Here is a 144,179-nt window from a genome sequence, read left to right on the forward strand (position 1 = left end):
ATGCTTTCCTCCTTTACTCTCATTGGAGTAGCTAGTCCTTCCATTATTTCTCAAGCTGTGTATATGTGCTGTATTCAGTGGCACCAGACACAAATACCTAACAAAACAACGTAAAGGAAGAATTTTGTTTCCTCGTGATTTATAATGCTTCAGTCCATTGTGGTGAAAAGGGGTATGATAGAGCAACTTTCACTGAGGTGGACAGCAGACAGAGCTCCAAGAAATAAGAAAACAGACCCGTTTAATATATGGTCTTCAAGGACACATCATTATTGATTAGTTTTGTCCACCTAGGCCCCATTATTAAAATTTTATTAAAAATTATTAAAATTTTAATCCATCAGTGGATCAAACTATTCCTTTGATCAAACCCTCATGATGGACTCATATCTGGAATCCCCTCAGACACAGAGAAGTGTGCTTTCCAATCCTGTAGTTGATTATCAAACCAATCAAGTCGGAGATCAAGGTTAACATTAGAGTGTACCAGGCAAGACAAAAGACTGTATTGGGGGCTCCCCAAAATAAATGACTAAATACAGGCAGACAAATATACATCTTGGCAGAGCTCAGGACCTACTGGGTTTACATACCTGAGAGAGTTGAACTCCCTCCCATTCCCATATGGTAAATGTGTTCAGGAACACAAAAACCCCTGTATGAGAGTTATATACTTGGACGAGTAGACAGAAATATCTCATTGCAATCTCAATATGTTGAAAATGTTTAATGTGAGTCATTAATGAACCTATCCAAAACACCCAGGGCACATTTAGCAACTACCTCAAAGGCATTCGCTTATGACCTCACCTGTCTTTTCCCCAGAGCTCTTTTGTGTCTGAGCAAATGTCTTACCAAAGTCCTAAGCTGTTATGGAGTCCCAAATTCCATGTGTACATTTAATTTTGAACTTTAAAAACTATACAGCCTTAAAGAAGAATATATCCAAATGACCACAAGGCTGTTAGAGTGGTATTTATGTTAGACTGTATTATAGATGGCTTATTTTTCTAAAGCTTTATTTTCTAAATGTTTGTCTTTACCATTCAACCCACAGTAATAGAAGGTTTTCTCAAAATGATCAGCAAGAATCAAAAAACTCCCCAGAAGCCAGAATCGCTCCTGCTTGCTTATTGTTTCATTGTCTTCAATTCAACTTTTTCTGTGACTTGATGAAGATATCTGACTGTGGTCTTGTCCATCTATCCATCCATCCATCCCTCCATCCACCATCCCCTTTCTATTCCTGTCATAGGGGAACCTAGCAGAGAAACCACAGGCTGTCTTTGATGAAAAGGGGAGGGGGAGGTAAAGAAAGAAACACTCAGTGGCAGCCACAGGCACTAATGTGAGAAGCTGGGGAAGGTGTCGTTTTTCACTCAAAGTGACATTTAAGCTGTTTCATAAATATGAAATCAAACTCGAGGGTCCAGATGGGCTGCCACCCCCTCCGCCTTTTGCTGGAATGGCATGCTATTTACCAGCCTCAGAAAGTTGGGGGTGGGGGGACAAGTAATGAAACTTTCTGATGATGAATCACTGAAGAAAATTATTGAAGGCTGATGAATGAACTGGGAAGTTTCTCGTGCAAGAATCTGGAGTTTCTGCAGGACAGACAGTGGCCAGCAGCACACACCGAAGCTACCATCAGCCCTTGGCAAGAAGTAGGCTAGAGGTATTTCCAGGGGGCTGCACAGAGGGCAAAGAATAAGTTGTAACTTCTCACTGGTCCACGTGTCCATGAAGGCATTTCTAAGAGGGCCGCTTTATAATGGGTGACCACAGCAGCAGTTGTTCAGTGCCATATGCACATCAGAAGAAGAATATCACATGAAACTGAACTGAAAAATTGAATTTAGAAGATCTGTGCATCTCCCCAGTTCCTTCAAACCACAGATATTTACACTAGAGCTATGAAGCCAACGGCTGCCTAGGTACTATGGTGGAAACCTGCCTTGGTTTCCAGAGACCTGTGGAACTAGAAGAAGCGAGTGAGACAGGGACTTTGGGCAGCACTGTTGTCACTCCAGAGGTACTCTGTCACCCCCCGGGAAGGTGCTTCCACTGTCCTCTCGCTCTGCAGCACACAAGCATCCAAGTCAGTGAGATAAAGTGGCTCTCCATCACTCTAGCAGTCTCCCTGGAGGACTGTGGCATCGGTCTCTTGCTCCTCCTTGTAACTCAAAAGTTCTCAGCATCCTGGAAAACAAAGCTATAGCCCTGGTCTGCTTTATAACTACTACTGAGAAGAATCATGGAAATCACTTTTTAAATCACATTTTGATCACAGATGTGATATTGTATGGATGTTGTCCATAAGCTTATATTTCCTCCATAAAGGGAGACCAGAAACCCATAGCTATCCAGGGCATTTCCTTCGGTAAAAGTGTGATTTGCGGGCAGTAGCAAAGGCACTAGCCTTGAACCACATGTTCCCTTGAATCAGCTCGGCAGACCTTTTGTAACAGGATAGATTCAGCTCTCTGGCTCCAATTCTTTGAAAGAACCACCTTTGTATGTACCTGAGGACCCAGAGAAGAAAAGCCTTGTTATATTTCAATAGAGTCAGGTACGTGGCCAGCTAAAGCAGCTGTTCTATTTCTTCCAAGCACTCCTCTGCAGATAGAGTTCTCCAGATAAAGCTTTAAGCCTCTCACTATCTTAGAGGAAGAAAACCTCCCTCCCTCTGCTCCTCCCAACCAACGACACAGTAACTTTTGCCAAGATTGAACTCATGCTTTCACTCCTCATCAACTCTGATAGCCCCATTCATACCGTCATTGGGTGACCTAGTCAAATGCAGCATACAAACTGTATTCAACATTAAGTATACTTGCTGCCATAACCATTGCTACTTGGTCACAGGAGGAAGAGCTAAGATGATCAGCATAATGAAAATCTACTCCACCCGGATAAGGGGCTCAGAGGTAGAGAGGAAGCACAAAGGGGAGTCAGAGTGACAGGCATATCTAGTAGAGTGTGTGCTTGTCTTCAGTTATTATCCAGTTAGTACATGGCACAAATATACCTTTCTGTGATTGCGATGATTATGATTTATACACTTTTCAATTGTCTAGATGGAAACTTTCCTTATGAGGTAAGTAGGTTCCTGCCTTCCCAAGACTCTAAATGCCAGGGACATGTTGTTCTATCCTGGCACTCAGAAACCCGTGGCAGTAAATGAAGGTGTCACCAAGGCTCCCTTGCAAAGATAAGGTACACACTGGGTCTGGAGACATGTATCAGTGGTTAAGAGCACTTGCTGCTTTTCTAGAGGATTTAAGCTCCATTTTAAAGACAGGGTGGGCAGCTTACAGCCACCTATATATAACTCCTGCTCCAGGGATCTGATGCTCCCTTCTAGCCTCTGGTTGTCCCCATACACACATGGCATGTACTCTAGCCCATAGACACAGGTATGAATCAGCAAACATTAAAAGCAGGAAGATACATGTGAATGCATGGCATGCCGAATAAAAGTGCTGAACTGGTGTAAGCTGAACAATATCCAGGTAAAGAGAAGAAGGAGTCCCTTCTCCCATTCAGGATCCTCATCATCTTATTACGGTACTGACCCAAATGCTGGCAATTTCCACACTGGAAGAAATTCAAAGGCTTAACGCAAGGAAGTTCCATCTCACAGGCAAAGATTAATTTAATTCAACTTAATTCAAAAAGGATTTCTTAATTGGATACTATGAGCTTAGCCTTGCTCTAGATATTGAGCAAGGGTTTTTAAATGTGTTTTCTTTTTATGTTTAATAGTATATATGTTTGCTGTGAAAAAAATTAAATAGCTTAGGCAGTAAATAATTAAGTTCTCAATTAGATCACTACATTAGCTATGTTTCTGTTACTGTGATAAAACACCATGACCAAAAGCTGCCTAGTGGGAGAGTTTATTTTAGCTTCCAGTTCCAGAGGGACAGGAGGCCATGGTGGCAAAACAGAGGCAGAGCGTGACAACAGCAGCAAGCTTGTACAGGGATAGGAAACTGAGGTCTCACATCTTAAACTACAAGCATGAAGCAAGGCTTTAAGCTCTCAAAACCCACCTCACCCCTGTGACATATTTATTCCAGGAAGGCCATGCCTCTTAAATCTTCCTAAACAGTGCCACCAACTGGGGACCAAATATTCAAGTGCTGAAGGCTGTCAGAGATATTTCTTATTGAAACCACTGGAATCAAATTACAGGGGAAAAAAGTTTTATTCTGTTCTGAGAGAGAGTGAGGCCCGGGTCAAAGGTTATATAAATGAAGTGTGGGTAAATGGGCAATTGAATACAATATTGAGAATGACTCTGGCCCTACCAGACTCTCCCCACAAACAGGAAAATTTGCTACAGCAAGATTTCAAAGCAGGTTTCATGAATTCTTAGAGTTACAGGGATATGAGAAGCTTCTGGCCTCACAGAGCTCCTGTGATACAGGCACGATGTAACAGTGAAGCAAACTGTGAATTACTCATGACAAAGGAGACGCTGAAGCCATTTGCAGCATAGGCTAATGGCTGGAACTCAGTCACGAGACTGAGCACTACAGAGGACTGGCGTTTAAACATGACACCAAAACTCACAGTTTGGAAAGGTGATCCTCAATGCAACAGCACTGGGAGGCGGTGCTCTGTAAAAGAGGGATAAAGGGTGGGCCTGCTTGCTCTTGTTCTGCACACCTGAGTAAGAAGGCCATTGAAAGATGTTAGTTTTGCAGTTCTTAGCCAGTAGTAGTTCTTTAACTTACCCTGTGTCAGCCTTAGCATCAGTATCAGATACTTGGCATAGCAACACAACATAGAGCGAAGTCTCAAGACCCTTGGAGACTACAGGTGAAAAATTAACACAAGATTTTCATCATGTGAAGTTGACTCTTCCCCAATGTAGGGGAATGTCAGGGTGTTAAGGTAGGAGTGGGTGGGTGGGTGGGAGTGGCAGCATATTCATAGAAGTAGGGGGAAGGGGTATGGGAGAGGGGGAAAGGGGGATATAAATACATAAAATATCCAAGAACAATAAAATTTTTAAAAAGATATTTAAAAAAGGAAGTTGGACATGGCAGATCTTTAAAACAGGGAGTAAAGATTGAGGGGAAAGCATCAGGGACATAGTTACCAGCACAAGGGGTTAGAGGTAACAAGTCAACAACAACTTGCTCAGCAACGGGGAGATGGCCCAGCAGTTAAGAGTACTTGCTGCTTTTGCAGAGGACCGAGGTTTTTTTCCCACAGTCCACACTAGGAAGTTTACAATAGCCTGTAACAACAGCTCCAGGGAAAGAGATGCTCTCTTCAAGCCTACTTTGACACCACACACATGCGGTGAACATACAGCCAATCACACACACACACACACACACACACACACACACACACACCTAGGTATGTGTTGGCTTAGAACATAAAGTATATACTTTAAAAGAAATGATAGTCTAGAGCGTCTTGTAAAAGAGCACAAGCTTTGAGCTAAGTATAAAAAAACAGTAGCTAATATAAAATATCTGTATAGTTTCAAAGAATATGACACTGTATGGGCTCTCAGGGCATCCAAATGAATTTAACTATCATCCTCCAGGATCTGTGGCAGAGATGAAGAACTCAGAAATGAAGAAGGAATGGCTTCAACATTGGAAGGGAGAACAGTGAAGTTTGCAGGACCAAGGAACGAACAGGACGAAATGTATTAATCCTGATCATGGCGGGGCGCAATGGGAAAAGGGAAGGCATCCTGACCCACTCCCTTCCCTGCAGTCCTTGTAACTGCCTGAAAAACTCACAAGTGACAGCCCTGGCCCTGATGATAACAGCTCAGCACTGTTTCACATACCAGAACACTGGGATTTAAATTTCCACACAAGTGAGCATTTAATTTCAGTCCCATGGGGATGCCCTTGGAGCGAGGGATCATTTTTAAAATTCTGCAGAATAGGCCAACCCTGTGATGCACCAGGAGACTCAGAGGTGGATGGGCTCTAATGAGTCGCAATGTGACTGGGATAATATGGAGCTCTGAGGAAAAACCTCATACAAACGTTGGGTGATGAACTAAAGAAAAAGAAGAAAGCTTAAAAAAAACACACACACACACAGTCAGTCTTGGTGAATACCAGAAGATTAAGAAAATGAACAGATGAGGTTCAGAGTAAGAGGTTCTCTAGGATCCTGAGAACTTTGAATATTTTGAACCCAGTCCCCCTCCTCCTTACCCCTCCATCCAAATGTTCTGTTGCTAAGACAACAGGATGCTAGCAGGCATATGCATGTGTCTGCTCCCTGCATGCTGTTGCCTAGCAACAGGACTCAGCGGAGCCTGGGCTCTCACTCTTTACACACCTACCCTGCTCCATCTATTGCCTTGACTTGCCTTGCCCGTTGCCTTCCCCCTCCCCCAAGGCAAAGAAACCAGAAGCAGGAGAGTGCAAGAGGCTCAAGATCTGATCTTGTCAACAACCTACTGTCAACACCCCTAAAAACCCCAAGCCTGGCTTCCCTTAGCTTAACCCTTACACTATGATGCTCTGCCATGTAAACTGTCAATCACAGCTGATGGGTCTGAGAGAGATGGCTGAGCATGCACAGTGGCTGATGTCCTGTTACAGAGTCCTAATCTGTGAAAACCAAAGGAATGTGCTGGAAAGGAAACCACTCAGCCCGAGGGGGTCAATTAACAGAAGCATTTTTAAATTAGGGATGAGACAACAGAAGACAGAATAGAACAGGGAGAGGAGAAGAGAGAGGAAGCTCAGATGAGTAGGAAGGAGAAGAGCAGGGTTTTAACTCATAATACACAATATTTATGAAAATATGACAATGTATAAAAGGGGCGAGTATAACATTGTGCAGAGGAGAACCAGATCACTAATGACAGCAAATTTTATTGAGCTTCTTAATCCTACTCATTAAGTGTTTTATGTGGATGATTTCCAACTTCATAGTAACCATGTAAGATAGATCTTAGGAAAATGATTTAATAGGTAGGGCTCAAAACAGGTGCATGGCGTGACCTGGATACATAGCTATCAAAAGTGTCAAGGCTCGAAACCAAAATACTGTTCAAACTATAGTTCGTCTCGCCCACAGTTCCACATGCTTTCCGAACATGGAGTATGAGAGTCATCTGGTAAAGAAGCATATACAGAGCATGTGAATTCACTCAAATCTGTTGAATTGGGGACCTTTTGAAGGAGCTATAAGTATACCTTATATAACATTAAAGGAGCGGCTTTTTCTTCAAAGCTTTAGTGCAATAACTTATGAAAAGAGAATCAGCCTGCCAAGCGGGAAGGGGAGAGCTGATTCCTTAACAAAGTGTGCAATGAAAGGCCCGTCAGGTCCCTTTGAAAGAGCTAGAGAAAGAAACTCTGGGGTTAGCGCCTTTAGAAGGAAAGTTGGAATTTTGGAAATATCTATTGTATTGTAGGAAGCCGTGTGGGGCGACAGGTATATACAGAAAAGGAATTACGCAAGAAAGGCCGAGTGTAAGCAGAAAGGGAAGGCGCTTAGAAGCCTTGGTGACTTTGAATGCTGAACTCCTTCCAAGTGGCCCAGCCTAAACCTGTGTCGATGACCAGTAATTAGCATTTTCAGCAGGACTGTGTACACACGGATTCCATAATCTTTCTTGTCACAGTTCCTTGCAGATAGAATACCTTGGGCAGTCTGGCCTGGGGGGTCAGAGAGATAGACCTTTATTTGCCTAACCAGTGGCAACCAGTAACCTTATTAAAATAAATTTGTTTATTAAAGTAAGGATGTTCTCTACAATGCTCTACCTATTAATAGGGAACAGGCAAATCCTATCTGGCTAGTAGTGTCAAACCTGGAGCCAAAGCAAAAACGAAAACACATAGAAAAGGTGAGGGGTAACAAAAGGGCTGAGAGGTCAACAGTTTCATACCTCTCTCCAAATGTAAAGTACCATCAAGCATCATCAGCATCGAGTATGGTCTCTATTTTTCTAGAAACAGATTGCCTTAAGGATCAGGGTCAAATAATTTCCCTCTGGAGAGGGTAAACCAAGATAGGAGCATAAAATAGGCCTTCCAGCTTTTCTTTCTAGGACTATGTGATGCAGCTACATGTTTTAGAAATCTAAAATAATACATACAATAATACCTGTGATGTGCAATCCTCCTTTGTGTAAAAGGTACAGAATTGTCTTCCAACATCCATTTCTTATTTAATAATCACAGAATTTTAGCTACCCACAGAGCACCCCCAGAGTGAAGTCTGACTGACACAAACAAAGATCTAGGGAGATGGGTCTGTTGGGAGAGTGTTTGTCTAGCGTGTGTGATGCCCTGGGATCGATAACCAGCACTGCACACGCCAGGTGAGGTAGTGCACACCTATAGTCTCCTCACTTGGAGGTTAGGATAGAGGATCGGAAGGTCACGGCCATCCTCAACTACACACCAAGTTCACTGCCAGCACGTGACACGGAACTCCATGTCTCAATGCGGGGGGGGGGCATGGGGTAGGGGGAGGGGTAGTGGATGAAGTCCAAAGTGAATGCGTGCAGAGCAGATGAAGTTCATAATGAATGTGTTATTGAAATAGGCGCAGTCACGCTGAAGAAAAAAATTCCTCAGACTCATGAAAGTGACAAAACCCTCCACTGGCTCAGAGGCATGGCCAAGCTTCCTCTGATCCAAGCATGGTTATTTACATAATAGCTAACCATTGCGTACAAATATCATCAGCCACAACTCTCTCTCCTTCAGGATAACAACTGCCAAAGACTGGAGTTAGCCAGAGATCTCCTAACATGCCTCCTTATTCATTTGTAAACAATAACCCAGCCTCCTTGGTTCAGATGTACAAAGTAAACACACTGAGTTTCCTGGTTATGAAACTGAGGCATCTGCATCTGAACAAGAACACCCCACACAATCGCATCTTTGCTGTACATGTGTCTGTGTCTGTGTGTCTATTCTTTCTCCATTTCCTTGTCACCCCCCCCCGTCAGATCAATCCCAAAGTAATGCTCAGTGCTGTACAATTATAGGCATGTGTGTGTGTGTGTGTGTGTGAGAGAGAGAGAGAGAGAGAGAGAGAGAGAGAGAGAGAGAGAATCAATTTTTAAGATTTATTTTATGTTTGACTGTGTGTGGAAGAGGGAATATACACATCTGGTTTCTAACAAGTTCATTCTATTCTTTGGGGGGGGCATTTTTTTTTCTTTTAGTGGATATTTTTTAACTTACATTTCAGTGTTACCCCTTTTCCCAGTTTCCCCTCCAGAAACCCGCCATCTCCTCCTGCTTCTATGAGGGTACTCCTCCACTCATACACCCTCTCCCTCCCACCTCCCCGCTCTGACATTACCCTACACTGGGGCATCTAACCTTGATTGAGTCAAGTGCCTCTCCTTCCACTGATGCCCTACAAGGCCATCCTCTACTACATATGCTCCTGGAGCCATAGGTCCATCCCTGTGTCCTCTCAGGATGGTGATTTAGTCCCTGGAAGCTCTGCAGGGTCTGCTTGGTTGATATTGTTGTTCTTCTTAAGGGATTGCAAACCCCTTCAGCTCTTTTCTCTTCAGAGTCCTTTCTCTTGGGGACGCTGTATTAAATACAATGGTTGGCTACGAGCATCCACTCTATATTTCTCAGGCTCTGGCAGAGCCTCTCAGGAGACAGCCATATCAGCATGTACTTCTGGCATCCACAATAGTGTCTGGATTTGGTAGCTGTATATAGAATGGATCCCCAGGTAGGGCAGTCTCTGGATGGCCTCTCCTCAGTCTCTGCTCCATACTTTGTCTCCATATTTCATCCTGTGAGCATTTTTGTTCCCCCTTCTAAGAAGAACTAAAGCATTCACATTTTAGCCATACTTCTTGTAGAGCTTCATGTGGTCTGTGGATTGTATCTTGGGTAATCCGAGCATTTGGGCTAATATCCACTTATCAGTGAGTGCAAACCATGTGTATGTTTTTGTTATTGGGTTACCTCACTCAAGATGATATTTTCTAGTTCTATCTATTTGTCTATGAATTTCAAGAAGTTGTTGTTTTTAATAGCTGAGTAGTACTCCATTGTGTAAATGTACCACATTTTCCGTATTCATTCCTCTGTTAAGGGACATCTGGGTCCTTTCCAGCTTCTGGCTATTATAAATAAGGCTGCTATGAACATAGTGGAGCATGTGTCCTTGTTCTGTGTTGGAGCATCTTTTGGGTATATGCCTAGGAGTGGTATAGCTAGGTCCTCAGGTAGTACTATGTCCAATTTTCTGAGGAACCTCCAGACTGATTTCCAGACTTGTTGTACCAGTTTGCAATCCCACCAACAATGGAGGAGTGTTCCTCTTTCTCTACATCATCACCAGCATCTGTTGTCACCTAAGTTTTTGATCTTAGCCATTCTGACTGGTGAGAGACGGAATCTCAGAGTCGTTTTGATTTTCATTTCCCTGAGGACTAAGGATGGTGAACATTTCTGTAGGTGCTTCTCAGCCATTCAATGTTCCTTAGTTGAGAATTATTTGTTTAGCTCTGTACCCCATTTTTAATAGGGTTATTTGGCTCTCTGGAGTCTAACTTCTTGAGTTATATTGGATATTTGCCCTCTATTGGATGTAGGATTCATAAGGATCTTTTCCAAACCTGTTGGTTGCCATTTTGTCCTAATGACAGTGTCCCTTGCCTTACGGGGGGGGGGGGAAGTGCAATAGTTTTAAAACTCTAAGGAACAGTTCTTGAATGGAAGAGGGAAAGGCTCATGAAACTCCACCCTGACCTGCACTGAAGAGCTTTTGACAGATGATGACTGCTAAGAAGGCAGATTCGGTCTTTGTTACGGATATAACCTCTGGTGGATCAACTGAGCCCTAGTGGGGGATGGGAGGGCTAATGCCCAGGAGCATATGGATAACAGAAGTAAGACTCTCTGTTTTATTAAGAAAGAGACCAAACTGGAAAGAGGAAGGTTAGGGGAGTGGTGTATCTAGGAGAAGTTAAAGAGACAACTGGGGATCGATGCAATCAAAGTATATTGTGTGCATTTCAAAACTCATAGAGAATAAAATATTTTATTAAAATGGGATGAAAGAGGAACAATTACTCATTGAGAATGAGGACTAGGAATTGAAAGTAGAAGAAAGGTAACAGGAAGAAGGAAACAACTAGCAGGAGGTTGAAAGGACAGGAGAGGGCAATGGGAAAGATTATCCTGAAAACACATGGTATTCTTGAATTAGCACATAATTATGAAGCCATCACTTTGTACAATAAATATATGCTGATATAAATATTTAAAACAGAACAGCTATTGCTGGGTACCATGTACATTTTACTCTTCTCTGAGTATATGATGTGTTAGTTAGGGCTTCTATTGCTGATAAAAAAACACTATAACGAAAGCTACTTAGGAATGAAAAAGTGTATTTCAGCTTATATTCTGTAGTCCATTATCAGGGGACTAAAAGCAAGAACCAAGAGGCAGTCGCTGATGCAGAAGCCATGAAGGAATGTTGCTTATTTGATTGGTCCTCATGGCTTGATCAGCTTGCTTTCTCATAACACCCAAGAACACCAGCCCCCAGCAGAACTACTCAGTGGACTGGGCCCACCCACATCAATCACTAATTCAGAAAATGTTCAATGGACTTTCCTACAAGCTTGTGGCATGGGAGCATTTTCTCAGTTAAGAATCCCTCTTCTCAATGTGACTAGGTCTGTGTCACATTGACAAAAATCAACCAACAGTCATGGAATAAATGAAGCTACCCAGGCATAACGGTCCAGCATTAGAACAAACTTAGTGTCATCTTGAAGTCTCCTTGAAGCTAGAGGCTTTGCTGGTGGCCTACGGATTAATAGAAGGATGCTGTCAGTCTCAAGGTCAAAAACATGTCACAAACCTGCTTAAAGTAGTAGGTTCTCAATGTGTTGGCACTGTATCTGATCATATTTTTTTCAGCGATTCTATCTCTGTTTCCAATTTATAGTGGTGACATAACAAGGAGAGAGTGGGCAAAGAATCCGGTGTGTTACAAGAGTCACATTTGAGAATGCTAATATTCACCTCAAGGTGCATTCCTCCTTGGTAAACACACAGTCTGTTTGCATTTAATTCTTCCACACAAGCCCCACAAGAAAGTTAGCCAAATTGATAATCGATTCACGTGATCTTTGCTCACTCAGTTATTAAAACACACCAAACAGTTAATTCTCTTCTCTGTTGGGAACTCTCACTGGTTGTATGAAGCCTGAATACTAAGTAGCTACTTAAGGCTCCAGGAATACAACACTATTCGGTATTACTGTCTAAAACCATTTAAAATGAGTCTCAGGAGTTAGAGATCTCCCTGTTACTTCACTGACTTTGCTTTGGTGAATGCACTGGGTTTTTTCGTTTGTTTGTTTTGTTTTGTTTGGATGATTTGGTGAATCCTTGTTGATGTGAGGAGCAACAGGTGCTAGGCAAGGGTCTAAGAAGGACCTTCTGGTTGAGTCAGTGGACCAATCTCCTGCACCTTCTACTCAGAAAAAGGAGGTGGCAGATTTTGGGTGGCTTTCATTTCCTCAATTAGGATAAGGAAGCTTTAGGCAGACTAGACAAGGATCCCCTACACATACACACATAGAAAGTATTGTGCTAACAGCATTCCTGAGACATGTACGAATGTCTTTCTAACCCAAATAAGGAACAAATGATAGACCAAATGAGGAATACTACTCAGAGTACAACTTGGTGAATCACTGACCTTTATTGCAGTTGCATATAGAACTGTAGGGAAAGAGTTGCTTACAAGAGCAGAATGGTTGACAGCGGCACCACCAAAGCCATCTCCAGCACTGATGGCAGCACATGAAGCTAGAAAACCCACAGGCTGCTCTGCAGGTTGGAGAGTGTCCTTTCCACATTGATCAGTTGGTCTAAGCTCTTCCAGGCAACTCTACTGGTCTCTTCCAGGGAGCTGGTCTGGTCTGAGGGTTTTCTGGGCAGATCAGGTTGTCTCTACTCATTCTGGGTGGCCCAGTTGTCTCTTAGCTCAGAGTGTTTCTTAGCAGTCCTATATCTTACACAGGCTTGGGCAAGGTGGGGCCTAATGTAGCTGATCAGTTTCAGAGTCCGACCTAAACCATTCAAGTTGTTTACTTCCTGAGCCAAGTGAGCTTCCTGCTGGATTTTGTTTCCACTACTCTTAGCATCCCGGGTCTTGACAAACTTCTCTCTAAGAGAGAGGCTCCTTGGAGAAAATTGCTAAACAAATGTGTGTGTGTGTGTCTGTGTGTGTGTGTGTGACAGAGAGAGACAGAGAGACAGAGATAGAGACAGAGAGAGACAGAGGGAGAGAGACAGAGAGAGACAGAGAGAGAGTTTGTGTGTGCACTAGAAGAATCCACTGGCCCTAAAACTTCCCTGAAAGCATGGACTAAATGTCCTATCTTTCAGAATAGTACAAAACATTAAACTTGTCTCTGACAATAGCAATTTCATTCCATTTATTTCTTCTTACTTATTAGACAGTTATTTATAAAGATCCTGTGTTGTGCCCTATACAGAGATAAGAACTGAAGAACAACAAAAGAGGACCAAACATTCCAATATGGTGGATGATACAGATAGGTATACATTATATACATATATATGTATGTGTGTATACATATATATTCACACTTATATTTACTTAATAATAAAATAATTATATAAATTGTATGAATGGTAATAGTATTTACACAATACCAACAATACATAAATATTATAACTAAACAGTGAAACATATAAACACAAGGTAAATGCTCAATAAAGACAAGTCTCTAATCTCTAGACTCTATTTAGGGTTTGTAATGATGTCATACAATTCTGTGACCAAGAAACCATCTCAGAGAAGAAAGGGTTTATCTCCTCTTACATTTCCATATTGCCATCAGTCAGTAAGGAAAGTCAGGTCAGGGACTCGAGGCAGGAACCTTGAGGCAGGAACTGAAGCAGAAGCCATGGAGGAATGAGACTGACTTCATGCCTTGCTCAGTTTGCTTTCTTTGTACCATCCAAGATCACCTATCCAGGTGTGACCCACTTATGTAGGTATGGCACCACCCACAGGGGGCAAGGCCAACCCACATCAATCATTAAGAAAATGTTCTACAGGCTTGTCTACAAGTCATCCTTATAGAGGCATTTTCTCAGCTGAATTTCCCTTGTCCCAGGTGACTTTAGTTTGTGTCAATCTGACATAAACACTAGGCATGGCAGTCATTAAAGAGTCTTACCCTGTGACTCAACTGCCTGAGGATTTTCTAAGGAGGCATATTGCATACTAGTCTCTGTTTAATATTTCCTCTGGATGTCCTAACACACAATTTCAGGAGTGCAAGCTTATACCAACACAGGAAAAGAAATCACTCTCCAGAGTCTCACAGAGGAAGAAATTTAAGCTAAGATTTTAAAGACAAACTGGAATGCCAAGCGGTGCTTTTTAGGGCATAATATAGAAAAGAACTGCAATTTTCCTGTGGCTTTTCGCGTGGCAGAAATAAAACCAGTATATTCAAGTTAGCATTTAATAAGAAGGTCAAGGGGAGCTGACTTAAAATGCACGGCCACTCTGAGAGCCCAGAAGAACCGGTGGCTGGAAACATTCAAGGCCAGTTAGCTGAATAAAGGCTCTGATTGCTTCTCACTCATCACGTCTCCCCCACCATCTGCCGAGCCCCTGGCCACAGCCAAAGAATGTGTAACAGACACAATGCAGTCCGTGAATAAACAGATGAATAGATTACATATCTTATAATGTTGAGATCAGGTTTTAAGCCTACCTGTATTGTTTCTCATTGAAAACCTGAGACCAAGGGCTGGTTCTCACACTTTCATGCTAGCTCATTCTGCACTAGTCTTTCTCCTATGGGAAGTGATAACAATGTTTGTAGCCTACTACTAGAACCCTTACTCAACACTGTCTTGTTAGCTTTACCTGGTGTTTCATGGCTTAGAACTCTTATAGCTCATCTCTGATGTTCACAGAGGGAAAGCTTAGAGGAGCAGGACTCCAGCTCTCTTCCCCCTGACATCTGTTGAGGCTTGGCCTGTTGCTAGGTAGTGTAATGCTAAATTCTGTATTCCAAGGTCTAGTTGCCTCAAGACCAGGGAATTCTCATTTTTATGAGTCTTTCTTGTGCAGCCCTTGCCTCTTAATTTAAAAACTATTGGTTAAATAAAGATGCCTACAGCCTGTAGCTGAGAAGAAAAGAGATAGTTGAGGCTTTAGCATCCTGGCATCTGGGGCTTTAGTTCTCTGGCTTTGGGTCTGAGGCAGAGACCACGAAGAGAGGGAAGAGAGAGGAAGAAGAAGGCAGATCATGAGCACATAGCTATAACGATCACCCTGTTGGAATAGGAGTGGCCCAAGCAGCACATGGCAAGCGATATCTTGGGGTTATTGACAGGGAAGAAGATAAAATGGCATGGGGGTTGATATCCACCCAGCTCTAATGCTTTAAGGCTTATTATAAATATAAAGATTTTGTGTCTTTTTACTGGGAAACTAAATGACCTAAGGTGGGGTAGAAACCCCCAAACAACATTTACCTCAACGGAGATTCATAATTATTTGAAATAGGAGAATTTCGGAATATTTATATCTGATGAAATCAGGCTTGCTGAATATACTACCAGCGGGCTGCTGCTTAGGGGGAGGGGAGTTGTAGGGACTAAAGAGAAAGCTGACCTTTATGAAGAGATGTTGAACACCTCCTGTCCTTCGCCAAGGACGAAGTGTCACAGAGCAGGGAAGAGTCATGCCTGACCTTGGAGCTTTCTACTCAGCACCAATTATCATCCTCCTCCATTAGATGTCATTTTCCAGCCAAGTACGAGCTTTTACTCTTCCAAATGAAGGGAAAGATGTTTCCATTTTTAACATACTTTTCATGTGCTGAAAAAGAACATAGAATAAATTATATTTAAAAAAATAAATACTATAAATTTTACAGTGCTTTCCAGTTTCTTTAGTCAACCTGAGATGTATTCCCTAGACCAAAAAAGAGGGTAAGTGAAAGAGAGATAGATGACTGGGTAACCAGTTTATCAGAGTTTAAATGGTAGAAAGATTTTGAAAAAGAAAAAGGTGGTAGGTCTCGGGGTTCGTAGGTAGGTGACAATGCTGATTATTTTCTCCCGTAGCCCACAGAGTACTTTCCAACACTGTGAATGCTAACTGGTAGGAGTGAAGCTTCTACTGGTCACCTGTTGATTTCTCCATGTTCAATGACAAAATTGGTCTCTTCCACAATGGGGCCTCATTACCAAGTTGTGGAGGGTCATTAACAGCCTTGGCCATAGCCTATGATGTTTTATGGGTCAGTGTGGAATCCTGTTTGAACAGAAGACTCAATAGGGATGTAACACATTCCTGGCACTGGACGTCTTGCTTAGCAAAGTTGCCTACTTGGAGCATTGTGTCCCTCATTAGACCTATGGTGACTCCATTTAAATTCCATATGTGTGTGTGTGTGTGTGTGTGTGTGTGTGCCTGCAGTTACTGCTTTGGATTCCATGATGCACTCTAACCTGAAAGCCAAATAAACCCCTTCCTCCCTGAGTTTTTTTGGTCATGGTGTTTTATCATAGCATAGAAAACCAAATTAGAACATTGCTAATTAGTTGCTGAGATGAGTTGAGCAATATATATCTCAATATATATTGAATATACTAAATATATAATTCCATATATTAAATTTCATATATATACATACATACATGAAGAGAAAGAAAGAGAGCTCCTTCTGTAGTAGGTTTCCATTTGGCTTTCCTAAAGGTTTTGGTTGTCCCTCCGATATTGCCTCCTTTATCTAATTTTCCCATCCCACCCCCACTTTTTAATCCTCCTAGTTTCCTCTTTATCTCTTTATAATACTCTTTTTTATTTCCCCTTCTTTAAAAGATCCTCTTCTCCTTCCTGGTCACTTACTATCTACCTAACCTCAGTATTATTCTGTTCAAAACACAAATATCTACAGAAATCTATAAAATCTAATATCCACATGATGATTGTCTTTCAGGGTCAGGGCTAACTCACTAAGGGTGATTATTTCTCACCCCAACCATCTTCATGCAGATTACATAGTTTCGTGCCTTGGAATAGCTCAGTAATAGTCCATTGTGTAGATGCATCACAGTTTCATTATCCACTGCTCAGGTGATGGGCATTTAGGCTGTTTCCAATTGCTGGCTACTGTGAATAAAAAAGAAATGAACATGAGTGATCAAGTATGTCTGTATTGAGACATAAAGCCCTTTAACTGCTCTACTATCCCTAGACAGGTGACCCTGGATTATATAAGAAAAGTGGGCCAATGTGAGTCTTGAGAAGCCAGGTAGCAATATTCTTTTATGGTCTCTGCGTCAAACTCCAGGCTGCAGTTCCTGCTCTGGTTTCTACTCTAACCTGAAAGCCAAATAAACCCTTCTTCCCCGAATTGTTTTGGTTGTGGTGTTTTTTCATAGCAATAGAAAACCAAATTAGAACACCTCTAATAAGTTTCTAAAATGGATTGGGCATTATTTTATAGTTTACTTAAAGCTTGTGTATATTTGTACTATTGACTTCTTGACCTACCACATTATGGGCATGCTAGACAAGGCTGTCTGCCCTACATATGTTATACTCACCAAGTCCCTTGTGATCAGTAAGTCATATGAAATGATATATCAAGTAAGTGAAAATTATGAACTATGTAAAGATCATACATACCCAAATCACTCACTCACACACACACACACACACACACACACACACACACACATATTAAACTTTATTGTGTTACTTTAAAGAACATAATAAAAAAGACAAAGGCTGGGGAAGAAGAGCTCTGCACTTCCAGCCTGGAAGCAGCTGGCCACAGACACCAATCTCTCAACCACTGAAGCAGCAGTCACTTACCATCCTCCATGACACTTCCCTCCCTGTGGTACAGCTACCACACTGGCACCAGACATCCATGGCTTTAAGTAGCCTAGAAGCCTCTGTGTATTCTTTTCCCTGCAAATGAATAAAACACCATTAGCCCTTTTCTCCCACAGGTATCTGCATCCCTCTGAGCACAAAGATGTGGAGCCTAAAAGGAGACTATCTGTTTTGGTACAAAACAGAAAAAAAAAAACAAGGAAAAGTGTCAAAGAATGACTTTTTCTGTTCAATGGTGAAGAATGACTGCTTTATAAACCAAAATTAAATGTTTTCCAAGCTTTTATCTTTTTCCCTTGAACCCCTTTCAAGTTAAAAAAAAAAAAAACACCTATTCTTTTAAGAACCACCAAATTGATTCTAAGAGAATAATTGCTTAAGCGTGAAGGTACTAGCGTATCCTGGAAACAAGCTGTACTATGGGTGGTTTCTCAATTTTCACCCTTTTAGGGTAATTTCCTGCCACTGTGGGTTTTGTCCCTGCTGGCAGTTCCTGCAGGCTGGTGTCCTGACTCCAGCATAGCTGCTTGCTAAAGCAGAAGGGAAGGAGATCATTAGCGTCATTCTGGAAGTGGACACAACAATGTCACTGTTCCATTAGCCTGCGACCCAGGAAAGGACACAAACCATAGCATGAAGGGCCAGGTCACCCTAAGACCATGCACAGGTCACAAACCCAATGCACTAATTCACATGCAGGCTGATAACATACCATGCAAACCCTCCCAGCCTTGCCCAGTTAAACAACAAAATGCAGCTTGATAAACGTGGAAAAACACTATGCTTTTCCCTTCCTTTAACCTTTTTCTTTGGTTTTGGTTTCTGACTTCTGAAGCAGAGCTTTACGAGGTAGACTACACTGGCCCAGAACTTGCTCTGTATTCCTGAGTGAGCTCAGACTGGAAATCCCTGTTGCATCAGCCTCCCAAGGGTTGGGGAATTGCAGGTGTATGCCACCATGCTGTCCTGAATGGTAAAAGTAAATGCCAGTGAGGATCCAGTGAAATTAATAGTTTCATAAAGCAGCCATAGCAGTGTACATTTATAGAAACATTCTAGAAATCAGTGTGACAATATATACGAACAACCATAAATATATTTGTGCTCTTTGACCCAGCGATTCTACTGTTGAAATCTAACAAAATGTAGAAAAGGACATATTAATCACCTTCTTATTTATAAAAATGGGAAGACTGTGAGAAACACAAATACAAGCACACACACACACACACACACACACACACACACACACAATTGGAAGTAAGGCAAATTCCATCATCTAACGAGACAATAGAAAAAGCCAAAATCACCACCCAGCACATAGTAGGTACTTTGTATTGACTAAGGAAAAATAAAAATACTTATGAAATAAAATAACATTTCATATATTATTATTAATGCTGGCAATGTGTATAGGGTAAGAGACAAATATATATATATATGTGTGTGAGTGTGTGTGTGTGTGTATGTGTGTGTGAGTGTGTGTGTGTGTGTGTGTGTGTGTGTGACAGGAACAATACACAAAACTTAGGGACTGAAGCATGTTCAGTACAGAGAGCCTGTACCATGGGTACAAAGAACAGAAGTAGTAAGTAGGCTGTTCTGGTTTGCTTCTCTGTAACTGTGATCAAGCAATGTCCAAAGGTTACTTGGTGAGGAAGAAGCTTAGTTAACCTTAGCCTTTTAAGTAATAGTACAATATGTGGTAGAAGTCAGAGCAGGAACCTGGAGGTAGGAAATTAAGCAGAGGCCATGAAAGGCTATTGCTTTATGGCTTACCTCTCATAGCTTTCTCAGGCCTGCTTTCTTATGCAACCCAGGGCCATCTAACCAGGAGTGCTAGCTATTATCTGCCGTGGACTAAACCTTCCCACATCAATGATTAACCAAGAAAATTCCCCAAAGACGTGTTCACAGGCCCATCTAATGGAGGCAATTTCTCAATTGAGGTTTCTTTTTCCCAGTACTCTACTTGGTGACAAAAACTAACCAGCACATGGTTCTTCTCTGGGGCCAAGCAGAAGCCTCCTGGTGAGGTGTCTAGCTGATTCATTTCCAGTTCAGAAGTGGAGATCCTATTGTAGATGCAGACAGAAGTAGGAGTGATGCCATCGGGACGGGCATCTGTTAAGATCCCAAGCCTTGGGAAACACCCAAAGTTGATGCTGATACAGCATCAGTAAAGTCCCCACCAAGGAAAAAATATTTCCTTCTAGATGAAAGGATAAAATCTCTGGTCTACTTTTCCTTTCCAGAATGCCTCAGTGGTCTCTCCTTCACAGTGTTTAATTACAACAACAAAGAAATGGAGATCTAACATTCCAGTGGGGCTGAGACAGGAGCCTGCCTAAGAGACCACATTTCAGGAATGCAAGAGTACCCCAAGGAAGATGGGTTCACCCCGAGCCATGTTAAAGATTTAGATGAAGTAGTTGTCTCCTTAATGAAATAATGTACTTTTCCTTCCCAGAATGGCTGCCCTCTCATGCCGTACCTTTTAGAGCCAACAACATGATAAGTCAGCCTGCTTTTCTGTCCCAGAAAAATGTAATACTCACCTTTCCTCTTTCTCTCTTTTTCCTAAGCATGTTTTGGACTTGCTTGCCTTTGTCTGGCTCTCCTCCCACCATGTCTTTGTCTACTCTGTGACTGGCCTACCTCCAAGGCTGGCTTAACTCAAATGACACAGCCTCTCCCGTCTCCTCTTCATTCTCCTCCTCCAGGCAGCTGCTGATGCAGCTTACCTGCCTTGGATGTTTTCTCTTAAATGCTAGTAAAATTGTCCTTGAGTTTCCACTGAGTCCAGTCTTAAATTCTTCTAATAATGAGGTCAAGAACCCAGAAGGAAAGATTCTGACTTCCCCAATATCACCTGGCAACCCAACTGTAAACCAATTCCTTAAATTTTCTGGTAGCCATATTAAGGAAATGTTCCTAAACTGGGGTGGTAGATGTATTACTTGGGTCTGTTTTGTTTTTCATTAATTCTGGGGTTTTAATAAAGCATTGAACTTCTCAGAGATCTCACATGCATGGGAAGACCCCGCAAATGTCCAGGAAGGGAAGCAAACTGTGGAAGAGGTGGAAATAAAATCTCTAATCAGATTGACTTCATCAATCTGGATCAGACTTGGGCAGTCTGATCTTGGGCAGATTCTTCTCAACAGGTTTAAACACAGCATAATTGGGTGGGGAGGGAGTCCCAGTGTTATACCAGCCCTGCTATACTAAGAAGTATATTTACATTGAAACTCAATTCAGGGTGCAAGTCATTTTTCCAAGAAAGAGGGATTCTACACACAGACAACCTATACTAACTTAAAAGACTGAAGAAGGGTGTGACCTGGTGACTAAGGTTATACAGATAGTACAGAGGTTATTTGGGCTAATAGCTACCTCTGTCCTGGATGTGGGACGCTGGGGGAGTCTCTGGCTATACAGAAAATGTAGGGTCCTTTAGACTATTAAGTAACTCCAGTCTTGGCTGTAGGAGCCTGGGAAGCCCCTGCTGTAAGGGTCATTTAGATTACTAGCCACCTCTGGTCCTGGTTGTAGGAGTTTGATATGGCCTGGCCCAACAGATAACAAAGATCACCAGGTAGGCTGGAGCGATGGCTCAGCTGTTAAGAACAAAGAACACCAGGCTATTAATCACCTCCAATTCCCAGCTTCTGGGTAGAAGAACAGGTTTTCCTCTTTCCTATTGGAAAGAGAATCTAGCAGGCTTAACATTCTTAGTTTTTCTGGAGATCTGTGGATGCTAACACTTTGTGCTATGATCATAATGGCTTTCCTCATTAGGTTTAATACATATGGCCATCTCTGTTATTTTATAATGTTATTAATAACAATTGATTAGGAACAAGCCTACTGGTGTCTGAATATCAGGTGAGCCAGGGTGTTCCATGAGCAGGTGAACGTACCAGTCACCAAGAAGTAAGGGCAAAGCATAGTCTCTCACACACTAAAATATCACTATAGAATCCTGAATTTTGTATACTAAATTAGGAGTCTACTGTTACTACTACCTCCAGTAATAATAATAATAGTAATAATAACAACTACAGTATGCCCTAGAGTGGAGGGGTGCCTCATTTAATGTAGGTTTCAAAAGAAAGAGGAAGAGGAAAGGAAGGAGGAGGAGAAAAAGGAAGAGGGGAGGTTCTTGCATTAAAAAAAAAAATAGACCGCAGGTTGTCAAGTACTCCTGAGTCCGATACCAGAAGTTGGAGTGTTCTAAGCCATCTGGTCTTCATAGAAAACCTTATCAAATAACAAAGACAGGACTGGGGAAATGAATTCAGTTGATTAACTACCCATTAAACAAGCTGTATATCTAAGTTCGATTCCCAGCATCCATGTAAAAATCAAGCATGTTGATTCACATCTGCACCCCTATACCAGGGGAAGGGGAGACAGAATTGTGGTGGGCAAAGGGAGAGACTGACAAGCCAGTTTGGCTAGATCAACAAGGTCCAGGCTTTAGTGAGGCCATTTCAAAAAGAAGTAAAGTGGAGAATGATAGAGGCGGACATCCAACATCACCTTCTGGCCTCCATGGTAACACAAACACATGAGCCTGTTCGCCTGTATACACCATATACACGACAAAAAGAAAATGAAAATACAGAAGAAGAGAAGACAATGGAAGCGTATTAAAAAGGAAAAGAAGAGGAAAAAAGGAAAGGATAGAGAAGAAAAGAAAAGAAAAGAAAAGAAAAGAAAAGAAAAGAAAAGAAAAGAAAAGTAAGGCAAGAGCTGACTGCTTTGTGATTCATCCTGAAGTTTCCAATCAGGAGGTCTACACAATGAAAATTCAAGGAAGCATAATTTATTTCTAGCCTTTGGATAAAACCCACTAGCTTCTCTGTGCAATCTGTTATTGCTTTCTGATTGTTACATGGAAAGAAAATGATATTAAACAGTAAAATTGGCACACAATATATAAATGGTGGTGTTTACAGACGTAGGTTCAGAAGTGCAAAGTCTCACTTTCTTCCTGCCCTCGAGTCTGGAAAAGCTATCAGTGTCACTACAGAGCCATTCTCTCCAGCAATGGACATGAAAGCCAGCTGATAGTAGCTCACAGTTAATGGGTATGAGCAAGTTAAATAGGAAATTCCCAGAGGAGCTGCCAGACAGAGAAACATCTATTGTCTGAGTCACAGGAATAACACGGAGTCGGTGACCTCCACTTTAAGTACGAGCTTTTTAAAGTAGCTCTTCCTCTAAGATGAAGGCTCTTTGGAAAACTGACCCTTCCTCCACATCCAGAGGCTTTCCAGAGATGATGCTACAGTGGCACAATGCCAGTAGCAAGAGGCATGACCTTTACTGGATACCTCAAGAGAAGCCACCGCTGTGCGAATGCATGCTGAGTACTATAGTATTGTCAGCAGAGTTCTCTAAGAGGAATTGATCCGATGGAATGTTTCTCCAGTATAAAGGGGATTTGCTAGAATGGCTTACACCTCATAGGTAACAATGACAGTCTGCACGCTGCAGATGCCTAGAACCCTCTAGACCCTCAGTCCACAACGCTGAATGCCTCAGTTGTCACACCGAAACAAAATGAAGGTCTGAACGTTTTCTAGAGAGTCACTGAATTGCAGCCAGTCTATTTTTGGAGGAGACTGCATGAGATTCTGATGTCAGTGGAGAATGACAGCATGGGCAACAGAGATGGACACACTCACCAGCAATAAGCTGAGGCAAGCAGATGAGTGACACTGATTTTCCTTGGACCTTTGTATGCCTGGGATGTCTGTTGGAAGGTACTCTCCAATGGAGGAAACTGTCATCTCATCCTTCGTTGACACTTCCTGGAAATGCCTTCACAAACCCATGCAGAGGTGTCTCTACTAGGTGATTACAAGTCTTATGTAGTGGACAATAAAGATTAACCATCACAGGGTACAAAGCAGAGAGGTAGACAGATAAGGTCTGCCTACACAGCTTACATTCTAGCTCCCTCACATCTAATAGTGTGCAATGTGCATTAGCACCAAATTAAGAACACAGAGCATAGCTTATTAAGAATTCTGCTTGGAGTCTAAATTTCAAGTGGTCATAAGTCACGGAAAATTTTCTACCGTGAGAGAGAAATTAAAAACCAAAATAATCGTCCATTCTGAGACAAAACGGAAGTAGAATAAAAGATGTCCTGAGGGGTTAGGGATTTAGCTCAGTGGTAGAGTGCTTGCCTAGGAAGCGCAAGGCCCTGGGTTCGGTCCCCAGCTCCAAAAAAAAAAAAAAAAAAAAAAGATGTCCTGAGCACATATGCCCTCCAAATGGCAGTAAAGAAAAATCCCCTTTATTTGAGCACACACCGTGGCCATCCTAGCAGCACTTTCTGTGACTTTGCCTACAATCCCACCTCAGAACCGACCATGTGACCAAGCAGAGGCAGTGGCAGTCAACATACATCACCATCAATCAACTGGCCACTGGGATCAGCACAGGATGTTTGCCAGGCCTGTATCATACTCATCAATGAATTAATTGATTCTCCAATGGCCTTGATTCAGAAACATTCAAGGAATACTTCTAAGCTCGTTCCCTTTGAAGATGACCTAGCAAACTGCTGTAATAACTTCAGAGTAATGGGCAGACTTAGACAAACACTAGGCGTAGGAAAAGGGAACTGGAACAGAAGATGGGCATCCCAGGGTCTTTGGACTCCATATGAATTCTGAATCAAGCCAGATGGGGAGAGGGTCCCTGGAAGATGTTCAATGACAAGAAGCAGATGGGTTTGAGTAGTACTCGTGATGGAGGACATCCTAACTAAAACAGTGACAAGTCCAAACCAGGGCACAAGAAGGAAAAGATCCAGGCCAAGGTATCTTTCTCACTCATAACCATAGGTTCCTTCAGTTCAAAGAAGAGAAACTGGACTTAGGAAAGCAACTAGGTTGCTATTGGAGTTTATGAAGAAATTCGTGCTCAAATTAACATTTTAGGAAACTTCAAAAGCCTATGCTTGTGTAAGTAACTATTCCCAACCTCCTACTGATACTGTCATTATTTCAGATATTTTACTGAACGAGGTAGCCTCACCTGCCGGGTGTCATCACAATTCTGATACTCACAACAGGTAAACCCTAAAAGCATATCCTTCTGAAATACTGCATGTATTTCTACCAGCCATTTATATCAGCAGACCATCTGCCCATCTTTGTTTTGACTATGACATTTGAAAGTTTTGTTAATGTGGTACATTTAAAAAATTAATAAATAGATTCAGCCTAAATACCTTGCATAAGCATCAGGTGTGAAGATAGAGCCATTTGTAAAGCAAACATTCTCATTTTTATTATTGATTTAAAAGTCTTTCTCTCGCTTGCGTTCATATTTTGAAAAGCCCACACTCCTTGTAATCTCTCAACAAACGCTTGGCCTTTAAAAGCCCTCCCTGACACTCCCCGTCCCTGTCTGAATTCTAGTCTGTGCCTCTGAGTCATGTAAAACCCAATTGTAAGGAAAAGGCTCCCAAGAAACAATGGTGAAATTGAGTCCTAAAACCAGAGACAGGAGACTCTAAATTGTATTAATAGCGAGAAACAAGACAAATAGTGTCTAGCTATTTGCAGTGTTCAGAGGCAAGGAGAATAGATGCAAGTCTTAAAGTAGAAAATTAAAGCCAAGAGAAACGCATTCAGAAGGAAGGAAATGAATGAGCGCTAGGAAAGGGTGACTGGGTGTGTAGAAATAAAGTTGTAGATCGACTGTAAGACCCAGCTTAGCAGTGGAAGGTTTGTGAATTGCTGCAAAGGTTCCAAACACACTTAAATCTGAGCTGTATCAGATACTGGAGTAACTCTACCAAGAATACTTGAATCAGAGTTCAGAAGAAGCAGGAATACTAAATACTGACATTTGAATGCAAATAACTGGATAACTGGATAGGATTAAATAAGGTACAATGGACTTCCAACCTTGAAATCAATAGAAAACAAAAACATAGTTGTAGTGAATGAAGACTAAGTTAACTTGTCAGGAACACGACCAGTGCAGAAGTTCACGTGAACATCTGCAGAATCCCACGAGGTCAATGCTTAGTTTTCATCTTACAATTGGACACTGAGGCCAAAGGATTCCAACAAAGTCCCCATGGTCCATAGCTGATGGAGTAGTCTATGGGGAAGAGAAGAAAAGGGAGCAGCTAGATAACATCAACAACTATTATTTTGACTAATCTTCTAAATACATACAGGGATAGATTCAAATCACATAAGAGAAACAAGCAAAGTTTAAAGATTTTTTTTTAAATCACCGCATAAATTCCAAAGCCCATACCTGTGCCAGAAATCAATCACACTGGCAATGGGGAAGGATATCTGGGTTGCATCAGGTTGAGGTACTAGAAGCCAGGATGGTACATGGAGAAAGGAGTCTTTGTGTGTTATGGAGTTCTGAGCAATAGCTATTTCTCAACCAGCACAAAAAGATTTCACCATTATAGTATATACTAGGGATGGAGTGGACTGACCTAAGGAAAACACAGGGCAGAATTAGCTCACACACTCGACAAGAAAAGCACCAGCTGCCTTAAGGGGACCTGGTTTATCTAATACCATGTGACCATCTGTCTCACTCCTATAAGGGAAAGGTAAGAACCTAGGGAAGAGAAAGTAAGGGGAAGAGAAGCTGGGAACACCAGAGCAATTGACTGCTCTATGTTAGCGTAAAACAAGTCAAGCAGACGTGCGTGCCTCCTCCAGTTCCTAGCGGGCTGCAATCCCGTATAAGAATGAGCACAGTGAGACGGTGATAATGTCACCAGAGGAGCTGCTTAAGCAGAAAAGGTTATGCTATAAGCAAGTTAAAAGCAAGATGTGCCGTGAGCAAATCTTGGTGCCAATAATTAGTTCTTGCAAGATTAAGCTGAAATCTATTATATTAGTGATATTTCAAAGGCAATGCGTAAATGATAAATTCAGACACTGAAAAGGGTAGAATTAAGTTCAAACCTTCAGACTAAACCACCATTCCTTCTGAAATTTTGGAAAATTTGGATTAGATTTGTATTGTAATTAGTCTTAATTTTAACAATCCTTCCTAGAACAAGGGAGCCCTTTAGGCAGTAACATTCTTACAGCACAATAAAAATCCTTCCTCCTGAGCCTTGAAGTTCAATATGCAGGGTAAGAAATTTTTCCAAATGCATTGATCATTTGAACTCTAGGGCTGCTGCTCCTGAGGGCACATTTTGCTCCTCATTAACCAGAAAAGAAAACAGTGAATGTTGCATGGCATTTATTTTAAAAGCTATTTTTCAAAGACTGAATTTAAAAAAAAAAAACACTGGTCATTTTCCTCAATTTGGACATGATTTCTTCTATTTGCATGTAATTTCATAAATGATTATTTCAGATGGCTCTGCTTTTAGTCATAACCTTGTAAAGGGGCTACAGCAATATGTGAGGGATTTTGAAATGGTAAATTTTTGTGTTGAATTGTACTTCCGACCAAAGGGAGCATCTGGATGTTGGGCATGGCATCATAATCTCTCTGATGCTGTTGTGGATCCTTGCAGATCTCATTGGCAACAATCTCTATCAACAAGAATGATTTTGTTTATAGAGCGTTTCCTACCCTTCTGTTTTTTCAGAATGATAAGCCTCTTTTTTTCTTAATTTTTTTGATAAATATCCATTCCAACAAGAGACAACCTGTTTCCTTCAGCTCTTTTTGGGGTGAGGGGGTGGAGATGTTGTATGCACAGGTGCCTATAAACGTCAAAAGCCAAACTTTATGTGTTTCCTTCCATTACTGTTCACCTTGTATTAGAAACAGAGTCTCTCACTAGCCTGGAGCTATCCAATCATTCTAGCCCCAGAGATGTGTCTGTTTTTTGCCTTTCCAGTCCTGGTACTCCAAGTGCACATATATTATATTCTGTTCTGTTGTATTCTGTTGTGTTGTGTTCTGTTCTGTTCTGTTCTGTTTTGGTGTGTTCTGCTGTGTTCTGTTCTGTTGTGTTCTGGTGTGTTTTGCTGTGTTCTGTTCTATTCTGTTGTGTTCTGTTCTGTTGTGTTCTGTTGTGTTCTGCTGTGTTCTGTTCTGTTGTGTTCTGTTGTGTTCTGCTGTGTTCTGTTCTGTTGTGTTCTGTTATGTTCTGCTGTGTTCTGTTCTGTTGTGTTCTGCTGTGTTCTTTTCTGTTCTGTTCTGTTCTACTGTGTTCTGTTCTGTTCTGTTCTGTTGTGTTCTGTTGTGTTCTGCTGTGTTCTGTTCTGTTCTGTTCTGGTGTGTTTTGCTGTGTTCTGTTCTGCTGTGTTCTGTTCTGTTGTGTTCTGTTGTGTTCTGCTGTGTTCTGTTCTGTTGTGTTCTGCTGTGTTCTTTTCTGTTCTGTTCTGTTCTACTGTGTTCTGTTCTGTTCTGTTGTGTTCTGTTCTATTCTGTTGTGTTCTGTTCTGTTCTGTTCTGTTCTACTGTGTTCTGTTGTGTTCTGTTGTGTTGTGTTGTGTTCTGTTGTGTTGTGTTCTGTTCTATTCTGTTGTGTTCTGTTCTATTCTGTTGTGTTCTGTTCTGTTCTGTTCTGTTCTACTGTGTTCTGTTCTGTTGTGTTCTATTCTGTTGTGTTCTATTCTGTTGTGTTCTGTTGTGTTGTGTTCTGTTCTATTGTGTTCTGTTGTGTTCTTCTGTGTTCTGTTCTGTTCTACTGTGTTCTGTTCTGTTCTGTTGTGTTCTGTTCTATTCTGTTGTGTTTTGTTGTGTTCTGCTGTGTTCTGTTGTGTTCCATTGTGTTTTGCTGTGTTCTGTTCTGTTCTGTTCTATTCTGTTGTGTTCTGTTGTGTTCTGCTGTGTTCTGTTCTGTTCTGTTCCGTTGTGTTCTATTCTGTTGTGTTCTGTTCTGTTCTGTTTCGTTGTGTTCTATTCTGTTGTGTTGTGTTCTGTTGTGTTGTGTTCTATTCTGTTGTGTTCTGTTCTGTTCTGTTCCATTGTGTTCTATTCTGTTGTGTTCTGTTGTGTTCTGTTCTGTTCTGTTCTGTTTCGTTGTGTTCTATTCTGTTGTGTTGTGTTCTGTTGTGTTGTGTTCTATTCTGTTGTGTTCTGTTGTGTTCTGTTCTGTTTCATTGTGTTCTATTCTGTTGTGTTCTGTTCTGTTCTGTTGTGTTCTATTCTGTTGTATTCTGTCCTGTTCTGTTCTGGTGTGTTCTGCTGTGTTCTGTTCTGTTCTGCTGTGTTCTGTTCTATTCTGTTCTGTTTTTGTTCTGCTGTTTTGTTTGGGGTGGGTGTCCTGAGAATTCTGAAGATCAAACTCAGATCCTTCTAGGATGGCCAGCACTTAACTGACTGACCTATTCTCCCTAGCCCCTCCTTTGAGCTCTTACTGAACTCCAAGCACAGGATGATGTACCAAATATTTGAATGTGATTAGAAGCTAGATTACGTCCTCAAGGTTAGCCTTTCATCCTTATTTTGTAGCCTTCCCCTTCTAAGTTAAGGTACTAAAGTGAGGCTCATTTTGACCCACTTCTTTCAGAGACTCCCCTCTTCATCATTCATATCATGTGATGCTCTTTCAGCTCCTCCCATGTTGATTTGATAACTGACCCATTTCACACTGACAGATGTTTATATTCTGGAAATGACAAATGGAAGCCCCAAACATTTTTTCCAGTGATGCTTACTTGGAAAAAGAATGCTTACTTGGGGTACTGAAGGCACATACAAACAGGAAAGGGCTGGTCTACAAACAGACATGGCAAGAAATTCAACAACAATCTAAAGCTCAGAAGTGGTGAAATAAATATGCTTGGAAATAATTTCTCATATGCTTTCCCTTCCCCAGGACACACTCCATGCTATAGGATGGGCAGATACAGTCAGTGTTCTATGTCCTCCTACTAGTTTACTCTGGATTACTAGGTTATTATTGCTAACCCAAAGGTCCTCATCAAAATAATAACTGGTAGTCTGAAGGTTACACTAAAAACCGAATGGTAGCAGGGATTTAAACTTCTGAGCTAGGATTTGGAGACTCTAATCCAACCTAGCTTTCCTGTGGTGATTAATTGGTACAAATTTTCTAGGAGAGCCTTGATGTTGAAAAATAGCTGGCTTGGTAGAGTGCTCACCTACCATTCACAAAGCCCTGGGTACAATCCTCAGCACTGAATAAGTGGGGCATGGTGGTACACGCCTGTAATCCCAGCACTTAGGAAGTAGAGGTGGAAGCAGGAACATCAGAGGTTCAAAGTCAATCTTGATACACAGAATACCCTAGGATACAGGAGACTGCCAACTCAGATAGATAGATAGATAGATAGATAGATAGATAGATAGATAGATAGATAGATAGATGATGGATGATAGATAGATAGATAGATAGATAGATAGATAGATAGATAGATGTGGTTGGACGATTATAGGTGTCAGAGTGATGGAAAATGTTTAATAAATGAGCTCACTAGTGATGAAAAACAAGCCTTGACATGCAGCCTTTGCAAATTTCTGTGATGTAAATACTTCTTTCTGCCTTGACTGATTTCACATAAGTAACTTGCTATCACTAAACACTAAGTTGGCGAGGGACAATAACATAAATTGTCCTCATTAGCTTCTACAAGATGGTCCTAATATAACATATTTTTAACTAAAGACTTGCATTAAAGCTTGTCTTACTACATCATTACATGTGGAAATGATATATTTCTATGCCCCTGTTATCTCTAAAATTAGAATAACAAATAATAACCTAACCCTATGGGGTTACTAAGAAAATCAGGTAAGATGTGTCACACCTCGCACAATATCTAACGATGTGGGCATTCCATTACTATCCATGATTATTACTCTTGTTTGCATTGCTGTGGCTGTGATTAACCTCGTTGGATTAAGTATCTACATTTTGAATGAGAACATAAGGTCCTTATGGCTGTTTTGAATTTCTTCAATGACTTTAAGTTTACATTCTGTAAGCAAGTTCTTTATTCCATATCTTCATAATTGAAATGAAGTTCTAAAGGTTCTATTTTCAGATCTCGGGTTCAATAAGGACTATAGAGTGAAAATATGTGTATATGAAAAAGACAGTGGTGAGCAGAGAGGAAAGAAAGGGTTTTTTTTCCATAGGGATGGGCCACCTCTAAGAAAAAAGTAAGCCATTAAGTGAGGTCCAAGGATGACATTTCTTAGGCCATCTGCCACTAGCATCTTCAAAAGCACATAAACTATAGCCCTAGCAAAAGTCCCAGTCTCTGCTCTTAAATAAAACATATCAGTACCTTGCTTAGAAGAAAGTAGAAGGATATGGAAAGCATTGAACATACAGAAAGGACACTGGGTGCTTTCTCTTCACCATTTAGCCCCAGAGCAAAATAAATATTAGACAAGGGTCAGTTAGATTCCCCCAAGGACTTGCTTCTCTATACTACTCTGCCAATAATATGAACCTGGTGTTGCTTTTCTTACCTCCTTCCTCTTCCATCAATATATACATATTCACATACTCAATGATGCAAACACACACACACACACACACACACACACACACCTGAGTTCACCTGTAATAACAGTAGATTCATTTGTATATCAAAGAGGACACGAGAGCTGAATTTCAGTGAAATTTCAAATCTGTCTGGTTCACTCTGAACCACAGAACTAAATCTACCTCTCTTTGTTTTTTTTTAAGAGGAAAGGTGACTGAAAAGTTGGCTAGGAGCTGGGGACCACAGAGACTTATTAACCTAAAACTAATGAGACATGCATTCTTAAAAAACATCTGTTTTTTTTTAAAATAAAATAACACAAAAGAGGGAAGAACTAAGAAAGGACAGGATGGGAATGGGAGGGGAGGAGACTAAGGGACAGGAGAGAGGAGAGACACAAGACTGAAGGAACAGAAGCAGAGAAACCTGCTGGGATGATATTTCATTGTACCATTTTCTCATGCCATCAGAAGGTTGAGCCCAGCAGAGCCTAGGATCCTATTGGTGGATAGAATGTTACTCTAAGCAGCTCTAGCTGTCTTCAACAGAGCCTGAGATGGCAAAAAGGCACTTGTACATTCACACAATGCACCCTTAAGTAAGACTTGTATTCAAATAAACCTAGAAAGCAGGAAAATAGGCTGCCTGCTTGCTGTATCCCATTTACAGTCCTGAAACACTAGAGCCAAGTACCCAGAACATTCTGGACAGATTCATTTTTGCCAAGGTCTATATAAAGATAAAAAAATCAAAATTGGGGCTGGGGATTTAGCTCAGTGGTAGAGCGCTTACCTAGGAAGCGCAAGGCCCTTTGGTCCCCAGCTCCGAAAAAAAGAACCAAAAAAAAAATCAAAATTAAAATGATTCTGTCACTAAAATAAAGAGTAATTACTTATAGGAGGAAGGAAACCAAGTAAAGTTGCAGGGGAATTCTCGGGTTTCATGAAATGCATAAAAGTAAAGAAATTTTATCTAAGATCTATCAGTTGAGCAGTGACTCTAAGAGCACAGACTCGGTATCTGATCAGGACCTTTGATCACTTTTGCTCTGGTTGTTTCTTATCACTGCTGGCATAAGATAAAATGCCCCTAATACACACACATGGTCAGAGATCCCCATAAACACTTGTAACTGCTTGGAAATGGACTCCAGACTTAGCCCTAGATGATTTGTGTCTCGCTTAACTCATCTTGGGGTCTGGAAATTAATATTTGTTTACGGCTTAAATACACCATTTTTGTATGAAACTGCCATCCTTGAATTCCCTTGCCAGAAAGCCGTTCTTGCAGGGTAAGATCAAATGGAGAATTAGGTTCTGTTGTCACAAGCCCAGGACTACCCTTCCACTCAATTTAACTACTTTGATGGAATGGGAAGACACACACTCAAACACAAATTAAAGACTTTATTTTACTTTATTTTATTTTTTGCCTGAGTTATCCCCAAACAGCCTCTGGAGTTTAGCTCCCACTTCCTACACTACTGTAACAACAGGACCTGCAAGGCAGGCTGTCCTAAGCTCACACTGGAGAAAAAAAATGAGTTACAGCCAGTGACCAAAATCAGAATTAAAGAAAAAGAGATTAGAAATGCAGGGGCAGGAAGAGAAGGGAAGACAGAGGTTTGTCCTTCTTGAGAGTCAATAAACTCATTGGATCAAATCCACACCCAAGCTGTGCTTTCAGAAAAAGATGAAAATGAGGCTATTTCTCCCCCACTGTCTTTCAAAGCAGATTACAGTGTGCATACGACAGGACCTGCAAACAGAAAGATGAAAATCCCATTAATGTGATAATGATATCCTGAATGACCTGAGCAAACAAAGGAGATTGGAAGTTTGGATGCAATTTGTCCATAGATAGCTTCCTGCCCGCGATTTCCTGAGCACCACCTCCCTTGCAGGGTTTTAGAAAAGAGGGCAGCTTCCTGTCTATCAGATAATCCCCACAGGAAGAATGCATTCAATAGAACACCCATTTGAATTGTGCTCTTGAATTGTTTCCACTTCCAATTAATATGTATTTTAATGTATGTGTGCACATATACTTATACTAATATATGTGTATATTGATATGTATACATATTAATATGCATATGTATGTTAATATGTTTGTGCATATATATCAAGAATTCCATGTATTGGCCTATAAGCCCTTGGATCAGGGGTCTGATTTACACAAGGATTTAGGGTGAGGAATTTACCAGAAGAAATAATGCAAGACAAAGGGAAAAGTCACATAAGATAGATACCTTGGGGAGATGTTATACATGACTTTCACAGGTTGGAGTTACAGAGAGAAAGATCTGGTATGGGCCAGGCTTCTGAAAACAAATTCAGCTGAAGGTGTCCTGACTCACTAAGAGGAGATTTCCAACCAGGCCAGGTCACAGAGAGACTCACTCTGAACTCCAAAAGAGTAACTAACTATGCTCTCAAGAAAAAAGCCTAACGAAAATCCAATAGGGGAGAGAGCTGAACTGCCAGAAGTGCGGACAATCCTGAGACTTCAGGAGAGACCACCACTTCTGCCCACTTCTGCCCCCATCCCTGGCCCAAGAGGAAACTGCATAGTCTCTGGATACAGGAATATAGAAGCAGTCAGCGGCAGGAATCTGCTGGTTTCTGCCTGCACACAGAACTAAAGTGAACCAGTCCCACAGCTTCCTCCTCCCAAATCCCAAGGGGATATACCTGGACCCTCAGAAATGCAGACAATCCTGAGAATTCAGAGGAGATAACAACTTCCTGCCCACATTCCTGACCCAAGAGGAAATGGTCTATTGCCATCTGTGCCCTCTGGACCTAAGAGCAGTCAGGGGCAGGGCACTTCAGATTTCTGCCTGAGCTGAGAGTTGAAAGCCAGTCACCAGGAGCACCTAGACACCTGAAAGCAGAGCTCTCTGTTCCCAGATCTGACTGAAAGAAAACAGGTCTACAGGAGTGCTGACATACAGGCCTACAGGAAGGTCAAGCTACTGCCAGAGACAGCAAGACACGCTAACACCAGAGACAACCTGATGGTGAGAGGCAAGGGCAGGAACCTAAGCAACAGAAACGAAGACTACTTGGCATCATCAGAGCCCATGTCTCCCACCAAAGCAAATACTGGATATCCAAACAACGGAAAAAGCAAGATTTAGATTTAAAATCACATTTTATGAAGATGATGGAGGACTTTAAGAGGGACATAAATAACTCCCTTAAAGAAATACAGGACAACAAAGGAAGCAAGTAGAAGCCCTTAAAGAGGAAACACAAAAATCTCTTAAAAAATTATAGGAAAACACAACCAAACAGGTGAAGGAATTGAACAAAACCATCCAGGATCTAAAAATAGAAATAGAAACAACAAAGAAAGCACAAAGGGAGACAATCCTAGAGATAGAAAACCTAGGGAAGAGATCAGGAGTCATAGATGCAAGCATCACCAACAGAATACAAGAGATAGAAGAGAAAAATCTCAGGAGCAGAAGATACCATAGAAAATATCAACACAATCATCAAAGATAAGGTAAAACACAAAACGCGCCTAGCCCAAAACATCCAGGAAATCCAGGGCACAATGAGAAGACAAAACCTAAGGATAATAGGTATAGAAGAGATACCTAAGGATAATAGGTATAGAAGAGATAATAGGTATAGAAGAGATAATAGGTATAGAAGAGATACCATCTTCTATACCTATAATAGGTATAGAAGAGATACCTAAGGATAATAGGTATAGAAGAGATAATAGGTATAGAAGAGATACCATCACATAATAGTCAAAACTCCAAATGCACAAAACAAAGAAAGAATATTAAAAGCAGAAAGGGAAAAAAGGTCAAGTAACCTATAAAGGCAGACCTATCAGAATTACACCAGACCTCTTACCAGAGACTAGGAAAGCCAGAAGATCCTGGGCAGATGTGACACAGACCCTAAGAGAACACAGATGCCAGCCCAGGCTACTATATCCAGCAAAACTCTCAATTAACATAGATGGAGAAACCAAGATATTCCATGACAAAACCAAATTTACACAATATCTTTCTACAAATCCAGCCCTACAAAGGATAATGGATGGAAAACTCCAATACAACAAGGGAAAGTACACCCTAGAAAAAGAAAGAAAATAATCTCCTTGCAACAAAACCAAAAGAAGAGAGACACACAAACATAATTTCACCTCTAACAACAAGAATAATAGGAAGCAACAATTACTATTCCTTAATATCTCTTAATATCAATGGACTCAATTCCCCAATAAAAAGGCATAGACTAAGAGACTGGATACATAAAGGGGACTTAGCATTTTGTTGCATACAGGAAACAAACCTCAGAGACAAACACAGACACTACCTGAGACTAAAAGGCTGGAAAACAACTTTCCAAGCAAATGGTCTGAAGAAACAAGCTACAATAGTCATTCTAATATCTAATAAAATTAACTTTCAACCAAAAGTCATCAAAAAAGATAAGGAAGGACACTTCATATTCATCAAAGGAAAAATCCACCAAGATGAACTCTCAATCTTAAATATCTATGTTCCAAATGCACAGACACCTACATTCATAAAAGAAACCGTACTAAAGCTAAAATCATGCATTGCAGTTCACACAATAATAGTAGATTTCAATACCCAATTTTCATCACTGAATGGATCATGGAAACAGAAATTAAACAGAGACATATAGAGACTAACAGAAGTTATGAATCAAATGGACTTAACAGATATTTATAGAACATTTCATCCTAAAACAAAAGAATATACCTTGTTCTCAGCACCTCATGGAACCTTCTCCAAAATTGACCATATAATCAGTCACAGAACAGGCCTCCCTCACCAGATACAAGGAGATAAAATAATCCAATGCATCCTATCAGATCACCATGGACTAAGACTGGTCTTCAATAACAACAAAAATGACAGAAGGCCCACATAAATATGGAAGTTGAAAAATGCTCTGCTCGATGATAACTTGGTCAAGGAAGAAATAAAGAAAGAAATTAAAGACTCTTTAGAATTTAATGAAAATGAAGGCACAACATACCCAAACTTATGGGACACAATGAAAGCAGTGCTAAGAGGAAAATTCACAGCTCTGAGTGCCTCCATAAAGAAACAGGAGAGAGCATACATTAGCCACTTGACAGCACACCTAAAAGCTCTAGAACAAAAAGAAGCAAATACAGCCAAGAGGAGTAGAAGGCACAAAATAATCAAACTCGGGGCTGAAATCAACCAACTAGAAACAAAAAGGACCATAAAAAGAATCAACAGAACCAGAAAGAAGCTGGTTCTTCGAAAAAATCAACAATATAGATAAACCTTTAGCCAGACTAATGAGAGGGCAGCGAGAGTGTATTCAAATTAACAAAATCAGAACTGAAAAGGGAGACATAACAACAGAATATGAGCAAATTCAAAAAATCATCAGATCTTACTAAAAAAGCCTATATTAAACAAAATTGGAAAATCTGGAGGAAATGGAAAATTTTCTAGACAAATACCAGGTACAAACGTTAAATCAGCATCAGATAAACCATCTAAGCTTCCCCATAAGTCCTAAAAAAAATATATAAGCAGTTATTAAAAGTCTCCCAACCAAAAAGAGCCCAAGACCAGATGGGTTTAGTGTAGAATTCTATCAGACCTTCATAGAAGACCTCATACCAATAATGTCCAAACTATTCCATAAAAGAGAAACAGAGCACTACGGAATTCCTTCTATGAAGCCACAATTATGGTTATATCTAAACCACACAAGACCAAACAAAGAAAGAGAACTTCAGACCAATTTTTCTTATGAATATTGACACAAAAATACTCAATAAAGTTATTGCAAACCGAATCCAAGAGCACATCAAAGTGATCTTCCATCATGATCAAGTAGGCTTCATCCCAGGGATGCAGGGATGGTTTAATATATGGAAATCCATCAACGTAATCCACTATATAAACAAACTCAAAGAAAAAAAAACACACGATCATTTCATTAGATCCTGAGAAAGCATTTGACAAAATTCAATACCCCTTCATGATAAAAGTCGTGGAAAGATCAGAAAATTCAAAGCCCATACCTAAATATAGTAAAAGCCATATACAGCAAACCAGTAGCTAACATTAAAAGTAAATGGAGAAAAACTTGAAGCAATCCCACTAAAATCAGGGACTAGACAAGGCTGCCCACTCGCTTCCTACTTTTACAATATAGTACTTGAAGTCCTAGACAGAACAATCAGACAACAAAAGAAACTCAAAGGGATACAAATTGAAAAGGAAGAAGTCAAAATATCACTATTTGCAGATGATATGATGGTATACTTAAGTGACCCCAAAAGTTCCAGCAGAGAACTACGAAGCCTAAAAAACAGCTTCAGCCAAGTGGCTGGATATAAAATTAACTCAAAGGATAAACAGGCCAAAAAAGAAATTAGGGAAATGACACCCTTCACAATAGCCCCTAATAACATAAAATACCTCAGTGTGACTCTAACCAAACAAGTGAAAGATCTGTATGACAAGAAATTCAAATCTCTTAAGAAAGAAATTGAACTCTGCTCCCAGACCCGGTGAGAGAGAGACCCAACCGCCTGGTCAGGTGGGCACTCCTGAGGCTGCAGAGCGGAAGAGACCACCAACACTGCTCACCCCTGCCCACATCCCTGGCCCAAGAGGAAACTGTATAAGGCCTCTGGGCTCCCGTGGGGGAGGGCCCAGGAGTGGCAGGACCCCTGCCTGAGAAACCGCTGGAACCTGAAAGAAACAGACCAGATAAACAGTTCTCTGCACCCAAATCCCGTGGGAGGGAGAGCTAAACCTTCAGAGAGGCAGACAAGCCTGGGAAACCAGAAGAGACTGCTCCCTGCACACACATCTCGGACGCCAGAGGAAAAAGCCAAAGACCATCTGGAACCCTGGTGCACTGAAGTTCCCGGAAGGGGCGGCACAGGTCTTCCTGGTTGCTGCCGCTGCAGAGAGTCCGTGGGCAGCACCCCACGAGCGAACTTGAGCCTCAGGACCACAGGTAAGACCAAATTTTCTGCTGCAAAAAAGCTGCCTGGTGAACTCAAGACACAGGCCCACAGGAACAGCTGAAGACCTGTAGAGAGGAAAAACTACACGCCCGAAAGCAGAACATTCTGTCCCCATAACTGACTGAAAGAGAGGAAAACAGATCTACAGCACTCCTGACACACAGGCTTATAGGACAGTCTAGCCACTGTCAGAAATAGCAGAACAAAGTAACACTAGAGATAATCTGATGGCGAGAGGCAAGCGCAGGAACCCACGCAACAGAAACCAAGACTACATGGCACCATCGGAGCCCAATTCTCCCATCAAAACAAACATGGAATATCCAAACACACCAGAAAAGCAAGATCTAGTTTCAAAATCGATTTTGATCATGATGCTGGAGGACTTCAAGAAAGACGTGAAGAACTCCCTTAGAGAACAAGTAGAAGCCTACAGAGAGGAATCGCAAAAATGCCTGAAAGAATCGCAAAAATCCCTGAAAGAATTCCAGGAAAACATAAATAAACAAGTAGAAGCCCATAGAGAGGAGACACAAAAATCCCTGAAAGAATTCCAGGAAAACATAAATAAACAAGTAGAAGCCCATAGAGAGGAGACACAAAAATCCCTGAAAGAATTCCAGGAAAACACAATCAAACAGTTGAAGGAATTAAAAATGGAAATAGAAACAATCAAGAAAGAACACATGGAAACAACCCTGGATATAGAAAACCAAAAGAAAAGACAAGGAGCTGTAGATACAAGCTTCACCAACAGAATACAAGAGATGGAAGAGAGAATCTCAGGAGCAGAAGATTCCATAGAAATCATTGACTCAACTGTCAAAGATAATGTAAAGCGGAAAAAGCTACTGGTCCAAAACATACAGGAAATCCAGGACACAATGAGAAGATCAAACCTAAGGATAATAGGTATAGAAGAGAGTGAAGACTCCCAGCTCAAAGGACCAATAAATATCTTCAACAAAATCATAGAAGAAAACTTCCCTAACCTAAAAAAAGAGATACCTATAGACATACAAGAAGCCTACAGAACTCCAAATAGATTGGACCAGAAAAGAAACACCTCCCGTCACATAATTGTCAAAACACCAAACACACAAAATAAAGAAAGAATATTAAAAGCAGTAAGGGAAAAAGGTCAAGTAACGTATAAAGGGAGACCTATCAGAATCACACCAGACTTCTCGCCAGAAACTATGAAGGCCAGAAGATCCTGGACTGATGTCATATAGACCCTAAGAGAACACAAATGCCAGCCCAGGTTACTGTATCCAGCAAAACTCTCAATTAACATTGATGGAGAAACCAAGATATTCCATGACAAAACCAAATTTACACAATATCTTTCTACAAATCCAGCACTACAAAGGATAATAAATGGTAAAGCCCAACATAAGGAGGCAAGCTATACCCTAGAAGAAGCAAGAAACTAATCGTCTTGGCAACAAAACAAAGAGAATGAAAGCACACAAACATAACCTCACATCCAAATATGAATATAAAGGGAAACAATAATCACTATTCCTTAATATCTCTCAATATCAATGGCCTCAACTCCCCAATAAAAAGACATAGATTAAAAAACTGGATACGCAACGAGGACCCTGCATTCTGCTGCCTACAGGAAACACACCTCGGAGACAAAGACAGACACTACCTCAGAGTGAAAGGCTGGAAAACAACTTTCCAAGCAAATGGTCAGAAGAAGCAAGCTGGAGTACCCATTCTAATATCAAATAAAATCAATTTCCAACTAAAAGTCATCAAAAAAGATAAGGAAGGACACTTCATATTCATCAAAGGAAAAAAATCCACCAAGATGAACTCTCAATCCTAAATATCTATGCCCCAAATTCAAGGGCACCTACATACGTAAAAGAAACCTTACTAAAGCTCAAAACACACATTGCACCTCACACAATAATAGTGGGAGATTTCAACACCCCACTCTCATCAATGGACAGATCATGGAAACAGAAATTAAACACAGATGTCGACAGACTAAGAGAAGTCATGAGCCAAATGGACCTAACGGATATTTATAGAACATTCTATCCTAAAGCAAAAGGATATACCTTCTTCTCAGCTCCTCATGGTACTTTCTCCAAAATTGACCATATAATTGGTCAAAAAACGGGCCTCAACAGGTACAGAAAGATAGAAATAATCCCATGCGTGCTATCGGACCACCACAGCCTAAAACTGGTCTTCAATAACAATAAGGGAAGAATGCCCACATATACGTGGAAATTGAACAATGCTCTACTCAATGATAACCTGGTCAAGGAAGAAATAAAGAAAGAAATTAAAAACTTTTTAGAATTTAATGAAAATGAAGATACAACATACCCAAACTTATGGGACACAATGAAAGCTGTGCTAAGAGGAAAACTCATAGCGCTGAGTGCCTGCAGAAAGAAACAGGAAAGAGCATATGTCAGCAGCTTGACAGCACACCTAAAAGCTCTAGAACAAAAAGAAGCAAATACACCCAGGAGGAGTAGAAGGCAGGAAATAATCAAACTCAGAGCGGAAATCAACCAAGTAGAAACAAAAAGGACCATAGAAAGAATCAACAGAACCAAAAGTTGGTTCTTTGAGAAAATCAACAAGATAGATAAACCCTTAGCCAGACTAACGAGAGGACACAGAGAGTGCGTCCAAATTAACAAAATCAGAAATGGAAAGGGAGACATAACTACAGATTCAGAGGAAATTCAAAAAATCATCAGATCTTACTATAAAAACCTATATTCAACAAAATTTGAAAATCTTCAGGAAATGGACAATTTCCTAGACAGATACCAGGTATCGAAGTTAAATCAGGAACAGATAAACCAGTTAAACAACCCCATAACTCCTAAGGAAATAGAAGCAGTCATTAAAGGTCTCCCAACCAAAAAGAGCCCAGGTCCAGACGGGTTTAGTGCAGAATTCTATCAAACCTTCATAGAAGACCTCATACCAATATTATCCAAACTATTCCACAAAATTGAAACAGATGGAGCACTACCGAACTCCTTCTACGAAGCCACAATTACTCTTATACCTAAACCACACAAAGACACAACAAAGAAAGAGAACTTCAGACCAATTTCCCTTATGAATATCGACGCAAAAATACTCAATAAAATTCTGGCAAACCGAATCCAAGAGCACATCAAAACAATCATCCACCATGATCAAGTAGGCTTCATCCCAGGCATGCAGGGACAGTTTAATATACGGAAAACCATCAACGTGATCCATTATATAAACAAACTGAAAGAACAGAACCACATGATCATTTCATTAGATGCTGAGAAAGCATTTGACAAAATTCAACACCCCTTCATGATAAAAGTCCTGGAAAGAATAGGAATTCAAGGCCCATACCTAAACATAGTAAAAGCCATATACAGCAAACCAGTTGCTAACATTAAACTAAATGGAGAGAAACTTGAAGCAATCCCACTAAAATCAGGGACTAGACAAGGCTGCCCACTCTCTCCCTACTTATTCAATGTAGTTCTTGAAGTTCTAGCCAGAGCAATCAGACAACAAAAGGAGATCAAGGGGATACAGATCGGAAAAGAAGAGGTCAAAATATCACTATTTGCAGATGACATGATAGTATATTTAAGTGATCCCAAAAGTTCCACCAGAGAACTACTAAAGCTGATAAACAACTTCAGCAAAGTGGCTGGGTATAAAATTAACTCAAATAAATCAGTTGCCTTCCTCTATACAAAAGAGAAACAAGCCGAGAAAGAAATTAGGGAAATGACACCCTTCATAATAGACCCAAATAATATAAAGTACCTCGGTGTGACTTTAACCAAGCAAGTAAAAGATCTGTACAATAAGAACTTCAAGACACTGAGGAAAGAAATTGAAGAAGACCTCAGAAGATGGAAAGATCTCCCATGCTCATGGATTGGCAGGATTAATATAGTAAAAATGGCCATTTTACCAAAAGCAATCTACAGATTCAATGCAATCCCCATCAAAATACCAATCCAATTCTTCAAAGAGTTAGACAGAACAATTTGCAAATTCATCTGGAATAACAAAAAACCCAGGATAGCTAAAGCTATCCTCAACAATAAAAGGACTTCAGGGGGAATCACTATCCCTGAACTCAAGCAGTATTACAGAGCAATAGTGATAAAAACTGCATGGTATTGGTACAGAGACAGACAGATAGACCAATGGAATAGAATTGAAGACCCAGAAATGAACCCACACACATATGGTCACTTGATTTTTGACAAAGGAGCCAAAACCATCCAATGGAAAAAAGATAGCATTTTCAGCAAATGGTGCTGGTTCAACTGGAGGTCAACATGTAGAAGAATGCAGATCGATCCATGCTTATCACCCTGTACAAAGCTTAAGTCCAAGTGGATCAAGGACCTCCACATCAAACCAGACACACTCAAACTAATAGAAGAAAAACTAGGGAAGCATCTGGAACACATAGGCACTGGAAAAAATTTCCTGAACAAAACACCAACGACTTATGCTCTAAGATCAAGAATCGACAAATGGGATCTCATAAAACTGCAAAGCTTCTGTAAGGCAAAGGACACTGTGGTTAGGACAAAACTGCAACCAACAGATTGGGAAAAGATCTTTACCAATCCTACAACAGATAGAGGCCTTATATCCAAAATATACAAAGAACTCAAGAAGTTAGACCGCAGGGAAACAAATAACCCTATTAAAAAATGGGGTTCACAGCACTACAAAGGATAATAAATGGTAAAGCCCAACATAAGGATGCAATCTATACCCTAGAAGAAGCAAGAAACTAATCGTCTTGGCAACAAAACAAAGAGAATGAAAGCACACAAACATAACCTCACATCCAAATATGAATATAACGGGAAGCAATAACCACTATTCCTTAATATCTCTCAACATCAATGGCCTCAACTCCCCAATAAAAAGAAATAGATTAACAAACTGGATACGCAACGAGGACCCTGCATTCTGCTGCCTACAGGAAACACACCTCAGAGACAAAGACAGACACTACCTCAGAGTGAAAGGCTGGAAAACAACTTTCCAAGCAAATGGTCAGAAGAAGCAAGCTGGAGTAGCCATTCTAATATCAAATAAAATCAATTTCCAACTAAAAGTCATCAAAAAAGATAAGGAAGGACACTACATATTCATCAAAGGAAAAATCCACCAAGATGAACTCTCAATCCTAAATATTAATGCCCCAAATACAAGGGCACCTACATATGTAAAAGAAACCTTACTAAAGCTCAAAACACACATTGGACCTCACACAATAATAGTGGGAGATTTCAACACCCCACTCTCATCAATGGACAGATCATGGAAACAGAAATTAAACACAGATGTCGACAGACTAAGAGAAGTCATGAGCCAAATGGACCTAACGGATATTTATAGAACATTCTATCCTAAAGCAAAAGGATATACCTTCTTCTCAGATCCTCATGGTACTTTCTCCAAAATTGACCATATAATTGGTCAAAAAACGGGCCTCAACAGGTACAGAAAGATAGAAATTATCCCATGCGTGCTATCGGACCACCATGGCCTAAAACTGGTTTTCAATAACAATCAAGGAAGAATGTCCACATATACTTGGAAATTGAACAATGCTCTACTCAATGATAACCTGGTCAAGGAAGAAATAAAGAAAGAAATTAAAAACTTTTTAGAATTTAATGAAAATGAAGGTACAACATACCCAAACTTATGGGACACAATGAAAGCTGTGCTAAGAGGAAAACTCATAGCGCTGAGTGCCTGCAGAAAGAAACAGGAAAGAGCATATGTCAGCAGCTTGACAGCACACCTAAAAGCTCTAGAACAAAAAGAAGCAAATACACCCAGGAGGAGTAGAAGGCAGGAAATAATCAAACTCAGAGCGGAAATCAACCAAGTAGAAACAAAAAGGACCATAGAAAGAATCAACAGAACCAAAAGTTGGTTCTTTGAGAAAATCAACAAGATAGATAAACCCTTAGCCAGACTAACGAGAGGACACAGAGAGTGCGTTCAAATTAACAAAATCAGAAATGGAAAGGGAGACATAACTACAGATTCAGAGGAAATTCAAAAAATCATCAGATCTTACTATAAAAACCTATATTCAACAAAATTTGAAAATCTTCAGGAAATGGACAATTTCCTAGACAGATACCAGGTATCGAAGTTAAATCAGGAACAGATAAACCAGTTAAACAACCCCATAACTCCTAAGGAAATAGAAGCAGTCATTAAAGGTCTTCCAACCAAAAAGAGCCCAGGTCCAGACGGGTTTAGTGCAGAATTCTATCAAACCTTCATAGAAGACCTCATACCAATATTATCCAAACTATTCCACAAAATTGAAACAGATGGAGCACTACCGAACTCCTTCTACGAAGCCACAATTACTCTTATACCTAAACCACACAAAGACACAACAAAGAAAGAGAACTTCAGACCAATTTCCCTTATGAATATCGACGCAAAAATACTCAATAAAATTCTGGCAAACCGAATCCAAGAGCACATCAAAACAATCATCCACCATGATCAAGTAGGCTTCATCCCAGGCATGCAGGGACGGTTTAATATACGGAAAACCATCAACGTGATCCATTATATAAACAAACTGAAAGAACAGAACCACATGATCATTTCATTAGATGCTGAGAAAGCATTTGACAAAATTCAACACCCCTTCATGATAAAAGTCCTGGAAAGAATAGGAATTCAAGGCCCATACCTAAACATAGTAAAAGCCATATACAGCAAACCAGTTGCTAACATTAAACTAAATGGAGAGAAACTTGAAGCAATCCCACTAAAATCAGGGACTAGACAAGGCTGCCCACTCTCTCCCTACTTATTCAATGTAGTTCTTGAAGTTCTAGCCAGAGCAATCAGACAACAAAAGGAGATCAAGGGGATACAGATCGGAAAAGAAGAGGTCAAAATATCACTATTTGCAGATGACATGATAGTATATTTAAGTGATCCCAAAAGTTCCACCAGAGAACTACTAAAGCTGATAAACAACTTCAGCAAAGTGGCTGGGTATAAAATTAACTCAAATAAATCAGTTGCCTTCCTCTATACAAAAGAGAAACAAGCCGAGAAAGAAATTGGGGAAATGACACCCTTCATAATAGACCCAAATAATATAAAGTACCTCGGTGTGACTTTAGCAAAGCAAGTAAAAGATCTGTACAATAAGAACTTCAAGACACTGAAGAAGGAAATTGAAGACGACCTCAGAAGATGGAAACATCTCCCATGCTCATGGATTGGCAGGATTAATATAGTAAAAATGGCCATTTTACCAAAAGCAATCTACAGATTCAATGCAATCCCCATCAAAATACCAATCCAATTCTTCAAAGAGTTAGACAGAACAATTTGCAAATTCATCTGGAATAACAAAAAACCCAGGATAGCTAAAGCTATCCTCAACAATGAAAGGACTTCAGGGGGAATCACTATCCCTGAACTCAAGCAGTATTACAGAGCAATAGTGATAAAAACTGCATGGTATTGGTACAGAGACAGACAGATAGACCAATGGAATAGAATTGAAGACCCAGAAATGAACCCACACACATATGGTCACTTGATTTTTGACAGAGGAGCCAAAACCATCCAATGGAAAAAAGATAGCATTTTCAGCAAATGGTGCTGGTTCAACTGGAGGTCAACATGTAGAAGAATGCAGATCGATCCATGCTTATCACCCTGTACAAAGCTTAAGTCCAAGTGGATCAAGGACCTCCACATCAAACCAGACACACTCAAACTAATAGAAGAAAAACTAGGGAAGCATCTGGAACACATGGGCACTGGAAAAAATTTCCTGAACAAAACACCAATGGCTTATGCTCTAAGATCAAGAATTGACAAATGGGATCTCATAAAACTGCAAAGCTTCTGTAAGGCAAAGGACACTGTGGTTAGGACAAAACGGCAACCAACAGATTGGGAAAAGATCTTTACCAATCCTACAACAGATAGAGGCCTTATATCCAAAATATACAAAGAACTCAAGGTGTCACACCACAGGGAAACAAATAACCCTATTAAAAAATGGGGCTCAGAGCTAAACAAAGAATTCACAGCTGAGGAATGCCGAATAGCGGAGAAACACCTAAAGAAATGTTCAACATCTTTAGTCATAAGGGAAATGCAAATCAAAACAACCCTGAGATTTCACCTCACACCAGTGAGAATGGCTAAGATCAAAAACTCAGGGGACAACAGATGCTGGCGAGGATGTGGAGAAAGAGGAACACTCCTCCATTGTTGGTGGGATTGCAAACTGGTACAACCATTCTGGAAATCAGTCTGGAGGATCCTCAGAAAATTGGACATTGAACTGCCTGAGGCTCCAGCTATACCTCTCTTGGGCATATACCCAAAAGATGCCCCAACATATAAAAAAGACACGTGCTCCACTATGTTCATTGCAGCCTTATTTATAATAGCCAGAAGCTGGAAAGAACCCAGATGCCCTTCAACAGAGGAATGGATACAGAAAATGTGGTACAGCTACACAATGGAATATTACTCAGCTATCAAAAACAACGACTTTATGAAATTCGTAGGCAAATGGCTGGAACTGGAAAATATCATCCTGAGTGAGCTAACCCAAACACAGAAAGACATACATGGTATGCACTCACTGATAAGTGGCTATTAGCCCAAATGCTTGAATTACCCTAAATGCCTAGAACAAATGAAACTCAAGACAGATGATCAAAATGTGAATGGTTCACTCCTTCTTTAAAAGGGGAACAAGAATACCCTTGGCAGGGGATAGAGAGGCAAAGATTAAAACAGAGACTGAAGGAACACCCATTCAGAGTCTGCCCCACATGTGGCCCATGCATATACAGCCATCCAATTAGACAAGATGGATGAAGCAAAGAAGTGCAGACCGACAGGAGCCGGATGTAGATCGCTCCTGAGAGACACAGCCAGAATACAGCAAATACAGAGGCGAATACCAGCAGCAAACCACTGAACTGAGAATAGGACCCCCGTTGAAGGAATCAGAGAAAGAACTGGAAGAGCTTGAAGGGGCTCGAGACCCCAAAAGTACAACAATGCCAAGCAACCAGAGCTTCCAGGGACTAAGCCACTACCTAAAGACTATACATGGACTGACCCTGGACACTGACCTCATAGGTAGCAATGAATATCCTAGTAAGAGCACCAGTGGAAGGGGAAGCCCTGGGTCCTGCTAAGACTGAACCCCCAGTGAACTAGACTGTTGGGGGGAGGGGGACAATGGGGGGAGGGTGGGGAGGGGAACACCGATAAGAAAGGGGAGGGGGGAGGGGGATGTTTGCCCGGAAACTGGGAAAGGGAATAACACTCGAAATGTATATAAGAAATACTCAAGTTAATAATAAAAAAAAAAAAAGAAACTAAATGTATACATTTGGAAAACAATATTAAAAAAAATGGGGTTCAGAGCTAAACAAAGAATTCACAGCTGAGGAATGCCGAATGGCTGAGAAACACCTAAAGAAATGTTCAACATCTTTAGTCATAAGGGAAATGCAAATCAAAACAACCCTGAGATTTCACCTCACACCAGTGAGAATGGCTAAGATCAAAAACTCAGGGGACAACAGATGCTGGCGAGGATGTGGAGAAAGAGGAACACTCCTCCATTGTTGGTGGGATTGCAGACTGGTAAAACCATTCTGGAAATCAGTCTGGAGGTTCCTCAGAAAATTGGACATTGAACTGTGTAGAGAGCGGTGCGGCGAAACAAAGATGGCGCCAACATCCAGCCTTGTCTGGATATAAACGACTTACTGCGCATGTGCAGGCTTGTCCCCTTGCTAGGGCTCCCTCTAGTGGTGAACAGCAGCACTGCACATGTGCGGTTTATGCACCAGGTGTTAGTTGACCGTTAATATGCTAATGAGGTGATTCATTCTCCGCCAATCCCTGGAGGACAAGTAGTGGGGTGATCCAAGCCCCACCAATCCCTGAGAGATAATTAGCATACTGTTGTCTATATAAGCCGAGCAATTTTGCTGCTCCGGGTCCCTGTTCAAGAGAGCTGTAACACTAAGAGAGCTGTAACACTAAGAAGAGCTGTAACACAGTAAAGGCTTTCTCGCAGAAGAATCCTGTTGCCACGCGTCGTTCTTGCTGGCGGGACATTGGGCGCGCGACAGAACTGCCTGAGGATCCAGCTATACCTCTCTTGGGCATATACCCAAAAGATGCCTCAACATATAAAAGAGACACGTGCTCCACTATGTTCATCACAGCCTTATTTATAATAGCCAGAAAATGGAAAGAACCCAGATGCCCTTCAACAGAGGAATGGATACAGAAAATGTGGTACATCTACACAATGGAATATTACTCAGCTATCAAAAACAACGACTTTATGAAATTCGTAGGCAAATGGTTGGAACTGGAAAATATCATCCTGAGTGAGCTAACCCAATCACAGAAAGACATACATGGTATGCACTCATTGATAAGTGGCTATTAGCCCAAATGCTTGAATTACCCTAGATCCCTAGAACAAACGAAACTCAAGACGGATGATCAAAATGTGAATGCTTCACTCCTTCTTTAAATGAGGAAAAAGAATACCCTTGGCAGGGAAGGGAGAGGCAAAGATTAAAACAGAGACTGAAGGAACACCCATTCAGAGCCTGCCCCATATGTGGCCCATACATATACAGCCACCCAATTAGACAAGATGGATGAAGCAAAGAAGTGCAGACCGACAGGAGCCGGATGTAGATCGCTCCTGAGAGACACAGCCAGAATACAGCAAATACAGAGGCGAATACCAGCAGCAAACCACTGAACTGAGAATAGGTCCCCTGTTGAAGGAATCAGAGAAAGAACTGGAAGAGCTTGAAGGGGCTCGAGACCCCAAAAGTACAACAATGCCAAGCAACCAGAGCTTCCAGGGACTAAGCCACTACCTAAAGACTATACATGGACTGACCCTGGACACTGACCCCATAGGTAGCAATGAATATCCTAGTAAAGCACCAGTGGAAGGGGAAGCCCTGGGTCCTGCTAAGACTGAACCCCCAGTGAACTAGTCTATGGGGGGAGGGCGGCAATGGGGGGAGGGTTGGGAGGGGAACACCCATAAGGAAGGGGAGGGGGGAGGGGGATGTTTGCCCGGAAACCGGGAAAGGGAATAACACTCGAAATGTATATAAGAAATACTCAAGTTAATAAAAAAAAAAAAAAAAGAAAGAAATTGAAGAAGATCTCAGAAGATGAGAAGACCTCCCATGCTCATGGATTGGCAGGATTAATATGGTAAAAATGGCCATTTTACCAAAAGCAATCTACAGATTCAGTGCAATCCACATCAAAATTCCAACTCAATTCTTCATAGAGCTAGAAAGAGCAATTTTCAAATTCATTCAGAATAACAAAAAACCCAAGATACAGAAAACTATCCTCAACAATAAAAGAACTTCCGGGGGAATCACCATCCCTGACCTCAAACAGTATTACAGAGCAACAGTGATAAAAAAAAAAAAAAAAAAACTGTATGGTATTGGTACAGAGACAGGCAGATAGATCAGTGGAATAAAATTGAAGACCCAGAAATGAACCCACATACCTATGGTCATTTGATCTTTGACAAAGGAGCTAAAGTCATCCAATGGAAAAAAGATAGCATTTTCAACAAATGGCGCTGGTTCAACTAGAGGTCAGCATGTAGAAGAATGCAAATCGATCCATTTTTATCACCCTGTATAAAGGTCCAAGTGGATCAAGGACCCCCATATCAAACCAGATACACTCTAACTAATAGAAGAAAAAGTGGAGAAGAGTCTCGATCACATGGGCACTCGGGAAAATTTCCTGAACGAAACACCAATGGCTTATGCTCTAAGATCAAGAATCAACAAATGGGACCTCATAAAACTGCAAAGCTTCTGTAAGGCAAAGGACACTGTGGTTAGGACAAAACAGCAACCAACAGATTGGGAAAAGATCTTTACCAATCCTACAACAGATAGAGGGCTAATATCCAAAATATACAAAGAACTCAAGAAGTTAGACTCCAAAAAGCCAAATAACCCTAATAAAAATGGGGTACAGAGCTAAACAAAGAATTCTCAGCTGAGGAATATCAAATGGCTGAGAAGTACCTAAAGAAATGTTCAACATCAGGGAAATGCAAATCAAAACAACCCTGAGATTCCACCTCACACCAGTCAGAATGGCTAAGATCAAAAACTCAGGTGACAACAGATGCTGGTGAGGATGTGGAGAAAGAGGAACACTCCTCCATTGTTAGTGGGATTTTAAACTGGTACAACCATTCTAGAAATCAGTCTGGAGGTTCCTGAGAAAATTGGACATTCTACTACCTGAGGACCCAGCTATATCACTCCTGGGCATATAACCAAAAGATGCTCCAATGTACAACAAAGACACATGCTCCACTATGGTCATAGCATCCTTATTTATAATAACCAGAAGCTGGAAAAATAAACAGATGTCCTTCAACAGAGGAATGGATACTGAAAATGTGGTACATTTACACAGTGGAGTACTACTAAGCTATCAAAAACAATGACTTCATGAAATTCATAGGCAAATGGATTGAGATAGAAAATATCATTCTGAATGAGGTAACACAATCACAGAAAAACATACATGGTATGCACTCACTGATAAGTGGATATTAGCCCAAAAGTTGAATTACCCAAGATACAATCCACAGACCACATGAAGCTCAAGATGAAGGATGACCAAAATTCGGATGCTTCTACTCCTTCTTAAAAGGGAGAACAAATATATTCTTAGTAGTGTATATGGAGGCAAAGTTTGGAGCAGAGACTGAAGGAGATTATATATATATATATATATATATATATATATATATATATATATATATATATATATATATATATCCCTACCCAAACTAGTTAAGATTAATGAAGTGCATGCTGACAGGATATAGCTGTCTCCTGAGAGACACAGCCAGAGCATGTCAAATACAGAGGTGAATGCTAGCAGCAAACCATTGAACTGGGAATGGGATCCCCGTTGGAGGAATTAGAAAAAGGATTGAAAGAGCTGAAGGGGCTTGAAACCCCATAAGTACAACAATGCCAACCAGACAAAACTCCCAGGGACTAAATCACTACCCAAAGACTGTGCATGGACTGACCCATGGCTCCAGCTGCATATGTAGCAGAGGATGGCCTTGTTGAGCACCAGTGGAAGGAGAAGCCCTTGGTCCTACCAAGGTTAGACACCCAGTGTAGGGGAATGTCAGGGGGCAAGCACTGGATGGGGAGTGGATGAAGGGGAGGGGTTTGGGATAGGGGGCTTATATCCAGGAAACCAGGAAAGGGAATAACATTTGAAATGTAAATAAAAAAAATATCCAATAAAGAAAAAGCATCTCAATCCTGAGGAGTAACCTTTTGGAGTTTGTAAGGACCTCCACAACTTGAATTCCAGTCAGAATCAAGGTTAGACTACAGTCACTTACCTTACTGCCATGTTATTTGTGTGCAAAACATTCTCTATAACCAGTTAGCTTTTATGAATGTTTGGAGGATTTTGACATACACAATTCTATCTTGTTGGTTTGAGACAGGTTTTTGCCATAAGTCTACACTAACCTCAAATTTATGATCCTCCTGCTTCGGCTTCTGAGTGCTAGAAAGTATTCATTATGTAGTATTTATTTGCTGAACAATTGCATATCTGTTTTTTGGGGGGGTATTTTCTTTATTTACATTTCAAATGTTATCCCCCTTTCCTGGTTTCCCCTCTGGGAAACCCATCCTATCCCGCCCCTTCCATGATGGTACTCCCCCTCCCACCCACCTCCTCACCCTAGTATTCCCCTACATGGAGTAGCCTTCACAGGACCCCGGGCCTCCCCTTCCATTGATGCCAGACAAGGCCACCTTCTGCTACATATGCAGCTGGATCCTGCAAACCTGTTTTAAGGGCATGAATCTTTTACTTGGCAACACTGTCAGAAAATCTACTGGGTTCATGCATTTTGTTGATGAAAAGTAAAGTATTCCAATGGACCTCTTCCCAGCACTGCATGCATGTTCCTCTACAGAAAGAAAGTGCAGCCTCTTTCTTGCCCCCTGGGATGTCTTGGTAAGTTGCTTCTTAAACCACTTTGTGACTTAGCTTCCTGCCACGGTTCCATAGATGCACCACAAACCACAGCAGCAAGCCATTTTCTCTACTAAAACTGCCCATAAGCCAATACTGTGTGGTACCATCAAAATAAACTGGAGCTCTCCTCTGGCCCCCTGCAGGCAAGGTGTGTTTGAACCAGCTTTCCAAGAGATTTTCACGCCTGTCTTTAACATAGTGACCACAGAACCTTATGCTTAATCTGCAACAGAAAGATTCTTGCCCAAGGTCACAGTGTTGGTGAATGAAACAACCCAAGGCACCACCATGTCCTAATAGTACCTTCCTCCCTTCTTGACGCCATTTGCAAAGGGGTAGGGGGTGGGGGAGAGAAAGCCTTTGAAATTAAATTATAGAAAAAGTATTAAATTCTATTTTTAAAGCATTTATAGTAAAAATGGCAATTTTCTCAGTTTCCAGAACCTAGAATATTTGGCTCCCGTATCAGCTAATCAAATACTTCAGAAGCATTTTCCAATGCATAAAACCACCAGATACAATCTGCTTCCCCTAAGAAAATTCAATACATAAAATTCTGCTTACAAAACAGATAAATCAGAGTTTCTCCTTTACAAAAGAATTTGCCACCTAATTTTTTTTCCTTTAAAAAAAAAAAAAAAACAGTTTCCTTTAAAAAACCCAAAAGCATCCTTCAGATATTTTTGCACGGTAATTTATTTTTACAAAACTTTCGATATACATGCAAAATTTAGGTGTCACTTCAACTGTGATAGCATTTGAATCGCCTAGGGCTGGATCATTCATAATCCCTCATCAATTCTGTACTGTTATTTCATCATCTTCTCAAACTGAAAATTCGACTTTGAAATTCCAGGAGGCTCCAAGGCACGGAGAGTCACCCTAGTAGTCTCTTGGGGGCAGCAGGTCTCACACCTTGGAAGCAGCCTCCTGTGTCCTACCTGTAAGATTTTAATGCAGGAGGAGGTCTAGGGTAGAGTCTCAGATTTGATATCTTGAGCAAATTCTAAGAAACACAATTTGAGAAACATTACTTAGGGAATTTCCTCAGTAGAAGGGGAACAAAAAATATCTCCTGAAATAGTCTTCCTCAGTTGCGAAACTGTACTAAGAGTCTACTGATATCTGCCAAATGTGAAGATCAAGAAACAGTGCTTCTTTATTTTTTTTCAACTATCTACTCCTGTAACCATAAACCAGGAAATTAATCAAGACATGAATTCAGAAACAGTAACCTGAACCACCACCAACAACTACCAGGTCATCCAGAGATTAAATGGTTATGAGAAATAACAAGGAATTAGAAGACTCTCCTATTCTATGGGAAAACATTTGAAAGACTATCTTGGGGTTCATGTCTCAAGTAACACTGAGAAAACTAAGACACTGGTTTCTCCATTTTAGTTATCTAGGCTTGTGAGACTTTCAAAATACAGCATCTCTCCTTTATTGTATGTTGAGCAACCCATAAAATCAAGTTTCAATTATCCCGTTCATCAAATAATAAACAGCTTCCCAAGTTCAGAGAAGAAAATTCTCTTCGTTCACCCTATTGAAAGCTTCGATGGTGCATATTTTCTACTGATCCATAACAAATGATCACAAACACAGAAACTTAAAATAATGTGTTTATTATATCATCATTTTATGGATCATAAATCCAAGTGGGCCTCAGTGTGTTTTCTTTTCAAAGTATTAACTGGGGTGGGTTCTTATCTGGACAACTAGGGAAATCTGTGTCCAGATCTGCTAATGTTGCTCTGGCTCAGATAAGATTTCTACAAAGGACCGTCCGTCATGATTCCCCTGTCATGCATGACACTGTAGGTTGAACATGTTAGGGGTGAGAGCTAATGAGTCCTAGGTCTTTTCAGTCATACCCTTCAAGTAGATTGTGAGGCCATGGACCATTCTATTTTCTTCTTTCTTTCTTTCTCCCTTCCTTCCTTCCTTTCTATCTTTCTTTGTTTCTTCTTCCTCTTTCTTTCTTTTCTTTCTTTCTTTTCTTCCTTCCTTTCTTTTCCTTCCTTCCTTTTCCTTCCTTCCTTCCTTTCTTCTTTCCTTCCTTCCTTTCTTTCCCTTCCTTCCTTCCTTTCTTTCTTTCTTTCCTTTCTTCCTTTCTTTCCCTTCCTTCCTTCCTTCCTTTCTTTCTCTCTTTCTTCCTTTCTTTCTTTCTTTCTTTCTCTCTCTCTCTCTTTCTTTCTTTCTTTCTTTCTTTCTTTCTTTCTGTCTTTCTTTCTCATCCATGCCTATGAGTGATTCTGTGTACTCCTGTCCAGTGTGCTTTGTCCCACAATCTTGAAAAGCATGGGTCTCCCTGATCACAGTGTAGAACGTCTAATAACATTGTAAGTCAAAATCAACCTCTTCTTTATACAAGTTGATATCTCAGTATCTGTTTCAGTAACAGGAAATGAATGTACACATTGTTGGTAGAATTCATGTCCCCAGAAATATCATACTAACCACATATTTCTTTTGCGGTTGTCAACTGGAAGCCATTCATTCTAGAGCCTTCTCTATTCCTTATGACATGGCTTCGCCATCTTCTGCCCATCAAAAATGCTTCTAATCTTTCTTCCACTTATTCCCCTCTCCTCTCTTTTCTTGCTAGCCAAACCAAACACTCTGATGTCAAAAATCTCAAGAGTAATCCTCACCTTAAGGTCTACTGACTTGAAACTTTAATCACATCTGCAGATTCCCAATGTCTTGATTAATATTATGTTGATCAATTCATAAACCAGAATCTCGGAGAGAAGGACATCTAGGTAAATAGCCATATTCTTCTGTCTCAACAGAAAACTTACAGACCATTTTTTGACATCAGAGAACACTTCCAGATTCCCTCTCATATCTTAGGCAAATACTGACCGTGAGGAGAAATCTTACTTGAAGAAAGGACCAAGGGTTGTTGTCACTCATGGAAATTCCTCCAGATTCTAACTTGAGATTCAGGCTGGGAAAGAAATGTCCAATGTTTTAAAGAAAATTCATTCTCTATGAGTCATGTCTCTGAACGATCATTTACCCTCTGTATTATGTATGGATATGATCATATTCCCATCCTAGAAAGGATATCCTTTAGAAAAACTGTGTTTTGAATTTCCCGAGTGTGTATGAACATTCCTGTCATAGTACCACCACTCTGAAGACACATGGTCCAAGAATGATGAATTGAGTTAGTTATGTGGCATTAATGAGATGGTAGGCAACATTGCTCATGACTCATTATGGGGTCAATACATTTCATTTCCCTCTCGCTTCCTTTTGGATAAAAACCAAAGAAAACTTTCTTTCTTTTGGAAAAATTAAAACCTACAGCTATTACAAATCTAATCACTCATGATTTACAATAACTGCCCTATGACTACAAACTAGAGAGATGAACATATAATAGGGTTTCATTTGCAGTTAATCAATAACTATCTTTAGGACTGCAAAGTTAAAGCTTTGCAAGCAGAGCTCAATTATTTGTTTCAAATGTGGACTAAATAATATATGGTGATTTTATTGTTAAGAAATTTCTAAAATTTGTATATATAAAAAAAGAGGATTCCATACAGTAAGACCATCAAAGAACCTTCTGGATGGCTACAGAGGGACCCTCACCTGGAGAGGTGGCATGACTCCCTACATATATATAAACAAAAATGAAGGTTGATTATTTTCTGCCTCCAAAAACACACTATGTATATAGGAAGAAATACTTAACTGCTTTTCAGGCAGTAGTACAGCAGCATGGTGACCTTCCACCAGCTAAACCAGCTGTTCTATGAAAAGCCCAGCTCTATTGATTGCTAGCCAGCTCTCTTTAGCCTCCGAGGCTGGTTTCTTCACCCATAATTGTGGATGTATGCTAGATCATGAGCCCACCCCTTTAAGATGCCAGTCACGTTAGATGGACAGAATTCACTAAAGAAACCAGGCCATGTCTCACTCCCACCACCAAGAGCCCTGCAGCTCTCTCTGAGACAGAGAGTGTTTTTAGCTTCAAACTTCCTATGACTGCCTAACTCTCCTAGTCTTCTTGTCACATAGACTATCCCAGACCCAATCATGTGGTGAGGAATGTCCAACCACTCCATGAAAAGAAATCAAAGTCAATTATTTTCCTTTCTTCAAATGATTTTTCAAAAGATCTTTCTCCGGGCCTACTCATCATCTTTCCCATGGTAGCTATCTATCATAATAAAGCCCTTTCCAAGGTTTGAAGGAAGGCCTCTCTTTCCCTTTAAGGATCCATCAAACTCTTCCTTTTTAATATTTCCCCACCTCAGGGCCACATCATGGATGGCTCCAACGTCTACAAGTCTTCATTCCCAATAAATATCACTTCTGATATTCATTTGTTTCCCAATCATTACCCCATTCCTTTTCCTAACAACACAGATAAATTCAATACCTTTAAGTTGTAAACATCAGAATATTGTAAATATTCTGTAAATGTATATAAATAAGTCATGTGATGCAGCTCTCTACTCACTGGCTTTTTCCGTTGTTCTTGTTAGATTCTTGACCACTCAGTAAACAAACTTCTCTTTCAACATTTTATATATATATATACATATATATATGTATATATATGTATATACATATATACATATGTAGTATGTAGACATATAATCTGTAAGTATATATACAGAATTAGAGGTTTTCTTTTTCCAAATATACATTTCACATCATTTTTTTTGTATATTTGTGCACATACTCTCAGACTTCCAAATTCTATGAAAGAATGCATGGCACTAACCTGTATGTGGTGAAGACTCTGTCTCTCTCTGTCTATGTCTCTGTGTCTGTTTCTCTCTCTCTCTCTCTCTCTCTCTCTCTCTCTCTGTGTGTCTGTGTGTCTGTGTGTGTGTGTCTGTGTCTGTGTGTGTGTCTGTGTGTGTGTCTGTGTCTGTGTGTTTGTCTCTGTGTGTGTGTGTCTGTGTGTGTCTGGGTGTGTGTCTCTGTATGTGTCTCTGTGTGTGTGTGTCTGTGTGTGTCTGTGTGTGTGTCTGTGTGTGTGTCTGTGTGTGTGTTGTGTGTGTGTCTGTGTGTGTCTGTGTGTGTGTCTGTGTGTGTGTCTGTGTGTGTGTTGTGTGTGTGTCTGTGTGTGTGTCTGTGTGTGTGTCTGTGTGTCTGTGTGTGTCTGTGTGTCTGTGTGTCTGTGTGTGTCTGTGTGTCTGTGTGTCTGTGTGTGTGTCTGTGTGTGTGTGTAGGTGTGTGTGTGTGTGTGTGTGTGTGTGTAGGTGTGTGTGTGTGTCTGTATTATGATAGTCCTGCAGCAATGTGTTACTCTGGCTCTATGTTATATGCATTGAAAATGTCAAACTAAAGGACATTTGTCTTGGGGTCTTTCTGCCTCTTCTTGGTATTCAATACTTGTGAAAGAATAATACTGGTGATCAGGACCGCCGCATACATATTCTACATAAAAGAAAAATCCAATTGGCGTTACAGAGCTGCTGGTCCTAGATTCTCTTTCTGCTTCAGCTGATATATAGTGTAAATCTAAAACTTATTTTAAAACCTGTCTGGGTAAGACAGCTTTTAATTAATCTTCTCTTAGTTTTTATACTATATGGTACCTGGAAGATGCAAGATCAATCATCACCGCCTTGTAATGTGGAGTTGTGAGACAGAAAGATAAATGAGCTATCAAGCTTAGCATTTTGATAGCTAAGTTAATTTAACCAGCTCCAGAACATACTCTAGATTGGTGGATAAAGTTGTGGCTGGGGCACTACATGTTACAATAATGAACGCAGTTTGTTATTAAGAAAACAGGAATTGGCAAGTTGCTGTCTGTCCTCCATGGCAATTTAAACCCAAGATCAGAGAGATGTTGCTGGGTGATGAGGTCACAAGGCTCCTTCTGTAAAAACCAATTAAGGCAGCTTTATTAATTCAAACTTTTAATTGAGGGCTGGTGATAACGCCCTGGGCTGTTGTGCAGGGTGCAGAAGGGAGAGCTTGGCCATGCCAAAGCAATTTTACCTCAATTGATGCAGAAGAGAAGAGCTCAGTACTCCGTCTCCTAATGGGACTATCAGGATTTTTTTTTAGATCATAAATTGTATTTCAAATTGTATTTTCTTAGTGATAGGAATTTGAAATTGATTCTTATCCTTGGGGGAGGCTATACTCCTATCCTTGGAATATCCATTTATGAAAAGGTGTTTCAATCAGCAAGAATAAGAATAAAACTATCACCCTGACTTCTCAGAACTACCAATCTAAATTAGAATAGAACTTCAAAGGAGAGAAAGCGGCTTCAGAAGTCACTGGAGAAGTATTTAGATATGTTAATCACAGCTATTAGGGAATATCAACTTTGGAATGTCACATCTATTCAAGTAAGCAACAGTAAATGGAACGGTTTGATAGGTTTTTTTTTCTCCCTTAAGATGATAATGAACCCCAATTGCTAGAAAAGAGCAAAAATCTACCTTTACCCACTCCCACACTTACCCATCCCCAACTAGCCCTTGTCAGACAGCATCTTTGAATTTTGCTTATTCATTTGTTCGTGCACTCTTAAATAAACATATACTAATCACAGGTGACACACAAGCCAGGTCATTTGCTATGGTTTAGAATCATACTTATTACTAAGTCATAGGATATTTCTTCACAAAGTCCCAAAGAAATGTTAGCTATTTCAAAATAGCCTGTATGTGGTAGTTTTTCATGTCAATTTGGCTAGGTTTAAGACTGACCAGATACTGTGTTGGACATTCTGAGGACATTCTAGAAGGCACATCAAGATGAATAAAACATTTGGACTAATGGGGAGAATAAAGCAAATTGTAGTTGCCAGTATGAGGTGTTTCATCAAATTCATGGATGCCTTCCCCCCAAATGGCAAAGACAGAATCCTCTCTTGCTTTACTATCTTTAAGCAGGGTCATCAATATTCTCAATTCGTTGGATTTATACTCTGACTAGAACATGTGTTCTTAATCCCAAAGATATGTGGAGAAAGACCACCCATCATGGCCTAAATAGTTAAAGCAAGCAACCAATTAAAGAAAGATTTTTATTCATGTACCTGGGCTGCCTGCCCCCAAGACAGGGTTCAAGATGTCAACCCTGGACATGGGGAAGATAAGTTTTTGTAGCTCAGGGTTCCGGGGTTTCCAAAGTGGGATTTGGCAGGCAAATAGGCCAGGTTACAGAAACAGAGCAGAGCAAGGTGGGCATAAGAGCAGGTGGCCACAATAACGTTTTGAAACAAAGATGGAGTTGTACGGCTGCCATAAGGTGCAGTTGCAAGGTGGTCATCACGACTTTTAAAAACAAAGGTATAGTTGCAACTTCCTCAGACAGGCAGTACAGAACTATAAAGTCACAGGTGGAGAAAACAGAGATTTGATTATAAACAGAAATGAGCCGAGTTTGTTTTTATTATAAGATGGCTTTCAAGAGAGGTAGGCTTAATTCATCAGTATTATCTATATGTCATGATATAGATGTTTCTTTCTGTGTCTGTGTGTACTCACATGTGCCTGTGTGCAATATCCAATAGGAGTTTCCTGAAGCTCAAAATACAATCTTGTAGGAGAAAAAATGGAAATAACTGTACTCATGAGTTTTGTAATTACAGTGACAAGCCATCTTAAAATCCACATACTACGTCCCTCTTCTTTCACTACCTCTCCTTACTGACATAGACCATTGCCTTTAGAAATCAAGCAGTTCAAAGACTCACCCTAAGAACCTCTGAGCCCAAGCATAAGCAACAAAAACACATTACTTCCTTCACATGCAGACATTTCAAAGTTGTCTGTGTGGTGTTTCCCTTTGTTGCAGCGTCTCTAACCCTCAGTGTGCTCCTATTGTGATGGGCTCCTTTAAAGAAAGGACTATCTTTATATAATGGAGGTAATTATTTTCACAAATCTATGGATGCTTAGAGATCAAAGTCACCTTCAAGGCATTGTAATACTACTCTCAAAGATAAAATGATTCTGCTAAAATCACCTAGCTAGTTAGCGGCATAGCCAGATGAAAACCCAAATCTAGGGATTTCACAAAGATAGATTCCCTTTCCTTTACATCAAGGAAGTTGGAAGAGTGCTAGAAAAATAGTGTTGACTTTGAACAGATCTCTGGTTCATTAAGCAAACTCTTCTTACCGTGCTTTAATATGAAAAAAAAATTTGTGTGAAGTTCTCAGAGTCAAAGAGCTTACTAATTAATTTATGCACGTGAACACATACACACATGTGCACACAATCAGAGAGAGGGGGGAGGAAGGGGAGAGGGAGAGGGAGAGAGTTTGAGAGAAAACTATCTGACATGGGGCAAAGGAACGGAAACTCTGCATTTGACTAGATGCTTGTGTGCATACATGCAAACATGATTACATAAAGGTTTTTTATAAGTATAGGCATTCGTGTAATTTTTAATGTTTGTTTCTAGTTCTGTGCAGTAAGTGAAATCTGTAGCTCTCAGTTTTAAAATCTAAAATCTCAGGAGTCGACAGAACAGAGAGCTCACTGGGAGGCAGGGGAGGATACGGGCTAAGAACATGGGCTTTGACATCAGGTGTATCCAAGTTCAAACGGTTCTGCTGCTTAAAAGAGAATGCATCCAGCTCTTTTTTTTTTTTTTTTGTAACTGTAACCACTTAATAAGGGCAAAATGATGAAAAGTAGCAACACAGGTGCTCCTGTGTTTGGAAAATTTTGTTCAAATCATCTCCCTACGTCTACAGACAAGACTATAGAAAATAAAACCACAGTGGCTATATTTATAGTTAATAGTTGGCGCTCATGTACTTTAAACTAAACATAATTTTATTTAAAATAATTTTATGATTATAAAATTCAAAACAACTTAAGAATAATAATAATAATAAAACATTCCGTGTGAGTTATCTGAAAGAGTGTTTAGATTACTAACTGCTATTGAATCCTATCCACAAAATAGTTGAAACGGTTTTCTCTATGTGTTTTTCTACTAAATCTTGAAAAGAGGGAGAGGGAGGGAGGGAGGGAGCGAGGGAGGGAGGGAGGGAGGGAGAGCGAGGGAGGGAGGGAGGGAGGGAGAGAGGGAGGGAGAGGGAGGGAGAGGGAGGGAGGGAAAGGGAGGGACAGAGGGAAGGAGGGAGGGAGGGAGGGAGGGAGGGAGAGCAAGGGAGGGAGAGCGAGGGAGGGAGGGAGGGAGGGAGGGAGGGAGGGATCTGTTAGCAGCCTGAGCTTCTTTCCAACAGACTTTGAGAGGATGGCCCAGCGAGGGCCTGCCCTGGTGGAAGTAGGGACACAGCAGGTGATGAGGTATACAGTTAGCTAATGTGACCCCCGGATGTGATTATAAGCATGGGTTACAGGGATTTGGGAAGCAGGATCACTGTAGACTGGTTACCAGTTTGCCTAGAGTCTACTGAGACAGCACCCTCGAGGATTAATTGCAAGAAGTGAACTCCTTGCTTTAAAATACTCATGAAAGAAGCAACAGGGGATTCAATAACTGTTAGTTCTCCAAAGCTAGGAAAAACTATCCAGGACAGACAGTCTTGACTGTGCATGTCCTCTGGATTGCAACTGAGGGATCCCAGAATGCCATCCTGGGCTTTATCCCTAAGGAGGATGAGATTTTCTGGGTAAAAGCATCCGGTGACATCCTGTTTCTAGGAAGGATGGAGCAGGGAGCAGGGTGTGACCAGTTGTCTCCAGTCCCTCCCCCGAATATTGGTCCCCAACACACTCCACAGTTACTCATAGAGCTAAATGCTAGCAACAAGCAGTGGGGAAAGTGGATGGTTGGAAGATCACCTGGGGAACCGTCCTGAGAAGTTACTCTCACAAATTCTCAGTTTAGTCAACTTCTGATACCAGACACCTCCCGAATCCTTCAAAATACTGGCACCAAAATGACCGTACCATAGTTAAAGCATTTGAAAAATATCATGTCTGCTCTAAACTATCTCTGCCCTCAAGGAAAAGGAAGAAAATAGACATTGAAAGCGTCTGATTCTCAGAAGACTCTCGAGAGTCACTTTCAAGATGGTCCTCAGCATTCAATAAGGAGGTCCTTTCAGTCTTTCTTACAGCGTTTGCACAATTGACAGCAATGGTTGATTCCAAACCTGGGGACGGTTGAGATGTTAGAAGCCCTCTCTAAGCCTAAGATTACATTTTATTTTTACATGATGGGCATAACAAAACACATGTAACACAGGATCCCCTATAAAGAAACTTTTTAACAAGTTGTAGTCAATATAATTTGTTCTATGCTCCCTAATGTTAATAATTTTTAGATTTATTTTGTGTATTTTTTTGCCTGCATAGGCATGGGCAGCCCACATGAATGCTTTGGTGCACACAGAGGTCAGGAGGTGTCAGATCTCCCAGAACTGCCGCTGTGAATGGTCGTGAGCCACCATACACATGCTGGGAACAGAATTAAGGACGTAAGTGCTCCTAACCACAGAGTCATCTCTCTAGTCCCCACTGTTTATTTTCAGTAAACAAAATGCTTGTCACATATTATATAGCATTGTAGTCATAACAAACATTTAGACAAAGCATAAAAAAGATGAACGTAAGAACTATAGAGAATATCACCTCCCCTACCCCTTCATTATCCACTATGGAGTCCAAACAGCTAAGTCTTTTGTTCTTCTGTTATCTGTAAGTAATTAGATATTGTTAATTTAATTAGAAGTGACTCTTACTCATTAAGGTAGCTTGGTTTCCTGCCTGCTTTTGTTAGTGAGTAATTAATTTTACTGCATTGGGGGAAATCACCTTATACTCAAATCTGATTGATTTGTGTCCCCCCTAAAATTCTTATGCTGAAAGTTATTGCCAAGGCGGTGGTATAAGAAGGTAGGGTCTATGTGGGTGGTAGATCAGGGGTTCCTCTTGAATGGAACTGGTGACCTTATAGTAAGGGCCTCAGTCGTCTGCCTTCAGCTATGTGAGGACACATAGAAAGTATCCTCACCAAGGACCAGCTCTGACAGCACTTTGATCTTGGACCTCTGAGCATCTAGAATCACAAATAGCAGATTGGTTATTTACAATGCAACCCAGCTCTGATACTTTGTGATAGCAACTGAATGGATGAACAGGACCTGAGAAATCTGTTGAGTTCATCCCAGGTTCCAATGTATTTTCTGAGTCTGATTTTCTAAGGAGATGTTGTCTGCTTCTTTGGACAAAGCACAACAGACAAAATGAAGGAGTACCCAGTCTTCAGCCTTTGTCTTCCTATCAGCAACCCCAACATCATGGGTATCCTTCCAAATGCAGCAAAGTCAATGGAGTGACTCATGTGCCCCAGAAACCCAATCACATCCTATATCCTTTCCCTCATTATGTTAATGACATTCAGCAGCTATTGGTGACCAGAGCTCAACAGGCTCAGTCTCCTTGTGAATACTAGACTCTTCATTCATCCAGGGCCAGCCCCTCCTGCTTCGTGATTGCACTCATTAGTGGCTCTGTGAGGCTTGATCTCCCTGGATCCAGGTACCCCCAAGGGAGAAAATGTTCACAATCACGTTGCCCAGACCATTGAGGAAAATGTCATTCAAATGTCTCATCAAAGGCACAATACGAACCGAGCCACACTATAACTTTCATGCTGTTGTAGAAAAAAAAAAGTTAGATTAGTTTGACAAGATTAGGTCTTTTAAGAGTCATTCTGATTTCTCCTCACTACCCCATAATCCCTTGAAGACTTTGAAAATTAATCCTCCTATTATGCTTATACTTCAAGAGCTGAACATTATACTGCCTGGTTTATGGCATCTGGTATCATGGGCCCCTTAGCAAGCCTCTCAGAGTTTTCAGAGGGTTTTGTTTCCATTAATTCCTTAAGCATCTCAGGATTCAAGCTATTGTATCTTGTAATCTATTTTATTAATCCTAAGTGTATATTAAAAAGAAAGAAATAGAAATTAATGAAAATAAATTAGCATTTTTGATTGTGAAAGATACCTTCAAGGGTGTTCTCATTTCTTGGGAGGGATGTTGTACTTCACGGCTGCACCAAAGAAGAGAGATGGCATTATAGCCTTGCTTTCCTTACAGACCGAGAGCATCTTGCTCTAAATGGGACCATATTAGCCAGAGAGTAAAGGAGTTCAAACAAGGGAGAGTCTAGCTGTTAGAAACTCATGTTAGGCACAAGGAAGATAGGACAAGTATCTTGATAAGCCAAACCTTAACGGCACTTTAAATATCCCATAGCAACAACAGGAATCCCCACCCATCTAAATCAGCACAGCCTCTAACCTGAGCATTATAGTGGTCTCCCAACTAGTAATGCTGCACTGGGCTTTAGCTTTAACTGTCAACCATATCACTACCATGTCAGATCAAGTTAACTCCCCTGTTTAAAATACTCTGAGGCCTCTCATTAGGGCTAGGAAATACATATGTATGTTTCTTTTACACAGTATATAAAATCATGTATAAAACCTGGTTCTTGCCTACTTAAACTTCCCCTGGTGCTGTTTTGCTTTAATATTGCATATACCTTCCTAAAAATTCATCGTCCTGTGAAAAGTCATGCAATAAAAAACCATGAGGCTAATGGGAAGAATGGGGCTAGAGGAGAGGCACTCAAAAGATTCATCAGTTCTACAGTTTAAAAGGGTAGGAACCAAATAGGTTCTAAGTATAGTTTTACATATCTTAGAAAGTAAGAAATAGAACAATACTTCATAGTTTACCTTGGGGAAAAAATGAAACTTGCTTGTGCCCATAAGTGGCAGAATTGTTATTTGTAGATTATTAAATGATGGAAATATGATTACCTGTAGTCAGGAAGAGAACTGAGTAGATGAGGGTGTGGTACTTAAATACATGGTAAACTGAGGCATGGGAGGATTGCGAGGGTACAGGGGTCTATTTGGTATATTTTTCCAGTTCTCACTTCAGCGGGGCATGGCCTTTGCATTCAGTTTACGTCCCTCTCAAAAATAATATATAGTCAAATGCAAAATCCACATGATATGATGCTCAAATTATCCCTCTCAAGCTTGCGTGAATGTGTTTTCATTCGTTGAAGCAAAGAGCCTTCAACGCCCTCCAGCATAGCATCCCTGTTATCCAGTGTGCCAAGTTTGGCACTTCCCCTGACTAGACTGCCCTTGGTCATGTTCTTAGTAGCCTCAAAGCTAGCTTCCCTGCTATTGCATCAGAAGGTCCTAGCCCAGCATCTTCGTTAACGTAACCTCTTCCTTCATACCATACACCCTAGAAATCTATAGTTTGTTAGTTTCTAGTAAATGGGGTGTCTTAGTTAGGGTTTTATTGGTGTGAAGAGACACCATGACCACAGCAATTCCTATAAAAGAAAACATTTAATTGGGGTTGGCATATAGTTTCAGAGTCTATTATCATAGTGGCAGGAAATGTGGTGTGTTGACAGACATGGTGCTGTTGACCTGAGAGCACCAGAAGGAAACTGCCACACTAGGCCTAGTTGAGCATAAGAGACCTCAAAGCCCATCTCCACAGCATTACACTTCCTCCAACAAGGCCACACCTCCTAATAATGCTACGCCCAATGGGCCAAGCATTTAAACACATGAGTGTACAGGGTCCATTCTAATTCAAGTCACCACATGAGGTAAATAATTAAGTTCATAGTCTATGTTTTCTCTCTCTCTCCCACTAGAATGTGGGCTCTTCAAGATCTTCAAGATGTGGAGTCCTCCATTGACATATTAATTTCCAGATCCTTCTGGGCATTGTGCTCAGTTTAAAAAAAAAAAAAAACAGAGAAAGGCTTTCAAAACTCATCTCCTGAATAAGAGAATGAATGAATGATCGTGTCTGAGCAAATATCAAATATATCCAGCAGGCTCTCACAGAATGGCCTTATTAATGCTGTTACAGCCTTTACTCCGTTAAGCCCCATACAATTTAGCTCTTGGTTAGATTTAATGATCTCATTATAAAAAAGCCTGAAGGAAAAATAGTACAAAATTAAATTTAAAAACAGAATATAAGAGACTTTAAAGAATAATTATAAGAGTTATGCAACACAAAAATAACAACAGAAAAAATACAATCCTCAGAAATACCAAAAACAGGTGGCTCATTCATGACCTTAAAAAACTGAACTAAATTTCCAGGGATGGTAACAGAAAATTTTCCCACTTGCAAGAATATTTAAAGGGCCTTGGTGAGGCCCTTTTAGAATGATGAGCCTACTTTTGTTGTCTGTCCTTTAAGAAAAAATAAATTCTATAAATGCTGAAGAATCTACAAGGAATTAGGATAGAAAAGCTAAAAATGTCAAAGAACCTTAGTGTTCCCCCATTGTACCACAGAAAAGCAACTGAGGTGTCTGAATGTCTCTTAGTGCCTGTTCTTCTCTTCATCTGTATCAATAGATCTGTGTTTAAGGTGCTTCCTTTGCAGCTATATGAAGTCACATGATCATGAGGTAAGCTTCTGATTGGTCCTAAAAACCAATTTCTACTTCCATAAAACTTCCTTTTGAGAAAGCTGATTCTTACTCATTGTCCACTTTATCTTGGAATGCAGATGTCCTAGTGCTATACTTGATCATAGAATGGCCATGAAAGTAAGGGTCACAGTCAAAAAAGCAATCAAGGTTTGTGTAGGCTTAACAAAAAGAACCATTATGGCAAACATCAACTGTAACATTTTAATATGAGAGGGAAGAAAGCTTTCTGGCTGAAACCATCTCATAATATATTTTAAGATTTATTTATTTTATATAAGTGAGCACACTGTTGCTCTCTTCAGACACACTAGAAGAGGGCATCAGTTCCCATTACAGATGGTTGTGAGCCACCATGTGTTGCTGGGAATTGAACCCAGGACCACTGGAGAAGCAGCCACTCCTCTTAACCCCTGAGCCATCCCTCCAGCTCACATTATATTTTAATTTTAACTATAAGCTATCCAGGGAAAGACCACAGTATAATTTAGGAAAACCTTAACCAGAATGAACATGTGTTTTTGGTAAAGAAAGTCAGAGTACCTAGCCAGAGACAGAAGACATGAGAGAGAAAAGAAGTTGAATTGCTCTGCTTAACCAAGTATTAGAAAAAATAAGCACCTAAGAATGGGAGATTGCTCAGACATTAAGGGTGCCTGCTGATCTTCCAGAGGACCCCAGGTTAGTTCTCAGCACCCACACCTTATGGCTCTTTAAACAAGGGGTAGGAGATATCAAAGAATAGGTTATTAGAGCTATACAACACAAAAAATAACAACAGAAGAAAGCTTCAACCCTCAAAGTGACAGAAACAGATGGCTAAAACTTGCACTTAAAAAAAAAAACTGAACTATATACATAAAGGGATGTTAAAAGAAAAGTGTTCCACTTGCAAAGATATCTAACAGGGTTTAGTGAAGTCTTGCTATAACCACAGGCTAACTCTAGCCAAAGGCATTATCCAATGCCTTCATCCAGCGTTTGCATCTGTCAGGTCTGTCTGACTGTTGTCTGTCTGTCTGTCTGTCTCTGTCTCTGTCTCTGTCTCTGTCTCTATCTCTCTCCCTCTCTTACACACACACACACACCACCACCACCACCACCACCACCACCATCATCATACATCATATTACATCATACCTAGCAGACACACACACATACACATCCATAAAAAATAAATATTTTCTTTTAGGAAAACCAGAGGAGGTTTATGTACGGGAGCTTCTAAGGAAGAAAAGGAAACATGAAAGACGATGAGAGGTTCCTATGAGCCAGAGCCCATAGAATACTCTTTGATCTGTGTCCAAGGGGACAATGACTCTAAAGGAGAAAGAGAGAAAGAAGGAAGGGTGGGAGATAAAGAGAGAAACTGTGAGTGTTCCTGTCGATGGCTTGAAGGCTCTCGTCAGGGATTAAAGCTAGGGGGTTCAGTATGATAGAGAAGGGACATCGGGGCCTGGATATCTAAGAAACAGGGGAACATGAAAAGTCTTCATCCATCAACACTGTGTTCCCGTGTCCCCTTTGTTGACAGATCTTCCCTAACCCTCGTGGTTAGAACTAATCAGCTCCTCTTCCATAGTAACACAGTATCTGCGACATTTATCTCTTACTGTGCTTCTCCCACTCTGAGCTATTTGAAAACATGATTATCTTCTATTTGTCTTATCTCGGGTGCCCGACACATAGTTAATACCAAAAAATCTTTAGGGAATTGAATTGAATGGAATCACGAGTTTTGTAATAATATCACTGGTGTGGCTGAAACCTTGAATGTAAGCTTAGAAAAGCCTTGTCTTGCATATTTTTTTTTTCAAGAAACTGGAGAGATTAAAGGACACAGCCAGGAAACAGGAAGCCTGGGAACTAGAATGCGACTCTACAGAGCCCCAGCTCCTTGCCATCACCATTGTCTTGTGCCCAGTCACACCACACCGCAAAGCCTTCACACAGTCCTGGAGGAATATGTTTATCCTTGAGCCCTCTCCAAATCAGGTGTTGCACTGCTGTCTGGGAGACAAGCTACTTCCAGTTGCCTCAGCTTCAGGGGAGGAAAGCCTGAGATTTGTGCTTCCTGTTTTTCCAGATTCCTCGCCAGTGCAGAGTATGAATAATGAAGAGAAAGCTTTAGCAAGGCACAGATAAGTGCGTAGATTCATCAGCCCTCCCGGGGTTCATAAATTGCAGAGAAAAGTACATTTTTCAGAGGAATGATCATTATACATCTCTGGATGAAAAAAAAGTGGGGGAGGGAAGGAAAAAAAAAACAAGAGAATTAGAACAACAACAAAATCAGACAACACTGCAAACCTGCCTGTAACATTTGCAGCCTGCACACAGAAGCCAGTTTGTGCTCTTCTCCAAGATTCTTGCAGCCACCACAAAGTCCTGTTTTATCTCCTTATTTTGCTCTGCCTTCCATCATTTGTTGGGTCCTCTGCGCCATTGCAAGCTGCTTCGTTGATTTGCTATCTCTCGCTTTCAGAGATAAACACCTCACACCTGGGAAACAGACGCCTCTAATCAGTATTAAAACCAGAAGCTTATGCCTGCTTTTGATGTTTTCCCGAGTACACTTTTTTTTTCGGTGAATATTAATATTCTCAATGCAGCACATTTCAACACTTAATCAAAAGTCGGTTTTCTGAAGATTCTCTTGCCGTCACTTGTCCAACCCTAGTCCCGAACACAGTTTGTGCAATGAAAGAAAAGAATTGGTTTCTGATCTTTGAAAATCCCTTCACGCATCAACCCCTCTCTGAGATGATATCTGAGGGGAAACGGTACGTTCATTTTATACAATCTCAATTAATTTCAAACTTGGATGAAAGCCAAAACTGTGGCAAGGAAAATGCGGAAGGAAGTAACTGCTCTATATTTGCTAAATGATTGTGTTTCCTTTCAATTACTCAAGAAATATTTTAATTCCATAAGCTGTTAAGGTGAGCGGGAAAGGTTTAGTCAGCTGTCACCCCAACCCTTGAGAGGCTGAGGCAGGAGGATGGTGGTCCAGGTCAGCACTGACCACACAGAGAGACCTTGGTCAAAATCAACAACAAATGGTTCTATAGTCCAAGTGCTAAGAGGATAAAACTGAGAGAGGACACTCAGGCACCATCCAGGATCTCACGCCTCAGATCTGTGAAAACTCTTTCTGCAGTTAAACTTAGATATCTTTCTCCCACTTCAAAAGAGAGGACAAATCGCCCAGTCCCCACTATGGCTTTGTGTGGCAAAACGCAGGCAGATGAGGAAGGATGGTGCAATACCACGCACTTATGGAGAGACACTATTTCTGGGATGATAAAGATATGATTGAGGCCAGGAGACAAGGAAACAAAACAAAAACCGGTGAGGGGAAAGTCTGTAAGCCACAATTAGCCTTGCTACGGGAAGAAGTGGAAAGGGATCTACTTAAAATATAAAGTGGAAGTTGTCACAGTGCATGTGACTGTCCTGTGTAATCAATAGCAAGTCTCCTAAGGGGACTGTGAACCAAAAGGAAAAAAGAATAGCAGAAAACAAAAGAGGACCAGGAGAGAGAAAAGAAGAGAGGGGGAGAGAGAGAGAGAGACAGAGACAGAGACAGAGACAGAGAGACAGAGAGAGACAGAGACAGAGAAACAGAGAAACAGAGAGACCTATTTTCTGGGTAGCTTTGGAAAATTCCTGTTGGCCCTTAACCTGGCACTCATGCTTCGCTTGGTTTTATGTGCATTGAAAGCTAGGCTAAGCTGGGCTGTGATAACAAACTAACCTGAGTTTAAAGCAAGAGTCCACACGCATGTCCATCACGGCTATCATGTTGCTCCACATCCCAGGCTAGGACGAAAACGTTCCATCTGGTACACTGCTAAGAGTTATGGTGGAGGTTAAAAAAAATATTAAAAAGTAAAAACCAGAGTCACCTGCCATCTTCTTCTCTGAGACGACACATGTCACTCACTGGGATTGCTTCAAGAAGTCGTTTTAACAGCCTGGGAGTGAGCTTGGTGCAAAAGTATGACCTTGAAAATGAATCATAGCATCTATCGCACTGTGCTTGCAATAGATGTGGATAGTGAATGGGATAATTCTGGCTTCATAATGGCAAGCATTTCAGTAATAAACACAAAGGCTCCAGGTGTGGTGATAAACAGCTATCTAGACACGGTAGTTACTGGCCTTTGATGATTTATAGTGTACAGCTCTCCTCCTCTGTGCACATGTCTTAAATTTTAATGGTTTGGGTATGTTTATGATATTTAAGCCTAAGGTCTTTAATGAGGAGGAACAATAATCTAATTAATTGATTCTCTTCTTGGGTGCCTATGCTAAAAACCAACACCATGTTCAAGCAAGTGTGCGGATGAGGCGTGAATTCTAAATAGTTCCTATTTCCCACCAGAAGCTGCATCTTCCAGCACCCCTCTACAACACCTTTAATAAAGGAAAGTTCTCCTGAACCCCAGCACTTCATTCACTTCAGAACAGAAGGCATAGGCTCGATGCCTGAAGCATCAGTCTGGAATTTATAATTACTTTTCCTTGACATGAGCTTTAATTGGCTTAGCAAAAATAATGAAGGGCACGCCCTATAAATTGTGCTGTATCTGCTTGGAAACACATGTGTCATGAGCCTCCTTCTCTGACTGTGAAGGTGAGAGTAAGTGGGTCTGTTTACCTACCACAGAGAGGAAGCAGCAACCCTCAGACATGGTTTCCAGCAAACGACTTCAAGTTAAAATCCCCCAAAACAACATTTATCATGTCATTTCAGAAGATATTGCCTGGAGGCAAGGGAAAGAAACAATAGTTGGTTTCTTTTAATGTTCCTTTCCTTTGATTTTTTTAAACCTTCCCTGCTAACCAGCGAAGCTTTCTCCTCAGCCACTGAAATCATTGTTATAAAGATTTCTAGAAATTCTAGAGATCTCAGATCTGTTCTCAATTCTCAGTGTCCCAGAGAGCAAACCCTGAGTACTATACACTATGCAGTTTTAAGGAATTCTAGGCTATCATAATGGATTGTGGTTTTCATAGGTGTTGTCTACATAAAAGCTCAGTGAGAGGGTTGTCTGATTGGTAATTGGTCAGAGGAACCATTCGGTTGATTGGTAACTGATCAGAGGAACCATTTGGGTGATTGGTAGTTGATCAGAAGAACCAATAAGCTGGTGTGTGGTCTTGGGGCTCACTGAATGCCAATGTCAAGTCTAGACCTGGCTGGAGGAGACAGAGGGGTCCATGTGGTCTCAAGCTCTCTCTTTCTCCTTAATGACTACTTCTCTCCTTTATCCTTTTGCTCCTTCCCAGTGTTACTCATTCTTTAATTTCTGCAAAACGCTGATCTTGGTCATTTTAGTCACCTGATCATTTGTTCCTGGCCTTATTTGCACTATTCCTAGAAGTTCTCTTCCGAAAGATGATCATGATTATGCATGGGAATAAACAGGTGGATATCTATAACTGGAGCTTGGGAAAAATACTTGTTGTCTATCTCAACAACTTCTCTATTGCTAAGACAAAACAGGAAGGCAATTTACCAAAACAGTATTTAATTTGGGCCTCACTGGTCCAGAGAGTTAGAGTCCATAACCATTATGGCAGAAAGCCTGACAGCAGGCAGACACTTATGGCTCTGGAGCAATAACTGAGGGCTCACATCTTGATCCACAAGCACAGGGCAGAGAGCTAACTGAGAATATCATGGGCTTTTTGACACTTTAAAACCCACACCCAGTGACACACATCCTCTAACAAGGCCACACCTCCTAATCCTTCCCAAACAATTCCACAACTAGAAACCAATCATTCAAATATATGAGACTATAGGAGCTATTCTCATTTAGACTACCACACTGAGTATCTGCCAATGGTGAGTTAAGGTAGGAATTTGAAAGAGGTTCAGAGTCTAGAGTCAGATAAATTAAAATCTATACAAAGTGGCATGATGCTGTTTTTACCACCCATTATTGAACTTTTTCTCCCTTCACGTCCCTATTATATGTTGCTTCTAGGACGGGAGTAAAAGCAGCAGTTTGACTTATTCTAAGTCTTAAAAGTTTGACTCAATGATAATCTCTCCTGAAGGCCTTTCTTCTTTCCTGCTAGCAGGACTATTTCTTTTTCCACTACCATTCCATGTGCTTCCCACTATTCCAATGGCCCACACCCACAGTCTGTCTTCAAGAAACCATCCTTCGGTTACTGTAGTTGATTTGGTCTCAACATGGATGACTAACAAGTCAAGTCTCCATGGAGGAGTGTCGAGGCAAAGACCCAGTCCTATTCACCCAGTTCATTTGACTGTAAGACGAGCTCTGATGGTAAATTGTGCCTCTGTGCCCCATGCTGTCCTCTGTTCTCTTCAGTCTTCTGCTGGGAATGCTGTGGTAATAAACTATTTGACATGACTCTCCGCTACAGATGTGTTCCTAGACTTTGAACATCCCCAAATAGTCACTATTCTTAAAACCAAGAGTGGCTTAAGGAAACCAATCTTTTTAAGCGACTCAAAAAAACATTTCCTTTTTGATGTTCTCTACTTCTCTGGCCCTCGCTGCACTTTGTCACAATGTTCATTTTAAAGAGAAAGAACAGCAGAACTTTTTAAAAATGCAAACATATGTGTGTCCGTATTCTTAACTGAGTATCTGCCTCCTCAGAGCTGGTTTGCTCAACACTTAGCATCTTGATGGCGATTAGCAAATCTAAAAATTCTGTTCAGTGATGTCTCACAGGAATGAGAAGGGTGTCTTCCATAAAAATCTCATCCAGGGAACCCAGGACAACAGATGGGGTCTATTCTGGAACTGGCAGATTCTGGCACATCTTGAGGATATTTTCCCCCCAGGGAAATGGGTGGTTCTGTGGGGGGAAATTTACTTCATAATATACCATTTTTGTTGAGATCACTTTTCAGTCATAGAATTTCAATGAGCAACTACTGAGTCCTCTCACATTTTTCTTTTACCAAAGTAAGCCTGAGAAGTTTTATGCCCCTAAGCTACAATGTGGTGGGTCTTAAAAACAAATGTAGATCAGATCAAATTCAGCCATCTAGCTGAAGGATGCAGAGGGATGTGACTCTTCCTATATCTCAGTTTCCTTGTCAATGAATTTTATATCATAAGGTAGTTGTGAGAATTCAATAAATGTAAGGTGGGTATCACAATGCATTAGACATTCTACTAAGGTTTGAAGTTTAGCTGGATTTTTACTATTGTTTTCTTTGTTGTTTTAACCATCACATCAAATGAACAAGTGAACTGAATCATATTTGATAGACCCAGAATAACACCCTTGATAAAGAAGTTGTATCGAGGAGCTTCAGAAGTGGATCAGCATTTAAAAGCACACAGTGCTCTTATAGAAGCCCTAGCACCCATCTGTAATTGCTCACAAGCGTTTGTAACTGCAGCTCCAGGGTATCCAACACCTTCCTCTGGAATCCATGGGCACCTACACTCATATGCATTTACCCATATACAGACACACACACATAAAACAACTGAAAAATAAATATTTAAAAGAAACCTTAAAGAATACTGTTCAAGTTGGGAGTTGCCAAGCAGGCAACAAGAGTAGACTTCCATTTGGACTGTGAGTAACACTAAAAACTACCTGCGAAATCCACATGAAGCTATTTCATCTCAACGTGTACAGAATCTCAGAATAGTCACTGTCTTCCAACATTGGAACAGAGTCTGTCAAAATGGTAATCTCCCTGCCATGGGAGACAGTTTCCTTTCTAGAAATGCTGCCTAGAAGAGTTGAGCACCTTTTTTTGTTTTATTTGAGTATAATGTTGTTCAGAGGTACTAGGAATGTAATCCAATAGAGAACTCACCTTTACTTGTGGGACACCAAACTGATGCTCTAAATCAGTGGTTCTTAAGCTATGACTCATGACTCCCTTAAGGTCACATATCAAATATCCTACATATCAAGTATGCGCATTATTCACAACAGTAGCAAGATTTCATTTATGAAATAGCAACAGGAAAAGTTTATGGTTGAGGGACACTACAACATGAGGAAGTGTAAAGGGTTGAAGCATTAGGAAGGGTGAGAACAGCTACTGTAAATGAAAATCCTAGAACTGGCCTTTGACACAGCTTGTCTCTGACCCTCTGATACCCTGCTGTCCTCATTCACATCTGTGACAATACACAGACACTGGAATTGTTCTACCCAAGACTGGTTATAGATACTAGAATCTGTTCTCCTCAAATTGAGCCTTAAATACTAAAATTTATTCACTAGTCTCCTCTCTTTCTGTGTAGGATCTATCAATAAAGAAATTCTCCAACTTACCTAGCTTGATTATAAGAATCCAATTTCTAGAGGTGTCTTATACCTTACACAGAAAAAAAGAATGCTAAAAGAAGGGTCCAAAACAAACAAAAGCAAACAAACACCTGAACACACAGACTCTGCTGTACACCCCTACTTGTCTATTAGCTCTAGGTCATCCTTTTTGTCCACCTTATTTTTCAGTGACTTCCTAAGGAACATATTTCTCATTACCCTATAAAGAAAAGGTACCAACAGACACTAGAAGAGATTCTAACCACATCTATCTTGGTGAACTAATGAGTTTGCTGAGGTTACTTACAAAAGTATGAGTAACTTGGTGAAAACCCCAACCCCGGCATGAATGGCCATTTCCAAAAGCCTTATTATCACTGATGTTCCCTGCATACCCTGTTGTAAATTAAAACACCAGAAACTTGTTTCCTCCCAGTGATTGTTGACCATTTATACAACCTCAGGAGAGGTCTCTAGAGTCTTGTGAGTTTCATAAGCCTCCTGACCCTCCACATTCCTTCCATAAGGGAGCTAATGGGCTCAGTATTACCAGAATCTCATGGGGGTGATCACAGCTGCTCTGAGTCAATATGGTGATGATAATGCCCAATGAAGAGGAACAGCTACACAACAGCTTATACTTGGCTGCCCATGCTTCATCAAACACAAACATAAAAAGATATTTCGCTGAGTCTTCATGTCTTTGATCTGAAATCCCTGTATCATGTAAAACTATAATCAAATAAATTTTTATACTTTCTCTTCTTAACCTTTCTTTTGTTGCCAAGGTATCAGCCAGCACCCTTGCAATGTATAGCAAAGCAATTATCTCCTTTATTCTAGCCACGGAGTACACAGGCAGAAATGCAGACAGGACCCTAGTGCCCTTGTGTATGCATCCTTTGCATCCCTACAAGCATACTTCTCTTCTGTTCAGCCATGAGGACTCTTTGATGGCAAGGTGCGGACACCAAACTTACAAATGTTGTGCTTTAGAAGTCAGGCACTCAAAACAGTAACTAACACATCACTATGTAGTTGTCACAAAGCTAAATTCAATGGAAAGGAACGGCCTGATTCAAACACAATCTGAACCAATCAGTTGTGCTGGGACACAATCCTAACCATAGGAATGTAACTCTTCCCCAAAACTACTGAGAAAAATGAACAGAAGGAAAATAGTGCCCCAGAGAAGAAGGTAAGAGTTCTCCAAAGTGGAAAGGAGAACACAAGATAACTCAAGACAGACAGAGCAACTTGCTTTCAGCACAATTGAAAGTGGATAAAAACTGGAGCTAGTTTCCTATAACTTTCTCCAATTTCATAAATTCTGACTGAGACCTACCAGTGGTAGCAAACTAAAACTTGGAAACTGAGTGGATGCTAAAACTTATAAGAGTTGCCCGTTTCATCAAAAGATGAAGGCTTAGGTCACATGAAGATTTCACTGAATACAACTCACCATTTGCTATACAACACGCTATTGTTTTATACACAACTAATAGAGAAAAACATGAGATGTCTGTATCTAGAAGTCAATGAAAGATCACCAAAAAAAAATTATACCAAAGACTCTGATATGGGCTTGACTTTCCTTCATTTAGCAAATGAGGTTTAAGTCAGTTAAGCGAGGATTTAAGAGGCACAGGATAGGTACTGTAATAGGCATGCAGAAAGGCTTGGCATCTGTCTTTATATTCCAGAAATGTATAAGATTAGAAGACGTGGTTGCAATCGCATGCTCACAATCTAACAAGAATCTTGTTGCATTTATGATTCAACACCTTCCAACCTCAGGACATTTGCATGACTGCTTTCCTCTATCTTGCTAATTAGTATCTATATACAACTATCTGGATCTCCTTTTAATAACAAAGGGGCCTGGATACCACCTTATGGTAAATACTTTTTTTCCTTCAAACACTATACCTTGGGGATGAAATTCTGACTCCATGGCAAGTGTGCTTGATGTCCAACCATAAGAACCTAAATTTGGACTCCTGGCACTCATATAAAAAGATAGTCATGGACACATGTGCCTATAACCCCAGTCTTAGCATAGTACAGACGGAGGACTTTCTGAAGCTCACTGGCCACCAACCTAGCCAAAGGACAGTGAGATCTGGTATGAGACCCCACCCAAAATTAATAATAGAAGGTAACACAAGGAGATAACCTTGGTCCTCTTCTAGCTCCATATGTGTGCACTAATGCACATATATATTACATATACACACCCAAACAATGTCATAATAAAGCATTTATTTCCATAACAACTGAAAAAAAACCTGTCATCCTAAAAGAATACATACAGTAAGGACATCACTTTTGCTGGTTTGTTACCCTTGCTCCAGTTTTCATTTTTGCTCTTACAAGAACATGTTGAAGAAATAAATACACCAAAACTTGCAGGTTGAAAGTTTTCACATTTATTTTTCTATTTAGCTGGCAAATTTTTCTCTAAAATTCCTGTGAACATGTCGAGTATAAAGACTAGTGATATACAAAGCAATTCCAGAAGCGTATCTATGAAATCTGAGGCCAAAAAGTGCTCATCTGGGTTCCACTCGTCTGTTAAGTCAAAGGAGGAAGGGTTTCTTTGAAATGGAATATTTGAGGTCAGATTTGAGGGGTAGAAATAGGTAAATATTGAGGAATGGTGGCCCCAGTGGAAGAGAACACTGAGATGATTCGAGGCCAGAAATGAACAGGAGAGATCATTACATAATTGGAGAAAAGATGAGAATCAAGTTTGACAGGGTGGAATGCTAGATTAAGGGTGAACTGGGGGAAGAGACAACTACTGTTTAGCCAAAGAAGCTTTAAGGGCTTTCTCTTTTCTGATTCCTTCCAAGGTTGGTGATGTTTCCCTCCAGGGAAGAGAGAATGGAGACACTGTGACACTGTGTCAGTAGCTCTGTGCAAGTATGACTGTCACCCTTCTCTGAAGTTAGGACATGGAGTGCTCTGCCACACTGAGCCTACCACAAAAAATCACCCATGAATTAATTGTCTTAAGGTGCAACTGCACATTATCACTGACTGCAAGCGAGATCCAAGGAAGATGTTTCTCTGGAACCCAGAAAGGAAGTAGTGATGTAAGTCAAGGGGAAAGAGAGCTGAGGACCTTGTCAACAAAGCCAGATGCTACAGTATAGCTTTGGAAGGGATACCAAGAGAGAGGCAGACAACTGCACTCTCCAGAGTCCTTTCTTGGGGAGTGACATGACATCCCAGAAACCCCTTGTCACATCCAACACAAAATGTGGCCTTCCACGCAAGGCTCTTTATCTGTTCATTCTGTCTGAAACATTTAGGCAAGTTTCTGCAAACCATGGTGTATGAAAACTTGAATTTTCTCAGGAAATTATATTACTAAACAGTTGTCACAAGGTGATGATCAAAGTACGCGCTATTTATTGAATATCTAGGGAGAAAGCATCGTACTGTTACAGCAGGCAAGGGATTAATAGCAACAATAACCCATCTTTCTGGGTTCTATAATAGTTTTGATATTTATTATCTTTTATAAAGATATAATTGACTTCAGTTCCCTTGAGAATAAGTCATCCTTTTTCTCCCTAAAATATGAATTTGCATTTTCATCTTCTTATTAAAGGGAGATCCACAAATTAGCTCGGACTCCTGCCCTGAAAAACCCCCATCTGACCCCGGTTGAGAGCCTTGCCTGCCAGGTTCAAGGGCTGAAATCTTAGTTGTTCGGAACCAGAGGGGCCCAGAAGATGTGCACTAATCAGCTCCTTTGGTAATTTGTCTGAGGATGAAGATAAATCTTTACATATCACCACTGCGACTTTATCTTCCACAGGCAGTGTTGATAATTACTTGGGAATTAAATGTCGTCTTTATTTTTTTTTTAAGATTATTTTTCTACTTTGCCATCTTGCTGAGGGAATTTATCGGCTGATTCTCCATTTTGAAGCAGAAAAAGACTTGCCTGTAAAGTATCACTGTTTTGCTCAGATCGAAGATTCTTCCCTAGCATCATGACAGTATTAACACATCACAACCGTCCTGTGCACATCACTCTTCCTGGGCTTAGCTACGGGCACAGATTAATAGTCGTCTTTGCATTATGCAGTGGAACTTAATTTCTATTTGAATGTTTAACACCATTGTAATGATTTTATTGCAATTAAGAATGATAAATGTTTCCCTTCCAGTCTAAAAATCAATATGCACAAAGTGTAAGAGATAGGGGGAAAGGAAGCGGTTAGTAGAACTGGGAACGGCCGAATAATAATGGGGAGACAAAGGAAAGCTGGCATGCTCCAGCATGGAACAAAAGCCTACTATGTGATGCATGCTGGGACATATAGATGCTTTGATAATAGAAACGATAGTAGCAAATGCTACAACATAGACAGTTGGCATTTAGTGCACACTCATCTTCAGTATGCTCTCCCCACATATTCCTAGCTGATCTCCTCACTCCTTCTATAAAGTACATGTGTTTCCATTTCTATTTCTGTCTATGGATGAAGAGTAGAGATGCAGAAAAGTTAAGAAACCTCCCCACAGTCATAAAAATCTTGAAGAGAAAACTGAGACCCTGCCTCATGCCAACGTTCAAAAGAGTGTTATGTTAGAGTGATGTTTTTGGCTACTTTACTAGGTTCTTATCTACCAACCTTTTAACCCTTTTTCATCTCTAATCCCTTCCAACCCTACCCCCCAACAATACCAGGTAAGAGAGAAAGAAGGTTAGAGGGAAAGGGGGTTTAGACTTCTTTAAACTACTTTCTGCTGATTAGGGACATTGAGTTTCTTGGGGGCAAGTCCAATCTTAATCATCAGAATATCTGTAACTTCCTCTCAGGTTTTCGCTTGACCTACTGACAAACCATGACAGCAGGAACCAGCACAGCCTTCTTAGAGCAACCCCACCCCTCCTGGGCCCTCTGCAAAGTGCCCAGAATTCCAAACGTAAACTACCTGCAGCTAAGCAAAAATTGCATCCCTCCTAGTGCATAAGACAAATCATAGTCACCTGCTGAGAAGCAGCCTTATCCCACACCTGGGATATTGACATAGCATAACTGGGTTTTTTTAAGAAACCAGATTTCTCACTACAATCAAATATTCATGTTGTTAGTTTCTTATTATAGCAATCCAAATTCCTACCAACTTCTATCCATTCACTATCTCATCACTATGTGGGTCAGAAAAGGGGGGGGGGTCACGGATTTAAATAGGTGCTCAGGTTCTCACAATCTAACATCAAGATGGCTGCCAGGCTGGGCTGTGGGAAACTCCAAAGAACCCACTTATTCAGATTGTTGAATTCAGTTCCTGGATAATGTAAGATGAGAATTTTCATCTCATTCCTGGCTGTCCTCCAGGACCTGTTCTCAGCTTCTCCAGACTTCCCACCAGTCCCTGAAACATGGGAACCTCCATCCTCAGGGAGGCAGCAGAAGATTCCTTCCTTCACACATTTGCAATCTCTGACGTCTCCCTTCACTACCAGCTGGTAAAGCTCTGCTTTTAAATTATTCATATAGTTATGCTGAGTCCACTTAGAAAATATTCCTTTTTGACAAACACAATGATAAACTTAGCTGCATCTGAAAAAAAAATGCCTGTGTGGAGAAATACACAGAACCAGGCATATGACAACTGATCATAGTTATGCTGTAGGAGAATGCCGTAAAAAAGTAATAATAATCTGAGGCCAAAGAAGGAAAAAAAATTCTTGGAATTCTCTCTACCACTGTCAGTACTATGCTCAGTGATATATAAATGTTCTTTTACGGTTGTTGTTAATGGTGGTTGATTAATAAGCCCTTCTCCAAGCAGTTAGTTTGCTTACAATGAAGTGTTATGTAAATCTGAATATAGTGTACATGACAATTAGAAATCATCATAGCAAGAGAAAACCAGGACCACCTGCTGCGGCCAGCACATGAACAAGAGAGAACAGCAGGGGAAAGTAGCAACCGGAGGTGGAGTATGTCTGTTATCAAAGGAAAAATAACTCGTTGTGAATCTTAACAAGGAGAGGGATATTCTATGTTGGGAGAAAAGATGGTAGGATATGAAACTATAAGGATTTTAACTCCAGGACTGTCCCTAGTTTCTCCAAGGGGCGAGCAAAAGGGAATAATTGAAACAAACAGTTAATTCTACAAATTTATGTTTTGACTCTCTACAACCTTGATTAAAATATAAATGTTAAAGTTGATCCGCTAACTGATACTTCTAAACCAGTATGGAAATAGATGTGAATGCCTTCTAAACCTTAGCTCAGGACTCAGCTGAGTGAAAGGAACTCACGTGTTCCTGTTAACCATCCAGAACCTGCTCTGACAGAAAAGTAAATAGGGGTTCCTTAAGCGGTCGTGAAAGTCAAGATCTAAATTAACCAAATTTTCTAAGGTTCCTTTCCTATTCAAAATATATCCTATTTCAAAACCAAACTTTTCACTTCAAATCTGGCACCAGTAACCAGGATGGCTTTATACAGAAAGATAATAAAGAGGGTAGGAAAGATAGATAGATAGATAGATAGATAGATAGATAGATAGATAGATAGATAGATAGATAGATAGATATACATAGATACATAGATACATAGATACATAGATACATAGATACATAGATACATAGATACATAGATGATAGATGCATAGATAGATACATAGATACATAGATACATAGATACATAGATAGATACATAGATACATAGATAGATACATAGATAGATACATAGATAGATACATAGATAGATGATAGGTAGATGATAGATAGATAGATAGATAGATAGATAGATAGATAGATAGATAGATATTTTCATTTGTGTATAAATGAAACTGGGGCATCCATCAGTTGATGATCTGAGCTTTGTGTTCATGAATGGTAAGTGGCCCCAAGCAAGAGAGGCACACCTTCCTCAACTCCTCCTCTTTTCCCTATTTCAACTTTAAGAAATAAGAGCTTCCTGGGTAGGTGAGATGGCTCAGTGACTGAAGCATGTGCCCCTTTCCTGGAACCTACATAAAGGTGCAAAAAGAGGATTGATCTCTACACGTGAGCTATGATGCATGCATGGCCCACACGTACACTATACACAAACACAATAATAATAATAATAATAATAATAATAATAATAATAATAATAATAATTTTTAAAGAAGTAATGAAGTTGGAGGGGGAGAGGGAAAGATAGAAATTATCCAAATACAGTATTTAAGTATGAAATTGCCTTAAAATATTTTGAAATTTTGAATAAAATATATTAAAGATTGCTATCCTGAATCAAGATAGGCTTCTCCTTTCAACTGCCTTGGAAAATCCCTCTGCTACTTCACAGATGCATCTGTTTTGAGTACAAAGCTGCACCTCCTGAGAGATGTAGCCATGAGCCATTCAATGAGATGGAGGCAGAGGTCAGCTTTACCGTGGTGACTGGTGCATTGGCAAGCTTCAGGAGGCGAAACAGGGTTAGGGTTGAGGAAATGACAAAACTGAGCCCTCTACCCTGACCAGTGAAGGCAAGGATTTCACGAAAAATGAAAATGATCAGCCATTCCATCGTTTGGCAACGCAGACCAACTGTGACTGGTAAAGAGTTGAAGTGAAACGAAGAGGGTGGGGGGTCTGGATCACTGAAGCCCAGTCTGCTTTTAAGTTGTGTATTAAAACAGCTCATCAGCAGTCTCCCAGGGCAGACCTTCTAGAAGACAGATTCTGGTACTACAATGGAGTTAAGATTGGTTCCAGGTAACCTTCCTTCTCTCAGTGACAGTCCAGGGAATCTGTTGCTAACATTATGGACCCAACGTCAGTAGAAAGGTCACTGATGGCCATTGAAGATAATGGCTCCATGGAATCCAGACTGGCACAGGTACTGTCCAAGCTCCTTGATATCATAGATTTAAATGTGGCACTGGTACTGCTTGCTTAGCTCTTCCATGGCTTTCTCCACACTCTTCAGCGGCCATAGTGCAAAAGTTGATATGACAGTCCACCCATTCCTTTCCCCAGGGAGGGCTTGGGTTCCTTTATAGGGTCCTAATTGTTCTTCCCACTGGGCAGGCATGACATCAGCACTCAACCCCATGACAGTGACTCCAGCGTTGAGGTTTGGTCTGTCACTATGTATTGTAATGCGACAATCTATATCCAAAGGTCTAGGCCTATGAGTGACTTATCGTGTTGGCAAGCTTTGGTTGGGCAAACCTCCTTGGTCCTAGGTTTAAAACTATTGGTTAAATAAAACTGGCTATGGCCAATTACTGGAGGGATTAGAGGTAGTTAGGTTTTGGTTTACCTGGTTTGGTTGGAGAGAGGAGAGACCAGGTGGAGAAGAAGGAAGAACAAAGAACAGAGAGGAACCTGCCATGAGGGGAGATGGACCATGAGCACATGACCAGGAGAAACAGCAAGTATCTGGGGTATACCAAAGGATAGTAGCCAGGTCAGGAGTTAGAAGAGTAGGTGATGGGTTACCCCCAGTGTAGAAGGAACAGCAATGACCACCTCTGTAAAACGAGGGCCACACAACAGCAGAGGCAACTTCCATAAGAGGGCCTAATTGAAGAATGCCTGAGAGATCAAGGATTGCTGACAAAGACAATGCCAGCCAATCAGGAACTCCCACTTGGAAGAGATGATTGCTTGAGACCAATGGACTAAGGGTGCAGGGTACAAAGGGAATGCCCCTGTGGATTATTCAAGGATTATACTTGCTGCAGTGAGGTAACCCAGATACAAAAGAACACACATTGATGTGCTCCCTGATAAGTGGATATTAGCCCAAATCTCACAACCACATGATACAACACACAGACCATGTGGAGCTTAGGAAGAAGGAAGACCCGGGTATGGATTGAGGTCCTGAGGTAGGAACTGGATGATCAGAGGAGGTGGAGGGAGGGAGGACATGGGAGGGAGAGAGGAGGGGGAAGAAATAAGGGGAGAAGTACCAGATACTGAGGAGGATGGGAAAGAGGTACAGAGGGTCAGAGAATTGAATAAAAATATGTAGCAGTGGGGAATGAGGAACTGGGGGTAGCCACTGGAGGATTCCAGATGTCAGGGAAGTGAGAGGCTCCTAGGAACCAAAGGGGATGACTTTAGCCAAAATGTGCAGCAAAGCGGGGATAGAACCTGTAGAGACCACCTCCAGCACGGCCCCCAGTCAAGGGATGGGGCCACCCCCACATCTCAAAATTTTTAACCCAGAAATGTTCCTGTCCAAAGGAAAGACAGAAACAAAAACTGAAACAGAGACTGAAGGAAGGGCTATCTGGGGATAGCCCCACCTGGGGATCCATCCTGTCTGCAGACACCAAACCCTGACACCTTTGCTGTTTTCAAGAGGGGCTTACTGACAGGATCCTGGTGTGGCTGTTCCCTGGGAGGTTCTACCAGCAGCTGACCAATGTAGATGCAGATACTCACAGCCAACCATCAGCCTGAGCCCAGGGACCCTGGTGGGGGAGCTGGGGGAAGGACTGGAGGAGCAGAGGTGAATTGCAACCCCATAGAAAGAACAATGTCTGCTGGCTGGGTGCACTAGACCACCAACCAATAAGTGTACAGGGAGGGATCCATGGCCCCAGATACATGTGTAGCAGAGGATGGCCTTGTCTGACCTCAGTGGGAGGGGAGGCCCTTGGTCCTTGGAGGCTTAATGCTCCCGCATAGGGGGATGCTGGAGCGGTGGGGTGGGAGATGGTGGGTGGGAAGGTGGGAGGACACCCTCACAGAGGCAAAGGGGAGGGGAGATGGGGTGGATGTGGAATGTGGAGTTTGTGGAAATGTAACTGGGAAGGGGAATATCATTTGAGATGTAAAAGAACGGAATGGTTATTAAAAAGATTAATAGAAAATAAATACAATAGAGATAACTTCAGATTCTGTCTCGTTCTCACCACAAAAGACCACTAAACAAGACAGCATGTCCCTCTCTTGATACAACTCTTCCCATTTGGAAGATTTTCTCATTCTTCCTTTAAAACAAACAAACAAAAAAAACCTGCCCTCAATCTGCTCCCTCTTTGACCACACCCTCCACCCTTTGCCTTGACAACACACTAGGAAGCAACTGGTTCAAGGCAGCTTTAGTGACCATTAATCATTCTGCACCTTAGCTCTCTGCATTATGAAAGAACCCATATCAAGAATGTTAATTAACTAATTAATTACTTAAAATAAATAAATAACTCTTGCATTACTTATGCTAACAGTTCTAAATGTACTGTACATTTACATGCAGATTTTCTGCTTAGAAACTTACGGTGTGTTTCTGCTTGATTGGATATTTATTTCTCCTTGAAGTTCCATTTAAAAGCACTTCCTTTGGAAATCATTCCGTGTCCCAAGATGAGAACCTCCCTTTTGCTGAAGCATAGTTAACCAGCTCTAATGTCACTTATAAATGTCACTTAACCCCATTGCCATGGAGAGCGCCTATCCATCCCTACCCACTGATACAGTCTGTTTCCCTGCTGACCGATATGTCATTTTTGTTGCGGTAAAAATCAAAAACAGTCATTTGTTATCAGTACCCAAGAGCCGGATCCGCTCACTCCGGCTGCTACTCTGCCACACAGACTACAAGCCGCCCTCTCCTGGTGGTCTCCCTTCTACCCACCCTCTCCATGAGGTCCCCTAAGCAGTAGTTACCATGACACACACACACACACACACACACACTCTCTCTCTCTCTCTCTCTCTCTCTCTCTCTCTCTCTCTCTCTCTCTCTCTCTCATTCTGCACTTCCTGTGTATTCTCACTCCGTGTGGGCAACAGAACCAGTTTCCGCAGGCTCCAACTGCCTCTTGGCCATTTCTTTCACACACTATCCTCTTTAACCTGGTAAAATCAAAGTTCCAGAAACTTGTAATTTAGCGATTAGATTTATGTGTTAAAATCTCAATTGACAATTCATCCACACAATAAATTCACTGCCAGTTGATAAAGATATAAACCGTCCATCTAGACAAGAGTAAACTTGACCTAGTTCACCTAAATCTGAACCATCCTCCTCTGTAGACTCCAACTTGATCTCCTCCTGCTTCTCCTCCTCCTCCCCCTTTCCTCGACTTTTTCCCCGCCTACCCTTCCTTCTCACCCAATGATAGGCTTCACCTTATCCTGGACCCGCCTTGCTGCATAATGACATCATCGTACACATTTCTATGTCTTTAGATTTTTGAACAAGCTCATCTTCTTTGGCTTAACAATAGATAAGACATTCTATCCTTATAATGAAGATGCTACAGGAGTATGAAGTAACAGGAAAGATCAGATTTGTTCTTAAATTATGGCACAAGTCTCCAATAATGTCATGACCTCCGTGGTAGGCCCACTCCCATGGATAAGTGTATACACCTTTGTTGGGGGGAGGGCGGTAATGGGGGAGGATGGGGAGGGGAACACCCATATAGAAGGAGAGGGGGAGGGTTAGGGGGAGGTTGGCCCGGAAACCGGGAAGGGGAATAACAATCGAAATGTAAATAAGAAATACTCAAGTTAATAAAGATTAAAAAAAAGTATATACACCTTTTTCTTCTGCCTATTATAATGAACTTAATAAAAGTCACATAGTTTCCAGCGGGAAGATTTTGAAACACAAAATGTTTCACAGATCATTTTCTTTGTACACCATGGTCTATAACTTTTGGCAACAGAGTAAAGGAAGAAATTAACAAGAGAATTGATGGGAGCCTTAATTAAATGAAAATGTCAGATTAAAATACTCAAATTTTTAAAAAGCACCAATACCAGGCATGGCAGCATGCACATATAATCCCAGGATTGAGGAGGCAGGGCTAGGAGGATCAACATCATTTCTGCTGTGTGGAGAGTTCAAGACCAGAGTGGGCTACTAGAAACCCTATTTCAAAAGAACAGCATCCCCTCCTTTAAAAAGTACTAAAAAGTCTGCCTAAATGAGTCAATTTATTTTAAAGTAATCATGTTTTGAGATGTTTGTTGTGCACCTAAAAATAAAACGTTAGGGAAGAACTATTTGATAAATTCCAATAAAAGAGGTATCTACACATAGACAGAGGGCAATAGCTAATTCTGCACACTTAAACATTGAGCATTTCGGCCACAGGAATAAAACATTGTTCTGGCACCATCTGGACACAGTTTTTACAAAAAATAAAAATAGATGAAAAAATATTATAAACATATTAGGAAACAGTCATTGGGTGTTGACATCTAGAGAAGGAATAAAGCCTCCACTAAAGTTGCTTAGAAACACCACAGAGGATAAAGGATACCTGAAAGTTTCTCTTTCTCTCTAGCCCCTACACAGGCCCCTTTAGTCGGAGATCTCAAAACTCCCTCAAATACCCAGTGTAATAGTCCAACTGTATTAGTTGAGACAAGCTTGGAGAGAGAGCCCCCTCACTCGTGACAACTTGAATTAATGTCGCAGAATTGAAAGCAAATGTTGACCATTTGTTTACTACCTTGCTCCATAAATGCACCTAAAATTGAAACTTAAGTTTTAAAATAAATTCTTAATTTAGTTCTTTCTAATTATACAGCAAATATCAATAGTAACACAGACAAAAAAAAAAAAAAGAACGAAGCATTAAGACCAGAATCTGGGACATTTTGTCACGATGCGGGGAACTGATGGAGTGTGACTGAGTAAAATCTACATGTTTACAAGCTTTGTCGGGCTTTCTGAGAAAGAAAGAGCAACAGCTCAGCTGAGGACCTCCTTCCCTCGGCCTCAGTCTCATGTCTGATATAAAACCTTGTTTACTTAAACCGAAAGAATTTGTTAGAAGTAATTTTGAGGTTCCCAGGATCAATGAAAGGTTAGAAAATCAGCCTCAAAACTACACAGGAACCAAGAGGTCATAAAGATGGCTGACAGTAAGTGTGGATATCCGTATGCCTCGTGGAAGTGGCATGTTAATCCAAGGCAAGTTATTCCCTGCCCCTTCCTCTGCTCCATCTCTTGGATCGCTAAACTCAGGAAAAGTGGGCTTCTAAAGGCAGTCCTATCTGGTAACATCTGATGACATCACTCTAGAATTAAAATAAAGCCCCCAAACCATCTCACGGTCTACTGGAAATAATTGAGTCAGACTCAGCCGCCTCCCCGCTCTCATTCTCCCCAATCGCCCTCTTTGCTCTTCACTGTGGACCCAACACACACCCATCTTACAATCCAGTCTCAGAACCCAGACTCTTAATTTTTCCTCTGTCCAGAGAGATCTTTCCCTGTGACTGATGACCGTCTCTCCGCTCTCTCAGGTCACATGACTTCTGCTCAGAGACGTCCTTTAAGCAGTCCAACAGTTCCTTAAGTGCAAATCCCCACGCTCTATGTTTTCCAGTTTTGTATTTATAGTCACAATCAATAAATAAGATGATCTTAATGATTAACTTGACTATTGCATTATCATGTTTGTTTCTCTTGGATCTTTCTATACTGAAGGTAGAGACCAGGCATGAGCAATGTTGACTATTTTTCTCCACTCTACCTTCCTGCCCGCCCAGCACGCTACATTTCTCCCAAGTTTTGGGTCTCGTGGTTAGCTGTGAGATCCATTCTTGCCGGGGAAGGAAGAACTTCTGAATGCTTCTGATCCTTCCCCATCTCTGTGCCCTAAAGCCCTGCCTTGTTCCCCTCATGGCAATGTCCTCAACACATATTTATTGGCATGATTTCCCTTCAGCTGTGGGCTATTCTTTAGGAACTGCTCGACAAGCAGGCTGTACCTACAGGAAGCAATTTTCTGAAACGATTCCAAATCAGATGTCATAAGATGATAATATCTAAAATAAAAACGCCTTCCCACGAAAGCTCCGAAAACACAACAAGCATTCGGAAACATTTAGGACCTTGAAACTCCTTCAGCCAAGCACCTACCTCCAACAATATGAATTAGATGTGTCTGGGAAGTTCATGTAAACCACCGGACTTGGATGCAGAGACTTCCCCCTGGACTTTCCATCTTGAGGAAGGGCCAAGCAATAAGAGACACTGCCAGGAAACTCCTTCAAGGAAATTGAGTGAATAGTTCCTCTGGTCATAAATAAATAGTTCAGCTGAAGAATTTCAATCGTGTACGTTGTAATACAGCTCAGATATAGACCATAATTACACTCTGGAACCTATACAGTAATAAAGAGCTCCAGTCAGGGAAAAGAATGCTTGCTTGCCGTGGTTTGATAGGCAGGCAACAGACAGGAGCCACTTTTTCACCTTTTATTCAATAAAACCAGCATATTAAATATTCAGATTGAGCGTCTCCATTAAGCAACCCACTTCTGCTTCTCCTCCCTCCGCCATCTCCACCTCTTCTTGCTTTGTTTTCATCAAGTCAGGAAAGTTTTAGTTTTTTTTTAAAGTGTGTGACTTGACTTTCAATGATGCTGTTGCTAGGAGTACCCAGCTGTGTCAGGAGCAGCCTGCCTAGTCCACAGGAGTTCAGCAATCCTAGAGCCAGGCAGGGAGACGGGTTGAAAGGGACCTGTGTCTGTCAGCAGAGAGAACCACCCCCTCCTCATTTTCAATCGGAGATAACAGAGGATAATGTTTTGCTGGAAGAGTAGAGTATATGGAGGGGAGAGGGGGACACCACCCACCTCCCTACCCCAGCACTCACACAACAAAGCCAATGGAAAGATACCTGGGTGAAGGTAAAGATAACTAGATGTGTTGAATTGTGAACTGTGGCTAAAGAAGCATCTGGGAAAACAGTGTGGAATAAAAGAGAAGCCGTGGGAAAAGGAGAGGGGGAGGGGGAGGGAATCCGGAGAGGGGATAGGGAGGGGGATGTAGGAGGAAGGGGGAGGGGAAAAGGCAGTGTGATTGGGGCTTATATTAGAGTAATTTAGTAGGAAACTGACACAAATCTTGAAGACAACTGGCTAATCTCTGAAAGACACTGAGAAGGGGGTTCAAATATTTACTCGGACAACCAAATTGCTACCTGCCTGGCTCCTTCCTTCCCATTTGGAAGAGGGTTTGGACCCCTCCATTTTAGTCTGCCACAGAAAGAAAGGGCGACAAGAAAGTGGCCAGGAGAAAGGATGTCGGAAATGTCACCTTTCTCCAGAATGAAGAGGGTAGGGGTGGGGATATGGCCGTGATCCCTTGTCCGCCCTGGTAGCAGAGACAGGCTTTATCATTGGCTCTGCCTGTGACAGTGATTGCAGAGGTAAAGGTCACAGGCAGAGGAGGCAGGGCCGGGGGTGGGCGGAGCGTCCTGAGGGAGGGCCACCGAGTTGAAGGACCATCCTCTGAAGTATGGGAAGCATAAGGTCAACATAACAAGCGAGGCTAAGGAGAGTGCAAATTGTACGAATTTATGAAGCTGTTTCTGCTCGCTGAGTAGATTCCAGATAAGTGGAGTGTTAATAGGGCAGGCGAGGTTTTCAGCTGTGCCAGCTGTTAGGAAGACAGCGGCGCGCTCTGAACCCGGTATTTATTGGATGTTATTCATTGCTGTGACAGCGCACATGCGTACACAGTGTGTTTATTCACAACATGCATAATCGCTCTGTCACAACACAGACGCTCATCAGTGGCCCGTCTCATCAGCAGAGGGGTACATCTAAAACCCAAGCCCCTACGGGAGACTTACCCAAAAGACTGAGCAGGTTCCCTCAGTCCCCCATCCCCGCCCCTTCCCCACAAGGAACGATGAGTCTCATACAGATGAAAAGGCCTAGAGAATGCTCTAGGCTCTGTCTCAAACATGAGGAGTTTATCCCAAACCGTCTGAGTAATTTGCCTGGGAAGACATAACTTATTCCATGCAGTTGTGGGGCTTGAAGGGGCTGCAGTAGTCTCCCAGCACTCTGTGAAATATGTAGCTTGTAGGATCAGTGGCGAGGGGAAAACCAGGAAGCCTAAAAATAAATGGAGATTCTCTGAGTGCCCTTGAAAATGAAATGTGGTGCAGACTGGTTCTTCGTGTGCATTTCAAGAATCCCGGGAAAACTAGCTGAGGATTTGGGAGGCTGGAAAAGCCCTGAGAATTTTGGAATGCTAAAGGAATTACTCACGAAAGTGAGGCCTAAATGTATGCCCTGGTTACCAGGTACCAACTCATTCATTCTGCCTCATAAGCCTTCAGACATCCCACCATGTACAGGAGGAAGCAGAGTTTCAGAGAACTTAGGATCAGAGGGGACAGGACTCAGTTTCATGAGATGGGGAGTCTCAGCCCTGGTGTTGGCTAAATGTCAACCCGTACTCCTCTAAGTGTCCAAGGTCAGGAATCGATTTGTCGACTAGATTATTTAGAGTCTTAGAACCACCATGGGCTATTTGAAAAGCTAGACATAAATTTGGATTGCACAGGTGGATGAGAAAAGAACTGACCCCTGGCTGAATTTACGGTGTGCATTCTGTGAGGTGTGACTACCAACCGAAGTCAGGAGACTGATTCACAGCCCCATACACACATACCCACAGCCAGTCTCAATGTCTTACAGGAGGGATGTCCAGCATTTGACATTGCAATATGATGCTGTTATCTACAAATGTGTTGGGCTGCATTCATAGCTCTTCTGGGAAGCATGAGGCCCATGGGCCATAGATTGGACATGACTCTTTTACAGTCACAAGCCCTCCTCGCTGGATGATAGCACTTATGAAAACTGCTTATAGCTGACTACAGCCACCAACCCCAGCACTGTCTGAGCCTCTCTTTCTCAGGTCATAATAGGCAAGCCCCTCTGCACTCATTTCCCCCCCATCCCATCGCCATTTCTTTTCAACGTGTCTTTATACTGATAGACTGAAGTTTCTACACAATCAAAGAAGCCATACTTTGTCATACTTTCTAGGACTGCTTGTTACTGGTGAAAGTTGTTGGAAATCTCAGAGACCTGACTCAATCAATGAAATGTCGAGAGTGACCGGCAGAGGTCTGCGCTGCGGTTAGAGCATGGTTCTACTGCTGGCTGCCATACTCTTGCATGATATGACTCTGGGCAAACCTCCTAACCGATATGGTTCTATTCCCTCATCCATTAAGTGACGAGATTGGAAAAGAATTGTATGGGTTTCAGCCAGGTACAGTGCTAGTCTAGATACATCCAGAAATATGAAGACTTGGGTGCTAGGGTTGTTACAGCTACCAGGGGGAAATTATTCTGCTTCATATGTCCTGTTAAGGGTCACTGGCCTGCATCCATTGTGATTCCTTCTTTTCTGACATTCTATTGATGCACTTGGAAGAAGACTGTTGGATAGCAACTCCCTTTTCATAGCCCTCCGAAGTCTTATCAGGCAGCACCGGAAAGGCAAGGTGTTTTAAATTTGTTATGTTCTAAAACCAAGGTAGTGATAAATGAAACTCTGGTCCAGCCTACACCAGCTCAGAAATCCAGAAAACAGCCCTGTCCTAGACACTGCTGCTGCTGATTGCAGGGTTTACTGCTTTCCTCTGCGGTGACCTCTCTGAACGCCTGGCTCCTTGGTAACTCTTTTCTGTGCACTGCGTCGGTTGCAATCAGTTCTTCAAACATTTGGAATTGTTATAAATGGGCAATGATCTCCCAGGGTATTCAGCGAGTAGCCACATGCTCACATCTCAGCACCCTGCACACATTAGATCTTTTGGCGCTCACACTGAGGACCACACCAAGGGGATCTTACAGGGAGGAGACAGAATGCTGCTGTAGAGCCGTGCAGAGTGAATCCATGCATTTCAGTCAACTCCAAGCACATTTATTCAGCAACTCCCTCTCCCCCCACCCCTAGCTTCTTCACTTACTGCCGCCAGTGAATCCGAATTAATGATCTAGCCAAAATCTTACACTCTTGGAATCATAATTATGTTAATCTTTTTCTCAAAGCTGTCTTTTTATTCTCTGTATTTACATAAATTTCCAACTCCCCCACCCCACTCAATCCTTTAATTTCTCAAGCCTCCTGGTGTTGGCATTCCTGATCGTCTACATTTCTAACCAGCTGGTTCTGACTTCTTCTCTCTTCCCTGGGTATCTCCCTTCAACTGTTGTGTGTCCTGAGCCCAGAATAATAAGTCTGCAAATCCCCTTCTGTCTCCCACTTTAAGGAGGCTCTGAGGACCAGGTGTTTGCTTCAGGAACCGAAACCATGCTCAGACCAGCATGATTTACCTGGGCCTGCCTAGAAGGCTGCAAAAGGGTTCCTGCCTTCAGCAATCTATGGGAAAGGTTTCCCTAATAAAAGAGAGAATACGGATCACAGTGGCAGAGCAGTAACAATCAGTTTGCATAATGTTGCTTTTTTTCTATCCAAGATGAAAAATAAATAAAAGGAATAAGTAAGCAACAACTATAAAATTCCTGAGGTGGGGACTGGAGAGTTGGCCCAGAAGGTAAGGGCACTGGATTGCATTCCCAGCACCCAAATGATGACTTACAACTATCTGTAACTCCAGTTCCAGGGGTTCTGGTGCCCTCTTCTGGCCTCTGAGGGCACCCACTATGTACCCGGTGCACAGACATGCATGTGAACAAAACACCTATATATGTAAATAAAAATAAATATTGAAAAAAATGATAGCAATTTGTTTTTGAAATAATCTGAGAGAAGGACCTCAGTTACACTGCCAGTGGCCAGTGCATGAAAGAAACTAGCGGATAAAATGACAACTTAGACAAGCTCCAACTAGTCCAGAAAAGAGAATGGTAAAAAACCTAGTCCAACAGCACAACGGGACTGGGGCACACAAGGGATTCTGCCAGAAACTTCCCAGACAATACCACAAGTATAGTCAGAAATGGGAGTGGTAGCACCCACCTGCAATCCCAATACTTGAAACACTGGGACAGAAAGATTGCTATGACTATTTAGTCCAGTTTGGGCTGCAAAGTGAGACCCTGTCTCAAAAAAAAAATCCAAAACCTCAACATAATAACAATAACACTGGTAAGAACAGCCTATAGCTTGGACTTGGCCCTTTAGTTAAAACCCTACACAGGGGGCTGAGAAAATGGCTCAATCGCTCGGTGCTTGTCACATGAGTGTGAGGACTGGAGCTTAGATTTCCCAGAACCCAAGTGTGATGGCTATTCCTTGTTATCACCTTGACTATGTATGGAATGAGCTACAAAACAGAATTGGAGGGCTCACCTGGGACCCAGATCTTGAGATTGGAAGACACAAGTTTCTGACCTGGATCTTGGCATGGAGATCTTGAGGCATAGTGGCTATGAAAAGCTTAGGCTCAGGTAAAGTAGTGCATGCCTTTAATCCCAGGAAACTAAGGCAGGAGATCTCTGAGTTCAAGGTCAGCCTAGGCAAAACATGTCCCAGATCCAGGCATGGTGGTACACATCTTTAATCTGGGACACACCTTCTGCTGGAGACCTACAAAAGGACAATGGAAGAAGGCAGATTGGCTCTTCTTCACCTGCTGCCATTTACTTGCCAGCACATCTGTTGGAGTTTACCTCTACAGAAGAGCAGCTGAAACCACTACCCTTGTGGGACTGAGCAACTACTAGATCCTGGGACTTCCCGTTCACAGCTGCCCATTGTTGGGTTAGTTGGACTACAGACTGTAAGTCAACACAACAAATTACCTTAATATAGAGAGGCATACATCCCATAAGTTCTGTGACTCTAGAGAACCTTGACTCATACACCGGATAAACGTCACACAAATATGGTAGCCCATCTGTAATTCCCGTTCAGAAGGTAGAGATGAGATCATTGGAACAAGCCGTCTACAGAGGCTAGCTGTAAAGGTGAGCTCATCTGGTAAGCTGCATCTCGATGAATAAAGTAAACAATAATGGAGGGAGATTCTCAGTGGTAGCCTTGGGCCTCCACATGCCAGGGCACACGTGGGCTCACATGCACGTAAATACACACATGCATATATGCTACACACCGACATAAAATATGGCCACCTAGCAGGAAGTAGCTGCAAACATTAGAACTAAAAGAACTACAAATAGTAAAGCTTTGTAAACTGTTGGTGGGGCTTTTGATGCCTCAAGCAAAGAGGGGGTTTTCAGAGAATAGCAGCCAAGCCATCACTTGGACGTAACAGTCAGCCTCTTTCTAAAGATCTGAAAATATTCTCCAATTTCTATTAACATTCATGAAGGGCTTTTGGAATCTATCAGAAAACTCTCCTACTAACTAAAATTATTCATGCTGTACCCCAAATCCATTTATGAAGTGCCTTTAGTTCCTCAAAAGCAACTCCATTCCAATCTGCTTAATGATATAACATTCCCTAAAGGGTTTTCTATCTACCATTTATCTCCTGGGCTACATATCCCTTGGTAGAAAAGATAAAATGTTATCTCTGTGTACATATATTATCCAGCTCCAGGAATCCTAGGACCCCAGCAGAGCGCCACTTGGAATTGAAGTAGTGTGGGATGAGGTTCATATGACCTTATGCAAATCCAGTGTCAGTTCGGAGTTGGGGCCTCACTTTGGTTTAGCCAATTCAGCCTTATTTGCTTGGCTGGAGAATTTTAGGAACATTAAAGGCTGACTCGCTATTATGCCAAGCATTGTCGTAACTGAGCAGCCATGAGAATGAGCTCTAAAGGATTAACTTGTGGGTTTCCCAGGACTTGGTTCAGTGAGTTGTGTTCTATATATAAAAGTAGAAGTGTGAGCTGGATTAGAAGCTGGATCCTCCTAGGCTACCATACATGGTCCTGCAGAGATCAGCCTGAGAGCATCAGGAACCAGCAAGTATTTCCACCCCAGAAATGATGTAATTGTTAGACATCAAATCTCCCTGGTTTCGGGTTCAAGTATTCTTCATAGAAACTTCTAGTACTGGCCTTGGCTCCCCTGGAATAATATACACACAGACACCCTCTGCCTGCTGTGAGCTTGTCAATTTGTTTTTAAATATCTGTCACATCCCTCCTCAGACACTTCTGGAGAAATATTCTGTATTGCCACAATTATTGTTCCTACGTAGTGAGCTCCAGACCTTTTAGCATCTGAATTAGCATTCGCTGAATGGCTATCTAAAGCCAAGGACATCAATCCAGCACTGAACCCATCTCAATCAGCATGACCAGACGCTGCAGCTTCCGGTGACTGGTACACGTAAAGCTATCACAGAGAGTTAGCTGGTTATAATAAAGTAATTTTCAAAAATAGGGAATGCGAATGACCAAGAATTAGATAGAAAGATGTTCAGTCTCATTACTAAGCAGAAAAATGCAAATTAAAAACAAAAAAATGAAATATCACTTCACACTCGTCAGATTGGCAAATTTTAAAAATGTCTGATGATAGAAGTGTTAGCAAGGATGTGGGGGAACGGGAACTCATACTCTGCCAGTGGGAGTACAAATGGGTTTAACCGTTTTGGAGAGAAATTTGGCAATGAAGAAGAATGTTGAAGCTGCATACGCCTGCTACACAGACGTTCCTTCCCACCCAGTTTAGTATAGAAGCACACACATGCTCACAAGAAGTTTCCCCTGTGACATCATCAAAAGACTGTTTATAGTAACAAAGGGGGAGTAAAGAGGAAAGACATCAAGCTCATTTCTCTCAATAGAAAAAGAGTTAAATGCATGTGTTATAATGGTGTACAGAATTTAACATGGACAGAACACAGATGTAACCCGGAAGCATGATGCTTAATTTTGAAAAGTGTAAGAATGATTTTACTATTATTTCTACATTTTTGAAAACAAAGGTAAGCAATCTAAAGCTTTGAATATGGTGAAGTATGTGTGTTTATGTATGCATATATGCATATACAATGTTTATATGACAGATACGCATGCTGAAAGTGACATCAGACTTCTCTAAAAAGGAGACACGGGAACTTGACAAGATCAAGGTGAGAAAGAAAGTCTAGTGTCTGCATAACAGTTTCTAGTAAAAAGAAAACACGGAAGAAAATATGACAAAATGTGAACAGAATTGAGTTGGAATGGCATGCTGTTGTCTGTGTGGTTTCTACTTTTCAGTATATTTAAAAATATTCATGTTTTTGAACAATCAATTATAATGCTCAAAATAAAATTTAGAAGACCTAAACATTTCAACAAAACCCATACATAATAGCTTTACCCAAGGAATAATTTGATTTTAATCTGATTTTCCTTTTATACATTTTATCTTGGAATATCTTGGACTTAAGGAAAGGAGGCGAAATAGTAGATAGCTACTTCCCTCCACTGAGAACCAAGTATTCAAACATAGGAGCCCAGGGGGCCGTTCTGATTCAAAACACCACATTTCACACCCTTCCCACCCCTTAAGGAAAGTAACTAAGGCACCTGCTCTTGAAGTTCTCTAGCACTGTGTAATCTTCAGAGGGAGGTCCTGGTAGACATAATATTGTAGCATGGCCTGGCTCCATCAGAGGGGTATGTGGTATTGATAGCTCAGGTGAATGCTGGGGTCACTCTTGACTACTTTAAGCCCTGTCTGCTGAATTTCTTCCTATCCCCACTTTCATAACTGGAAAGCATCCTAATGAGACACTTCAGATTTAACCTAATGCCAATTGCTCTCAAACCCATGTTCTGATGGCAGAATCCCTCAGGAGTTTCCTATGACATTTGCATAATGGTCATTTTATTTTCGAAGTACCGCATCCTTTTCCAGGGTTCTTCAGGTCAGCACCTACGCCTTCTGGACAGGTCCACTACACTGTGCTTTGGATTCCACTGGGTTCTTCTGGAGTTTTCCCTGCCCATCAGGTCAGGCTCTCTACTGAACTTCAGTTGCTTAAATGGAAAAACTAGGATGGCATTGTTGAGCGTAGTCAGATCTGAGAAGGTTTGTAAGGCAAGAGGTGGCTATTCTTAGACTCTCAGTGGACGATATTTGGAATACATGTTTATATAATGTCTATGCAAATGCATAGGTAAATATAAACTCTTGTCTAGTGGTGTCCATTCAAAACAATTCTTTCTCAGCTTGCTTACTTTCCCCCATCCCATTCACCATGATTAAGATGTTTGTGATACAACTAGTCTTGTTGGTGTCTATTTTTTAAATATCATCCACTTTCCAGTTGGCCTTCCTTATTTAGGGGAAGAAGCAGAATTAGTGCAATGCACCAAAGTCATGCAAAAAGTACACTTGGGAAAGTGTCACATCATTTACATCCCTGCTCCCTACCTCCTCTCAGAGGGCTCTTTTGGACCCTTTTAACCACTAGGCCCCTTCTGTAACCAGTTTATACCTCCTTCCTGTTTTGTCAGGATGTTTAAATTTCATACATATGTACGTTCATCTGTGTGTGTCTACTCCTAGGCAAAGAGTAATTAATAGGTTATGTCTGATGGCATAAGCTTTAATCCAAGCACTAGGGAAGCCGAAGAGACACAACGGGAAGAATAGCAAACTGACTTACTTGTTGCTGTGTCTCGGTGTATCTGAAGTTTCATTCTGGTATCTTGTTTTATGTACTTTGTTATGTTCACTTGGCAATGGATTTGGGGGATTGAACAAAATCAACTAATAAAGAATGTCCTTTTCAAACAGCTGCATTATATCCCACTATGTACTTCTTCCTAGAACACTTCATAGCTTTTTAGAAATGAACCAAATGCCCTTTGGTCCAGACTATCTTTGTAAGTACGATGTCACGAACTGTAGCCTTGGAAACAGCAATGGTGTTTTCCTCACATCCAAGGCGGGCATGACTATGATCTGATATCAGGCATCTAAGTTCTATACTCTCAGGTTCCTGCCTTGGTAGCGTCACCCGTCCTCCCTTGATTTGCCCTCTGCAAATGGAAATTCAATGAGAGGGTAACAAACTTTATCCAAGAGCACTAATAAACTATTGTTGTTCCTACCCAAGTCTCTTCTGCTGGCCTCCACAGAATTGTGATAGGCTAACTTGTAAAACTTGTAAATAAGTAAAGATCCCACACACCCAACCATTCCTGACAGATGTTCATGAGTTATTTAACCATGAAACATACTGGGCCTGCAGGTATCACAATTGGATGGTGGTGAAGGAGCAAGATCAGAGAAAGGTAACTTTACCACTCACGGCACAGCTCCCTGCTTACATTTGCCTCTGAGATGAAATAGGTGATGGGTTGAGGCCCAGCTGTGTCTTGCACACAAAGGTTTTTGTTGCATTGGAAGTTAAGAAAAACCACAAAGCTGAACTCCACAGCACGCAACCCACCAGCCAGTGTTTGAAGGTGCCTGTTCCTCAGTCTTGCCAAAACAAGGTGTCATTTCATACTTTCTAACACGCGCTAGCTGGTTGTAAGATGGTGTTCATCGATGCTATTCTGAGTGCCCCCGTCAGCTAGTTTCAGCATTTGTACGTGATGGAGAGGCACGTCGACGTTGCCTGTGGCTTGTCAGTTCATGTCATTTCCTCCTTTTTCTGTCACTTTCCCCCTTCATTTCTCAAGTCTCAGAAGATTTTATATATTGGGAGCATCAGCTTTTATCCACGTCGTGTATTCTGAAGGTCTCCCCCCAGTGTAACAGCTGTCTTTCTGCTTCCTCTGTGGCACTTTGTGACATATTCTCACAAATCTCTATATAACAAAATGTAGTAATCTTTTGCTTTCTTGCCTTTATATTTTGAGACAGTTGGAAATCTTTCTTTTCCAAAGCTTGAAAAGAGAATTGACCGTATATTATTCTAATAGCTCTATATTTTGAATTTCTAAAACTTAAATGTTTTAGTTATATAGAAGAGATTGATAGAAAGACAGAGGGAGAGGGTGGGGGAAACAAGAGAGCTAGGAAGAGAGGGAGAGGGAGAGAGAGGGGGAGAAGGTATTTACTGCCTAGAGAGGGGAGAGAGGGGGAAGGGGAAAGAGAGGGAGTTGGAAGGAGGGAGGAAGAGATGCAGGGAGGGAGGGAGAGAGAGAGAGAGAGAGAGAGAGAGAGAGAGAGAGAGAGAGAGAGAGAGAGAGATTGATTTACTGTCAAAATCAGTTCCTCAATTACAGAAAGCTGAACAGGCCCAAAACATAACACCTGGTGACTGGAAGATCAAGAGACCAAAGTCTCTGTCCAAAGACCTCAGAAGGCAACGAAGGGTTGAAGACCTACAAGGGCGTCTAAGAAAAGTCTCAGCATTCAGAGTCTAGAGAAACTTGAATCCTAACATTGAAGGGAGGAAGAGAAAAGGAAGCTACGGTTCCAGTATAGAGAAGAGTCCATCTTTCCTCTGTCTGTCATTCCATCTGGGTGTCCAGCAAACTGAACAGGGTCCAACAACACTGAGGGCAGATCTTGCCCATTCAACTCACTCACTGAAGTTTGTCAGTGCCCCTGGAGTTGTCCTGTTAGACGCTCCAGGCAACCTCCCCTTCAGTCAATTCTAATGCTTCCCATGCACCTGGATTTCCTTTTCAGTAAAAGAAGGGGTGGGCTCAGCACCATATGACTACTGGGACTAATTCCCCAAATCAGCCATACGGATTAATCCATCTGAAGTCTAGCTTTAGTGTGTGTGTGTGTGTGTGTGTGTGTTTGTGTGTGTGTGTGTGTGTGTGTGTGTGTGTGTGTGTGTAGGGATAGATAGATAGATAGATAGATAGATAGATAGATAGATAGATAGATAGATAGATAGATAGACAGACAGACAGACTGACTGACTGACTGACTCATGCACATACCTAAATATAACCTATTGAGTTGAGGTTAAATAACATGTTAAGTATGTTTTCAGGTTTGATGTTTAGTGTGTGTGTGTATGTGTCTGTTTGTCTGTGTGTCTATTTGTGTGTCTATTTGTCTGTTTATGTATATATATATGTGTGTGTGTGTGTGTGTGTGTGTGTGTGTGTGTGTGTAAATATATGCATACAATAACAGTTGATGAAAAAGAGACCATGAATTTGAAGAAGGGGGGTGGTTATATGGAAGGTTTTGAAGGGAAGAAAGAGAAAGGAGAAATGTGATGAAAATTCAATCTCAACTAAGCAAACAACATAAGAGAACTTTTTTTAAGACATTAAGTCCCATTTGCACAGCCCATGCACTCTTGGATTCATCGGAGTAGAGTTGAGCTACAAGGAGCCAGGCATATCCTTAAAGAAGACGGATTCCTGTCTCTCAGCATCTTTCAGCTGCCAATAGCTCTTCAGCCTGGGACAGGATGTTGTGCTACGCCACCTCTCCTCACTAGGGTTCTGTCAAGCCCAGCTTGTGCAGGTCTGTATGTATGCTCTCATAATATGTTAAGTGGTCTGAATATAATTTATCTGTTTTTAAAGTACCAGGAGGATGTACTTAAACGTGTATCCTTGACCTTCCTCCCAGGCATCCTTATGCATGGGGGATTGCCTCTGTGTAGCCTGCTTTATTACACTGCTCTATTTTTCTGTTCACACGGTAATATTATAGCTTCTAATTCTGTTACTGTAATTTTTAAATGTAATTGAGATCATAATGTATAAAGAACTTTGTAAACTGTTTTCTTCAATTTATTGCAGGAATATGCTGTAATATTGCTTAAAACATTTAGTTGAAATCATTTTAAAAGTTTTACAATATTCTGTTATGAATATAATTTAATTTATTTGAGCATCTCTCACTTCTGGACATTTAGATTGCTTCAAGTTTTTATTTCATAAGTGGTACACTAATGAAAGCAGAATATTTGCTTTTTTATTAAAAACTTTATTAAGTGATAATTACAGATTTACATGCAGGAGTAAGAAATGACACAAGGACCCCATGTGTTTTGTTCAATGGCCCCAGTCACAATGGTTTGCAGAATTTGTATTGCAGTATTTCAGCCGGATTTTGATGCTGAGTTGAAATGGTGAGTATCTCCGTCACCACAAGGATCCTCCATCTTGTATACTGATAGTCGCATGCATTCCCTTCCCTTACTATCCCCATGTACTCTCTTATTAACCCCTAAAAGCCATTACTTTGCTATCTATTTCTCTAATGTTGTCACTACAGAAATACGTGGGTCATTCGTATGTTCAGCATAAAACATTTTGATAGGGGCTTTTCAAACTCTTAGAGACACACCTAAGTGTTGAATGCATTAATGGTTGTTTTCTGTTTGCTGCTCAATAATATTGCGGGACCAATGTGCATAATTTATACACACCCATGTGCTGGTTGGTTTTTTTGTTTTGTTTTGTTTTGTTTTTTGTCACCTTGAAAAAAGCTAGGATCATATTGCAAAAGGGAAACCTCAGCTGAAAACATGTTGCCATCAGGTTGACTGGTAGACAAGTCTCTGAGACATTCAGTTCATGATGGTTGATACCAGCCCACACCTGGGAAGGTGGTCCTTGGTTGTGTAAGAAAGAACAAAGCAGAGCACAGCATGGGGTGCAAAGCCAATGAGCAGCTCTCTTCAGCAGTTCCCCTTAGGCTCCTCCCTGAGTTTCCCTCAGTGATGGATTGGGACCTGAGAGTTGTAGAATGAAACAAACCCTTTCTTTCCCAAGTTAGTTTTTTCATTATGGTATTTATCACAGCAATTTAAAGCAAACTAAGACAGCCCCATCATTGATATGTAATCGAGATTATTTTTCTGGTTTGGGGCTACTACTAAATACAGTTGCCCTGATATCAACATACAGATTCTTGTGAGCATAATTCTTAAGTAAATATCTTTGACTCCAGAGAAGTTATATGGCAGTTCCTTGTTTTATAGGAGATTGTCAGATGGTTTTGTCCAGAATGACTGGTTATTTTATTTCACACCAACCATTTTCTCAGATATCAGTTTCTTTACCTCCTGCCTAACATTGAGTGTTGCCACTTCTCGCCACTTCTTAAAGCAATGTTGTATATATGTACACAGATACCATTGTGGTTTTATTTTAATTTCCATGGTAACTAATAAAGTTGAACATCTTTCCATATGCACTTACTGTGTTTACTCTTCAGAAGAGTATCTGCTGAGGAATTGTTGTCTACTTTTTAATTTCTTTTTAATGTTGAGATTTAGAAGGCCCTTACATTCTCCAGATAATATTCCCTTATTTGATTTGATATTCGCCAGTATTCTTTCCAGATCAATGTCTTGTCTTTTTGTTCTCCAATTTGTTATCCTCTGGTTGCTATTTGATAGATTTTGAAATATTATTAATAAATCTTGAATTTTGTCCATATTTTTCTGCGGTGGTTGATAAGGTCACATAGATTTTCTTTTTTACCTGTGAGAGATTATATTGACTGAATTTTGATTATTAAATAACACTTACATCTCTGGAATGAATCCAACGATGGTGACTTCCTTCTGCTTATCAGGGAATTCTGCATGCTTATTTTGTTTAAATGTCTTTGCATTTATATTTATCAGAGGTATCAATCTACAGTTTGGGGAGGGTTTTTGAGTGTTTTACTTCTAGTTTGGGTACCAGGGTAATACACAACCATAAAATAATTAAGGATTGTTTCTTCCCATTCTGTTTTCTGGTTGAGTCAGGGTAGATGATATACCATTAGTGTAATTTCAGAATTGGAGTATTCCCTAGTAAAACCACATATTCTTTTAAGAATTTTTAAATTGTGTACTCAACTCTGTTGATAGTTTGGAGATCATTCACCTTCTCTATTTTTTCCATCTTTATTAAATTGGGTATTTCTTATTTACATTTCAAATGTTATTCCTTTTCCCGGTTTCCAAGCCAACATCCCCCTAACCCCTCCTTCTCCTCTTCTATATTGGTGTTCCCCTCCCCATCCTCCCCCCCATTACCGCCCTCCCCCCAAGAATCCTGTTCACTGGGCGTCCAGTCTTGGCAGGACCCAGGGCTTCCCCTTCCACTGGTGCTCTTACTAGGATATTCATTGCTACCTATGAGGTCAGAGTCCAGGGTCAGTCCATGTATAGTCTTTGGGTAGTGGCTTAGTCCCTGGAAGCTCTGGTTGCTTGGCATTGTTGTTCATATGGGGTCTCAAGCCCCTTCAAGCTCTTTCAGTTCTTTCTCTGATTCCTTCAACGGGGGTCCCATTCTCAGTTCAGTGGTTTGCTGCTGGCATTCGCCTATGTATTTGCTGTATTCTGGGTGTGTCTCTCAGGAGAGATCTACATCCGGTTCCTGTCAGCCTGCACTTCTTTGCTTCATCCATCTTATCTAGTTTGGTGGCTGTATATGTATGGGCCACATGTGGGGCAGGCTCTGAATGGTGTTCCTTCGGTCTCTATTCTAAACTTTGCCTCCCTATCCCCTCCCAAGGGTATTCTTGTTCCCCTTTTAAAGAAAGAGTGAAAGTTAATAAAAAAAAAAAATGCATATAAGAAATACTCAAGTTAATAAAAAAAAAAAAATAAAGAAAGAGTGAAGCATCCTTATTTTGGTCATCCTTATTGAGTTTCATGTGTTCTGTGCATCTAGGGTAATTCGAGCATTGAGGCTAATATCCACTTATCAATGAGTGCATACCATGTTTGTTTTTCTGTGATTGGGTTACCTCACTCAGGATGATATTTTCCAGGTCCATCCATTTGCCTATGAATTTCATAAAGTCATTGTTTTTGATAGGTGAGTAGTATTCCATTGTGTAGATGTACCACATTTTCTGTATGCATTCCTCTGTTGAAGGGCATCTGGGTTCTTTCCAGCTTCTGACTATTATAAATAAGGCTGCGATGAACATAGTGGAGCATGTGTCTTTGTTATATGTTGAAGTATCTTTTGGGTGTATTAAATAGTTACAGCCTGCATTTGTCAAGGAACTGGTCAACTGAATCTGAGTCGTCAAACTTAGCAGTTTGTAAGCATCCCTTTATGCTTTTGATGTCTTTTGATGTTTTTCTGTTTCTTTCCTGGTGTTGCTAATGTATTTGTACCTTTCTCTTTTTCACTTTTCATGGTTTTAGAAGTTTGCCAATTATGGTGGTTTGATTAGCAGTGGTCCCCATAGGCTCAAGGACTTGAACACATGCTGATTAGGGAGTGGCATTCCTTGGGGATTAGGAGGTATAACCTCATTGGAGGAAGTTGTGTCTCTGGGGCTGGGCTTTAGACTATCAAATGCTCAAGCCAGGTCCAGGCTTTCTGCTCTCTTGCGCCTCTATCTATCTATCTATCTATCTATCTATCTATCTATCTATCTATCTATCTATCTATCTCATGCCTCCTGAACAAGATGTCGACCTTTAGCTACCTCTCCAGTACCATGTCTGCTTGCATGCTACCGTGCTTCCTGCCATGAAGATAATGGACCAAACTTCTGATATAAGTCAGTACCAATTAAACACTTGCTTTTATCAGAATCGCTGTGGCATCTCTTCACAGCAATAGAACAGCAATTAAAACACCAACGTTGTTCTTAACGACAACAACAACAAAAATCTAGCTTTTCGTTTGAATCTAATTGCTTTTGCCTTCTCAGTTTCGCTGATTTCTTTGTATTTCCTCCTTTCTCATTATTTTGTTTTTCTTTGTCTAGGTTCTTGTAGTGGGAGCTTGGGTGCCGATTTTAGATGTTTCTTTTTTATATATTGGATATTTTATTTATTTACACTTCAAATGTTATTCCCTTTCCCTGTTTTCCCCCCATAACGCCCCCCTCCCATCACACTCTTCCTGCTTCTATGAGGGTGCTCCCCCACCCACCCACCTACTCCCACCTCACTGCCCTGGCATTCCCCTATACTGGAGCATCGAGCTTTCACAGGACCAATGACCTCTCTCCCTACAGATGCCAAACAAGGCCTTCCTCTGCTACACATGCAGCTTCTTTCTAATCTAAGAATTTAAGAGTAAAATTTCTCTCTCTACACTGTCTTAACTGTGTTTAAAGTTTAGATCTGATACTCTTGATTTCAAGACAGTTCTCACATGTCTTTTGAATTCGCACTGGCCTCACTGCTTGCCAAGTGTTGGTTTACTTAGAAGTGTTGTGTTAGGGCTCTAACTCTTCAGGCAGTTTCAGTTCCTTTCCACTTACTGGTATCTATTTTGATATCATTTTGACTAAATCACCATGATTCAAGTTCCTGAAGATATATTGAGATTCATTTTCCAGTGCAGGATGATGTGATCTCTCTTGGTTTGCTTCTGTAGGCAGTAGGGAAAAGCAAACCCTGTTGTAGGGCAATGTGTTCTAGAACTGTCCATTAGATCTCTCAGTTCATGGTCCAGCTGGGTTATTATGCATCTTTTTTCCTGGTTTTTCCATCGAATTGCCTATCTTTGAGCCTATGGGGACCAAAAGCATGGTGAGAAACTTTCAGCCATATTCATTGACTTGCCTGCGTTTCAGTCCTTATTTGTCTGAACAGATTTACAACTCTATGGTTGATGTAGACACATTTTGTGGTGTTGTCTCTTCTTATTAGGTGGAATGCTATATAATGCTGCTCTCTGTCTTTGATAACTTTATGTTCTTTAAAACTTGATATTGGATAGAGAGATTGATTGATTGATTGATGTGAAGAGAGAGATTTTCCTAAATATATAAATACAGTCTGTTCAGTTCAGTCTCTCTAAAGTTTCTTGTTTGTATATGATTCCAGCTCTGACCACTTATATTGGATAACTGATTGGGAGAATAATATATATGTAACAACTAAAGAAAAAGCTGCCAGACACAAATAATTTAAGAGAGAGCAAAGAGTATAACATGGGAAGATTAGAGGAAAAATAGGGAAAGGGGAAATGATGTAATTATAGTTTCATTTCAAAGGAGTCAAGAGAATGAAGGACACCAGGAGAACATGGCCCCACAGAGTCAACAAAGCAGGGTTCACATGGGCCTACAGAGACTGAAACAGCAAGCAGGGGACTTTATGGGTCTATACCAGGTCCTCTGCATACATGCAGTGGCTGTTAGCTTGGTATTTCTGTGGAACTCCTAATAGTGGGTTTTGGATGAATCTCTGGCTTTTTCCCTGCTCCTGGGACTTTGTTTCTCCTATTGGGTTGCCTTATCTGCCATCAGTATGAAGGCTTTTGCCTTGTCTTATTGTATTTTGTTTGTCCTATTTCACTGTTGTCACTTAGGAACCTGCTCTTTTCTGACAAGGAAATACAGAGGGGATAGACCTGGAAGAGAGGAGGAAGGGGACAGCTGGGAGAAATGGAAGGAAGGGAAACTGTGATAGCGATGTATTTTATAAAAAGAATCTATTTTCAATTTTAAAAAAGAAGGAATAAAGTGAAATACATAAGAAATTTATTTGGGTTGTACAGTTAATGCAAATAAATCAGCATAAAATTTAAAACTAAATAATTTTAAGCACCTTTCTTTTCTGATATTGATGTTATTCCTATGATAAAATGCATACAATATATATTTCCACACTGTTTTTTAATCTGTCTGTGTGATGGTTTGTGTGTGCTCTGCCCAGGGAGTGGCATTATTGGAAGGTGAGGTGTGGCCCTGTTGGAGTAGGTGTGGACTTGTTGGAATATATGTGTCACTGTGGGAGTGGGCTTAAGACCCTCATCCTAGCTGCCTGGAAGCCAGTATTCTACTAGCAGCCTTCAGATGAAGATGTAGAACTCTCAGCTCCTCCTGCACCATGCCTGCCTGGATGCTGCCATGTTACCACCTTGATGGCAATGGACTGAACTTCTGAACCTATAAGCCAGCCCCAAAGAAATGTTGTGCTCTGTAAGACTTACCTTGTCAAAGAATCTCTTCACAGCAGTAAAACCCTAACTAAAGCAGTCTCGTCATAGTATTTGAAGTAATATTTTTATGAAAAGCTCGTGCTTGAACCATGTTTTTTAATCCACTCAGTCAACCTCTTTCAACTGACACATTTTACCCAAAGGCAACTTGAGGAAGACTTCCTTTGCCTGTAAAGTTTCTGAGGGATGGAGAGTGCATGATGGAGGAAGGTATAGCTTTGAGGCAGGATCAGGAAGAAGACTGATCCTCAACTGCACAGAGAAAAGTGAGTGAGAGCAGGAAGTGGGACAAGGTTACTGTCTCTCAAGGCCAAAATCAAGTGACCTACTTTGTTCAACAAAATTCCACCTGCTAGAGGTTCCATAATTTCTATAACATCCCTAAACACTGCCATCAACTGACGTCAAGTGTTCAGATACATGAGTCCATGTGGGGCTTTCTCACTCAAATTACAACATACATGTAACTGAGCTTATAAAATATAAAATAGTAGATTTCCATATGGGTTGTTTGATCATCTTACTATTAGTTAGCCCTCTCTCCACCTGATCCTCAATCCTACCCCCCCCATCTTTTATCCACTTAAACTTCCCTCCCCATTATTCTTTCTCTCCCTCCATCTCAACAACACAACTTGTCCTTCTAAAACTTACCAATGCCATACCTATGATTCTCTGGCCAAAATGGCTTAGATAAGATTCCATATGCAGAACTCAAAAGAATGATTATGAATATGATATAATGACCCTTTTATTGCTCTTCATTATGCATTTTGTTTGTGGGTTTTTTTTTCCTTTGTGCCTAGTTAAGTTTATTAATGTGTGGAAATTTGGAAATTTTTCATTTGGGATTTGTGTTTATGTGTGTGCATGTGTGCATTCCTGTGAGTTCAGGAAGTATGTTCAGCACAGCACAAGTGTGCAAGTCAGACGGTATCTCCAGGTGTCTGTCATCCTCTTCAGCCCTGCTTTGAAACAGAATCTCTTTTTCCTTGTTGCTTCTGTGTATGTTAGGATATCTGGTCCAGGAACTTCAGAGAATATCCTGTCTCTGCCTCCCACGTCACCATATAAGTGCTGGGACTACAGACACAAGCTAAAGCATTAACCTTGCCTGGATTCTTGGGATTCAAACTCAGGTCTTCCCACTAGTGTAGCAAACACTATGCCCACTAAGCCGTTTTATCTTCCTCATCATTATTTTATATTTCTTGAGATAAAGTCTTGCTATGTATCCTATTGCACCTCATTACTAAAGTTGTAGTATACCATGTCCAGACAGCCTTTCTGAGCTTTTCACAAAATGAAGGACTCCCTTTTCTTAGTGGGGCTGCCTCTTCTCCACCTAATCTGGAGATCCTGACCCCCAGTCTTCTACCTGGGGAATGTCACATAGTCCTTGGCAAAATTACAAGTTCAATCTCCTGGAATGCTTCCCCATGCAAATGAGGTATCCTCAGAACCTTAAGCTTCAGTCAATAAAACTTCTCCCTAAGAAGAACCCCTTCCCACACTCCAAGGTCCATATATATATACATATATATATATATATATATATATATATATATATGATTCACCCTTGATTCACCCCGAATAAAGTGTATGCACACAAGCTGTTTCATTGATCATCATCTAAGAGAACTGTTTCATTGAATGTTATCTAAAAGAACTGTAACACTGAAATCTTCAGAGAAGACCACACATACACACACACACACACACACACACACACACACACACACACACCAGAGGCATTCACTGGTGAACTAGGATCTTGCTGACCAACCCGTCAGCTCCATCCTTCCCCACCTGGCCTACACAGTGCCTGGACACCCCAAGGGAAGAATCAGAAAATAGAATGACAGTATCCCAGGCTGGTCTCAGTCTTTCTAGGTAGGCGAGAGTGATCTTGAACTTGAAATCCTCTTCTCTCTACCTCCTAATTAGAATCCTAAGCATGTTCTGTAGTGCTGATGATTAAAAGTAAGTATTTCCTCTACTTGTTTTAGGCTTTGTTTTTCATTTGTTTGTTTTATATAAAAAGTTGCTGATGTAATTCATTTTAGTGCAAGCTATGAGCTGAGATACAAATGAGCGGTTCCTGTGCTTATAAATACAGCTCAGTAGTTTTTCCTACAAATGTCTACTACGTTTTTCCAAAGTGCTTTGGGAGATGCTCGTGTGAGACTCACATGGGGCTACGCGTCTGTAATTCTAGCTACTTGGAACCCCGAGACTCAAGAATCATGAGTTAGTGGCCAGCCTGGGATGAGGATGAGAAAATGGAGAGTGGAGAAGCAAAACAATTAGTTCTTACATGATCTCAATCATATACTTATTATAAGAATTAAATTCGGGCTGTCATCCAACTCCTCAAATCTAAGGGATAGCAGGAAGGCTTAGCATCATTTGACTAGTGACCGTAAAATGGAACGACTATCTGGCATTGTGCACATGGAGGGGATGTAACAAGGACTATAGCAAAGATGGAGAGAATCTCTGAAAGATCTCCAGGGTCCTATAGTGTCAGCAGTGACCAAAGTCTACCTGGAGACACTGGGGAGCAAACCCTTCACCTTTCCTTTTCTCTCTTTAGATCTAACACAATTCCAGAGACAAGGAAATATTGAGACATAGAAGAATGATGTGGTTAAGTACAGAAAAGAATGGCTTTACATTTATATCCAACCACCACCAAAGGCTATTTGAAGCTGTTTTAGGCAATGTCCCTTTCCAGCCAATACACATGCTGTACAACAAAAATGTAAAGCTATTTGATGTCTGCACCATCAGGTTTCTACCACATGAACAGAAGGAAACTAAAACTACCTCAGTCTGGATAATTTAGACTACCAAGGGCAGGAAGGAAGCTGCATCTTAAACGCCAGAAGTCATGCTCTGTAAAATAGCAGATGATAAAGAAGTTTAGCATTCATAACCCTGTAATTTCCCAGACAGGTAATTCCTTTATCATCTATCTGGGTTCTGATCCCCACTTATTGTTTAGATGCTCCTCTCATGCTTCTTTAATTCTCCCAGCTCTTTCCAACTGTGCCTTCCCACTCCCTAACCCTGCCTCCCTCACAAACACTTCATTGACCGACTCGAAATCTCCATATGTAATACTTCTCTCTCTGGGTCTGTGAGATGACATTCTTGAATACTCAAACCTGGACCACAAAGTACTATTGCCCCTTAAATAAAAAAGAGTAGATCAAAACACGTGGACTCACATACGTAGACATGATGAGGTTGAGATTAACATGCTACATTCACAACCACCCCTTTGCTACTTAGCTTTCTCTCCCCTCCTCCATCTACGAAAAGATTAAAAACTGCTCAGGAGGGAGTTTGCACAGAAGAGCAGCCAGTAGAATAATTGTAATTTCTAGGACAGTTGTAAGCACAAAAGGAGAAGAGGAGGCATTGAATAAGCAATGCGTCCTGGTAAGGGGTAGGGGTGGAGAGAGGACATAGACTACGAAAGAATAAAGAAGCCTAAATTGGAGACTTTGATAACAAGATAGAACAAGAGATACTAACAGAAATCGCCAAGAACTGTGCATCCCATTTAAAAGAGATATTGAATAAATATCCCAGTGTACCTCCAGGTCTCGATTTTCAAAAAGCAAAACTCCTCTGCACTAGGGGAGATCACAACTTTATAAATATTGCAAACTCATTAAATCTGCCGTGCCTCCGGGGTACATGGAGAGGGATGGGGGGGGGGAGAGAATGACACGTTATCTCTCTTTGAACACCGAGTACTAGGGAGGCCTACACGCCTCTACTATTAAACCAGCTACTTCTGGAGGTCAGGAATGTGTATTTCATAATTACATTTCAAGTCTCTATCAGAGAGTCTCAGGCTCTGACACACGGAGGATATTGTGTTTGGTAAATGAATGACTTATGAACATCACAGGCTAGCTAGCTCTAGGCTAAATTCATATGAATGGTTTTTGAAAGACTGATCAGCCCACATTTCTAGATGAGAAAATCTAAACTCTACCAAGACACCATTTCGAAGATCAACCTATAATAACCACACAGCTTTTAAAATAATAATTTGAAAGCTGCCGTCCCGACTAGACTAACTCTTATGGTCACCCCCCGCCCCGAATCCTCAAAAGAGAGAATGGTCCTCGCGTAGGAGTCAATTTAGAGATTTGAGAATAAAACGAGATTTTTCAACAGCAGGTTTATAATAATCCCACAAAAACAGACTTCACAAACGCCTAAGAAACTTTGGAACATCCAAAGATTAGATAGATGAAAGGCAGGCCCACAGGAGTGAGACCAAACACAATCAGGAAGCTTACGGATAAGGCAGGCTTCACTTAGACAGTTTGCATTCCTGTAAATGTGATTTATTTTATAAATACCCAGAAGGGAAGTTTGTATATTTTAGCTTATGATAATTCCCCAGTTCACAGTAGCTATAATAATGCATACGGCGCCGCAGTTTGCTATGAGGAGTCACAGTATTATTTACATGATTCAATAAATAAAGAGGCTGGTCCTAGAACCAGTAAATCCCACACCTCCTACAAGACCTTTATGCTGTCTGCCTCCTCTTCCTGCGATGATGCTGGCTTTGCTGAAGCATTACAAGCAAACCAAGAGAAGAAGGGAGGGGATGCAGAGGGAGGAAAGAAACTGAGGAGAGCGGGAGGCATGGGCATGCGGATATGAGAAAGGATGAAAGATTATCCATTTTGGTCAGTAGCACAACCTGACCTACATGAATAATAATATTTCCGGTAGAAGCAACTAAGAACCGGCTGAAAATACACAGAAACAAGCTTCAAATCCAAGGCTGAACTGGCATCCAAGGAAACTAGGGTCCAGAGCAGAACGGAAAAGAAGAAGTGTAGGGAAAGAGGACACAGCATGAGCGGGTCCTCCCCCATGGGCTTTCCTTGGACCCTAAAACCCAAAGCCCTTGCAACGTGGGCTGCATGAGTTCTGAGTGTGGAAATCAAGAAAAATCTTTGCCTCCACTCATCAGAATTCTCCCTCCAAGAGAAAAAAAAGGGGGGGAGGGGGGCAAGTAAGAAATGATCCTGCCACACAAACGAGGAAACAAAGAACGCCAACTAGGCTGTAGCGTTAAATAGAGACCCAAGACCCGAGGATGAATAATAAGACAGCCTTCAAGGGTCTGGGGTAAACATTTATGCTGAGTTAGTACATGTTTCTCTAATACAGTAACGTTTCACACCACATAATGTATATATAAATGTATCTGACTCAAGACTCTGCTGGCTGAAAAGTCCATAAAGTGTGTACTAATGACCTAGGTCCCAGGGTTCCCAGGGGTATGGTGTTAACAACAGGACAGGAAGTTGTAAGAAGAGCAAGCCACATGTAGAAAGGACCATGGGTGGGAAAGAAAGTCATATACAGAGAGCCAAGATAGCTGTCATAAGTCTATTTCCCTCATAGGAACTATTTCCCTCATAGGACACTTGACAGGCTCCCCGGAAAAAGCAGTAGACAGTGTTGAGCTTGGTAGAAATGTAATCTAATCCCCTTCCACCAGCCTTGCCCCCTTGGAGGTCCGCTATCTGTCCACCCTGCCTCATGGAGGGCCATGCCTCTTGAATGGAAACCTCTGGAGAAGAAAACATATTCAACTCATAGTACATGTTTTCTGCAAAGCTATTCATAAACGGGGCCACAAGAAAGCCCCTGGTCAATAGACACCTATTCTATCTAGAGAAATGTGATTTGAACCTAAACCTAAAAAGTTTATCACTGAGAAAGTTATGAAGAAAAGCTTAAAATCTCTGAAAAACCAATAAAAAAGATATAAAAAATAAATAAAAAGGTTCCTTGTCTAACAAGCAACAAAATTGAGCAAAGTTCTCCCTACAAACATACCAAGCACTTGAGATATGATTTAAATATGGAGCATGCATCATTTACATTTGTTAGCATTAAAAACAGAATAGAAATGTCAAAATGTAAGTAGGAAAATGGAATTTAAAAAACTAGCCAAAAAGACTTTAGAACTCTACTAGGTAGGACAAGTTAACTAGCAAGTTTGAAGCTGTCAGAGAAAGAATTGTGGCTTCAGGGTAAAGAAAGATTATTCCTTAACCAAGGCCCCAACATGTAAGCCATAAAGAACACAGCAATTAAATAGTGCCCTTAGCACTTTCTGTATGCCAGGTACCTACTTAGAATGTCATATGATGATATAACATTATAAGCCATTGGGCTATCATCCCCATTTCTCAGAAGAGAATGAAGCATCTAGACATTAACTAGCTTTCTGAAAGTCTGACAACTCGAAATGGGGATGGCAAGATTTCAGTAGGGTGTGGGAGGAGGTTGTGAATTATATTCTGACCACGAACCTTTGTCTTTGGAAAAACTCTATTCTCAAATTCTCTACAAAATGGAAGCAGTAAAAATAAAACTACAGGGAACAAATTTCTCAGACCCCAGAAATGCACTCTGGAGGCTTGAGGATCCCTCAATGATGCTTGAAAACTCTAAATTACTCTGTGAATGAGGACAAGTTACTTAAACCTTACCTTGGATTTCTTGTGTATGAAATGAAACTGTCCAGAGCTACTTCAGACGAGCATCAGAGTCAACTCAGACTTCAAAAAGCTCAAAAATGTGGGGTTACATTGTGATTGGTGACTGTAGCTAGAAATATTTCAGAAGAGATTAAAACCATCCCTGTAAGGCTTATACAAACACAGCCATGATAGCACAGCCAAAAATGGGGAAGGACTCCTGACAACTAAGGGGTCATTTAACTCTGATGTTCCGAGTCATATGCTGTATGGGTGAAGTCTAAGAACATGGCCCTAAGTGAAAAAAGGCCGGTCAATAAAGGCTACAGATTATATGAGTTCATTTATACAAAGTATTCAGAAAGGAGAGGTCCACACAAACAGGAAACAGGTACAGTATTATCAGGGGCTTGGAAGTGGGGGCAGGGATACTTAATGCCAATTGCTACAGAATTTGCTTTAGAGTGATACAATATTTCTAAATTTAAATCAGAGATATCATACAATTCACTGAATATATTAAAACATAATACTCATTAAAACATGACTTTTTTTTACTAGAAAAGAAGCTCAGTAGTTGAGTATTTGCCTAACCACCCAGAACCACAAAAATAATAATGTGGTTTACATTATATAATTTATATCAATAAAGTTGTCAAAAAGAGACTGTATCTACAGTAAGAGTTCAGAAACTATAGCTATTAGAGTCTGCTTAATAACCCATATATCTTTTGGCACGCTTAATTTGTTTAGGTTTTGTTTTCCTATTTAAAAAAAAAAAAAGTGAAACAAGAGTCCCAAATGCCACGTGCCAAGAACAGCGGGTGGGGTGAAAGAGGAAGATTGGAAAGACTCCCGTTATGGAAAATAAAGACACAGCCAGGCTCTGGTATTTGGAACCAGACTGGGAGGAGACTTCGGTGTTGTTAGAAGCCTCTGAACAACCGTGGACGTTGAAATAAGTGGAGTGTGCCTCCAAGTCATCCTAAAAGCAATCCATGATACCATCAGGAATTTGTTTTCACGTGCCTGTTTATCCAAGCATTGTCCCCATTCGTTACCGGAGCTCTAGCCTCACTTACAGCCCACTCCACAGGAAAGGAGACCAAGGTGGGAAAGAGTCTGCTCCACACCAGTACCTCAGCGGTGCCACCTGCTGCCTGGTGCCGAGAACAGAAGTGCTTCCCGCATTTGTTTTATAAGCATCCCCACACTAGACAACACATGGAGCTCACTGTATTTGAGGTAGCACTCTAGACTTTTATGTGTATGAATGATTTAATTCATGAAGCCTACAGGCGAAGCCACAGTCATTATCTGTATTTTCAGGTTATGCAAATGTGATACAGAGGTTAGGAAACCCGTCCATAGCCACACGGCAGGGCAGTAGAAGAATTGATTGGAGTCAGTGTGATCTAACCAGTGGAATGACCCTTAGTTACACTGACATGTTGCTTTTTCAGCTGAAACATACAGCACTGACTATGTATGAATAGATTGTCTCAACTTTCCTGAATACCGGAGGTCTTGACCAAATAGGAGTTATGAAAATATTAGAGTAGTAAAAACGGAAGCAAACAGTTGAGCACTCTATCTGCATTTCTTCTCTAAATGGGGAAGGGCTCGTAGTGATGTCTCCATCCTCCCTTGGGAATGGATAACGGTCTTCAAATAAGAAACAGTGTCTTCTGTTCCACCATTACAGATAGCTAAGATTGAAATGCTAAGCAAGGTTTAAGTGAAACAACCTTTTCTGGCATGGCTACAGCAAGTTATCTGAGGATCTGAGAAAACAATGCACTGCCTAGAGAAGCTTGCTCAAAGCCAACAGGGACCTAAGACCCACTCTGCTGCCTCGGCACTCGGGAGTAGCCATTTTCTCTTTTGAGAAACTGGGAAAACCACCCACCTGCAGCCATTACTCTGCTGGCCAGCAATCCAGCTCGAGAGGTAGTCAAGACCAGTCCCCCTTCACCGCTCATGGGGTCTACTCCTTGCCCCTGTACCCTCAGAATAGCGTTTGATGAGGAAAGACGTAATATGGAAGGCAGTGGGGTTACTTTTAGTGCTATCGTTGCAAGCTTGGTTGGGAAGAAAACTGACTGGCGGTTAACATGAAGTCACTGTATTGTCTATGAATATCACGAAGGCTTCGAAGAAAACCGACATTTTGCAATTTGCCAGTTTACACCCGTCTGAAATAAAATGCAGATGGTACACTTGTCCTCATGAGTTATCATTTATGCTCACATGCATATACATCCTAAAAATAAATATATAGTCCCGGAACTTCGTGCACAACAGCTAGTCACACAGATTTCCATGCCCACATCAGCATCTTCGTAAAGAGACCTCATCTCTGGCATCACCACCACAGTCGCTCAGCACCAGCAGAGATTCACGAGCAGCAGACAGCAGTGGTACGATCAAAATGTATTTTTAAGCCCATTGTGATGTTTTGACAAATTAAACGATTAATTAACAGCAATGTAGCAAACAGATCTCTGCTTACAGCTTCGAGTGGGAGAAACACACAGATCGCCATAAATGTTCTATCGCCACCATTACTGGGGAAGAATACAGACTAATTAATTATAATTGATCACAAAGATTAGATTCAAATTCCACCAGCAGGGCAGAAGAAGCCCAAGCAAGAGGAAATAAATCAGAAAACTATTCTCGGAATCCATAATGAACCAACAAGCTTTGGAGATAAACAGATTTGTTTTAATTGTACTTTTTAAAAAATAATTTAAGAACATTTGGAAGTCTTTGGAGAGAAAATACAAAGTAGGGAATGATAAAGAGTTCAAATCAGGAAGTACATATTCCAGGGAACATGACCCTCTGGTCTCTACCTCCCCTCCTTACAAAAAGGTTATCTCTAAAATGTTCACCCAGGCACATGTTGGGCACACAATGTGTGTACCTTAGGGCTACAAAGGTGGCCTTATGGATGGTTCCTGTCTTCATATGCTACAGGTATTTCACAGGGCTTTCTCCTCTAAGGCTGCCTGTACTACCCAGCATTCATTTCCTTTCCCCTCAGATTCTAAAGCCCCCTTCTAGTAGGCACAGTCATGGAATCAGGATAGAGATGGTGGCCTTTACCCCAACTCCACCTAGCTGTATACTAAAACACAGTACACAAATTAAAGAGATTGGATAAACCAAAAAAAAAACTTTTTAAAAGCCCTACAAAATAAAAATTAATCTGAGTAAGCCTATTCCATAATCAACTCTCTAATTCTCTTGATTATGTAAATGCAAAGAAATAAACTTCATGGGTGACAGAGAGAAGAAATGGAAAACATGGACCCAATTCTAATCCATGGGTCCTCAGCTGGTAGTTTCCACATAGTTCAATGTAGGGTCTAAGCAAACTTCAACATTCCATTGTGTAAATTAGTTAATTCTTCAACAAAGGGAAGAACAGCCCAGGCATAACCAGATACACAATAGGAACAAGTCTGTACGGGAAGGGAACACTTCACAGATTCCTGTTTGGGATGCTAGAATTTTGTCCATCAACACCGCATCATATGTCTTGGACCCCCAGGATTGGGCAGAGGGGAGAGCAGGGTCTTTGTGGGGAAAAAAGAGATTGGTGTAGGATATGACCACTCTTGATATTGAGAAAGCATCATAGCCTTTCTGAACCACAGTTTCTTCATCTGAAGAATGAGAGTGGTGATCTTTCACTGGAGACTATGAGGGGCCATGAGATTATCTGTGAGGCATCCATAAAAAACAGCATCGTGGGCAGTGCATGTAAACATCTGGACTACACATGGCCCTCCAGTCTGTTGTTACTCTTACCTCTCTCCCCTCTCCTGACAGCTCAGCACTACAAGAACCCAAACCATCTTTATATTGGAACAAGAGCTTGGCAAATGAGTAATTAGGAGCTAAAATCCTGTCCCATCTATAAAATATTAAAATCTGATTTTAGCTTAGAGCCTGTTGGATGTGATAGATAGACAGGAAGTGATCATGCATTTATTAATAGAGTTGGTTATTTTAATAGTGACCCCACTAATTTAAACTAACTGGGGAGAAGGCCCAGCCCAATTATGGGACACTCTTTTAAAGCACAGTTTAATTAGTTTCAGACATAGTTAGCACTGAAATCATTTGGAGAAGAAGTGCCTGGGAGAACCTGTGGTTTGATATAGCAATTCAAATGATTTATAATTGGTATATCAGAAGTTAATACATAAAACATCAGACTTATTCCTGTCCTATATGGTGACATAGAAATGGTCCTGGTCTTATGCCAGGAAATCTGGTTTCTCTGCCTCCTTACAAAATGGAAATGAAAATATCTGTGACGTGAAATGACCAGGAGGCTTAATTAAACAAGAGAGAAGGGAACCACAGCCTCATGAAGCAAGGTTTGTATACATCCCTTTCACAATGGTACACCATGTCCAGGACAGCTTCCAACAAATTTATAAATAGATGGATGAAGATACAAAATTATAAATAACACAGACTCTGGCATGTCCAACATCAGGACTTGGAACCATGGAAAATGTGGTACCCAAAGCCTGGGCTGGTCCTTCCAGGTGTTCATGTAGACTCAGGGACATGGCCTTTGCTTAGACTAGCATCCTTTGCTGCTAGGCATTCACTCAAGGAAGTCTCTGAATATTTAACCCAGGAATTAAAGCCATATTTTTTCTATAATGGAATTTGGACATGGGGTTAGAGTCAAAGTCTCAGGTTAGCTAAACTTGCCAGGCTAGTTTCTGGAGTAGTCACCTGTAAACTGCAAAGCCGTAATAAGCTATGTAGAGTGCATGGCTTGGGAAAGCAAGAGTCATAAACAATGGAGGCTTCCAGAGAAACAAAATGCCCCATTCCTGTTTCAAAGCCCCAGTCAACATCTTAGTTGCCCCTCAGCCTTTGGTTTTATTGACATATTTTCTTTACCCTTAGGATAAAATATGCCTCTGTCCTCACTAGGGATAACAGCAAATAACCTTGACACAATGGGCAATGGATGAGGAATTGTTTAGGTCAGCCAGGGAGCTTGTCGGAGATGGTTCAGGTAACTCCGGGGGATATGACGCCCTCCTCTGGCTACTGAGGGCACTGCATGCACATGATATACAGACACACACGCAGGCGAAGTAGCCATACACATAAAATATAAAGAAATATATAAAAAGTAAAGAATAACTCTGCCAAGGAAAAGTGATCTTTCCTCAAGATACATTCTTACTTTTATATGCTTCGTGGTAAAACTAAGCTTATAGTGGGGAAAGAAGATATATTATTTGTGCAAGTCAGAATTATTCCTGGGATTGGCTGCCTTCATTCATGCTACCTGACGTTTATGTATTTTATTTCACATTACTACTGCTAAGGACTATTTTATTATTACTGTACAGAAATTTGGGCTGGGAATGAACGTAAAGGCAGGATAGTTGCCTAATATAAATGAGGCCCTGAGTTTAGTCCCCAGTTACAAAAGGAAAAAAGAAAAAAGGGGGTGATTGTGTCTTAAAAGAAAAAAGAAATGGCTAATTGGAGAATTTAGAGTCAGCAAGAATGGAGAAATGCAGCACAGCCCCAGTCATCCTGATTTTACACACCCGTCTCCTCGTCACACTCCGGGATGAATAGAGGGAAAACTGCAAGATATTCTCTACAAGAAGGCAATGGATCTTGACCATTTTTATCATTTAAGAATGATAAAAACCATTTTAAGTCAAGAGATTTTACAGAGTAGCTTTTTAGAGCAGACATGTATGCGCAGTGAGAAAAATTAATGGGAAAATTGTGTACGTATTAAGATCATTTTTAAAACAAATTTGTGTGTCATTAATGGGAAAAATTGAAAAGTGGTCTATTGATGGGTGTCAAGAGGAAGGTGTTTAAAAGAATACAATTGGGGTTGGGGATTTAGCTCAGTGGTAGAGCGCTTGCCTGGGAAGCGCAAGGCCCTGGGTTCGGTCCCCAGCTCCGAAAAAAAAAAAGAACCAAAAAAATTAAAAAATTAAAAAAAAAGAACACAATTGAACTGCTTCACATTTCATCCATTCTAACTAATGGTGGGGGTACTTAAACAATCGGCATTCCCCTCCTGAAACCAAGATGGCTGACAGAGCCATGGATCTGAAGATGGCCGATACTCCAAAACTCACAGCTACCTCAAATTTCAGACGTTACTTAACTTCTAATTTATTATTATCATGTATGTGAGGAAGAGTATAGGTATGTGTGCCACAGTACACACACAGAGGTCAGAGGACAACCTTCTGGACTCATTTCTCTTCACCCACAATAGGATCTGGGACCAAACTCATTTCTCAGATTGGTGCAGCAATCAGTTTTACTCATTGAGTTATATCTTTCCATCCTCACTCCTGGCCATTTCTAAAAGGTTTCCTTAAGACTCCCTGATAACATCTTCATTTAGTTAAACTGATCTGGAAATAGCCTTGTGTTGCCTAATTTCTGCTTTGCTTGGGCGTTTTCTTGCAGGGGAAGGAGGTAACCTTGGAATGGGTACAGCAGTATTTGGGCAGTAAAACAGAGGCGACTCAGAGTGTTATAAACAGGGAGGGCTCTCATATCACATACGTGAGTTAGAAGCAATTCTCATCAGGGTTGGGAGGGTGAAGGTGAGGGAAGCCATTGCTATGTTCTGGAAAATCAGACTCAAGCTATCTTGCTGCCAGAGCAGTGCCATGGCCGCCATTCCAGTAGGATGCCTAAGCCAAGGGATAAACCCTATACGCCAGCCCGTCAATGCAGCCAAAGAACATGGCTTAACTTTTGTTCCCTTGCTGAATTTCATGGAGTGCAGAATAGAAGCAGGTACCACCCTAGCACTGGTTCAGGGAATGAAAGTTCTTGTATCATATCCTGGTGTAGACTCCCACTGCATTCTACCACTGAATACACGGTGCTTACCAGGACAGCCCAGCCCCAGACGTGCTCCATCTTGCCTCTCTTACATGTTATCAACTGCACTTCCTCCTCCTGACAATCACTGGTCAGTGATGATTTAGTCAATCTCTAGTTTGTCTCCTGATTCAACGGTACTAGATACCTCTAAATTGCCACAGTATTGGGTCAACTTAGAGTAAGAATATAGCAGACCTCAGAACTTAGTAGGCCTTCACACATTAGCACAACTGACTCCATGATGGGACTGCCTTTCAAGCCTTAAAACCTAGCACATGGGTTGGGGATTTAGCTCAGTGGTAGAGCGCTTGCCTAGGAAGCGCAAGGCCCTGGGTTCGATCCCCAGCTCCGAAAAAAGAAGCAAAAAAAAAAAAAAAAAAAAAAAAAAACCTAGCACATGGGCAGTAATTGTTGCCAAAAGGAGAACCAAGACCTAATCCATCAAAGACCACCGTTCTGGGAAAGTCTCTAAATGGACTAACCTTGCTCTTTGCCTTCCATAGTTCCACTTCTGGCTAACTGTTCTTGCAAACTCAGGTGCATCAACCCAGGATGTGTTCTTTGTACTTAAAATCTCACCCTGAGAAAGGCCCAGGACTGCTCTTGGCGGTCCTGAATCCATATTGATGTAGTCATCTCTGGTGGATACCTCACAAAACGAACTAATGTAGATCCTCTGGTGAGAGAAGGAGCTCTTTATTCAGAAACTAAGATGCCGGGCTAAGAGACTCTTAATCATGGGATTGGTAAGGTAAGGGGAAAGAAAGCTTTTTTTCTATACCCTTCCATTCTTGTAAAAAAATGATACCATATGTGAACCACTTTGTGTCTTTACTGCATTTCCATTCTGCATAAGTGAGGAACAAAATAAGACCAGTGACTATCAGGGCACACACATCTTCCTTCACTTTCTTTTCTTTGCATTCTTTCCTTTTTATATAAAAAACTATAAAATAAGATTCTTTGGTCTGAATAAAAGTATTTTGTGTGATATCAAGACAGTGAATAATACATTCAATAAGCCCACAGATGGCGGTGCTGGAAGAGACGCTGCTGACAGGGAAGGCAGACCCACATCTATGGTTTGCATCTATTCCAGGAAGAGAGAGAACGCTGCCCCCTCAATGATGGCGAGAGTCCAATGTAATCAACTTGCCACCAGGTGGCTGGCTGGTCCTCCTGGGCAATGTTGCCATATTGGGAGCTCAGCTTTGGTCTTTGCTGTTGACATGCTGACATGTTGGGCACTCCACACAGGAACAGCCAGATAGTCTTGTTGAGGGAGACATCCTGTTGAGCTTATGAATACCATCTACCCCTGTTCATATGGCCACATGCAGTGGGATGATTATGGAAGAAAACTGAAAACCACTCACAGAAAGGTTGTCTAGTCCAGTGTTTTTCAACCGTCCTAATGCTGCAACCCTTTAATACAGTTCTTTGTGTTGTCATGACCCCCCAACCATAAAATTTTTTGTTGCTATTCCATAACTGTGATTTTATTGCCTTTATGAATCACAGTATAAATATCTATGATTCTGGTGGTCTCAGGCAACCCCTGGGAAAGGGTCATTCAATCCCCCACAAAAGGGCTGTGACCCACAGGTTGAGATCTTGTCTATGTAGATATTGGCAGACCACTCTTAAGATAATAGTACCATTTGGTGAGCAGTCCCATGGGCTCCAGCTACTTTAGGTCTACACTTACTCAAAAAGATCCATGTACAAAACTCTCTCTGTCCTTAAACCTCTAGCCTGGACCCTAACAAACTCATTGTCATCCAGACAAGGGTTTTGTCACCCTCCAGTGCCCAGCTTTACCTTTCCTTATGTCTTGGGTTCTTCCTGTGAGTGATTTCTGCTTTCTTACCATAGTCTAGAGACACTCAGTAGTCCATTCCTGCCCAATGCCAGAACACTATGCACACTTATCAATAACTCAAGAGTACCTAGTTTATCTTCATTAGTCAAATGACCATAAGAAACTTCCAATAAACCCATATGTATCACCCATATGTATCACATTCAGAAGAAATACCCAGGCAGAGGTCACAAAAGCTGAGAATTGCTGTCAGAAAATTGCTGTCAGGGGGGAATCACAAGGAAGCTATGCCCAAAGACTACAGGTGCTCATAGCATCCAAGAAGGTAGTTTGCAGGAGAACATCCAGAAACTGAAGAGGCCTTGTGCCCATCATATGCAAAGGTTCCCATAGCTCTTGGCAGCCTAAGAAATTCATGACTTCTGTCTCCTTTATGGCTTCTACATCTCATAAAAATACCTCTCATTGACCAAATCTAGCATATAATCTACTGAAGAGAGGATCTTGGATATGCAGTTCTAAAAAGTCGATGCAGTCAAGAGTAGGTGAGCAGGGGCTGGAGAGGTAGCTCAGTGGTTAGGATCACTGACTGTTCTTCCAGGGGACCCAGGGTCAATCCCCAGCACCCACATGGCAGTCCTCAGCTGTCTGTAACTCCAATATCTGACTTCCTCACACAGACATACATGCAGGCAAAACACCAATCCACATAAAATTAATAAAATAAAATTATTGAAAAATGAAACAATAGATGACCGAACAGTTGCTTTTGCTCTGAAAAAGCCTGTTTGTAAACTGAGTTAACAAAGTTTCATCAAGGATTGATTCATGCATTGGGCAGCAGCACCTAGAACGAAAAAGAGATTCAGACAGCAGAGCAATGCTATGCAAACAAAGGGCATCCATAAACTGCACGGAAATAAAGACCAGAAAATGAGTTCGGTAGGATTGCAGCTTGAGATCTCCCTCATTTGGGCCGGATCTGATAGGTTGGCTGTGATTGGCTGAGGCTTGAGTGATCCTCTGGCTGTGATTGGCTGATGCCTGACTGATCGGCTGGCTGTAATTGGTTGATGGTTGACTGCATGTGATTGGCTGAGAGATGTTTCACTCCTAAACTGGGTTTTTGATTTGTTTAAATGATGAGTTTAAGTTGCAGCATATTACATAGAGGACTGTAGAAGGACCTTAGAGCCAAGAGCCTGAGGTATATTTAATTTAACTTGCGCAGTGTTTAGAAGGGGCACAGATGCTGCTGAGTTGACAACAAACACAAGAGACTGTGCAGGAGTCCAATGACAAAGGACAACTAAGTAAAGTTTCTAGCTAGAATTGGGAGAGTATAGAAAGCTTAAAGTAAAAATACCGCTGCAGTCACGTGACTAGCTCTTCATTTGGAACCGATGTCCAAAAGGGCACAAGGAGCACCTAAGGTATTAGTTCAAACCCACGAATGGCTAGAATGTTCTTTCCACCATTTGGGATTGCAATGTCATTAAACTTTTTCCCTGACCAGCACCATGAACTTGTGTTCACTCTCCTAACCCAAGAAGCTGATCTACAACTTTAGACACACATGCCCACGCCCCTGTTCACGTTAACAATTTTTACTTTAAGGGAAGAACATTTTAATTTTGATGACAGAGGATCTTGGCTTAAGAAATATTCACCCGAACATCTCTCCTCCAATTTTTTTCTGCTTTGTTTGTTCTTTCTTCTAGTTCCTGATTCAGGGCTCAAATCCTTCAGTCATGAAAAAGGAATATTCTCTCATCTAAGATAAAGTCCACCTTCCATTTATCTGTACAAATAGATTAGGACTCTACAATAAACTCTCCCTAAGCCGGGCTTGCCTTTGTCATGGTCTACAAGCACCCTAGAAAGCACTGCAAGCCTTCCTTTGAGTCTCAAATCCTTTTTTGTTCCTTTGCAAATCCATCCCCACAGCTTTACCATTCTGGCTGATTATCACTACCCAGATAAACATGAGCACAGCATATTACCATATCTAAAACCCAATCATACTTCAATTTCCCTGGTTGCAGATTAGGCCAACTTAATCCTTTGGAGAGAAAAATTTTGGCAACATTGCTGTCCTTTGGTGATAAGAGTAGGATTGTGATTTTTTGGCCAGGCGTACATGAAGAATAGGAGGGCTGTGCTACACTCTGCTTTGCCAAGCACCTGTACCCAACAGCCCTTGGGAGGATTGAGAGGAGCCCAGGGAGCAGCAGAGTGAGAAGCATAGGTATTGCCAGAGCCCATGGGGGCAATGTCACAGTCCTCTGGACAAAGCTGTATCTTGTGGCATAGATCAAGACCCAGTTAAATCTCCTACTCTGACCTTCTCTGAAAAGCTAAACTTTCCTTTTTTACTTAGAGAGATAGGTGATCTTGTCTCAATGGCATGTGTTCACCGACAGAGAGATGGAACGGCCCCAACAAAAGCCTCAGACTCAATTAACCAATCAGCTTCAGGACGAGAGGAAGGAAAAGAAAACATCGCGTGTTGCTCTGTAGATAGAGCCTACCGTGGCTTAGAAATGTGACCAGTCCAACCAATTACTCTCCTTCCTTCAGACTGCTGGGGTTGCACGGGAGGTTACATGGAGAAAAAGAGGTCTGAGAAGAACCAGATTAAGCATTTAGCTTTCTCTCTACTCAGCTGTCTCCTGCTAAGAAACTCTTTTTTTTTTTTTTTTTTTTTTTGACCGACTGGGCCAAGGTTGAGAAACAGAGTGACCTGGATGGTTTGAAGTTGGTGTTTGTTAGACAGTTGCCCTATTCCCACTAAACCTCCACACCTACTCTCCAGCCAGGCAACTGCTAGAATAAGGTAGCTTGGCCAAACCCTGAGTGAGAATGGCTTGCTTGCTTGCCAAGCCTTATTCCTGATTCATCTCCAGAACTTGCCCATTTCCCAATAGAACAAACACCAAAATAGATAGGTTTTCACAAGTCACTGACAGGAAGAGAGAGAGAGAGAGAGAGAGAGAGAGAGAGAGAGAGAGAGAGAGAGAGAGAGAGAGAGAAGTCCCTGTTCAGCTTAAAATGGTTCTGCAATGAGAGGCTCCGGAGAATTCTTGAAGAGATTGGCATTGGCCATGCGTAGGCCAGAAAGTACGCTTTCCAATTATCTGACATCCTCTTCCAACACATCCAGGGCTCTTCACGCACCTCATTTGCATCACATTCATCTTAGCACATTTTTGATTACTCTTTTATTATTCCCTCTCAGTCCCAAACTTTCAATAGTGGAGGTTTATTATCTTAAGTAATTCCTAGTCTTAGAAGCAACCTTTACTCTCTACTACGCCTGTCTCTCCACCCTCCATCAGCACCCACCCCAACCGCACACATAAATCTTTCTCATGACCACTCCTATTAATGGTACAAACACCTCGTATAAAAAATCATCAAAACCTAGAAAGAAATTGTCAGTCATAGAAAGGTGATACTAAAACTCGCTTAGAAAATATGCTCCACCACCACCACCCCACACGTACACACACACACACACACACACACACACACACATACACACACTCACATATACTCCTTATTCCTTATGTTAAGACACTGAACTTTACAATGTAATCCTCAATAACATAGTGCATAGTTTTCTATACTAGTTATGTCAGTCACAGTAGTGAAACCTGACCTGAGATTTTGATGGTTAAGTCAAAAGTTACCCAACCCCACGAGACCCATCCCACAGACCTACACCAATCCCTGACATTGTCAGTGACACTGTTCTGCTTGCAGACATAAGTCTAGCATGGCTGTCTCCTGAGAGGCTTACAACTCTCAAGTCATACTCCATAACAGAGGGAAATCAGGGCAGGAACTCAAAACAGGATCCTGGAAGCAGGAACTGAAGCAGAGGCCATGGAGCTGGTAAGCCCAAATCTGTCCCTTCCTCCCTAAGCTCCTTACGGTGTTTTGTCACAGCTATAGAAAAATCCTAAGACACTTCCTCATCTCTTCTCAGTGTCATGACCCAGAATCAGCATGTCTACCCATCTTTCTGAGGATTCCTACTCAGAAAGTGCCAAGTAATAGGTCCAGGAATCTCACAATGCTCACTGTGGGAAGGAAACGTGGTAACGGTAACCGAGATACAGATAGGCTGACCCACATCACCTGAATTTTTTATCCATGACCCGTGTTGTTCCGATCTGCAGACCACCCTTAGAGTTTTAAAGTTTTGTAATAGCCCCACTTCCCTGTGCTCATTGACCCATATGGAATTTTTCACCACAGAGGGGAAAACTCCCCACCGAGAGGGAATTACCAGCTTCGCACAGAGAGGTTAACAACCACAGGGCAAGGCTAATGATTCCTGCTGTATCTTTCAAGCCGAGACTCTAGAACTGAGAGTGGAGATGTGAGCAAGTGTTGAGCAATGCCAGACAGGTGAAAAAACGAGCTATGGGTTCTGCACACTCTCACTCGTGGAAGGGGTGGCTCTTCTGGGTAAATCATAATGGCCCAGTTTATGCAAGCACAGGAGGATGCTTCCCCCCACTAGTCCCCCCAAGAGAAAGCTGTCTGTGTACAACATCCCCACCTCATTAGAGCTTCAGTTCGTTTATTAAATATTGAGCGCATCAGATGGTTCTCTTTGGTGTGGAGGAACAGAGTCCTTGTTCTTAGAGAGGGACGCCTTGTATTCTCCTGAGAAAGTCCAGTTGGCCGTGCTAATTGCGAACAGATTTCTCATACACTGTTATTTCTTCATCTGCCCAGGAAGTACACACTGCACCGCAGGAGATGTGGGACAGAACTTCGTTGCTAGGAGTCTTAATGATCCTGACAATTAGTTATTCACACCAGTAAAAGGAAGAAATTTAATGGGCAACCCAGCAATGGAAGCAACCCTAGGAAACTGAACACGATGGGAAAGAAACATCAAGACCACTGGATGAAACATGAAGACTATGTATTTCATCTACAGATCATTGGGTTGATCTAGAAAGGGCCTAGACTAAGACCTTCATTAATGGTTAATAGAAAACATGTCCAAAAAAAGGAAAAAAAGCAGATGTCGCAAAGCAATACGAAAGTGGATGTGTCTGTGTGAAACACTTTTTAAAAATCTGGTTAGTTACTAAGAATTTTATACAAGAGTACTTTTATTTGTATCATTTTCCCCTTGCACTCCTTTCTTCAACCTTCTGTGACACTTTACTCTGTCTTAAATCCATGGCCTCTTATTCTTGAGTTATTACTGATTGTGCGTGTGTGTGTGAGTGTGTGTGTGTGTGTGTGTGTGTGTGTGTGTGTGAGTGTGTGTGTGTCTGTGTGTGTGTGTGTGTGTCTGAGAGATTGGGACTGAAGGATCTATCAGGTTCCTCGTCCCTAGAGAGGACTGATTCTCCATTTCTCAGCATCCAGGAATTGCTTTTCAGCTCTTCATGTAGGGCTAGGGCCCTTAGGAGACGTCTCCCATCTACTGGTATATCAGTTGCTGTTGTTTTTCAGGTCTTGCTTAAGCAACTGTATTGTTGAGAATGTTACCCCAATGTCTTTCTTCAATCTTAACAACTGTGTAGAATGAATGCTTGACACACAGAAGCTCACCACTTACAGCAGCCATGCCAGTAATGCCTGACTCATCTGGAGACTTACGTCAGGACACATTCCCTACTTAAACCTGCACAGTGTTTGCCATTCCACAGACACGGCTTCTTGAACTAGCAAATGCCAGACTCAAGAAGAAGTACCCCAGAGTGACTCCTAGCACGTAGATTGTCAGCCTCTCTATGGAATATAACTACAAGATGGGAAGAGTCCAGGTTACATAAGAGACCAAGTTTGTAGCCTCCTTGATACATTCATTATACACAGTCCAGATTTAGTTAGTGTTCTTATGCCCGGTTTCCTATCCACAAATGCTTGTTCTGTCAAATTCAAAGTAAATATCTTTTTGTTTCCAGGCAAGCTTGAAGAAGTTTCTGTTTTTGAAATAAACATTTCTCTGTCTAACACACTAAGGTGTTATTCAGTCTTGACAAGCAAAGAAATGCTGACACACGGTGCACTGTATGAACCTTGAGGACATTCTGCTAACTGAAATAAGCCAGCCACTGAAAACCAAATTTGGCACAACTCCACTTAACAGGAAATAAGAAGAAGGGCCAAAACCGTAGAGATCAAAGGTCAAACTGTAGTGTTTCAGGGGCTGAGAGGATGGAGAGAGTAGTTACCGTGTACTCGGTTTTGTGGGAGTAAAGACACACTGTAGTAATGCTGACACAACATGAATCATTGATCCTGCTGAACCACAGTCTTAAAATTGCTAAGGTGGCCGTAGGTACCTCATTAATAAATAAAACGATGTGTGTATTTGTTTTACCCATTGAAAATAAAAGTAAATAGTTAACATGACAAGTTTCATATTAAACATACTTTGATCAAAAAGTGGGAATAGGAATATGGAAGAGCTTGAAGGGGCTCGAGACCCCATATGAACAACAATGCCAAGCAACCAGAGCTTCCAGGGACTAAGCCACTACCTAAAGACTATACATGGACTGACCCTGGACTCTGACCTCATAGGTAGCAATGAATATCCTAGTAAGAGCACCAGTGGAAGGGGAAGCCCTGGGTCCTGCTAAGACTGAACCCCCAGTGAACTAGACTGTTGGGGGGAGGGCGGCAATGGGGGGAGGCTTGGGAGGGGAACACCCATAAAGAAGGGGAGGGGGGGATTAGGGGGATGTTTGCCCGGAAACCGGGAAAGGGAATAACACTCGAAATGTATATAAGAAACACTCAAGTTAATTAAAAAAAAAAAGAAGAATATGTTTTTTAAGTTTGTCCTTTGTAAGTTAACATACATGCACATGCATCAATCTCAATGCCAAGTGGGAGCAAGTCATATCAAAAGTTTCTAATGAGGAAAGAATCAGAAAATGGAATTTGGCCCAATGTAACTGAGGACTTGGGAAAAAAAAAAGTGTATCTCCTAATTGGAGAACAGGGTATCTTCCGATAGTGAACCAATAAGAATAGTCATAAGTAATAGCAATTAAAAGTAAACTAACATCTGAGTTTTCGCTATATTCTGGCTTCTAAGCAATATGTATAGATATAGATATATAGATATATATGTAGATATATAGATATATGTATCCATTGAACCCTAACAATTCTGAAAAAGAGGGCATTGTCACCCTGTTAGCTAGTTCACCATAACCCAGAGAACATGAGCATTCAGGAGGTACGAACTCAGAGGGTATTGTTTCCCAGTCCGATATTGGGTGTTAGGTAGACAATTAAGAGTCTCTACATCCTAGGTTCTCTTTAAGCTCCCCAGTATGAACATGAGGCTTTTCAAGTCCAACAGGGGAAAAAACACTAGGTGGGTTATATTGACATTTGAAGATTCAACCCATAAGAAGGAGAGAGCGTGTGGAATTTGTCTTTCAGGGTCCGGGTGACCTCACTCAGTATATTTTCTAGCTCCATCTGTTTACCTGCAAATGTCACGGTTTTATTTTCCTTTATAGCTGAACAGTATTCCATTGTGTGTATGGGCAACCTTTTCATTATTCATTCATCAGTCGAAGGTCGTTTAGGTTGTGTACATTTCCAAATAGAGCAGCAACAAACATGGCTGAGCAAATATTTCTATAGTTACTATATACTGAATACATATTCATGTATATTGTATTATAGTCATATATAATATATTTAATATTATGTATTCATATATATAAAGACATTGAATCCTTTGGGTATATGCCTAGGACTAGCATAGATGAGCCACTTACAGTTAGCTTTCTGCAGATTCTCACTGCCTTCCAGAGAGCCTGCACCGTTCTGCAGGTCCACCAATAGTGAACGAGAGTTCCCCTTTAGCCACGCCATCACCAGCATTTGCTGTCAGTTGTTTCGTTGAGCTGAGCCATTCTGTTCTGACCCGGGGTAAAATGAAATCTCCGAGGAGCTTTGATTTTCGTTTCTCTAGTTGCTAAGGATGTCGAACACACTTTAAAATATTTCTCAGCCTCTTTTTTTTTCTTTAATCTCTTTTTGAGAAAACTCTCTGTTCAGCTCCATAGCCCATTTGTTAATTGGGTCATTTGTTTTCTTGACTCCTTGCATTTGAGTTCCTTCTAAATGCTGGATATTTATCCTCTAACAGATGTACAGCTGCCAAGGACTTGCTCTCACTCTGTGGGCTTCCTCTTCACTCAGTTAATTGTGTCCCTTGCTATAGAAGCTTTTTTTTTTTCAGTTTTGATGAGGTCCTGTTTATCGAATCTTGGCCTTAATTCCTGAGAGAATAGAGCCTTTCCAGATAGTCTTTTCCTAGCCGCACAGTTTGGATGGTACTGCTTATGTTTTTCTCCTAGCTGTTTCTGTGTGTCACATTAACTTCTCTGATTTATTTGGAGTTGATTTTGTGTAAACACAGGATACAGGAGAGAAAAAACAAAGGGACAATGGGTAAGAATGGGGGAAGGAGCTCTAGAAAGGAGGATAGCAGGACAGAGATGCTATGAAAGGGGGAAAGGGGGAAACGGAAAAATAGGAATTTTAATTGGGGAGGGATGAACAATTGAAAAGGGGAGGGAAACAGAGGGAAAAGAGGGATAAAAATACTGAAGATTATTGAAAAATAGGGAAATATTAATCTATGTTTACTTAAATATAAATGCATTCAGAGAGAAAAAAAAGAGATTTAAAGAAGTTTCACGGGGCTGGAGAGATAGCTCAGCGGTTAAGAGCACTGACTGCTCTTTCAGGAGTCCTGAGTTCAATTCCCAGCAACCACATGGTGGGTCACAACCATCTGTAATGGGGATCCGATCCCCTCTTCTGATGTCTGAAGACAGCTACAGTGTACTCACATACATGAAGTAAATAAATAAAATCTTTAAAAAAAATATGTTAAAAAAAAAAGTTTCACCACCTATCTATGGCTGGTGAGAATGGTCGATGAGATAAGGGTGCCCAACCTCAGTTGATACATCTGCAAAACAACCTAAGACTCAGGGAATACTGGAAAGACAGTGCCTAAAATGAGTAAGAGGCCAAGACATCTGAGAAATCATGTCTTCTCTCTATGACATGGAAGCTCGTCCCCAGACATCTCAATAAGATGGCTGCCTAAACAAGCCTAACAATGACAGCATCAGTTGAAATGCCAAATGCGGATGGGGGAAATCTTAGAAGACACCGCCCCTACAAGAAGAGGTCAGGGAAGTCAATGGCTTCTTAGAGAGGGGGAATTAGTCTTCTCCTGGGAGGTGAGCCACCTGACAGGTTATCCAACCCCAGGCTCTCAAATCTAAACACATACACATATGAACAATGCTAAATTAACTCAGCAGGTTATATTCTCTCTCTCTCTCTCCCCTCTCTCTCTCTTTCTCTCTCTCCCTCCCTCCCTCCTTTCCTCCCTCCATCCCCCACCTCTCTCTCTCCCTCCCTCCATCCCTCCTTCCCTCCCTTCATCCCCCACCTCTCTCTCTCTCTCTGTCTGTCTGTGTGTGTGTGTGTGTGTGTGTGTGTGTGTGTGTAACAGTAATTAAAGAAGAAGTGTCAGGAATTTGAGAGGGAGAGTTGGAGGACACAGGAGAAGAGGGGAGAGAGGGAAGCCTGAAAATAATAAAAATACAAAACTCACATATGAAATTATCCCTTCACAAAATTAAAATTTTTAATTAAAAGTAATCTGGTAGGCAGGATATTGGAGAAGTATTTCAGAGGTTAAGTAGTTTAGTGTTCAATTCTTAGCACCAACATGGTAACCCACAACTATTGATAACTCCAGTTCCAGGGGGTCATATGTCTTCTTACCTCTGCAAGCACCAGGTATGCATTCGGTACACATACATACCTTCGGGCAAAATTTATATACACATAAAATAAAATGAGTAAATCTTAAAGATTTTATTTTTTAATCTGGTAGGCATTGGCATGCAGGAAAGCTTCCTAGTCACTAGACAAGAAGAAAATGTTAGAACGAAGATTTTATTAATGAATCTCATAATTTTCTTTCAAATTGTCCGTCCATGTGACAGCAATAAGGAAACTTATTGCATTTTGATCCTCACCTCGATATTAAGACCCATATATCAATACTGCTGTTTTTAAAATACTCCTTTTGGCTACATCAGCTGTGAGAGAGAGGATGTGTCAGTCTTCACGGAGCCAATGAGAGTGGGCATTTTCGGTGTGAATCTCTGTATCACCACTGGGACAAGGTAACAAAAGCAAATTTGAGAGCAAAATGTTTATAATTTCTTATTGTCTAAAATAGGTAGTGATTTGATTGTGAGGAATTCAAATCTTTTATTTTGCATTTCTAAGCCAAGGAGCCAAAATTAGCCCTCAAACTCATGTTGCAACTGAAACTGGATACCTGTTTCTTAACCTGTCCTCCATCCTCGTCCCTAGTGCTCCCAGGGACTAAACCACCAACCAAAGAGTATACATGTATGGGTCTATGGCTCCAGCTACACTTGTAGCAGAGGATTGCCTTACTGGCATCAAAATAGGAGGAGCCTTGGCCCTGTGGAGACTTGCATCCCCAGCAGAGGGGAATGTAGAGGGATGAGGCAGCAGTGGATGGATGGGTGGGGAAACACAGTCTTAGAGATGAGAGGGGATAGGATTGGGGATTTTCGGAGAGGAGATCAGGAAGGGAAACAACATTTGAAATGTAAATGAATAAAATAACCAATTAATAAAAAGAAAAGAAAAAAGTATCCTAACTGTCAGAGTCAGCGCTAAATAATTTAATAGTCGTATAAAATACTACCTGCCTACAGGGATATGCTATTGCTTTAGCAGAATCATCTCAATGTTTGTCTAATGTCCACGATGGCATGAAAAGACACGTACATAGGAATTACCTGAGTTTAGTCTGAAGTACACGACTCAATTAAGTTTTGTCTCCTATGAGAACTATCCAATGAAATATTGTTTTTAATAAAGGTTGAAAGCAAGAGAATTTTATTTCAGATACCTGAACATCTGGCAATATTTTGTAATCCAGAGAATATGAAGAAGAAGTAGTAGATCTGGAAATTAGGGGAGAAGGAATGAACAAAGGCCCCTTTTGTGAAACAAAGAAGATATTGTCAGTGTGATAAACTTCGTTGAGTGGAGGATAACATAGACAGCTCCCACTTATGTTGAGGTTACATTCTCAATAGACACAACAGTGTAAAGGCCTCAAGTTGTACTCAAACTGAATGTTCCAATATACCTCATATTACAGCATAGAGCTCAGTACAATGTAAAGACTTGGTCATTTCTTGAGACCACTTGCCTCCTAGGACTTGTAGTTTGCTGCCACTGTCCAACACTCTAGGACACTATTACACACCATACTGCTTCCCCGAGAAAGCGTTGGTTTTAAAACTGGATTTATACAATCTATTGTAATTGGAGACTAAAATAAAGGAATTTGGATATATAGGGCCTCATAACTTCTTTCCCTCCCTGTTCTCTACCCATTTCAAGATGTTATAGTAAGCAGGCAATTACTGAAGATCAGAGTCCTAATGTTTGCTTATAAGTTCTACTCCGTGAAATTAACCAGTCTACATGGGAAAGAGAACAGGTATAGTCTAAAAAGAACAGGTCAATGTTTAGAAAGAACATTTCTGTACACAAATGTATCCTTCATACAGAAATAGTTTGAGCTCATGTGAGATATTGTGTTCCCATTGGTAAGGGTGACTATCAGTAGGATTGCTGCATGAGCGGGACATGTAGTGAGTAAAGCATTGGAGGAATCGTAAGATGGTATGTTACCAGGATGGAGAAACAGAGAAAATGAAGAGGTATGAGTGAATTTGAGACATGCTTAGGAAATATCTTTGGGTGTGGTCTCTCTGAAGTAACTTAAGATTTTCTCTTCCATAATTGCTCTGCAGCACCATCCCTCATATCAAGGACCAATATATTTATACAATGCAATGGTATCCTAAGTCCACAAGAGGCCATTACCAAGTTCTTAGGAAATCTGATGAAGATTTGAACCTCAGTGCAAATTCTGATTCCAAAGAATATTTCTGAGAGTGCATTATTAATCATAATATAAAATCCAAAACAGTTTTCATGTTTAACTTTCATGTTTTATTCATGTGTTAACAAAGACAAAATTAGTAACAACTATTTTGTCAACTATCTACATGTGCTAGACATTGTATTGCATATATTATTTATGATCCTTTAAAAAAAGCCATAAACCATGCATTATTGCTGGTGTTTAAATAAAAAGGGAAGATCCAGGAAAATTGTAGTGAGTGCTCTGTTCAGAAAATCAGAAGGTGAAGTAATTCTTCTCACCCAAAATCACAGAGAAGTATGAGTTAAAATAATGTCAACATATGCTTAAGATATTAAACTGAGAGACTCCTCCAAGAGTCTTTTCTAAATCAACTATAGTTAAGTGCAGGGAGGAAGCAAATTCCTTTCTGTAGTCCACATTCCTTGAGGTTTATGTCCACATGGGACCAGGAAATCAAGTGAAGAACAGGCAGGAAATAGAAAAGGAAAAGACCCCCATAAAAAGACATAGACTAACATACTGGATACGTAAAGAGGACCCAGCATTTTGCTGCATACAAGAAACACACCTTAGTGACAAAAACAGATACTACCTCAGAATAAAAGGCTGGCAAACAATTTTCCAAGCAAATGGTCCCAAGAAACAAGCTAGAGTAGCCACTCTAATATCAAATAAAATCAACTTTCAACTGAAAGTTATCAAAAAAGATAAGGAAAGACACTTCATATTCATCAAAGGAAAAATCCACCAAGATGAACTCTCAATCATGAATATCTTTGCTACGAATGCAAAGACACCTGCATTCATAAAAGAAACCTTACTAAAGCTCAAAGCACACATTTCACCTCACACAATAATAGCGGGAGACTTCAACACCCCACTCTCAGCAATGGACAGATCATGGAAACATAACTAAACAGAGACATAGAGAAACTAACAGAAGTTATAAACCACATGAATTTAACAGAACATTTCATTCTAAAACAAAAGAATATACCTTCTTCTCAGCACTTCATGGTGCCTTCTCAACAATTGACCATATAATTGGTCCCAAAACGAGCCTCAAAAGATACAAGACAATTGAAATAATCCCATGCATCCTATCAGATCACCACAGACTAAGGCTGGTATTCATTATCAACAAAAATGACAGAAAGCTCACATACATATGGAAGATTAACAACACTCTGCTCAATGGTAACTTGGAAGAAATAAAGAAATTGAAGATAAACAACTTCAGCAAAGTGGTTGGATATGAAATTGACTCAAACAAATCAGTAGTCTTCCTCTACCCAAAAGGATAAACAGGCTCAGAAAGAAATTAGGGAAAAGACACCCTTCAAAATAGTCACAAATAAGATAAAATACCTTGGTGTAACTCTAACCAAGCAAGTGAAAGATCTGTATGACAAGAACTTCAAGTCTCTGAAGAAGGAAATGGAAGATCTCAGAAGATAAAAAGAAAGATCCCCATGCTCATGAATTAGCAGACTTAATATCGTAAAAATGGCCATCTTGCCAAAAGCAATCCACAGATTCTATGCAGTCCCCATCAAAATTCCAACTCAACTCTTCATAGAATTAGAAAGAGCAATTTGCAAATTCATTTGGAATAACAAAAAACTCAGGATAGCGAAAACTATCCTCAACAATGTAGGAGACTTCGGGGAATCACCATCCCTAACCTCAAGCTGTATTACAGAGCAAGAGTGAGAAAAACTATATGGTATTGGTACAGAGACAGGCAAGTGAATCAGTGGAATAGAATTGAAGACCCAGAAATGAACCTACACACCTATGGTCACTTGATCTTTGACAAAGGAGCTAAAACCAGTGGGAAAAGAGCATTTTCAACAAATGGTACTGGTTCAACTGGGGGTCAGCATGTAGAAGAATGCAAATCAATTCATTCTTATCACTGTGTACAAATCTCAAGGCCAAGCGGATCAAGGACCCTTACATAAAACCTGATACACTCAAACTAATAGGAGAAAGACTAGGGAAGAGTCTTGAATGGATGGGCACTGGGGAAAATTTCCTGAACAAAACACCAATGGCTTATGCTTTAAGATCAAAAATGGACAAATGGGAACTCATAAAATTGTAAAACTTCTGTAAGGCAAAGGGCACTACCATTAGGTCAAAATGGCGGGATTGGGAAAAGATCTTTACCAATCTTACATCCAATAGAAGGCTAACATCCAATATATACTAAGAACTCAAGAAGTTAGACTCAAGAGAATCAATAACCCTATTAAAGAGAATCAAAAACTCTGTTAAAGAATGGAGTACCAAGATATTCAAAGAATTCTCAGCTGAGGAATACCAAATGGCTGAGAAGTACCTAAAGAAATGTTCAACAACCTTAGGCATCAGGGAAATGCAAATCAAAACAAAACTGAGATTCCACCTCACACCAGTCAGAAGGGCTAAGATCAAAAACTCAGGTGACAATAGATGCTGGAGGAGAAAGAAAAACAATCCTCCATTGTTGGTGGGATTGCAAACCGATACAACCACTCTGGAAATCAATCTGGAGGTTCCTTGAAAATCGGACATAGTATTACCTGAAGATTCAGCTATATAACTCCTGGCCATATATCCAAATGATGCTCCAACATAAAACAAAGATACATGCTCCACTGTGTTCAGAGCAGCCTTATTTATAATAACCAGAAGCTGAAAAGAAGCCAGATGTCCTTCAACAGAGGAATGGATACAGAAAATGTGGTACATCTACACAATGGAGTACTACTCAGCTATTAAAAACAATGACTTCATGAAATTCATAGGCAAATGGATGGAACTAGAAAATATCACCCTGAGTGAGGTAACCCAATCACAAAAAATACACAGGGTATTCATTCACTGATAAGTAGATATCAGCCCAAAAACTTGGATTACCCAATGATACAATACACAGACCACATGAAGCTCAAGAAGAAGGATGACCAAAATGAGGTTGCTTCAGTCCTTTATAGAAGGGGGAACAAAAGTATTAATAGGAGGAAATATGGAGACAAAGTTTGGAGGAGAGTCTGAAGGAAAGGCCATCCAGAGACTGCCCCACCTAGGGATCCAGCCTATACACATACAGCAACCAAACCCGGACAATATTTCTGATGCCAAAAAGTGCATGCTGACAGGAGCCTAATATAGCTGTCTCCTGAGGGGCTCTGCCAGAGCATGACAAATACAGAGGCGAAAGCTCACAACCAACCATTGAACTGAGAACAGGGTCACCACTGGAGAAGTTAGAGAAAGCATTGAAGGAGCTGAAGGGGTTTGCAACCCCATAAGACCAATAATACCAACAAACCAGAGCTCCCAAGAACTAAACCACCATCCAAAGAGTACACGTGGACAGACCCATGGCTCCAGCTGCATATATAGCAGAGGATGGCCTTGTTGAGCACCAATGGGAGAAGAAGCCCTTGGTCCTACCAAGGCTGGACCCTCCAGTGTAAGGGAATGTCAGGGCAGGGAGGCAGGATGGGTAGGTAGATGAGTGGGGGAACACCCTCATAGAAGAAGGGAGAGGGGGATGAGATAGGGAGTTTATGGATGGGGAAACTGGGAAAGTGGATAATACTTGGAATATAAAAAAATACCCAATTAAAAAAAAGAGAGAAAAAGGGAAGGTAAGGAAAGGAAAACAAATAGGAAGGGAAGGGAAGGGAAGGGAAGGGAAGGGAAGGGAAGGGAAGGGAAGGGAAGGGAAGGGAAGGGAAGGGAAGGGAAGGGAAGGGAAGGGAAGGGAAGGGAAGGGAAGGGAAGGGAAGATCAACCTTCGTAGTGTACGGGGAAATTTAAATCAAGCCAATAGTATTATCCTGTTTCATAGTTGGAAACCCTTAAAATTCAATCTCCAACCATAGAACAATGACAATATTTTTATATAATTGACAGAAGAAATTTGGTATAATAATTTTCAAAAGCTATCTGGCAAAATTTAGTAAGCCTAATAGGTAACCAACAGAGAGATAAATCTTCAACCTAAGCGTGGAATGTTTATGGTCTAATTTCTAGAATTAAGTTGCCTCCCATAAACCAGGATTCATGAAAGAACAAACCTAGGACAGGAAGACAACAGACAACATCGTCGTTGTCTTGGCAGGAGTAGATGGAAAGTTTACCCTGAGATCACATAATCAGGAATCATCTTTGTGAGCCCCTAAAGTATGAACTGACCATTATTGGGCTCTAGAAATTAAAGAAGTCCTTTCAGTCATGTTACCATTCCTGAGGTATCTGGAAAGAAAATTGTTTAGATAATTATGTTTCCAACTCAGGCGACTCAGGATTTGAATAGAAAAAAACAAAATTTATAATCCAGAATAATAAAAGAATGAAGGACAGTCACTTTAGTATTAAAAAAAAGGATATAAAATGAATAGAATCAGACTCCTAAAACATTTTAATGCTAGAACCATCAAAGAAGCCACAAAACAAACATTTTAAGTAGTTAGTTGTGAAAAGAACAGAAAGTTATCAAGGGAACAAACAGCATAAATACCAGAGTAGCACATCAATGAACAGATTTAATGAATGAAGTGACACAAGCTCCATAAGAGACATAAGGCTTTTACTTGTGGAACTTGAAGGTGCCTTTCCATGCAATCACGACAGCATTCTCTATGTCTTTTCAGCTTCTCGATATAAGTTAATCTTTAGGAAATCAAAAATCAATAAATAAATAAAAAGAAGAATAAGATCAGTGGAGATTAAACCTAATCAAAGAGAGAGCTATGACGAGGAAAGTACTTGTGAAGAAATAACTGAGAATTAGGCTTTTAGGGCTACAGAGATCTAAAATGGAAGAAGTGGATAACGGGCAACAGCAGGATGAAGCTCAACATCTGCCCAGCATAGTGGCTGTCAACAGCAGAGATCTTCCCAGTAACAAAGAAAACCACAACTCAGTAAAAAAAAAAAAAAATGCTTTATGGTCAAAGAAGTAAAAACAAATTCATACGGAAAACCCAATTTAGAGCACCAAGCACTACAGAGGGAAGCTTTTAAAAGCATCAAGAGAAACAACCCAGACCATTTCTGAAGGAAAAGAGTCCCTCACTGTAGCTTCTTCGACAGAGACAATTTAATAAAGGAGCAAAGGAAGTATTTTTAAAGCTTCAGGATAGCAGTCACAGTGAAAAGGGTCCGCCATCAACACTCACTGCAGAGAACAGGAGAGTTCTGCCTTAGGAGCCACAACTGAAAAGAAAAGGCCAAGAAGCTCAGAGCATGATCACCAAGCAAGACTATTCAAAGCACAGTTAGTCTAGGTCAACATTAACTATAAAATCAATAAGAACCACGTTAACCCAGTGACCCGAAACCAGACAACGTTTACATATTAATATAGGAAAAGAGAGAATTAAAAGAATTTTAAAGTGCTGTGTACAGTTCAGGAGAAGACGGGAGGACTTTTAGAGAGCGCAGCCAAACACACGTGCTCAAATGTTAAGGGTAACCTTTAAGCGATGAAAACAGAAGGCATGAATTTCAAATAGTGGGAACGGGAAAGCAGAATTAAATATAACAATCCACATAAGGCGGTAGGAAGAGGAAAAAGCATAGGAAAAACAGGTTCAGTAAGAAAGCACAAAGATAAGATGAGGGGACCGAAGTCAGTCACCTTGTTAATAACAACTCACCTGTGTGGGCTACACATGGACATTTTGAAAAACAGAGAAATGCCAGGCATGGTGCTGAGCTTTGGTGATCTCCAACCATGAGAGAGGGAGAGAGAGAGAGAGACACAGAGAGAGAGAGAGAGAGAGAGAGACAGAGAGAGAGAGACAGAGAGAGAGAGAGAGAGAGAGAGACAGAGACAGAGAGAGAGAGACAGAGAGAGAGAGACAGAGACAGAGAGAGACAGAGACAGAGAGAGAGACAGAGAGAGAGAGACAGAGAGAGAGAGAGAGAGAGAGAGAGAGAGATCAGGAATTCAAGGTAACCTTCATCTCTATGAGAAATTTATGTCCAGCCTAGACCACCTGAGAGCCTGTCTCAAAATGAACAAGAAAGAGAGAGTATAGCAATGCTCTTTCTAGAGAGAGATGACTCACAAAAAGTCAAATCCAAAGACATCTAAACGAAAGAATAGATGATGGAACTCAGTGCTACAAAGAGAAACAAGAGTCAAAATGGCAGTCCAGTTCATGCCTAACCAACTGGGAAAACCTTAACTTTCAACCATCAACTGGCACAGAATGGTAACAATCTTCCTATGCATCTGGCAGAAGCACAAATTGGTATAACCACTTTGTAAAGATCTTTGTCAAAACACAAACACGCACAAGCGTGCACACGTGTGTGTGTGTGTGTGTGTGTGTGTGTTTCAAAAATATAGCCTATACTGCATTGCCAGAAAGACTAAGCAGGAAAGACCATGAAGAACACTCAGTAACTTGATAAGGAGTTATGAGCCCAGTACTATGAATGACAGCGACATCCACAAGGATGAATCAGAACAAGGTTGACTCGACAAGCAATGTCAAGTTCCAGGGAACTTTTACCATATTTTATGTACATAGAGTTAAAAGTCTTACAGAACAACAGTATATGGTTGGTTGGTTTGTTTGTTTGTTTGTTTGAACTTTGCAAAAGTGGTAAATATCAACTTCAGGAGAGGAAATGCTAGCAGACAGAAGGACAGTTTTTTTTTTTTTTTTATTAACTTGAGTATTTCTTATATACATTTCGAGTGTTATTCCCTTTCCCGGTATCCGGGCAAACATCCCCCTCCCCCCTCCCCTTCCTTATGGGTGTTCCCCTCCCGACCCTCCCCCCATTGCCGCCCTCCCCCCACCAGTTTTTTATAAATAAAAATATGTGAAGAAAAAATATGCAGTATTAAAAGTGGGCAATGGGTAACATGCCTGTGGCATTTCATATTTTCAAAATGCAATATGTTTATGAATGAACTATATATAAATTGACAAAAAGTCAGCAATTGGAAAAAAAGAAGGAAAAAACAAACAGGTGATCTTCCAAGATCCTGGGGCTGATGGGCGATGGATTGATGAACCCGCCCAGGCGGTTTGAGTGCAGGACCCATCCCTTTTCTATTCTCCCAGCTGTCAAGGCCAGTCAGTTCGAATAATCTTTTCCATTCGGAAGAGCAGACCCTGGTCCTCTCCCATCATCTCTCTGTGTGCACGCTCTCATTCTCCCTTACCCCTTCTTCCCACCAGCCTCACACAGCCTTCGTTCTTTTTAGCCCTGGAAAGGAGAAGCAGGTGTTATGACTTTGGCAAAAGAGGTGACTACACCATGAATCTTAATGGGTGAAGGCAGATGGGAACATCCTCACAGTGTTGCCTTCTTATACTTTATGTGAAAATTTATATGTCTTCGCTGTGGAGATAAATTAATAATATTGCCAGCTAATTACTCCATAAATTAAGAAGTATTTTCCAAGTGCCTTCTCAGATCCTGCCATTGGGCTCACAGCCTCTTGATCTGGGAACAGGACGAGAAATGGCGAGGCTGATTATGTAGGTGGGAAAATACTACACATGGTGAAACTTTGAAAGAAGACACAAAGCCCTTAAGAGTAGAAAGGGAAAAAAAGAGATTGAACATGAAAAAAAATGCAAACTACATATAAACTAAAATACCTTAAAAAATATTACAAAGCACAAGCATCCACTGGGAAAGAAAACCTTGCTGGATGGCACCAGTGAGTGACAGGTAGACACGAGTGGCCAGGATAAATCTGAATGAATCTAAATCCCAGTGTGGCACTCTAGCCCGGGTAACTGTTCCTTTCTGATCTCATAAGGAATTGAACTGTCTGAAGAAAGCAAATGACCATTTCTCTGTTTAAACCTGATTGAATGGCATCTTGAGTGTGTGCTGTGTTTGAGCATCTTTAGAGCTATTGATATTGATATTCATATTGATATGCATGGTGTTCCACACAGGATGATCCGAGGGCATCTCGGAAGCAATTAACACTCAGCACCACCATGTGTCAGGTTAAAAAACGAAGAGCTACTATTCCACTTTGGTTTCACTCTTGAGCAGAATCAACTGAAAATAAGCTTGCATTGATGTTACAAGTTCTGCCTCTTGACAGGGAGACAATGTTTCCCAGGGACCCCAGCTCACATGTGGTTTTCCTAGCTTATGCCTGGTCTCAGGAGTTTACCAGGTGACAGTTCTAGAGCACAAGCCATGACTCCAATTGCAGAACCATCACTGCCTTTGTCAAAGGGGATCAGAAATACTGTGAGTGATTTCAAAGGAATCCCCTTAGCTGTTGGAATGAGCAGTGTGCTTATGTTTGGAAGTTTGCCTAACGGCTCTTCCCCAAATCTCTCCACCGTTGTTAGAATTTACTCTGACAAATAAAACGGCTCCACCAGGCTCTGCCCCTTCTCCCTAAGTTCTACAGGGGAAGGGAAGAAGTTCCAATGTGCATATAACCAACAGCATAGCACCATTTATTTTGGAAATTTTTCTTTTAGCCTTTACCCAAATATAACCCAGAACATCAGCCATTACTATGATCTAAAAACCATGAAGGGATCTTCCCTGTAGAACCTAAGGAAGTCTTCATGTAAGACAGAGATAGTGGTACATCAGAAAGCAAAACCGAATTAAACCCTCTCCATATGCAAGATGAAGAAGAATTGGCTCTGTACAAAAACACCGGAGAAAAATGGTCTGGGGATCAGCATGGATCACAATTTGACCGAGAAATAGCCACCTGACACTAGTCATTAATAGTTCCAAGGGAGTAGTTCAGTTCTAAGCTTAACAATAAATAAGAGTTCTCACAGCTTAAAATTTATTATCCACCAGGCACTATGCTAAGCAGCTGGCGGATGTTAACTCACTTAATTGCTCAACCATATCTGATTATTATCATCCCCATTCAGAGCAGAAGAAAAGGAGAGAGATAAATGGACTAATGAAGGGTCATGGGCATAGCACTACCGCAGAAGGCTGGAGCCCAGGCAGTTTGGGGAAACCATGTGTGAACACTTATATCATCACATCCAGGATACTGGAGACTACACTATAGAAGCCAAAGAGAAGTGCCACAAAGACGAATGGAAGAAGTGTTCAAAATAAGGATTCAGCATTTACTTTAAGAAGGCAAACTACTGATGCTGAAGAAAAAAAGC

The 144,179-nt window shown here is 41.0% G+C and overlaps 1 long non-coding RNA gene across 2 annotated transcripts; it reads right to left on the bottom strand.

Annotated features, from left to right (window-relative positions):
• Positions 1-13,435: 13,435 nt before the first annotated feature.
• Positions 13,436-89,532, bottom strand: LOC108352339 (uncharacterized). 2 transcript variants are annotated; one of them, XR_015633085.1, is made up of 4 exons: positions 89,107-89,532; positions 17,890-17,988; positions 17,046-17,181; positions 13,436-15,882 (listed from the first exon to the last, which is right to left on the bottom strand). It is a non-coding gene; the product is annotated as an uncharacterized LOC108352339 (long non-coding RNA). The 2 variants fall into 2 exon arrangements; XR_015633084.1 differs by lacking the exon at positions 89,107-89,532 and adding an exon at positions 19,693-19,751.
• Between the last annotated feature and the right edge of the window lie 54,647 nt (positions 89,533-144,179).

This window comes from Rattus norvegicus, chromosome 11 (genome assembly GCF_021556685.1).
Source record: "Rattus norvegicus strain SHRSP/BbbUtx chromosome 11, alternate assembly SHRSP_T2T, whole genome shotgun sequence".
Classification (NCBI taxonomy): domain Eukaryota; kingdom Metazoa; phylum Chordata; class Mammalia; order Rodentia; family Muridae; genus Rattus; species Rattus norvegicus.